Raw genomic sequence first — 115,294 nt, 5'->3', positions numbered from 1 at the left:
GGCTGTTTGGTTTCCCACCAACGGGTTTGTGGCTTCCTGCCAACTAGAAACAAAGAAAGCCTTTCTCCGGAAAAGGCAGCTCGGGGCTAAGGCCGCATTTGGGCTGATAAGAAGTTCAAGGGAAAACAGAGAGTGGAAATGCTGGCATCATGCAAAGCAAAGGCCATGTCCTGCAAACCCCCTCAAGTGCAAATTCACCTGCGGAAAGGAAGCTGGGGGTCCGAGAAAGAGGTCCAAGGCCCATAAACCACACTCCTTTCCGCTCCGGATTCCCTCTGGGCTGCCAATTTAGACCCAAACGTGTACAATACGTGGCACTGCTTTATTGGAACTGGTTTTGGCTTACGTTGGAAGTCACCTCACAACCCTGAGAAAAAGGAAAAGTGGGACAACAATCAATTAATCAAATCAATTAAAAATCAATATGTTTTGAATCCCTGTCTCTCCATTTTTATCCTCCTGGTGAGGTAGGTTAGGCTGCCTTTGGAAGGCACTTGAATCCACATGAGACTGATCGGTCAATTGATCGATCGATCAGTCAAAGCGATTAAAATCAATGCTTTATGAATCCCTGTTACTCCATTTTTATTCTCAGAACGCTCACACGCAACTTTAAAGAAAATGCCAAGAATTCTGGTGGATAACATGGCAGGTCCACAAACTCCCAATTGCCCCAGTTCTCCCAGTTGTCCCTCACTGGTGGGCTTTGGAGCATTTCCTCCGAGAGAGAAATCTGCAAGAATTCCTAAAAACAACCCTTTGGTTTTGAGGGTTTGTCTGTTGAAGGAGAAGAGTGCATTCCTATTATTATTATTATTATTATTTTCCCTTCTAGCCGTTTCCAAGAATCGATTGACTCCGGTACAAAAAGTCTTTCAGCAAAAGGTCTTGCTTCCTTGGACCATTTTTGGGATAAACGGAGGCATCCACTGAGAGTCTCAGGGTGAGTCACCGCTGTTGCAATTGCAACCAGTTTCCAAAATGCTGGGCAACAAATCATAGCATTTACAAATCTTAAATGATTTATTCCTAGGAGAATTGTGACTGCTTTCCTCTTAGACTAAGACCATGGAATTTGCCCAGACATCATCCAAGGAGTTCCCATGGCCGAGTGGGGATTCGAACCCAGAGCCACACGCCACGCTGGCACTGGATTGGTTCTTCAAGGGAGGTGTCCGATTTGCTGAACCTGCTTCTCTGCCTGAGATGAAGCAGTCGCTTCCGTTTATCGCAGGAGTGGCTTTAACTCAGCGCCTTCAACTTTGTCCTGAGTAATTTTTAATAATAATAATAATAATAATAACAACAACAACAAATCGGCATCCGTTATCACTTGATGAGCCAATATTGATTACCAGGGAACTCACATCCCTGGTTAAAGGCGCAACCAGGCCTTGGAGGAAGTTCAGAGAAAGATTGTGGCTTCTGAAGTGTTTGATAAGAGGCTAGTTTTCCCTTTTGATCTTATCATCCCATTTTGGGAACGCACCGCACACCTTCCTGGAAACGGTTCCTCTTTATTAATGTATCCCATTTCCCCAACTACTTCTCAAACGTCCCAGTTTCTCTCTCCTCCTCCCACTCCATTCTGTCCTCAATTTATATCTGTTCCATTATTACCCAATTTGGCAATGATATTCCCAATTAATCCTCTGCCTTCCCACTTTCTCAGCTGCTTTGAAAATGTCCTGGTTCCTTTCTCTCCTCCTTCTGCTTTCGTCCTCAGATTATTTCCAGTGCAAACCTACCAACGTTTTCAATTTGGTAACAAATTCCCAATTAATCCTCTGCCTTCCCACTTTTCCAAATGTCCTGGTTTCCCTCTCCTCCTCTTTCTATCTTCTACCTTGGTCCTCAACTTACTTCCATTTGTATTTGCAAAGTGCAAAAGTCATTTGCACACAATTCAAAATTAAGGACGGAGGGGAAGTTTCATTCCCTTCCCATTTAACAAATACAAACAAAAATCCATCAGTGATACCTTTATCGGTTAACCGAAATGCACAATATATTTGTCATGACAAGTAGATTGTGCACTTCAGTTGGCCAATAAAAGTTATCGCTGATGGATTTTTGTTTTGTGTTTTGTTAAATGGCCAGCCCTTGAATGTTTTCAGTTTAAAAATAGTTAGCGGTTTGCTTGTAGCATAGATGCTTTGCGCATTATGAATTAAAGGGAGAGAAAGTGTTCATTGGTTCTTTTGTATTACGTTAGGATCGCTGTCGCCTTTTTTGTTTGTAGTTTTTGAAGGGTAATTTTAAGTCATTCTCACACATACATACATACATACATACATATAGACACACATATTGTATTTGCTGTTGTGTTGTTTGTGTTTAATAAACATGAATGAAAAGCTACTAGGTCTTATTTAGCAAAACCGTTGCCAGTGGGCTGCAATCCATGAAAAAGAGAATTTTGCTAGCGTTTAAAGTTGCGCAGAGATCCCACAACCTGGAATTTGCAGCCTGCTCTTGCTCTTGCGAAGTAAGTTTTTAAACTGCTTTCCTCCTCTTTCTTTCTCTCTCGGTGGCAAGGCACTCAATTACTGGCTAATTATTGTATTTCCAGAGCGTTGCAAAGGGCAACTGTCGCAAGTGGCGCAGAAGCCATTACTCACGTCCCGCGGTTTAATTATCGCATCATAACTTTATGAGCTGCTTCCATATTGATTTCCCTTTATCCCCCCAAGGCTAACGAAACTATTTTCAGCCTTAACATCTGCTCTTGTCAGTATAAGATACTATCTTGGGGTCTGGGTTTATAAGGCATCTTGTAGTCAACAGTGCGCTTGATACTTGCATTGCTAAACAGATGTCATGCGCCGCGAGCTTCAATGGAAGGAGCATACCTGCGTTTTTCTGCCGAAAAAGGAGGACTCCAAAGATCGCGGAGGCGAAAGAGTCTTCCCAAAAGTTGGGTTGCATCCATCATTGTGGAATCTGCAAAATTGAGAGGGATGAATGGGATCGACAAAGCATTTAGGACTGAGTTTGTGATGTCTCTTTTTATGCTCAGTTACATCCAAAGTCCACAAAAACCCATATGCACAAAATCATTGTGCAAGCTGTGAAGCTCCAGTGGGGTTTTCTTAGTAAGATTTGTTCAGAGAGGGTTTGCCTTTGCCTAGACCTCTGAGGCTGAGAGAGTGTGACTCGAATTCGAACTCTGGTCTCGAGTCATAGCCCAGCATTCAAACCACAAACTCACGCTGGCTCTAAAGATGCAGAAGGCAAAAAGACGACAAACGACAAAATAAGTGAGAATGCCAGTATGCTAAAATATTTTACATTCCTCTGAAATTCTTTACACAAAACTCGGCCCGATATTCCCGCTCCGTGTTCATCCAAAGAAGCCCTTTAAGAAATCACAACCCACCCACCCACCCACCCAAAACCATTTCCAGATTGTGTGTGTGTTTGCAAATCCCCACCCGCAACAGATGTGCATACCTCTTTTAAGTTTAAAACATTAGCACAGAAAGAAATACACACACAAGTCAAATATTAAAGTCTACAGTCCTATCAACCGCAAGCGGCCCAATTTCGGCTGGTAATCCCTCCATCTCCCCGGGCTACTCATGCCTTGGAAAGTTGTTGTAGGGGGAAAATGGAGGAGGAGGAGAATAAAATGAAGTGAATGTGGCTAGAGAGACGAGAAGAGGGGTCTGTCCAAATCTGGAAGGGGCAGAGAGCGACCCGCGATGCTGCTGAGGTTCCTTGGACAACTGCCCTCTGCTCCAGAAACAGAAAATTGGTTGGGATTGGAACAGAGCTTCTTCAGACAAAGGAAACTGTTTAAAAGTGGCTTTTAAACAAGAAAAACCATGGGAGCAAAGAACAGGAGGAATTCCAGGACACTAGCCACCATCCATTCCCATAAACCATTTCCCCACCACAACACCAGTGTGGCAACACCCGCTCCAGTTTTAACCACGTTTCCTCTTTCAAAACAACAACTGCAGAGCGTTTATTGTTGTTAAGCAGCCAGGGCAACAGAGTTGTGTTGTGGAGGGAAGTGTGTATCAACAGAAACTTCCCCAACGGGGTTCACGTCTGGTTCCTTCTTCTCTGGCCATCACTCTCCATCAGCGTCCGACGGGTGACTCAGATGGCCGTCACTGCCGGTCTCTGCGCAAGCGGCCGCCTCAGAGGTCGAGGCCTGGAGGACAACGTTGACGGCGAGGATGCTGTCCGGGTCGACCGGTGGGATCAGCGTCAGGGAGTCGACGCTCAGGGTTTCGGCGCTGTCGCTGGAGAGGAGGGAGATGGTGGGCTGCGGGGCCGGAATCAGGCTGGGCGAGAGGTGGGGCGGCTCCCCTTCTGCCAGGATCTGGGACGCGGACAGGTTCTTGTTGGGTTTCAAGGTATATACAGAAGAATTGTCCGTTGCCGACGAATGGTGGCTAGAGGAGGAAGAGGAGGATCCCGCTGCCGGAGGCTGTTCGACGACTGCTAAGTCATCTGTGAAAGAGAAGGAAAAGACAGGCCCATGGCTCCATTAACATCTGCGGAGAACAAGTGGGACTCCATCACCCTTCTGTGCTAGAAATTAGGAGGCCTTACTTATCAGTTATGGGTGCTAAACACAGCTCCTCTCTGCATGACACATCCTAGACCAGGGGTTCCCAAACTTTGGCTGTTTTGCACTCCAGCTCCCAGGATTCCCTATTGTTGGCTTTCTGAGAGTTGAACCCCAAAACCTCGGGAGAACTAAAGTTTGGGAACCATTGGCCTAGTGGGAATCAGGCAGCTTTCCAATGGACTGTAACACCCAACACCCTCTTTGTGGAACAACCTGCCTGGAGGGAGCTTTGCAAGGACGGTTGTCGCCGTCGCCATCGCCGGAAGGAAGGCCTAAACCCAGTGTCCACCATGAACGTCAGCCTCCGAGAGACTGAACACCCGGCGCCGTCCTTTCCTCCCCGGTTTGACTATAGAGGGAAACACAGCAACAAGATCACGTGAAGCCTTGGAGGACGGAGGGGTCGAGGACGGGGAAGAAGAGGAAGAAGGAGACAGGAAGGAGAACATGGTTAAGAGTCACAACAGAACCACCACGGCCGGCCGAGACGGACAAGGGCCCTTCCGCACCGTCCCAAATTATAGCATTAGAATCCCACTTTAACTGCCATGGTTCCAGCATCCTAAGCAATATTGGGATTGGCAGTTTTTGGGGAGAGGGATTTGGGAATTTGCAGCCAGAGAGCCCTAATGAGAGCCTTTTGGGCTGAAGAGTGGAGTGTAAATACCATAAATAAATATAACTAATGCCTCCCCACGCTACATATCCCAGGATCGTATAGGATGCAGCCACATACCTTCCGACATTTCACAGATGAAAACCGGGAAGTGTGTGGTCAAGATGGGAAACGTTATAAATGCAGCAGTTTGCTTTTGCCAGAGCAAACTGGGGAAGGCAAAATTAGGCCGCTTTTCCTCTCCTTTCCTGCTGAGTTAATTGAATGCAAACTACTTTTGTATTTCAAACTCAGTAGCAGCAACTGAAGTTAGCTGCGGGCGAAGGAGGGAAGGAGAAAGGAGGAAAGAGAAACTTGAACATTTTAAAAAGGAGTTGCAAAAATGGGAAGATGGAGGATTAATCAGTACTGTTCGTATCCAGTTAGGACAGATAGAGTCATGCAACCATGGCTGTTAAAACTGGTATCGTAATGCTATAAATTACAGAGTGCGAAAGGAGCTAGCAGAACACACAATCCTTTCCAACAACTTAGACAAAGTTACTTCCGGGGCCCATTACTCCCAGAATCCCAGCTGCGTGAGGGATTCTGGGAGTTGTAAGCAGGGAAAGAAAAGGAAGGATGTAACTTTTCCAAGCTCTGAGACTTCCCCAACTTTGACCAGAGCAGACAGGCAACAGCAGCTAAGCCTCCAAAGAAAGACAAGGAGAAACGTCCAGGAGGCGAGGCTTTCTGCCATCAAGGCTTGGAGCGCTCCACTTAAAAACAAAGCAAGAGCAATCTTTTACAGATTTTCCGGTGGGTTAGCAATATTCCATCCGCTTAAAGGGCCGTAAATCGCCTTGGCACCCTCCGTCTCCCAAGAGCCAGGGATAAATTAAAAAGGGGGATAAATCTCCCCGGTGCAGACAGGGGCCTGAAATACTGGACTTGGATCCCAGTCAAAGCTGAGGGCAGCATCTTTTGATTTTCTTGGGGAAAAAATTATCACTAAAGACCCAAAGGGAAGCCATTATTTAAAAAGTGGGGAAGGAGGAGAGACAGAGGGGAGGAAAAACACCCACAGAATCCAACACTCCCATACAAAGATGTCTGCAAAAGGAGCTGAATCTTTGGAGGAAAGGAACACGCTGGTTGTTCGCTTCCAGAGCGGACCACTTTGCGCAATAAATAACAGCCCTTTGTGGAATTTTGCAATGAAGGAAAAGGAGGCAGGAAAGTGTCACTAGGGCTTGCCTTTGTCCTCCTCTGAGGCTGAGAGAGTGTGGCTTGCCTAAGGTCACTCAGTGGGTTCCTATGGCCGAGCGGGGATTCGAACCCTGGTCTCCAGAGTCCTAGTCCAACACTCAAATCACTACACGACGGTGGTTAGAACCTGTTTTAAATCATGAGGCCTCAAGCTATTTATTATATTTTGAGTCTTTTTAAACCACGGTTACCATTTATTGTTTTCATTGCAAGCTGCCCTGAGATCTCTGGATACAGGGCAGGACATAAATACCTTAATAAAAGAAATACTGTGTTTTAATCTCCTATAATTTATTCATTTTCATCCAGTATTGTTTATCTTGTTCTGTCTGCCTGCCAATCTGGGATCTCATGATAAAGGGCTGGTATAAAGATATCTTAATAAATTGGGGGGGGGGGAGGAGTATATCAGTACTTTCCTAGTACATAAAATACTCCACATCTCAATGTGTCATATTTGGATATGGAGTATGTTCTTGAATCTCCATTTAAGCACCGTTTCCTGTCCCTCGTAATGCTGAATCTTCTAATAAAGCCGCATGCGACATGCATTCCTCCTTCTTGGTTGGGGTCTGTAGTCCAATACATCTGGAGGCCTGCTTGCTTCTCACCCTTGAATTAAAATGACCCTGCAAGGAGCGATGAAACTCTTTCTGCTCAACTCTGTACTTTGGGGCCATGCCTCTATTAAAATGGAATAAAAATAAAGCACCGCTTTATGGCTGTGGGATGATGGGATCCAATGCCTCTGGAAGGCCCCAGGGCTGGGAAATGGTGCTTTGCTGGAAGAACCAACTTGGGTTCTACGTTCATTTCACGATTATACACTCTGCCTAAGTTACCTTGGACTTTGCTTCTTCTACCGACTGGAGTTTGCAAGACCTGAGCAGGGCTGCTGCTGCTAAGAGTATCTTGGTAGTTTCCCATTCGCAGGGTTGCCAGAAGTCAAAGCCAACTTGACGGCAAGGAACACCCTTTGATCCTTAAGAGAGGAGTCATAAAAGTCCCCTCCGATCATTGTCCCGAGGGATTCGAGGGACTTTCCTTACTTCCCGGACCAAAAATGAAAAGGACAAAAGAAAGAGTTCCTCTTTTCATGTTTCTAGCCCCTCTTATCTGCTCTCCAGAGCGAACTGCACAAAATGATGGCAGCATCAAGATAAAGACCGTGGAATGGAGATTACAGTAAATGCCCTTAAAACGTTTTTTATATATATATATGTATTCTTGTCCTTCTCTCAGTATAGAAACTGCTCAGTCCTCTGTGTGTATATGTGCCTTAAAGTCACCTGTCAACATACGGCAACCTCATGAATGTCAGTTTTCTTAGGCAAGGAATATGACTCAGTAGTGTCTAGAATTCATTGCCGGTCTCCCATCCAAGGACTAACTGGGGCTGATCCTCTTTAACTTCCAAGATCAGAAGGGATTCGGTGCCTTTTATGATTTTGGGGCCCTGGAAATGAGGTGGCTTACGTGAAATAAAGCAAAATAAACTAAAAAAATCCTTCTAATCATCATGACACTAAAAAGATTCCCCCCCCCAAAAAAAGTGATTAAAGAATCTATCCTATTGAAAGCACCACTCATTTAAACAGATTAAAGGCGTTTAAAGTGCAGCAATGAGAATAAAAGTTCAGCATCCACACCTCAATGAAAAGGTTGTTTCTGCAAAACCGATTGATAGCTGATATGGGGAGGGATGGTCTTTCCTATCTAAAGGCTATTATGACTAGGAACTAACTATTAATTAATTAATTAATTAATTAATAATTGAAAGAGACCAACTTGATCCAATGCTAAAAAGCCTGCAAGCTGATTTGCTAAAAGCCTCAGATAATCCGCCGCAGACATTGCAGACTCCCTGCCTCCAGAAACATCCTTTTCGATTTCTCAATCCTGCGCCTGCATCGAAACCAGTTCTGGTTTTTTAACATAAAAACAAAATGATTGGAATAAAGTCGCTGGCTGTCTCTTCAGGCTGGGAGCTCTGACAGACAGCTGCCTGCAATTTCTCTTGGCGACACATTGATGGAAACAGATTTCTTTTAAAAGCAACAGATGTCCTCTCTCTCCTTTCTTTTTTCTCTCTCTTTCGTCTTCTTGCAGGATTTAATCGATTGAAGAGCTGAGATGTGTTTGTGCTGCTCTTGCTGGACTGCACTAGTTCAGCATCCAAAGGTGGAATGGTCCAGCAAGAGTAACTTCTCCTTGAAGCCAAGAGTGGTGGGCAATCCATTCTCCAGTTCTTTGTGCACAACAAGGGACTCACCTGAACCATCCTGGCTTTGCTTTGCTTTGCTTTGCAAGGTAAACACCAATAAGATTCAATATTCCCTTTATAATGAAGTTCAGGTGTCAGGCTTCAGGGGTAAGAGAGGTAAAAACGAAAGGGTTTTAATACCTGACGGGCTTTGGACCACCGAAGGGGTCGACACAGAACTGGCCGCGGCCGAATCACAGCGTCCGGTGCTCCCGCTGGACGAAGGGGACGGCGACGAAAGCGGCGAGGGGTTGTGTTGGTTGATGCACTGGGCGACGGCAAAACCTGCAAGAAAGGAAGGCAGTTTTTATTAACAATGTAGGAAAGGGGTTGGAAAGAAACAAAAAAAGGTCTCTGTGCAGGAAGGAAAAAACTGCAGTGTTTGCATTTGTAGCATTTGGATGGAAATGTCCTCTTCTTTAGTTCCTGCATGCAAGGATAACCAGGTTCAAAAGCCTTCTCCTGGTTGCGTTTGGCTTACTTATGCACATAAACTACTAGGAAAGATTATGAAAGGTTTGCACTTTTTTGATGGGTTTCCCCCCCAACTTTGGATGCATTTTTCTGAAAGAAATCATGTATACAAAGGCCTTGTTTTCTGTGCCCAGGCCTGAGTTGGGCTTGGATCATGTGCAGTGAAAACAGAGGATGAAGTATACTACATCCTACACGAAATGCATATTTTAAATACCAAACCAAAGGGTGGGCTGTTTTTTGCAAACCATTTCCCCCCATATGTTAAAAAAAATCTCTTAGTTGACCTGCTTTTTTTGATAAAGTGACTTGATACAGCAAAGCTTCCTTCCTTGTTGAGGATAAGAATACCTGGAAGTCCGACAAAATGGTATGGGGAGGTCAAAATCATGGTGAGCCCACTGTAATGTGGTATGGGAAAAGGAAGGAAGGAAGGAAGGAAGGAAGGAAGGAAGGAAGGAAGGAAGGAAGGGGCATTGTTTTTACACATTGTCCTTCATTTCCCGACATGGTTCCTGCTCTGGCAACCTTCACAGTCACCCTACAAGGTGGAATAGCCTTCTTACTGAAGCTGAGGGTGCTTTGCTTGGAGGCTGAGATCGCTAGGTGGCTTTCTGGAAGGCCGGCTTAGAACTAGGGGCTTTCCCTTTCTCTCCTTTGTATACTTCTGAGGAAGGGCTTTGCTGAGAGAGGCATGCAGCTGGGATGGAAGGAAAGCGGCAGACTGGCAGCGAATGGCAGAGCGTGCCATTGGTAACAACTCAGCGTTTCCTTCCTTACTCACTCCGATGGCCTTTTTCTCCTGAGTTGTGCTGTAATGAATTCGGTGACTTCAGCAGATTTTGTGGAGCCGAGGGCTGGAAGTGATTGAACAGGGGCTGGGCTCCCCTATTCCTGCTGAGCGATGACCGAATGCTATAGTGAAGCACCAACAAGTTCACGGGAATTTGGGAACATGACTAAAGCATGTGCAGATGATCTGTGCATCTCTCCTTACACTCAAAGCACCCCACGAAAGGTTTGCATTTCTGAAGAAAGGCATGCTTGTGAGACCGTATGGACTCATGTTCACTCTCATAAACACAATGCCTCTCTCTTTTTGAGCCCTTAGACCCTTCCCTTGTTCTCATTTCTAAGAAAGCGCACAGCTGTGCCTCTCACAGACTCTCCCATTTGGCCCTTGGGACTGGGAGGGGAGAGGGAACTGGAATGAGGCTGGGAGATACAAGCGGTCAGGGGGATCCACCAGACTGGACTCTCCCTTCCACTCCATCTCCGCTCATCCATTTGGAAGAAACAGACCCTCCTGGCTCTGGGTTCCCAACCATTCATGCAAGGACCACCCTCGGAGTAAGGACACCTCAACAACATGGCTGCAAAGCAATCCACGGCTCTTTGCTAGATGCGTGGAAGGAAACCAAGACAGCAGAGATACTCAGCCATGGGGCAGAATAGCCATTGGGGCACCTCTGGGTGCTGGGGAATAGGGCTAGCATCCAGGTTTCTTGGTAGCCCACCTGCTTCCTTAATCTAGTAAGACCCAGCCTTAAATCAGGCAGAGATAGTCATGGGAAGGCAGTCAAAGCACAGAAGTAGAACCTCAGCTTGCAAGTTATTTTTTTGAACCACGAACCCATCAAACATCCCAACTGGCATGAATTCAGGGCTGGGTTGGTTAGGAGGTGCATTGTAGCCCCAGTAAAAAATCTGCACACTTTCCTGACACCCGATAAAAGGGATTTGTCGCTAATTGTTGTCACATTGACTTCAGCTTCAACTTGAACAAGAAGCCTCCAAGGAACCTTGCTATCGACTACCTTGCTCAGGTCCTCCAAATTCAGAGAATCAGCCATGGCTTCCCTGACTGAGTCTCTCCATTTGTAAATCAGTCTTTCTCTTTTCCTATTTCCTTCCATCTTACTAAGCATTATTGTCTTTTTTAATGACTTCCACGATACAGCCAAAAGTATGACCATTTCACAACTATCCAGAGATATTGGAAGTATGACAGCATGGGCAATCCTGCCTTTGGTATGTCTCATATTTGTGAGTCACATCCGTGCTTCCTGCACCTTGGAGAATGACTGATAGAGGTTCGTAGCATGAGCTTTCATAAACCTGAGCCTACTCCCTTAGATTCTGTTCTGCCGAGAGGAAAGTGAACTATCTGGTTGAACGAGGTTATGAGAGATTGGCGAGTATGCTGGGATTTCATGGAAGCGCAGGAAAAAACGGCACAGGTTGTGGTACCAGGTGCAAGGCCTTCTCTACTTTCACTACAAATGCAAACCCATGTTCCCAGCCTCTTATGGCTGCAATCCATGCCTGAAAGCATGTGGACAAGAGGAGATGAACTCTTTAAAGATGACCCCAAAAGAAACACTTCGTTTCCAGTTGTAGAAGCAGGTGAGAAGAAAAATTGCAGCGCCAAGATGACTCCCTCCTCTCCTGCGAAGAATTAAGCACTTTTGCAGATAGGAAGATGCAGGCCAAACATCTTCTCTGCAGAGAATACAGTTCCCTGAAATTAAGCAATTTTTTTACAGAAGCAGTGCAAACAAAATACATTTTTGGGTGGAGAATTAACAGTCCCTACGTTTAAGCAGTTTTGCAGATCAAATGGACATCTACATAGAGAATAAAACTGCAGAGTGGATGCGGAGAAAATCCACTTCTGTTTGGGGAATAACATTCCCAAGACCAAGCAGCTTTGCAGAGATTATACCAAGGCACAGGTGAAATGGTTGTGTAGTGTGTCCCCTTCAAGGTTGTTTGTGTGGCCCTTGATGCCTCCGGACTCCATGGATGGTGTCTTTTCTGCCTCCATGAATGGATAAACTGGAGGGGAAATTCACTTTTTAAATAGGTTGGCAATACTCCCAGCTCTGCAGAGTTTAATATTAAAAAAATGAAAATGAAAAACCAGAGATGGATTTCTGTATTTCTTTGGTATTTTTGGCAGTCCACACTTTACCTGGAGGATCCCAGGAGAAGATAACTGGCCTCTGGAGCTGGCAGAGTAGCCCTCATGAGTAGACCTCAGATAAAATTCACGGTTGTGCAGTGCAAAGTTTGACTGAGGAATAAAATACATTAACACACAGAGCTCTGGGCTACAACTATGGCTGTTCTGGAAGACCCGAGATAGCCCCAAAATGGTTTCTCTGGTCCTGACGGCCACGTGGAAGCAAAAGATGGTCCCTATGGAGAAGGTGTCTTTCCCCTTTATTGCATCTTTAATCTGCATGCCTGAATCACCGCTTCCTCCACCTCTTACAGTTACTCACAGGGAAACGCAAGGGATTCCCCCTTTTCCTTTGGGAATTGTGCTGCCAACAACTTCCCAGAAACAAGGGCAGGATCATTCCCTCCATTTCCACCGTTCTGCCAGGGTTTTAATTGAAAGCGTTCAAGAGATTGTGCAAGGGGCTCCGTCACAGATAAGAAGAGGGAAAGCAAGAGCATGGAGCCTGATGGTCTGCAATACCTTTGAAACACATGGAGTGGAGTGAAAAAACAGCACATTCCTAACGCTTAAGAAATCCAAAGTAAGAGCTATCCAGACCAAAGAAAACCCTGATCTTTAGGGTCAGCCTGGTGTAGTTGGACTAGGACTTCAGGAGACCTGGGTTCAAATCCCTGTCCAGCCATGAATATGCACTGGATGACCTTAGGCAAGTCCCACTCTCTCAGCCTCAGAAGGCAGCGGTGGAAAACCTCCTCCGATGAAAACTCTAGGAGAGGGTCACCATAAGTCAGAGTTGACTTGAAGACACCTATGAACAATAAGGACCACCAAGGCCTCCTAGTTAAGGCCACTACATATCATCCCCGGATATGAAAGAGTGAAGAGTTATCTCTGTATCTGCTGCCAAGGAGAGCAAGATGGAGGATGTGGTTGCCTTCATGTCCTGATGGTGAGCTTCCCAGGGGCACTGGTTGGTCACTGGAAGGACGATGGATTAAATGGGCCACCAGTCTGTTCCAACATGGCTCTTCTTAGGTTTTACAAAGGGGAGCACGGCAGACTGGGAACTCTGGGACTGGAAAACCTGAGTGCCAACAAGCCCATGGAAATGAAAAAGGGAAAGAGCCTGAATGCCTAGCTCCATTGGCAAGATGCCCTAAGGACTGCATGTGCCACAATGAGACCATTGGGAAAATACGCACACATACATGTTGGGTGTATCTGTTCCCACCTGCCTCACTCTTCTGCTCTTTCTCAGGACTTGCACTCTCCTGCAAGTATAATTTTCATTATTCATTATATTATCCTGCCTTTGCATAAATCAGTTCTGCCACAGAGAGGGGAGCGGTCTAATGCATAAAAATACGAATAAAAATTCAGATGGAGTATCATGATACCCCAAAAGTAATAGCAACAACACCCTTTGTAGTTGTTTGTAGTCGCTCTGCCCACGCAATGCAATCTTTAGCCAGCTGCTCTGAGTCAAACAACCAACGCAGGTGGAGGGGAAGAAGTGTGCAACAACAACATGCAAATCCCTCCCAACGTTCAACACCCACCTTTGCCTGAAACAAGATTTTGGACTCACCTCTGTCAAAATATTAATTTAAGCTATGCATCACCCAGCGATACACAACCAGACTTGCATATGCTATACTCAAGGCTTGGCAATATTACTCTTTGGGATTACTGCTCCCAGAATCCGCCATGGCCATGCTGGCTGATGGATTCTGGGACTTGCTGTCCAAAAGAGTAACATTTTAAAGCTTGGAGCCATACCAAGGGCATGAGAAATCAAGACCCTCACCCTAAATTTGCAAAGGGCTGGGTGAGCAATGCAGCTCTTACAGACCTTTACAGTGGTCAGTTTGTGTCAAAGCAATAAAAATGTGCTTAGCAAATGTCACTTTCCTGGGTTCAAAACTCATTCTGAGAAGATTCCTTTTATTACACAATGCCCCCAAACCCCTCTTATAGTTTTAAAACAGAGACAGGCAATTCTACTAAAAAAGGGGAAAGTGCAACTTTTCACAATCTCTTGGTGGGTCACGACAACCTGATTTTCAAATCAGTTGATTTCCGGCCAAATTTTTCTGCTATTTTCCCAAGGTTGGGGGGGGGGGGAGGCATGTGTTTTTTAGCACTCCTGACACATATCTGAGACATTTTGGGATCAAAAGAATGTACGTTGCCCACCCCTCTTTTGAAGATAATGCAAGAGCCTTTGGCTGGTTTTTGCTAGCATTGACTCAGCCAGCTCTGGAAGTGACTCAGAGGCTTCTGGAAAGGTTGACAATGGTGAATGGAGGAATTCACTGATGACTGGACTTCTGAGTAGTGGGTCAGGTATCTGCTAAGTGACACTTAAGGCACTGTTTGCTCACATCTTGTGTGTTAAACTGCTTGGAAGGAGGCTGGGTTCAGTGGCGCCTGGTGGTCTCCAAAAGCAAAGCCTCTAACCAAACCATCCCAGACTCAAGACACATTCTGTAGCAAACTCACATTTCATAGTGAAATATATGAATTTGATCTGGATCTGGTTTGGGAACCCAAAACCCATGAGAAATGGGATCGAAAAGGAACTTTATAAGAATGTACAATGGGGAAAAGATTGAATTAAAACCAGATTGCAACTGAATGTTTCCTTATTGCCCTACTTACTCATTTCAGAAATGATACCCTTTCCCAAGTGATTTGTAAGAAAAGCAGACCTTTAACAAGTATTACACAACTGTTTTATTGGGAGAGGGAAGAGAGGCAGAAGCTGGTATACATCACTTGGGCCGGGCTGACAAAGGGATATATCTTTTTTCTGCTTGGGCATGAAAATAAAAGCTTTTGATTTGCGTATCCGATCAGACGGGAAAGCAGCTAGCTCTTCTTCACTAGAGGAAGTAACACAGGCTATATATATATGTATTTTATGACAGCACTTTCACACGTGACACTGCAATCGGCAGAGCAGGGGATTTCCAAACCCAACTTACATGCAAGCGCCCAAAGGAGACAATAAGCTTTCGTGAAACGGTCACATTTAAAACAGCAGGTGAATTTAAAAGCAGCAATAAGAAAACTTGAGCGCAATTTGAGGTATTGTTGTCTCTGGGAAGTAATCTCCATCTTTCCCCTTGTCAGCCACACTTTGCAAAGATGGCCTAATCTAATGTTTGATCAGTCTTAACGTTAAACAGGTTTTCACCGTCAAAAGGGAGATCTTCAATCTTGCGACAAGTGTCGCTGGACAAGTCTGTGGAGCGCAACCAAGCAAAACGGCACAGGGCCACTGCACCAGCCATGACTATCGACGTGCAATCCACCGTGTGGCGAGCCGAGTGGATCTGTTGTGTGGCCAAAGCTTGGGCCTCTTGGCAGAGAGACAAGGCTGCATTCTTCTGGTCTTCTGGGAGACTCAGGATAAAGGCCTTCATCTTATCTCACAAAACCTTTTGGTAAGCAGACATATAAGCTTGCATGTTGCCTACTTTCACAGTAAGAGAGGCTGATGAATAAAAATGACGTCCAAATGCGTCAAGGTGCCAGCCTTCTTCGTCCATGGGAGCAGAGTGTGGTTTCCCTGAAGAACCGGACTGAGAAGCTTCCACCACTTTCGAGTTTGGAACAGGGTGAGCGAATAAACACGAAGCGCTCTCAGGCTGCATCCTGTATAGGCCTTCCAAACATTTAGAAGCCGGGCAAAGAGAAGCCGGCTTGAGCCATGACTGCTTCATAACTTTATTAAGCCTAGGCAGCAGGGGTACCAGCGCTGGGTGCGATGTCTCAGCGTCGACCATTTGGAAAACTGGATCCGCAACTGAGGCAGGAGAAGCTTTGACTTGTATGTCCAGTGCCTTACCCATCTGAAGTACCACATCTGAAAACAGTTTCACATCCTCAAGAGGAGAGGAAGGTCCGATGTCTTCTACTGCATCCTCAGGTGATGATGTCTGCAGGGAAGGAGAGCCTGTTGTAGCAGTGGCTGAGATAGAAACGGACACAGATATGGCAGGAACAACCGCAAACAAACCAGGGGCTGATGTAGTTGGTACCGATGTAGAGTTGATAAGATGGCATGGAAGCATGCTAGGAACTGGAGCTGAGACAGCCAGAGTAATAATAGTCGACGTCTGAGGAACCGCAGAGGAGACTGAAGAATCAGGCAGTTTTGACAGAGTAGCAGTTGTTCTTGGTGGAGGGGATGGAGGGCCACGCGAGGGTGAAGCTTGATTGCAGCAGTATGGAAGTGGCAACGGAGAACGAGACCGAGGAGAATGCGAGGCCAGAGAGCGACTTCGATGCCTGTAAGGCGAATGGCGATACTGATCTCTAGGAGACGGAGAGTAAGATCTATAGGATCCAGATGGTTCTCTCTGATGATCCTCATGCCTGAACTGAGGGACGGAGGGAACCGATGTGAAGGGGGAGTCTTCTCGGTAGCCATTGTCTCGATGGGGTGATCTTGAGGGACTGCGCGAATGCTCTTCTTGGTCACAGGGAGACAACTCTCTCCTATGCGATGGTGACAGTCGGCTGGTAGAAGAACGGTACTGACGTGGTTCTGTGGTGGTGGTGGTCTCTCGGACCAAGTGGGTAGATGAGGTGTTCGTGACCGACGGCACTGCTGCTGGTACCAAAGATGTAAGAAGGGGTGGTAGAGTTATCCCAGAAGCAGGAGCTGTGGATATCACCGTTGTTACAACAGTAGCAGCAGGTGACAGCACAGAGTCACGTCCAGATGGATTCTTCTTAATCGTAAGCTTAAGCGGAAGCACAGTATCCTTCTCCGACAGCACCGTCTGGCCAACTGGAGAAGCTGGTTCTTTCTGCCCAGATTCAGAATGGCGTTTGTCAGTGTGTTTCCGCTGGGATGGTTCTGATGTTAGAGTTGATACCGAAGGAGCCGGTGCCCTTGATACCGAAGACTCAACTGGCATCCAAGATATTACGGAGGAGGAGGTTGCTACTGAAGTTTCCATTGGGACTGGCTCCAGCGTCTTCGGTTTTACTACGGCCAAAGTGTCCTCTGAGACTGGTTCCGGTGCTTTCGGTTTCGCAGCAGCCATGGAAGAAGAAAACAAACTTTCATTCTGAGCGGACAAGTCCAAAACTTGAGGGAATTGTTCCCTCGGCCGCTTTGCTCGGCTGTTGTGGGTTTGCTGGCAGAAACTCTGGCAAATCTGGCACTGCTCTACGTCGTGTTCCTCCCCCAAACAAAAAAGGCAGAAGAGGTGCTTATCTGAAGAAGCAACTTTCCAGCCACATTTTTTGCAAAACTTAAAAAGGGGAGCCATAGAGTAGAAGGCAACTATTGAACAGGAGATGAAACAGAGAGGAATGGGGAGAGACACCGAAAACGTGAAGAAAAGCAAAAGATTTACTCAACACACAGAACCGGAGGAAGGGAACTTGCTCCGGCGGCAGATGTTTCGCAGGCTTTGTCACACAGAAGTAGACAAAAGTAGACGGAAGGGGAGGGAGCGCCGGCCAAGAATCAAAACTTTCCGACTGGGAGCTCTGCAGAGGCACAGACCCAACTCTGTGAGTCACTACAAAGGCTACAAAGGAGATGGGCTTTGTAGTCCGGACCACCGCGAAGGCACCAGGACCAGGAAAGCCTGCTCCAGAACATTTTTTACAAGTTCAGTTATAAAACCTGTACCGCCAAAAAGGAGCATTTTGAGAAACGACAGCTCAACTGAAAACTTTAAAGATTCATTGGAAGCCTGTAATCTTTAATGGCAGGGAAGAGAAATCTATGAAAAAGACTCTATGTATGAGTGTGTATGAACTGGCAACAAGAAGCAGCGCCTGAGCCTGCCAGAAAATACCACACTTTTAAATACAAACCACAGGGTTTCTTTTCTGCAGAAGTCAAATAAACACCCAGCTTAGGAAGACCTTGGGGGCACATAAAGCTTTCCCCATCCATTAGTTCACAGTGAAAAGAAGAAGATTTGGGTCGATTAAGAAAACTTTTCAAAAAAAGAAAAAGCACCATAGAGGCCAAGAGAAGAGACAGAACAAATCTGCTGATAAGCAAACTGGACAAAATGGGGGGAAAGGGTCTCTGAAATAAAGGAAGAGCTGAAGAGGAATACAGATGCCCATAAAATGCGTATGTGCGAGTACTATAATCCCACAAGAGCTGGCCTTGCCATCAGCAGGTCCTTGGGAATCTCTTTTGGATGCAAGAGTGGACGCCAAGTGAATGCTTACGCAAGTTACTAGTCCACAAAGAGTCTCCCTAGCACTGAATTTGAAAACAGAGTGGTGGCTTAATGTGTGGATGGAAAAGGAAAAGGAATAGAGCAGGGGTAGGCAACCTGCGGCCCACGGGCCGGATGCGGCCCAGCAAGGCCTTGGGACCGGCCCCAGCCCAGTCCTGCCGCCGATTGCCACCGAGGCCTTTGGGGGGCAATTGTCTATAGAAGCCTCAGAAACATGCATTTATATTAACATTTTTTAAAAAATCAGCAAATTTTTTCACATGTCCTCCATTTTTTTAAAAAAAGTGTCTTTCATTTGAAAATTTTGTCCTACATTTGTCCTGGTTTATTTATATATTTAAATTTTTTAAAAATTATTTATTTATTTATTGGCCTCGGCCCCCCAGTTGTCTGAGGGACAGCAACCCGGCCCCCGGCTCAAAAAGATTGCCTACCCCTGGAATAGAGTAAAGCCTTGCAGACACAGGGGGAAAGACTTGGTGGTCTCCGCATTTGTTTTTTCTGTTGACTGCCGAAATCTGTTTTCAGCAACACTTGGAGAAAGGGGATTTGCTTGGCAGGCGTTCCTGTACAACAACAGAGGAAGGGAAGAGAAACCAAAACCAAACCACTTCTTTGAGTCCACAGGGATGGACTGTTCCAGTAAGAAGGAGCCAGAGTTGCAGACCCAGCGGCTTGGGTCTCTGAACTTGCAAAACAAAATACAGTAAAAAGAGGCCAAGCCTCTTGGGTTTCAGACATCTCTCCAAAAGAATAAAACACAACCTTTTGCTCTGCAGTTGGAGGAATATGGGATTAACTGTGGAGAGGCGGGGAGGAAAGGAGACAATGATGTATGCAGTTGTGCTGACTGCTCCCAAAGCAGTGGCCAGCTCTTCAAACTTGGTAAAAGAAACGCTGAAATGGTCAAACCCATTTTGGCAAAACAAAGGCACCTCTCTGTCCATGCGCACAAGGAAGCAAGCATAATCTCTCCTTAAAGCGCAGCCATGCTCTTTTGGTAGCTGAGGAACGTTTGCATGGGATTGCAAGCCACAGCTGAGCACATTTGCCAGGCTGGGTGGTGGCTAAAACAAAGGCTTAGTCTACATTAGGGTGGGCAAGGCCTACGGGTCACACAGAATCGCAGGATCTTAAGAGTTGGAAGAGACCTTAAGGGGCACCGATTCCAACCCCCTGCCATGCTCCAAAATTTCTGAGAGATGCCCATCCATCCTCTGTTTAAAGCCCTCCAAAGAAGGCAAGTCCACCACCCTTCCAGGAAATCCATTTCTATTACAGTCAAGGTGTTCTTCCTGCTCAGAGAATGAGAAAGGACCCCAAGGGCAATCCAGTCCAATCCCCTTCTGCCATGCAAGAGTCCACAACTGAAGCATGCCTAAAAGATGCCCTTCCACCCTCTTTAAAGACTTCCAAAGGAGGAGAGCCCACCACCCTTCAAGGCAACCCGATCCTCTCTTCAACACCTCTTACAATACAGATGTTCTGAGTAATGTTCTTTCCTTTTCACTTCAAGCCACTGGTTTTCTTCCTAGTCTCTGGAACAGCAGAAAACAAGCTCACTTCATCTCCCACACAGATTCTGCGACTTGGAAGGGACCCTCAAGGGACATCAAACCCAAATCCCTGCCATGCAGGAACACACAATTAGAGCACCCAGGACAAAAAAATACTCATCCAATAAATAAATCAACAAACAAACAAATCCAATCTTTGTTTAAAGACTCCCCAAGAAACAGAGCTCCTGTGCCCACTGGCCTCTTTCTGGTGCCCACCCAATGCCCTCACCCCCCTCTCAACTATCTGTATATATTTTGGGGGCATATTTCACCTCAAATCCATGCCAAATGTTTGTGTGTTTTTTTAAAAAACACCCTCAAAATGGAATGGTTTACATTGCCTCAAGTCCTAGGAACCGCCTTCACAAGACTCTGGGGGTTAAAGACCAACATTGATCTTAAAAATCCTGCAAATGAAAGAAATGATGAAGGCCCAAACTGGTGCAACTGTCCATCCTTGTTCTGTGTCATATGTAATAATTTATTTTGCTTAATTGTGGCCCTACATATGTGTGTGTTTGTGTGTGAGGGAGAGAGAAAAACCAAATCCAGATCAAATGGGGAGACCTGTCTGTGCCCTTTGCGCCAGTCCCTGCCATTCCCCTTCAACATCCTCTTTTGCTGCAGACATTGCAACACAAGTTCTATTGCAAGCCTTAAGGACTAGTAGCTTTAACTATTTAACCAGATACCACAACAACAACAACAATGGCAACAACAAAAGAAATTAGGTGAGGCTGGTGAAGTTCTTTGGAAGCAGAATACTGCATTTAGGATTCCTGTCTGCCTATGGGCGGCAGGACAGAAAAATCACATGCCTGGGCTTGGCTCCTTATCCTCTAGTGAACCTCTAACACAGTGACTGTCCCAAGTGATTCATCTTTGACTGAATGCTCTTAGGCAAGCTGAAATTAGCATTTCCCAAGTTAGTAATATTTGCATATTGCTTACTGGGAGGTGTGACTGACTCAGGTTTTGCAAGAAGAGTGACTTATGATCTTATTCTTACTAAGTCACCGTTATATCTAGGCTTGAGCAATGTGATTTTGCATTGTTTTGTTTAATCATTTGTGTGAACTAAGGTGAGGCTGGCAGACTGCCACCGGTGGGAAAAGTAAAGGCAAGGGTCACGGTTTGTGAATGCCATTAAAGCAAAGATGGGTGAAGTTTGGCCCTGACCCACCACAACTGCCCCAACAGGCCCAAAGGACAAAGCAGAGCCAGCAAAGAAAAATCTCTGTCCTGCAGCGGTTCGGAGAATGAGCTACGAGCCAAAGCTAAGAGCTGATCTGAGCCACAGAGTTGCTGGGTGGCTTGAAATAAAGTTTATTTCAACCACATTGATACCTTTGAAATTATAGCCCTGGCCCACCTTTCAGGGCTGGCGTCAGCTTTGCTTAAGTGGTGCATGAGAAACGCGATGGATCAGGGTTCCCTGAGAGACCACTAAGCGTTCTCCAAGATATGATTTAAAAATAAATAAGCTTTATGACCACATTGATAAACTTTGAAATAATACCACTGGCCCACCTTTCAGGGTTGGAGCAAGCTTTACTTGAATTTTCCATGAGAAACGCTATGGATCAGGGTTTTCTGAGAAGTCGCTAAAGGTTCTGCATGACTTACAAATAAAGAAATGAACATTTTGGGAGCTACAGATGTCATAAGTTTTATGCAGAGGTTCCTTGACACCTATAATTTTGGTCTTATATATTTACATATATGTCTACTCCTCAAGATAACAGGAGTGGAGTGGAATATCACTCCAGATAATCAATGAATAATGCAACTAAATGTGTGTCCATTTGAAAGAGCTGTTTTTCTGTCTAAGAAGGCACCTGAAGCGTCTTGCGTTTTGAGCTTCAGGGAAGAGTGTTGTTCTTCAATGTCAGGAATGCTTGTTACAAGCGATGCTATCTTCTCTTGCCTCCCATGGATGTGAAGGTCTAAGGTCAGACCACAATCCAAGCAGAGATTCCCGGCAAGGAATAAACTACACATCTGCCCAATTTACAGGAATGGGAATTATTAAAAGAGCCAGGTACCCGTAACAGGAGACAGTGTTTCAGTCAAGATCTGGAAGGCAACTCAGTCTTGACAGCAGGAAGTTCAAACCTCAAACAAACCCTCTGTGCATTTTCAAAGTTTTCAAACAATACGAGGAGGAAACGGCTTTCTTTCGTTTGCAGTAAGTTCAGTTATCGCCAGCCGCAGATAAAAGGAAGGACAGTACCTGGATTAACGGAAGACGACAAGGAGGGTGAGCAAGCCAGCTTTCGGAAGAACACTTCCGAGACGAGATTACTCACACCTCGCTTCCGCAAAGCGCTTCCAGGCCAAAACCATGCGGCTGCCAAATCACCTTTTCTTCGAAAGGTAGCAAAATTGTGCAAAAGGGTCAAATGGTATACGGCACGAGAGACTTTGGATATATGGCTTTTGTATCACCGACTTGCCTGTCCGTGAGATCTATGTCTACTCTCCAAGCAAATTCTAACATGAACAACAAGGTACAAGCTCTCCTGGAAGCAATTCTAGGCTGCATCAAGAGGAACATAGTCTCCAGATGGAGAGAACTCACAGTCTCATTCCACAGTCCCCATATTGGTCAGATCTGCATCCAGTTCTGGGCACCACAGGTCAAGAAGGGTATGGACAAACTGGAATGTGTCCAAAGAAGAATGGCCAAGATGATAAAAAGATTTAGAACCCACCAAGATCTAAGTTATGGCTTATTTAGGGAGCTGCATATGTCTAGCTTTCATAATAGAAGACTGAGAAGTGATATGACACAGTCAGCTTTAAATATCTGAAGGGATGCCATGTAGAAGATGGAGCTTTTTTCCTGCTGCTCCAGAGACTAGGATATTGAGGAATGGATTCAAATTGCAAAGAGAATTCTACTTAAGCACAGAAAGAACTTCTTGATCTTAAGAGCCATCTGACAGTGGAATAGACTGCCACAGAGGGTCGGGGAAGCGCATAAACAGAGGTTGGATGGGCACCATTCAGGAGTGCTTTAGCTGTGGATTCCTGGATAGTAGTGTCCCTTCAATCTCCATGGTCCTAAGTGCCATGGCCAGGAGCCACACACGGCCACAGTATTACCAATGCAAATCTTTGCACGTCCATGGTGGTTTCTGGCCATTTCCTCAGGCTAGCCCTTTGTGCCACACTGTAAAACCTGCTCTTGAAAGCCTATGCTGCTGTTGCAAAAGAAATATCTGACCTGAAACATGGAGGCAAGTTTTTCTGTTCAAAAGAAGAGAGGAGAGGAGAAGTGAGAAGAAACGGATTGGATGTTCACAAGAGTATTTCTTAAAGATCTCCTTGGATGCTGGCCCATGTGCCCCAGTCAAATAAAACAAGTATTACCAATGCGAATCTTTGCATGCCTTGTCCTTGTGGCCAACAGTAAGAAGCTGCAGTTTTTTCCTCCTTGCCTCCAAAACAATGGGATTTTTGGGTGGTGTTTTCACATTTTTTGCATTGGTGAGAATGCTCTGCAAAGGGGCAATGGGACTTTCTTCTGGGGCAGAGGAACTATCAGAGGGGGAAGCCACATCCTGTGGCACGCATCCTCCAAGCCCAGTTGCACTAAAGAAGGAGGAGGTTACCCATCTTCCTCCATTAAACACAAGTTACTTATGAGCAATATCTTGCACAGGAACGATTCCAGAAGTCTCATCTTGGGGACAAAAGACACTCTTGGATTCAGCCCCAGAATCCCTCCTTAAGTGATGCCTAACCTGCCACCCGGGGAGCTTTCAAAACCAGAAATTTAACGGCAGGCAATTAGACCTTGTAACTTTCCTCTAATTGCTTATTAAATCTCGCTCACATAAAAATGCACCGCAGTGCTGACTCTCCAAAGAAGAGTTAATTCATTAACAGGGCTGGGAATGGAGCCCAAGAGCATCATCTCCCACTCTTTGGCTCCAATTGTTCAGGGGGGGGGGAACACACGAACGGGGGCCTCCTCTTTGAGTTATCTCAATAAAACCAACTTTTAAGACTCAAACATGCGGCAGTATGGGGGTGAGGACTGGGATGTTCTTTTAAGAGCTCAACGCCAATGGCACTGGTGCCACTAAAACCAGGGTCATCTTAGATAGCAAATTTTGGATACTGCATGTATGTGTTTGTGCACACCTTCAAGTCACCTGTTGATTTATGGCAATCCTAAGAATAGGGCTTTCACAGGTAAGCGATACTTAGAGGAAGCTTGCCATTGCCTTGCTCTGAAATCAACCCTACAGCTCCTGGTCTTCTTTGGTGGCTCCCATTTGAGTACTAACCAAGGCTGGCCCTGCTTTGCTTCCAAGACCAGACAGGATCCACTGCCTTCAGAGTAGCTCCACCACCCCTGTAACTCCTATTACATGCTCACCCCATTTATATGCTGCACTTCCTACAAAGTTTAGGGTGAAGTATGTGGAGATCATTCCACTAGATCCATACAACCAATCTGTGAAGGTTAGGCTGAGACATGTACACGAACATCATCTAGTGAGCTTCATGGATAAGCAGCTTTTCCTGCCAAACAAATAAATGTCTAATAAACCAAATAAGTAAGTAAGTGATTCCCACAGCTTCTGCTGTTCTCTACACACCAGCACTTGCAAGCATTGTGAAATAATGTGTAAGGTAAATCCCTGCTTTGGTTCCAGTGTGGCTTCCGGAGATTGAAAAAGCAAAGGTGGAAGTTTTATCCTGAATGTGAAAAACTGTCCTCCGCAGGGATGAAGCACTGGCTGCCTTTCAGTGGGATGATAGTTTTTCTTGCCCACTGGTGCTGTTGACAAATTGCAAAGAGCAAAATGTCTATGCAGCCAAACAAAAGGGTGGAGGAGTGTCATCTGGAGCCCATGACAGCAGCTGCTGGGATGATGGGGTCAGGACAAGGCACAAGGGACCTTCTGAAGGAAACACTACCCGCCTGAGGTTCAGAGAAAAGCGGAGGCAGAACCAGCCTCTTAACCTCTGCATTTTGCACAGAGGGATCTATTACGGCTTTGCTAAAGACTATGCAATGTGTCCACAGTTTATAACCACCCATCACCACACCTGGGTAGGTACCTATGGAAAATAACACTCTGTCAATATGCTCATCATCACTAGCTATTTTTCCTAACTCAAAAGGATCCATGTGTTTATTATATCTCTCTCTCCTGCTTTTCTTTTGAAATCACAAGAACAGGCAAGGCAAAGGTACTGCCCAAAGTGCCTCTCAGGGAGATTACTGTGGCATTTATGACTTCCATGTAAGATTACATAAGTCGGTTGCCAAGGCAAGGAGACGCTTCCTCTTTGCAATCGAAGAAGAAAAGAAAACCAACAGCTGGGCTCCACTCTTTCCCTTAAAAAGGCACCTGCTGCTAGAGAGCTCTTCTAAAGCATTTCAGTGACTGCAAAACGAGTATTCTGAGAATCCTCTGCAAAGCAGCAGCTTTTAAGGGGTGTGTGTTGTGTAACTGTAATACTAAGTTCTACATGTCTTTTTGACTTGTCTAGCTGCCTTGAATCCTGCACTGGGAGAAAGTCAAAGATACACATTTATTAAATAAATAAGTAGATAAATAAATAAAAGGGGGGAACTCTTTCTCCCTTGCCTATCAGCTCATGGAAAAGATCTCCAAAGCAGAAAGCTGCTTGAAGCCAGGGGAGACCATACTGGGGTTGCATGGACCAAATGTTTCGGGGCCATCCATGTTCTGGGGACCTTAACTCAGTGGCAAAGCTCTTGCACTGGATACAGAAGGTCCTAGGTCCAATCCTGTGTTGGTAGCAATGGGTACCTGCCCATAGCCTCCATACCAGTGGTTTTTAACCTGTGGGTCATGACCCCTTTAGGGATTGAATGACCCTTTTCACAGGGGTTGCCTAAGACCATCAGAAAGCCCATATTTCTGATGGTCTTAGGAACCAAGACCATTGGTTGGGGGTCACCACAACATGAGGAACTGTATGAAAGGGTCACGGCGGCATTAGGAAGGTTGAGAACCACTGCTCTATACCTTTCCCTTCCTTCTGGATTCCCCCTCCCCAAAACTTGGGATCTCTCCCCCCCTCCTTCCCAAAATCTTTCAATAAATGCTCAACATGTTTGTTTGTTTTCACTTTTAACTGTTCCAACTTTCTACGCATCATGTTTAGAGCTTTTTTTCCAAGTCGGTAATAAGCACGTTTATTTAGTCTTCCCCGCTCTGCCGAATCCTGCGCCGATATCGACAGCGGCCTGCCTCGGCTTATCTGGTCCTGGAGAAAGGGAGCTTGAGGTGTCGGTGGTGGCCGTGGTCCCCTTTGTGCAGTTTCTTCCTTTGTCCCCCTGCTTGCAAAAGAGATTTACTCTCATGTAATGAATCTGCTCGGGACCTTGGCACGATTCCTTAACCACAACTTTTCCGCTTGAGGAAAACACGCTTTGCTTTGCTTACCACCGAGTTTCATGTGGGAATGGACCACAGACTTGCCCTGGAGGACCTAGAGATGCCTAGAGGGGGGTCCTCTTGGGTAAAAACATGGTGTTTTTGTTATTTGAGGTTTTTCTATATTCACGGGGGTCTTGTGCCCCTAACCCTAGTGAATATGGAGGGACAAGTGTACTTCTTAAGTTACCCAATGCGAGGGACTGGCAGGGTTCCTTCCCAGTATGGCAGGGACTGGCATCACATTTGTGCCCACCAGCTGCAACTACTTCTGTTCCTCATGGAAACTTACCCCAGCCAGGCACCAGCCCCTGGGCCACCACTTTTTAAGTATCACTGGTTTAAAGAATTATTCTCCCTACCAAGGGACTCCCTTCTTCCCTCATCTTCCACCACCTCAGAGAAACAAGGTATTTTCCTGTGGCAGTTCCCATGCACAAATCCTCAGTGTTTTGGGGGGGCTTTTGGGCAGCCCTTGGGTTAAAGCAGCCTGTTTATTCAGCAGCAAAGAGTCTTGCATTTGTCCTAGTTCATTGTGCTGGTGGTGTGCGTGTGTCTGTGCAAGGAAGAGCCCCATTTAAACTGTGTTTTAAAAATTGCAACATCTGCTTTGGAATGACCTTTCTGTGAAAGCAATGCAGAACTGGGTCTACAAAGCAGAGCCAAGAATCTACTGCCAAGAAACTGTGCAGAGTTAACTCTCCAAGGTTTAAAAAACAACAGTGACCTGCTAACGGATATTGATTTAAATCTGCTTTTAAAAACAATTTATATAAACATGGTAATAATAAGCTTCTCTTAAATAACAACAAAGTTATTAGCTAATAGTAAACTAAGTATAACAGCCACACACTGAAAGCCTAAAACAAACCAATGGCTTCTACTGAGATATCCAGAGTTTAAAGGAAAGTTTTCTGTGTAAACCAAGAACCAGCTGATCATTTCAAATATGAGGATCTGCACTCCAACAAGCAAACACAGGCATTTCATTTTCGCTTTGTGAAAGCTAACTGTTCTAACCTGCCCAGCATCCACCATACTTTCAATAGCTATTGCTATTTTCCTTTGACTTATTAGCCATGGGCCCTTTGTCTTTGTCTGCTATTCTGCTTTTGTGAGAGAGGGGCTGGCTCAAGGAAGAAATGAAGGAGAAAGAAGGGAAAAGAAAGAAAACATCTCACAGTATGGTCAAAATTTTCTATATACCTAACAAGCTGACACAGGTGCTGGCATTAGAAAGATCTTATACATGGGAATAATTGTAAAGATATGCCTCCTATAGGTATACAATGTCTGGTTGCAACAACAGCCCAAACACTACTCTGCTTAGCTCTAATGGCCCTGTTTAAACTACAGCTGAAGCAAGTTCAAATGGGAAACTTGATTTAAGTGGTCTGTTTCATTGCTAATCCAGACAGCCTTGGTTTAAATTAGCCCATCCTGCTGCATTACACAGAGAGAACATTAGAAGGTCACTGTTCAGGGGCTGAGAGTATCACAAGTGTAATATATAGGGTTAAGAATAGTGCTAATAGCCAATATAAATAGTTACGGTGAAGGCGCACTCCAAAATGAAATTAATCTGAACCCAAAGGTGGCTAAGGCAGGAGGACAGAAGGACTTTCACGGCTTCAAGGAAACCCAGCAAGTGCTGCAAGAGTTTCTTCCACACCTGGGAGCATCTTTTGACTCTTTCTGATCTCTGTTTTACCATAAGCTGTAAATCAGTTTAGACTGGAGTGGGCAACCTGGCATCCCCAGATATCTTTCTGACCACAGCTTCTATAATCCCTGATAACTGCCCATGTAGTTTGGGGCTTCAAAGTCTTACCTGGGACTTTGTCCACAGAAGCAAAGACAGAGCGCTGGACGGCAGGGTCGCAGCTGCCACGCCGGGTTTGGTCATAAAAGCGGAACGGCAGGTGCTGGGCAGCAGAAGCAGAGCCATGCCCAAAGCCCATCACTTCATTGGCGGGTTGGACCGGAAGGTCTAGAAGAGCTGGGTTCGAGGGAAAAACATCTTTACTCTATATTGTCCAAGGAAACTGGAATGGCTGATGGTCAGAACTATGCATGACTGAAAATGCAACCATATAAGTTGGTGGAAATCATATCATCCAATGATAATGATTTTAAAAATCAAAACTCATAGTGGCAAAGAGAGAGAAATTGGCAGAAAAATAGGTTAACATGGTGGATGGAAAGAAAGATTACTTATAGTGTGGGATAGTCAAAGGTCAGAGTTTCAGAAAATCCCCAAACCAACCAAACGTTTATCCTGGAGCTTGTTTTGGAAGTGAGGAGCATCCTTTGAAAACAGTGAAATATCAGCAGCCAAAGCAAGAGGCTCAGCTGCAGCTTGACCACAAGGCAAGATAATTCGGTTGCAGAAAGTGTGAGGGATGGATGGCTATGGCCCTCAGGGTGAAATTTTCCTGGGATGTTCTCTTGTAGAAATGCCAGTGACACAAACACAGCTCTTTAAGAGCATGGTCAGAAATAAACTAAACTCAGTTGACACCAGTCCATCTATCAATGATGCAAACCAAGCAGTAAAGAAAGAGGTTCTATCCATCGGGCATTACCTGCAATCCTTTGCATTTTCATACGCCGAGCCTGGATGCGGCCCTTGGCCAGGCGCTGCTTTGCGATGATGCAACGGATGTGGTCAGAAAAAATGAAGGTGGCTTGGAGGATCGGGAAAGGTTTGGAATGGGGGCTGGAGGCCGGCTTGTGGATGATGATATTCAGGGCCCGGCTGTCATCTTCTACACCGGTTACCTGCATATCCTACAGGTGAAAGAAGGAAGAAAAATTATTTGGATTGAGACTCAAAAGAGAAGAGACAGGGTGCATCTTTAACTACCATGCCTCCATCCAACAGAATCTTGGGGTTGGTAGTTTGGTGAGGAACCAACATTCTTTGTCAGAGAAGGCTAAAGAGTTTGTAAAACTACAATTCTCAGGATTCTATACTATGGAGCTACAGCTTTCAAAGCAGTATCAGACTGCATTATTTCTACAGTGTAGATGTAGCCATCTTGCTGCAGGCAAGATACAAGATGCAACTACAGAGTCCCAATTTGAAATCAAATCCTGAATTCTCTTTAAATCGTATGTTCTGTAACATACATATCCCAAAAGGTAGGGGAGACAAGTGACTAAGGAACTACCTTGTTTCAAGGCTGCTGTTAAGACTTGTCCTCTCTTCACGCGAGGATGGGTTTGCACAAAGATGGGTCTTACCATCTTTACACTCACCTGGAGAAGACCGGCGAATTTAACCACTCCCCAGCCTAAGCGGGCGACGTCTGGCTCCACCAAACTCATCTGGTAAATATCCACCGCCAGGAACCTCTGGACCTGACCTCCATCTTTTGTGATCACAGTGCAAGCAATTAAGTCACTGTTATCTGAAGTGGAAGAGGAAGAGGAGAAGAAGAGTTGGAAGGAGGAATACCTTTGCGGCAATGCTGCTCTTTCCTAGAATCTGACATTTTCAAAGGCACCTGGGGTGCAACTGCTCTCCCTTCTCAACCATTTTTGTAAATGTTTACAATGTGAATTTTATCTGGCTGCAACTCCTATTGCTGTTCAGGTGACAAAGCCCTTCTGTGTTATTGAACAGAAAGATTACTGTCTGGAAAACCGAGCAGAAAGATGGTCTGGAAGAGGAGGCTATACATTTCCCAAAGTAGCTCCTGCTTGTGTTAGCGAATGCTTCTCTTTATCACAAGGAAGCTATGCTGTTCTAAAGTAGCTTGCATGGAAGACCTATAAAAGGCACCAACCATCAGATCCCATCTAATTTTGGAAGCTAAGCAGGGTCAGCCCTGGTTGGCACTTGGTTGAGAGAACAACAAGGAATCCCAGGTGCTAGAGACTATATTTCAGAGGAAGGAATTGGCAACACCACCTCTGAGTATTCCAAGAAAACCCTTTGAAATTCATGGGGTCTCTATAAATTGACAGAAGACCTGAAGGCACACACACATCCACTGAGAATCAACAGTTGAGACCTAACTTGAGAAGGACAAAAATAACTCCTCCTTGCCACTGGACTGCAGTGCTTGCCAGTATTTCAAAACCATCACCTTCTTATCCTGGAAAGCCAACATGGCAGCCCTTTTGACACTTTCCATGCTATAAAGAAATCAAGCATGAGCCCTTTTCCTTGGAGGAGGAAGCCAGGACAATTCAGCTGTTTAAAGGTTCTTGGTTTGGAAACATCTGGAGCTCAAAGGCAACAGTAGAAACTCTGACACATATATGTACTGGAGACATTATTGGCTGGGAATGATATGCCCACATCTACCGTAAGATGGAGGAGCCATCTCAGTCTTCATCTAAGGATAAATTGATCCACCAAAAATACAAACTGTTTTAAAGTCTTGGCTGGTGCAAATGATTATCAGAAAGCTTTTTCTCGTGTCTTTCATTCACTCACACACAAAGGGGGATGGAGCTATAGCTATGGGAAAATCTCAGCAAGAGAAAATGGCTAGTCTCCACAGACTATAAATAATTTGGATTTCCTGGAAATCCTGGGAAAATGACCTGTCTAGTGTATAAGCATTGCAATTGCAAACATCTAAGGGGGCAGGGGAACCGTGCATGTGCTTTGGCAAGACACAATGGACAACCGAACTGCAAAAAGTGCTTTAATGCACCAAAGCTCAATGGTGATTGTTCTATAAAACAGAAGGAGGTTACAGGAATAGACATTAAACCACATCAATGAGCATTACTGAAAATAAAAAAAGGGGGAGTGGGGGGAGCTAGGTACCAATCAAACAATCAATAGGCAGGAAACAACGCCATTCCATTTGAAAGCCAAAAAAGAATATTACAATTTGATTTGCTTTAAGAACATCCATATAAAATACCTGACAGATACATTATAATCAGATTTCCAGTTAGTTTACAAGCTGCGTGCTCAAAATTCAGCAACGAAAAGCAGCCTGCAGCCAGGACCAAGGCTAGAACAAACACACAAACAAATATGCACACACAGCTCCTAGAAGACAAGAGATTTCAGTCTCTTCATTTCCTCGGAGGATGCCCCAATGGTGATCCCAGCGCCTCTTCCTCGGCTTATTCCCTAAAGTGCAATTTGACAGTCCATCCCCACTACTTTGTGAGCCAACCCTTGTGTCCTGAACCACCGCCAACACATCACAAACTGAGCTGTGACAGCTAAGATATACAGTGATGGCAAACCGGTTTTGGTTTCAGGCTTGGGCATTCTTTGTATTTTGTGCCAGAGGCTGGCAGTCTTATAACCTGTTATGTTCTGAGGTCAGCAAGTGAAAATCTCAAAACCAAATCCTACCCACCCCACAACCTTGATTTACCATCTGCCCTTGCATCTATCAGTCTACTGGAGACAGAAGAGGGATGCTGTTATGGAAAGGGTGTGTGGTGAAGATTGCTGGGATCAATAATTATTATAGTTCCTGGTTCACAGGGCAGAGAGAGCTATAAGTAACAGCAGTTTTTTGGGCTACTGCTCCCACTTGCACAAACAGGGGCCACACATGGGCCATATGTCTCCAGCATTATCTGAAAGTGGAGCTGCTGCCTCTGAATGGGGAGCTGTTTCAAAAACCATTGGCAAACTGACAACAGTCTCCCCTCCCTTTCTAAACCCATGACTTTGCATAAATGCCACAAAGTAATTTTGAAGGCATTCTTCCACTTCTCTTGAATCAGCTGCCCATCCTCTTAATCCAGTGGGTGGTCTTCGAGAGATTTTGGACTTCAGCTCCCGGCAGCCTCAGCCATGTTGGCTAATAGTCTGGAATTCTGGGAGCTGAAGTCCAAAATCCCTTAAAGAGCACAGTTTGGGGACCACTGACCCTGGGTCCTTTAGCTTTGACACGTGTGTGTTTTCATGTTTTCTGCAAAATGCAGACTTCCAGATGTAGCAGGACTGCAACTCCCATAAACCCCAACAAGCACAGCCTATGGGAAGGAATACTGGGGGTTGATGTCTGGCCACATCTGGAGGTCTGTACTTCGCCGATCCCTTTATGATGGATGCATAAAAACTGTATACATGAGAGGAAAGGTGAGAAAAAAAACCAGAGCATCTGCTTTAACTCAGCTGCAGCAGCCTGAACATGTGCGGTGCCACAAGTCTCCTCCGGTCAGATGAACAGACTTTTCGGCTCGACTGCCTACAGCACCCATTATGCCGAGATAAATTTCTCTGAATTATTACAGTAAATATCACAAGACATTCTTCTATTAATACGTTCTGTGCTTGGCAGGATGGAAACAAGGGCACTACATTTCCTAGCATACACCAATTATTTATTACCAGAATATATCACATGGCTATTTTGGGACTCGCCAGTTCCAGTTAGTGTAACTGTGGGGCAACTGGGCTTTTTCATTGCTCACCCTCCTAAAAACAGAGAATAACAGAAACAGGAAACCAGGATCCCCTCCCCGCTCCAAACCAAGAAGGAAAAATCAGGCTTTTCTTCTCGCTCAAGTCCAGTTTAGCAGCTGTTCTTCTGGTTTGCACCATCAACAAAACCCAGCCAGCTAGGCAGCCATGATTACAATATAGCTCTGGGTGGCAAAGTAGTGCTTGAATGTTGGAGATTGGAGGGGAAGAGAGGGAGATGATGGTTCTCCAGTCAATACTGTGCTCCCATTCCTAAATCCACAAATCTCTCTTTTTAAAAGTCAACATTTCTGGTTAGTCACTCCCCATGAGCATTTGAGACAAAGCAAAATCCTAGGAACCTGGCGCATCATAGGCCTCTTTGCTGGAGTGTACCTACAGGGGAAGGGGGTGCTAAAATGAGGGCATGCCCCCCCATAAGGATTCTGTCCCCCCACAATACAACATTTTTCATTTCATCCCCAAATGTCCAGCACCGCAACAACTTATAACTTCAGTTAAGTGTTTGGAAATATGGTTTTGGAAACGCACATTTCCGATATAACACAAATCCACATTTCCAAAGCAATGTGATTGGGCAAAGCGACCAAGAAAATGTAAACGCAGCAAATGTAACGAAGAGTACGCGGCACGGATGGTTTTTGGTGTCTCACTCTCTGAAACACTTGAGACTTGAGGACTGAAAGAAAATTGCAATGAGGAGCACACTCATTTTGCACCACTCCTCCATTGTGCTTTGCTATGGATCACTCTTTGGGTGTGCCAATGTTTTTCCTTAGCCTTGTAGAGCATTCATCTCCTTTTGAAGGGAAAAGGAGAGGAGGCTGTGTTTTAATCTGTTCTCTCTTTGCAATGCTGTGTCTGGAGCCAACGGCCTTTCTGGAAAATGCAAGCCAGACCACCTTCCCCAGCAGCAGAGCGGATCAGCTACTCACTCAAGTCGAGGACGTCGTCTGTTTTAATTAAGTCCTCCTCTCTGGTCAAAGGCAGCTGCGTCTCCGGCTCCTCCTGGAGATGCAGCGACAGAGAGCGCATCATGAAGAAGACGCGGATGGCCTAAAAGACAAGAGAAGACAGAAAGAGGCTCAGCTGGGGAGGAAATACTGCACCTGGTTTTTAAAAAGACTTTTTAAAACTGTGAGTAAAGCATTGGTCAAACTACAGTGAATGCCCCTGTGCAACTTGAAGAAGATAAAAAAGGGACTCCTGGGTCTTATTTCCGTTTTTCTTATGCCTTTCTAAAAACTGAGTAAGGAACAAGTTTACCATTCATTCCCAAAGGCAAATGTGCAGCAATGGGAAAGAGGCACTCTCCATGCTGACCAGCAGCTGTAAGTATCAAGGGTTTCTCTCAGGAAGGATTACTTCGTAGCCCTTCCTGGAGAAACCAGTGGCTTTACCTCCTGGTGGTCTCCCATCTAGCAAAGCCAGATTCTCCTTATCTTCCCAGATCAGACCCAAGAAAGCATGTTCGGAAGCTTCTCAAGGCAACGGCTGGGTAAAAGCATTTGTCCCCATTAGTATGAAGCCCCTAATGGGGGAGTAATACAACCAGTACTCAGGCATCTTCCTTTAAAGAGCCCCTACAAGGAAACTGGCTCAGTTCCTTTTGTTCAGTGATACGTTAGGATGCATCCATGCGCCTGATTTAATGTACTGATAGCGCATTCTCACTTATCCTGAGGTCTTTATCCTTTCAGTGTACATGGAATGGCTCTATTTGCAGGAAAGAAGAAACAAAATGGTGGCAAGATCTATTTGCGGTCTTCAGGACGTTCTTGGAAGGGCCACTGAGCAAGCCTGCCTCTGAACTGTTTTTGCTTCCGCAGGCCCATTACAAGATTATTACTTTTTAATCTCTTATCTCACAGGGTTCAGTCACACTCAAGCAAACTTCTAGGAAAGGAAACGGGATCTTTTTTTTTCCTAGAAGGGAACTGATTGCTTTTAGAGGCAAGTCTGATTAGCGTAAAAAATGAATTCCAGAAATGTTTGGCTCTGAGATTAGTGAATGCGTTAATCCTCAAAGGCAGTTGCATGAAGAAGATTTCAAATGTACCTGTCCATTCCTTCTTTTGCAGCTTCCACACAAACAAACCCCTTTTCCCCCAACAGATGTGGCTTCAGAGTATCAAGGGGGAGAGAAAAGAGAAAGAAAACCCTGGCAGTGATCCCAGTGTGACTATCTCCTTGCTCCAAGAAAGCAAAGATTAAGAGGCAGTACAATGAGATGGTTAGAGTGTCCAACTAGAACCCTGAGGCGGCAGATTCGAATCCTTCAGTTAGTACTGAAGATGTTGTGAGGAGAAAAGGGGGCAGGGGAGGAAGAGAAATGACCTAGCTCTGGCCAAGGATGAAAACACAGCAATACCCAGCATGGTAAATACCCACCCTCCGTGTCCTTTCCACATCTCCGCAGGGCAGCCGCTTCACGAAGTCAATCCCTGTGAGGGGCGTCCCTGCCGGTGGCAGCAGAATGGAGGCATCCATCATCAAGTATTCCACATTCATGGGCTTCAGCTGGGAAAGGAAGCTCACACTCAGTGGGTAATGCAGTCTCTCCAGAAAACAAACCACTTCTCCTGTCCTCCTCCCTGTCCTCCTCCCCAAGTATTTTGGGGGAGCCTCCTGCTTAGAGGCTCATCCAAAATACTTCCCTACCAAGGAAGCAGCCCCAGATTCCTTTGCACCAGATCAAGTTCCCAGGTGCTTTGGAATCCCCAAAGTTCCCTCAGACACGTGCCACCTGCGGCACCAATCTTTCAATTTCATCTAGCATGCTGGGCTATTCTATTTGGCATATTTAGGCATCCTATGAAGCCTGTTAAGGCCGGATCTCAGCAACAGATAATTTTTCATGTTTATTAGTACACCGGTTTAAAGATTTAACAAGAGTTGTAGAATTCAGCCTCAGAGGATGGACAAAATATCTGTGCATCTTTGAACGTATATATATAGGTGTGTTCTTTTACACACAAACTCTCTCTCTCACTCACATGCAGAGAGCCTAGTTGAGCTATCCCCCACCTAGAGTGTGTCGGATTTTGTCGAAGCTGTTCCTTCCAATTGTTTCTGATTTATAACAACCCCCAAAGGCAATCCTATCACAGGGGCTTCTCGGCAGGATTTGTTCAGAGACGGCTTGCCACTGTCTTCCTCTGAAGCTGAGAGAATGTCACTTGCCAAAGACCATCCCCATGAGTTGCCATAGCTGAGCTGGGATTTCAGTCCTGGTCTTCTAGAATCCAACACACAAACTACTACACCACTCTGGCTCTTGCGTTGGACTACAATTCCCCTAATTTCCCAAGCAGCTAGTCCCATAATTTACTATTATTTTTTAAAGACACAGCAGATGCCAAGATGAGTCACTTTTCTATCTATCCACCCCGCCATTGACTAATTACTTACAGTCATGCTTCTATATTCATCTTCAAACATATCCAGAAAAATTTCTTCTCCCTTTAAAGAAAACAAGAGGTTTGATGATTTCCCCCTCCTCCACCAACATCCTTAAACCAGTCAAGTATTCAGCCTCCCACTAAAAAGGGGGGCCTTAAACCCATCTCATATTGCCCTCTTCCACATTCTTTGAGTGAAGCTTTTGACCAAACTAGGGGTGAACCAACTGGGACAGGCGTCAATTTATTTGAGTTTATCTAGCAACAGGCAATTAGCCTCTCCAGGCGAACATTTAAGGGCATGATATCTGTATCTCTAACTTGAATTTAAAAAACACAAAAATAGGCCTTTGGCCTGTTGGCAGGAAAGCAAACTATCTGACTACTTGCCTGGTTCGACTACTAGGATATTTCCCTGGCCCTTCCTGTTTTCTAGGCCTCGAAACAGGGGACCAAAGGGTCAAATTCATGCACAAGGCAGTTCCAGGTCATGGCATCTCATCCCAGAGGGGCTCTAGCTGTGCTCAGCTAAGAAATGTCTTCAGGAGAGAGTTAAACTCTGGAAGGACTGGCCACAAGACACAAGCCTCTCCAAGGAAAGTCTTTTCTTTTGACAGGGATGGCATCCTCTTTGTGGACTAGGCAGATGTGAGTCAACCGTACGCTTGCATTTATGGTTGCTGCAGAATTGGAATTCCTTTCTTCCCTCCACAGTAACCAAGGCCAACTCAGCTCCAGAAACACTGCCACACCCTACTTTCAAGCAAGTTTCTCTATGTTGGGAGAGAGCTAACATTAAACAGTGATCTTATGCTATGCTAAACCATGCAGGATGGGGATCAAGGAGTTTCATAATTGTGAAGGCCTTCTCCCTTGTCAAGAGATACCCAAATGCCCAGAGTTGAACTCTAATGATCTTTCCAGGGATGTTGTATGGCTACCATGTATATTCTTCCAAAAGAGTATTAACGTCCCCACTAGTTCCCTCTGTATTCTCTTCCACTAGGAAGACTGAGAAGTGTGAAACAGGACAATACCTTATAAAAACGTCGCACCAAGTGAACGCTTTCTTCTCTTGCACCCTAGACAGAAAAAGAAAAGTCTCAGTTCTCATTCAAGGCACTAATCCACAGAAGGGAGTTTGTTGTTCGCTAGAGGTAATAAAGACCTCCAAGGGGGCAAGGGGTGGCATGTGAATCCGCTGTGGTCAAAACAACATGGAATTTTGTGGCACCCTGAAGATGAAAAAGTTTTTTTATTGGAACTAAATAGTCTGTAACCTATAAAAGGTTGTGCTTCCACAAAACCAGTTAGGCTTTAAGGTGAAACAAGGCTCCTTGTGATTTCTAAAGACGCAGCTTTCAGTAAGAGTCAAACCAGCAGAAAGGTAACAAGAGAAAGATAACAGGTTAGAGATTTTTAAAAGAAACCCAAAGACTCACTTCCAGGCAGGCAAGGTGGACATCTTTTATAATGCTCCCATGTTTAGTCATCACGAGCTGCTTGAGGAGGATGCAGCTCAGGTCCAAGGTGGCCAAACGAATTTTGCCATCTGGAAAAGGTGAAAAGGCGGAGGAGAGTTAGGATAAAGACTGGTGCATTGCTGCAGTTCTGTGGGGTTGGGCAATATTGCAACTTAAAGGGCCGCAGGCAGAACACATCAGTTCCAATCAAGTTGGAGGATCTTGGCATTCTGTCAAGTTTAAGGACTAACAGGAAAATACTATTTTCCTTTGAATGCTAGAACACCAGAGAGAAACTGGAAAAGCCATTGTTTATATCTGTTTTCTGCAGAAGTGCCAAAGGGTATCCGACTCAGAGCCACAATATAAACACTTCCAGCTTCAAAATGGGAAAAAATATGGAAGGCTTTCTGTTGCCAGGAAGAAGTTTGTGGGTTATGAAAACACTCTCCAAGGCTGGATGTAGTCCATGTGCCAAACCTTGCTCACCCCTGGATGAGGCTGATAAGTTTCCAAGCAGTTGGCAAAGGCAGCACCACATACAGAGTGTTACAGTTATCCAAAGTGGATGCAACAAATCCATGGGTCACTGTGGCTATATGCAGCTAGGAATACCACGCAGGCATGTGGAATGGCATGGCAAAGGAGGACCATGCTGCTCCCAAACATTTTTCTTTCTTTCTTAGTTTAAGAGACTAATATCCCGTCTTTCTGGCTGTGGAAGAAGGGCCAGACGCTTCCAGACCCAGAGTGGAAATGCAGTTTAGTAGCAAACCAGGAACCTTTGGGGTTTTATTTAGGGGACTTTGGGGCCATAATAAAGTTGCTTTGGGTCACTTTGGAGGTATGCTGTTTAAATGACACATGCATCTCAAGAGGCCAGAAGTTGCGCCAAAGCAGTGCTCCAGTCGTTAGGACTGGAGCATGGCTTTGGCATGGCCTCTGGCCTCTTAGGACACATGCATCATTTAAACAGCATACCTCCAAAGTGACCCAAAGCAGCTTTATTTTGGCCTGTCTGTACAGGCCCTTTCTTAGCATTTGCCATGAAATACCAGACCTCTTTCTTTCTCCAAAATACCATGTTGTTGTTTTTTTGTCTCAAGCAATTGCCAGCAGTGCTTTGGTTCTCTGCTTTTGCCCATACGTTTTACGATTATTGGTTTATTACAGCATCAGCCTTTGGCTTTCCTCTTTATGCTTTTATTGCCATCAACTGCTTTGAGGTCATGCCTCCTAAGAAAAGCTACGGTATTCTGCCCTCAAATAAAGACAAGCTCTTAAGAGTGAAGCTCCTTCCAGCTCATAAAAGGCATCTCTTTCAACCAGAAAGTGGGCTGAGTCTGGCCCACATGGCAGGCCATCCTACATGATTTTTAGCCAAGAATCACTGGGCATCACAGCTGGAACATAGAATAAATTTTTAGGTGTGCCCTTGTAGCTTTGACAGCATTTTGGGGCAGGATGGTGGTGGTTTAACGCAAATCCAATTGTTATTTGTTGTTGTTTTTTCCATATGATTTTCTTTATATGAAAGAAATGGCAATGGACAGGGGAAGTGAATTTTCTTTTTACTAACCTGTTTGCATGGTTCTCATAGCTATTGGGTGGGTAGGGGGAGAGGGGTCACACTTTTATTTAGCTAGATTTGGATTGTCAGTCAGGGATAGCCTGGGAGGAATTAGTTGTTAGGGGCTCAGTTCTCCCACTGGTTGAATGTTGGGCCCCATTAGCGAAAGGGCTGGAAGGCTTCTCTGCTGCAGACCACCTGCCTCACCATTTACCAGAAATAAAGCTTATGTTATACTAGTAATTTCTGTCCGTGTTCAGCAATGAAGGAAGTGTTATGAGTACTGAAATGATCGTCTGTTTCAGTTCCAGCCTTCTCCCCCACTTACACCTTCATTTTATAAAGTGCATCCATTTCAGTCCTTCCTAGACAACTGTCACTTCCTACCTGGCTGGGCAGCATAGTTCATGATCCGGATGAGCCTTTCCGTAAGGACGTGATTGTAAGAGTTCTTCTCTTCTTCTCCCTGGGCTGAGAGCTGGATCCTTTCCAGTGTGACTGGCTCGATTCCTGCAAAGAAAGGAGAAGCCTTTACTGAAACTTCATGCTGGCTTGGCAGGCTATGGTTCTGAGGAATCTTGAATTAAAAAAACAAGGGTTGGGTGGGAGGTAGCCTCATTTGAGAAAGTACATACTTTGTTCCACAATTGCCCACCCAGCTTTGCTTTTTACAAAGACACCAGTGCCATTCATCCTTCTCTACCTCTGCCAGATGTCTGGAGACATGGAAGCTTCCGCATGTGCCTTCATGTCGCCTGTTGACTTAGGGAGACCCCATTAATTTCATAGGGTTTACTTTGGCAAAGAATACTCTGAGTGTTCTTTGCCGGTTCCTTCCTCTGAAATATAGCTGACAGTTAGCCATTGGCAGTCTTCCATCTACTTACTAACCAGGGCTGATCCTGCTTAGCTTCCAAAGGTCTGATGGGATCTGGGACTTTAGGGTATTTAGGCCACTAATTTTCTTTTACACATTTTGTTAAAGAGAAAAGGGACAACATCTGACAATGCAGGCAAAAGAGATGGGGAAGGAGGAGCAGAAATATATAGCACAGTTAGAAGCTTCTATGTAAAAGGATTGCGGTTAGAAAGCAAATTCCGAGATTCGAGAAGGTTGAAGACCAGTGCAGTAACACTACATGCACCTATGTATCTTGTGTAAGAAAGAAGATAAGTGGAATTACTGGCTTGTTTGATCATACGAGTAATTTAAAGCCATATTCCTGTAACACAGTGAGGCAATTTCTCAGAAGCCACTTGTTCCAAATACCATCTTCATTCAACAAGGCATACCCTACTAGGGGCCTTTTGTAATATTTAAGGACTGTGCGCGAAAGTGCATTGCCCTAATTCTGTCCAGCCAAAGAAACCTTTCTATAATGGAAGTAAGACAGCCTGCTCGAGTGTCATCTCATACCAAGCATGAACTCCGGTGGTGAAAGCATTTCCAGGAAAACCATTTCTGGTCTCTGCTTCACAAATTAGGGCCTGCTTGTTCCAGGCTTAAGAATGCTTTTGAAAATTGCTTGAAGCACAGTCTGTCCTGAGCAAAACAAGCTAGTCACAGCCATGATGCAACATCGATGGTGGATACATGGTTTATGGGATAGGATAACACCCTCATTATATTTGTAAAATATCCTATGTTTTGCCTACAGCCAAATAGCTGTGGGATTTTGCAAATAATGTACAAAGGAAAAGCAACAACAGATTATGCCATAGGTTCCTAGGAACTTTCAATCCCATTCAGAGGTTGGGCTCCAAGGCCACCTGCCACTCATCCCAAAGCTCAAAGTTTAGCAATTGTGCAGCTGAGGACAGGTGAGATAAAGCTATGTATGTCTTTCCAGACTCTGAAGCTTCGCACAGGCAAGTTTTCCAAAGGACCAGAGGTCAAAGGAAAAATGAAGATGTGCTTTCAAAACAGAGCATCTATTATACCCAGAGGGTGATGGTCAAAGCAGCTTCAACCACTGAGTTTAGTTGTTAAGCTCCAGAGGAATCCCTCTGCTAGAACATGGTTGGGCCTCTGTAGTCCTTTGGATTCTTCTGGGAGGGAAAGAGTAAACCTTTCATTCGCATGTGGTTCTGTGGGAAGCAATGGCCAGTCGGCTGATTTTAACCACTTAAACATCTGTCTTAGGACTGGCAGTGTTTTAGCAGCACAAAATGATGGAAGAGCTTAACCACCAGCCTTCTTTCTTCTTCTGAAACATTATTCCTTTTGTCTGCTTATTTTCCTTGTCACCATTTCAACCGTCAAAGCTGCCATCCTTGTGCAAACAAGCGAGCCAGAGGAAGAGGATCCGGAGAGCATTAATTTCAGCAACTGACAGGAGAGAGGCAGGTCAGTAGATCAAGGATTTTATGGCGAAGTAGCAACTCCACAAAAGGTAGACTATTTTATTCTCCAGCCACATAGGTTCTCATTTGAAAGCTGACACTCACATGGAAGCATTTGCAAAAAAAGCTCTGTCCATTTCTTTTTAAACCCACGTTTTATTTGCCATTATTTCAAGTGACACCCTGAGTAGTTATTTTAGCAGAATTTTGCCCTCGAGAGCCTGGAGCAGGATTCATCAGAATGACAAAATGAATTGTCTCCTGCCACTGCTTAGTCCCTCCACTCATATCTTTCAGCGGGTCCATTTTGCCACCAACTAGAATTATTGCAGAGGAGTCACATCTGCTCTGATTTCCTGGAAACCATCCATTAACAAACGGCCGGGCTTATATCACACGCTGGGTGCCCTCTGCAAGGAGAAACCCACGTCATCCAAAAAACCTTCATTCACAGAGCGCTCAAAACAATGGATGGCAGGAAATGGCAACTAAAATTCATGGGTCCTGGTCAGGGAGGGGAGATGGGCCTGAGACATCTCTGCCCGACATCCGGAGAGGACGGCCTCCGTGGGTCTCAGCAGGTCCTCTTGGGGTTTTTACTGGTTCTGCCAGCAAAGAAGCTGAAATAGGACAGTAAGAGCTGTACTTCACAATATGTTTATATGTTTGATCCCTGTCCCTTTATAAAATACCCTAAAGGCACTACAGCTTATCTGATGCTGGAAGCTGAGTCAGCCCTGGTTCGTACTTGGATGGGAGACTACCAACAAATCCCAGGTGCTGGAGGTTCTATTTCAAAAGAAGGAACTGGCAAAACCGCCTTTGAAGAGGATTCCTTGCCTAAGAAAACCCTATGGAATTTGCAGGGTCATCATAAACCCATAGGCAGCTTGAAGGCATGCACACACACACACACACAGACGCACTCCATCAATCCTCTCTTCACTCCTCTCTCTTATTCACTCATGCACACATATGAGGACCACCTTTTGATCGTTCTCTCACTCCTCCCCACAGGCCCAAGTCCAAGTTTCCCACAGCAGCCCAGACTCCTTTTGAATCAAAGGAAATCCTGTGTGTAACCTGGAGCTGGACCCACAGCAGGCCACTCAACCAAAAGTAACCAATTTGCAGCTTGCGAACTGTTTATGTAAGATGGAGTTATACAGCGTTGTGTTCTAGGCCGTAAAGTTTTTCCATTCAGGAGAGAAGCCAGCTCACAAAAGCCAGGACCTTGGCGACGCCTTCCAAAGGGAGGGCCTTACCTTTATTGTGGGACATGGCATACAGGAGGCACAACACAAACAGTGCGTAATAGTCGAACTCTGCACACTCCAGGGCGTGATAGACCATATCAAGAAAAGGCCTGGAAGAAATAGAACTTGTAGTAAATTCATTCATTATTATCTTACCGTTTCTTGTGTACCTTCAAGTAGTTTTCGACTTATGGCGACCCTATCTTGGGGTTTTCTTGGCCAGATTTGTTCAGAGGAAGTTTGCACTGCCTTCCCCTGAGGCTGAGACAGTGTGACTTGCCCAAGATCACTTTGTGAGTTTGCATGGCTGAGATGGGAATTGAACCGTGGCCTCCAGAGGCATAGTCCAATGCTGAAACAACTACGCTGGCTCTCACATCGTACCATTAATGATTACCCATGATTAACACACAGCCTCCGCCATGCAAAGTGGTTTACAACAGGACAGGCCCCTTTTGCTATGTAAGGAAGAGACCTTCTCCAAGGGGCCAAACCTTCACTAAAAGGAAGCTGAAAAGAGGTCTGTCACTAAGATTACCCCTTTGAGGAGGCCTTGCTGAGAAACACTTGATGGCTTAAATTCAAAAGGCAGCACACTTTGGACTGGAATGCGTGCCAGGCATTGGCCCAGTGTGCATTTCGTAACAGGAGAGTGTTATACTGTTTTGAATTCCAGCTTGCTGAGAACAAAGAACCATGCTGGTGCTGACCGCTATGCTTTTTCCACTTGGCTCCTCTCACCAGCGCGAGTAGCTGAGCAAAACAAGGACTTTCTATTTGTAATGTGCTTCACATGGAATCTGAGCTAGGAACTCTGGCTTGCTCCACTACTAACAAGACAGAGCTTGCTCATGACTTGGTTTGCAGTTCTTGCCTGTATGCCATTCACGGTAAACCAGAATTCAAAATGATCTTGGCTTATCTGTGACATACAGATGTGGCCATAGTGCAATTGAGGCTACAGATTACAAGCCGCTCTGTTTGCTGCCACTACAAACAGGGCCAGTGTGGTGTTGTGGTTTGAGCGCTGAACTAGGAATCTGGGAGACTAGGGTTCGAATCCCTGCTTGGCCATGGAAATGTGTTGGATAACCCTGTCAGGTCATTCTCTCTCAGCCTCAGAAGACGGCAATGACAAATCTCCCAGGAATAAATCATTTCAAGAAGACCCATGATAGGTTCACCATAAGTCAGTAATGACTTTAAGGCACATAACAACAATGAATTCATCAAGGCATCATTGTGTTGTTTTTATGGCATTTTATGAAGCATTTTTAACTTGTTACTTTAGAAAGCTTACATTTTAAGTATTTGTAATTTATCAATTTAATGGTGGGTTTTTATGGAGCAGCCCTGAAACCCTATGAGGAAGAGTGGGGTACTAATAGAGTAAATAATGAAATAATACACTCAACAAAACAGCAATATCATTATAATTATCACTATTCTGTTGGAGCAAATGGGGGCCTCCTTGGATGTGCAGAGGAAGCCTTGCCCAAGGCAAGCCAATACAGGCAGGGTGACTAGTTTCTACACATCCCTTTAGCATCCTTGAATTTAAACACAGAGGTTCTACTGTTATGTTACAGTATGTCCTAAAAGAGATCATGATTACAACAGCAGAGCAACCGAAGGAAGCAGAAGAATCCATAAGATTTGGAAGAAAATGGCTTGGGACTGTTAAAGGGGGGAAACTGCTGCTATTTGGGAAGCTGAGAAAGCCCACAACTTGCTCTGTGAGAGCAGAGAAACATTCAGTCCTGCCCTTTGTCCAGTTACCTGGAGAAAAGAAAACCACTGAGATGGAAGCAAGTGTTTGCAAGTGTATACAGAGCAGAGGGAGAAAGCATTGGAAGAATGAAAGAAATTACAGGAGAAGCTTTGTTCGAGACGGCAAATCTTCCCCATACCTGTTCCAGTTGGACATTTCCGTAGAACCTGCGCTCTTTTCTTCATCCGTTATGTTTTGCTCTGTTACAGAAATCAACTTGCATCGCTCCATGATCACCATCTCAATTTCTGGGAAGGAGGGGAGAATGACAAGGCACATGTTTAGAGAAAGATGTATTTGCTAGACAAAGTACAAGTTGGCAGGTGCTATAGATGGAGGGGTCACCAGCAGCTGTGGGCTGTTATTTTGGAACTCTGGCCAAGACTGTGTGGCTAGGAAGGCCTTAATCTCTCCTAGCTTGTTCTCAAGCAAAAGTGTACATTTGGCATCACTTAAAACAGGTTTATCAGGATCTTGGAAGAATTGAGGTTTGTTTTTTAAACTCAAGTCTTGGAGCTTAACACATAGTCCACAGAAAGGGATCTCTTGTGCCCTCGTGACTCTTAAAAGACTGATATTCCAGTACAGGAATGATAATCTTTTCCCTATCTGTGATGCGAGACTTAACAACACTTGCAACATTCAAAAGAGTGATATATTGATGCACCCTACAAATGGATTTATATTCAGATATTTGGTCTGCTTTATAGATCTGTATCAATAATGATTTTTCTATTTTTAAATCTTCTTAGTCCTTTTGGCTATGATGCTAGAGCATCGCAATATGTAACTGAGATCTTTAAGTGCATTTTACTTTGTGTAAAATTCTGATTTTTTTAAAAAAAATTGTGGGGTAGGACTGCAGGATCTCCCATCCAGCATGGCTACTGAAGCAACTCTATTGATTCTTGGGTTTTATATTTAACACACATTCACGGAGCACATGGATTCTGGTAAAAATAGGAGGCATGGGAGGTTAGTAGGCCATGAAAGATTAAAGCTGGCTCACATGACAGAGGAATTCTCAAGAAGTCTGGCACACTGTGAGAAAGCCAGCATGCCTCTGCAGCGTGACTGATCACTTTTGCTGGGTTAAATCTGCTTTCCTCACTCTGACGCCCTCCAGATGTTTTGGACTGAGATTCCCATTGGACCCAGTCAGCCTAACACCTCTGGTCAAGAACTGGGAGAGCTGCAGTTGCAAACATCTTGTTTGGGAGACTCTGGGCTAAAGAAACCATGGCTCTTTTGTCAGTAGTTTGTTCACTGTTGCACGTGAATTGAAAACTCGTGGCTTGCCTCACTCAGATAAGCCAGAAACACGCAACTGTTCACAAATGAATGAGAGGAAGCGGCAGTGCCAGGACTAGACCAGACTGTTACAGGCCTCCACAGATTGGCAAAAGCTTACCTTCACTCTCTCCGCTCGGCTTGATGCCTTTTGAAGGACCGTCAATGCCCTCCGGAGCATCTTCCGCTCCCCTCTCTTCCTCCTCATCCTCTCCAACATTTTTGTAATTGGGTCTCTTCTGCAGCCTCTTCTTCCCCTTGTGCTTATTAATCTCCAGAGACCTCTCCAAAGTCTCTGTAGGCTTGATGAAGCATCGGATGCCTGTCTTGACCTAAAACATCAAGCACACTCCATTAGGGAAGAAGCATGATGGCTCCAGGTGTTTCAAAACACAGCATTTTGGACATGTCCCTTGTCACAGGGCTACAGGAGGACTGGCTAGAGTAGACTGCCACTCCTTCCCAAGTCAAGCATCACTGCATTGTTTATTATAGATGTGCTGTGCAACCTGGCATTAGATCTCTGTGCTTCTCCAACCCACCTTTGCCATTCTCCCAATGCTGATACTGTTTAAAAAACTTCCATCTAGACAGAGGACAAGGAAAAAAGGGAAGGTCTGGACAAATATAAAAAGAGGCTTCTTTGTCAAAGGCTTTGTTAAATGACATATGCCTGTACTTGGATGATGCCTTCTACACACACACACACACACACACATTTGGATTGGTATATCCAGCTGGAAAAATCAAGCAGAGCCAAGTTATTACCTCTGAAGAGAGAGAAAGTAGGCTAAGCCCTTGCAGAAAAGCTGCAGGGCCAGAACCACATCCGATTTGAGCAGGAAGAGAGTGGAAACCATTCTCACAGGAAGCAACCTAAGTGATGAATATGACTTCTGGCTCACGTCATGCAGTGGGTGCTGTGAAGACTGGTGACTCGCTGACCCCAGGCAACTGTTAGAAAACAAGACCACCTCACTGTGCTACCTCTCTCTCTCCCTCCCTGTTCTGGAAAAGGAAGCACACCTCTCAAGGTTTTAGAAATGTCTCATTGGAAGAGGAGGGCACACTCCTCCAGACAGCTCAAGAGCTGCAAGCAAAACCAGAGACCCATTTCCCTGCTCAGAAAAAGAAGGACATGCCATGGGGGCTAGAGCACCAAAGCCAGTCCTCATCTTACTGGAATGTACTGGGACACAGGTTCTTCTTTTGACATCAAGACAACTTCAACTTATGACGACCTGTGGATAAGAGACCTTCTTGAGCCCCAGTCATCCGCTGCCTTGCTCAGGTCTTGCAAACTCAAGACAACACTTGTGGCTTCCTTGATGGAATATATCAACAAGCAATGTGTTCTCCCTTCTTTTCCTACCTCCTTCCACTTTGTCGAGCATTACTGTCTTCCTCAATGAGTCACATTGTCTCATGATATATCTGAACTGCAACAGCCCCATTTTAGTCATCTTTGCTTCTGGTGAGAGTTCAAAATCCTCAAGCACCCACTCATTGTGTTCTTAGGTGCTCTACTGCTATTCAGATTGGTTCCCCCCCCCCCCCCCCAATCACCTGATAGCCTACTGTTTCTTATAATAGAAGAGGTGTGGGTTGGAAATCTGGATTCTTTTTTGCAGACTAATACTACTAGCCTGCACTAACAATGACCTATTGCCCCTTGGAAATGGCTTTGTTGTGGTCATGTGCCTTCAAGCTGACTCTGATTTACGCAACCCGGATCCTATGGTTTTCTTGGGAAGATTTGTTCAGTGGAGGTTTGCCACTGAAAGAGTGCAACTTGCTCAAGTTTACCCAAGTGGGTTCCCATGACCAAGCAGGGATTTGAACCCTGGTCTCCGGAGTCCTAGTCCAATGCTATGTTGTTGTTGTTGTTTTAAAAAAATATGTTGAGTCCCATTATTGGGAAAAGGCAAGATAGAAATGAATAAAACTAATTAAAAATGAATATGAATTGATAAAGAGAAGCAAGCACGAACATTTCTAAGCAGTGCTAAGTGCTGCTGAACTGTGCTGTACTCAGTGTCCTACTTTATGCCTTTTCTCTCACCCAGAGGGTTTCCACTCCTGGTCCTGCCGCGCAAAGCCTTTTCTCTCTCACTTCATAAAGGCTGTAAACTCTCACCGCTGCCCTACTTAGAAAATGCTGCTCAAGGCACATACTCATCGCCATTCCTGGCTGCAATGTGGACCAGCTGTTATCTTTTTTTAAATCTCTGCTAATAAGAAGTGGAGGCCCAGAACTAGCACTAGACTTAAAAAGAGGTTAAAACCATTAAAATGACAACATTTTCCCCAGCACACCCTCCCACCACACACACACACACACACTCTCTCTCTCTCTCAAGAAATTCTGCAGAACAGCTTCAGTGGAAGTAAAACTGCTGCAGCAGAAAGGAAAAAAAAGTAAAGGCCGCAAACTCCTGACCACAGTTTTCCTAGTAACAAAACCCACTTAAAGAAAAATGGGTGAGACGCGGCATGAGACGGAGCACTATGAAGACAAGATCGTTTTTGTGTGTAAGAGGCCTTTTTTTAATCTCTTGGCTTGCATGCAAGATCAGGTTGAGAGAGAACAGAGATCAAGATGAAGTATAACAAAGGCCCCGACAATGATACCATGCGCTAAAGGCAAAACAGCTCCATCACAGGCCCCGATCCTTGCTAAACACGCAGACACACTCGCATGGTTGCCTCAACAAAGGCCTGCAAAACGTGAGGAGTTGACATAATGGCACACAAACGTGCCTTGGGCTTACCGAGCTTTTCTGGATGTCCTGCTCCGCTTTTGAAAAAAAGACAGACAGGTCTCCGTTCAGAATCACTTCAGCCAACGAATTCACTAGAGGCCGGTAATGGATAATTAGGAACACCTGCAAAGAAGGGGCAGAGAAGCAGAGGAAAGAGAGTTACGGTGGAACCTGCAAAGCCAGCCGTGTCCTTTGAGGATCCAAGGCTGGTGGAGATGGGGCCTAACTTCCCTCTCCTCCCTGCTGCATCCCTCACTGGTTTCAGAAAGAGCCTCAGACATCAAGAGCAGGTTTTTTAGGGGGAACAATGGGGCTGCACCATATATTAACCCACTTATTTATATAACTGTTATAAACCGCCCCACAAAACTTTCCTTGAGGAAAGACTGATTTCTCCGAGAGCATGACTAACTTTCCTGAGAGCACAATATACAATTGGCCCTTCTTATCCACGGATTCTTTTATCCTCAGATTCAAGCATCCTCGGCTTGAAAATATTCCAAAAAAGTATAAATTCTAAATAGCAAACCTTGATTTTCCATTTTATATAAGGGAGACCATTTTGTTCTACCATTATATTTAATGGGACGAGTGTTCATGGATTTTGTTATCCATGGAGGATCCTGGAACCAAACCCCAGCAGATAAGAAGGTCCTACTGTATTGCCTTAAAACCTCAGAGACAAAGAAAAGTCTAGGTGGTTTGTGTATCTACTTGGTGCACTGCTTGAGTGTCTGAGCCCAAAGTTCAAATCCCCGCTCTGCCAGGGAAACCCATTCGGTGAACTTAGGAAGAACCTTAGAGGAAGGCCATAGTGAGTCTCCTTGGAGTAAATCTTGCCAATCTACAACAGGTTGACTTTAGGGTTGTGATAAATCAGAGATGCCCTGAAGGCACATCACAACTACAACAACCTTTAAAGATGCCAGAATGCTTATCAGACCCTGTGGACGATATCTCACAATTGCTAAACACAATAGACGAATATGGTAGATATGCGGGTTTAAAGATTAACCGAGAAAAATCGATTATATTACCCTTAAACATAGATCAGAAAGAGTGTGAAAAAATTAAATCTATTTCCAACTTTGAAATCAAAAATAAAGTTAAATATTTGGGGATTAACATTACCAGAAAAAAATCAGATTTATTCAAAAACAATTATATACCCTTATGGAATACTATTAAAAAGGATTTAAAAAATTGGGGGAAACTGCAAATTTCTTGGTTAGGGAAAATAGCTGCAATACAAATGTGTATCACTCCTAAATTATTATTTCTATTCCAAAATTTGCCCATCATAACAAATGATAGTCCATTCAAAGAATGGGATAAAGAGATAACCAAATTTATATGGGATAAAAAGAGATCAAGAATCAAACTCAAAATATTACAGGACAGTAGAGAGAGAGGAGGAGTAGGGTTGCCAAATTATAGATTATACTATCATGCGTGTTGTCTTGAGTGGATTAGAGATTGGGTCCAGCTTAAAAAAGAAAAAATTCTACAATTGGAAGGTTTCGACAATGTGGTCGGTTGGCACGGTTATTTACTATACGACCAAATCAAAATAAACAAAAACTTTAACAATCACTTTATCAGGAAATCATTACTAAGAATCTGGCAAAAATACAAACCTTATTTTGTAACTAAAATTCCCGTCTGGGCTTCGATAAACGAAGCCTTTTTTAGAAGAGAAAGGATGAAGGACACAGACTGGGTAAGATATAAAGATTTATTGAAGTTAGAAAATGGGCTTTTGAAAGTAAAAACAATGGAGGAAATGATAGAAGAAGGTTTCAACGTAAATTGGTTTTTGTATAGACAAATTGTAGAGCGATTCAACCTGGATAATAAAAAATACCAAATAGAAAAAGAGGATACAATATTTGGAAGATTAATGACGGACGATACAACGCAGATTATCTCCAAATTATATAAATTGTTATTAAAATTGGAAACGGAAGATGAAACGGTTAAACAATTCATGGTAAAATGGGCACAGGACCTCAAAACACCAATCATGATGGAAGAATGGGAGAGAAATTGGAAGGTTAGGCTGAAATATACATTGAGCACAGAAGTAAAAGAAAATTATTTAAAATTACAATATAGATGGTATATAACGCCTGAAAAGTTAAGCAAGATAGACAAAAATAATAGGAAAGAATGCTGGAATTGCAAAGATAAAAATGCAAATTATATTCATATGTGGTGGGAGTGTAAAAAAATAAACAGTTTCTGGCACCAGATTCATAAGGAATTGGAGGTGCTTCTGAATACAAAAATAAAATTCGAGCCTAAATTTTTCCTGTTGGGGATGGTAAATGACTCAAAATTAGAAAAGGACTATGGTAAAATTATTTTTTACATGATTACAGCCGCAAGAATGGTAATTGCAAAAAAATGGAAAAGCAAAGACGCTTTACTGTTAAAGGACTGGTATATGAAAATATTTGATATGTTTCAATCTGATAAACTCACAAATACATTGCAAGGTGGAGATGAATTGAGATGGGAGGGGATCTGGGCACCTATTATAAATCACTGTGAAGAACAAATAAAGAAAGCACCAAAATAGATCTGTATAAGGGGATTTGAGTAGAAAGTAAAATGTAACGTGAGTTCTGGATATATACAAGGTGTCAACGTTTAGTCACAAAGATGGGACAGATTCTACACAAAGGAAATAATAATACTGGTGATGAGAAGTGTGCGAAAGAAGATATATATATATAGATATGTTTCTCCTTTTCTTTTTTTCTGATCAAGTATAAAGTAAATGTTAAGTCAATAAGGAAAGTACATAATAGACAGCTGTCTTTGATTTGAGGGAGGGGAAGGGTTTTTAAATGTAGTATGTTGTAGTAACTGTATGTATAGTTGTAATATATATGTGATGGATAGTATGATACGGTTTATGTTTATTTATGTTTTGTTATGTTTGTTATGCTTGTTTTTAACCAATAAACTTTAAAAAATTAAAAAAAAAAATAAAGATGCCAGAAGCCTTCTCCCTTCCCTCACCTTTTCTTCCTCTCAGCCCCAATTGTCTCCCCCCCCCCCATACAGAATAACACAGCTTTCTCTTTCTGAGTTGTACCATAGATTTCTTCTGGCTTTTTAAAAGCCTTCCTAAACCACCTTCCTTTCCCCAAATCTTCTCTCTCTGTTTGCCGCTGGCCAAACCACCTTCACAAACCCTTTGTTCTGAAACTATACTGTGCCTCTCCCAGCCTCTGGGGCTCCTCATTGAAAGAGGATGAGCCGACCAGCAAGCAAAGGCCTTGTCCTCCAGGTGAGCCATGGGCAACTAGATCCCATTTGCAGCAGAAGTGACTTGTACAAGATGGCTGCTGCACTTTTGTTTACTGGCGCGTTTCTTTGATGTGGTTTATAGCTGGGCTAATTTTATGATTTAATTACCGGCTGCTTTGAGTTCCCTCCTGGGAGAAACACAAGATATAAATCAAACAAACTGATTAAGCACCTTGGTTATCTTTCCTGAGAATCAGTTGTTGAGGCTGATGCCTCGCTGTTACTATTTTTAACACTTATCTGGCACCAGTATAATTTACTGGTGCCATATAAATGCTAGAAACATTAACACTGACAATCAATCTCACCCACTGATTCCTGAGAAAGATTATTAAAATTCTCAAACACATGAATGGCTGGCTACAGATTTCTAAGACTTACTTGCGACAAGAGATACAGAGAAACTTGGAGGCTTATTTTCGGACGTTCCTCAGCCTAAGGAGCAAAGAGCAAGACAAAAGATGAAAGTGAGGTTGTTTTTTTTTTTAAATTACCAATTAATTTAATTTTCCACCGCAGGCAGGAATGCTTCTTAAAAAGTAGCCCCAAGCTGCAGTGATAAAACTGGTGGAAAAGGTTCTTCTGTATTTCCATTGGTCTAAGACAGCAGCATAACAGACTCTCCGAGACAAGTTTTGCCTAAAACCAGACTGGACAACTATGACCTTCCAGAGGCTTTCTGGCCTAAAGCCCCAGTAGGCCTAGCCAGCATAGCAAAGGATGATGGATGGTGCAATCCAGTAATATCCAGAGAGAGATGCAGCTGTCCGGATCTAAAGACATTAAGGGAATAGTAGTAGGCACCTGGGAAAGAGAGCCAAAGTGGTGTAGTGGCTTGTGTGTTGCACTAGGACTTTGGGAGACCAGGGTTTGAAATCCTGCTTGGCCATGGAAATCCAAAGGATGACCTCTCCCAGCCTAAGAGGAAGGTAACGGTCAACCTCCTCTCAATAAATCCTGCCAAGAAAACCCCAAGAGAGTTTTCCCAAACTGAAGAAACCTAACATGAAGCAGCTGGGAAACTTCTCCTCTCTAGATTTCCAGTGCACACATCCTCTTTTATATCGGCTTGCAATAACAACACTTTCAGATATATATTTCTTCTAAAGGGTGACGTGAGACAGCAGATATGACCTGCAGGTTTCATTTCTCAAGAACAATCAATCATACAAGAATAGACACATACAGAACTGCACCTTTGTGAGGAACTGCAGTTTACAAGAAGGTGCAGCTGTACAATAACTTTGTCTAAAGTTACTCTGTACAAGGTAGAGGCAGGTTCTTAGTGTGAAGAGACGGCCATTCCTTACCTTATCTTGATTCACTAAGGAGTAGACATAAAGCGGCAGGAAGAGGCTATTCAGTAAGTGGTCGGTCAATACGTCGTTTAAGAATTCACAGTTAATGGTAAGGATGTCATTGAGGTAATGAAGGTGATCAAGGTGCTCCGCTACCAGGTCACTTAGCTTCCCCCTATTTCTGTGTCTGCAAAAGAAGGACATTTTATTTTTTAAAAAGCCAAACAAACCACCAAACAGGACAGATGGAAAAATATGGTACAAAGCAACTTCTTATTCCTAGCATTCTTTACACATCAAGAAGAGTGGAGCTAAGTACACGCAGTTACATAATGCGGACCGTGATAGAGGACTTTGGAAAAATTCTTTACACACCAAAAAAGTTAAACTCTTTTTGTTGTCTTCAAAGAGGCCTGGCCTTGATCTCTCACAAAAGGTGGAAATGCCTCTTTCTGAAAAGTTGCTGGTTGCACAATGCAGGTTTATCACCAACCAAACCCCTTCCCCCCCAAAGAAAGGGATCTTGGTTTGCTCACATGGAATTTTCCCATACAGTTCAACATTTTCCTAGCTGCCCTTCAAAAGCTGCAGTTTCCACAAGTGGCTCACAATGCTGTTATGTTACAAATGCGTAATGTCACAAGTCAATGCAGCAGTGGCTGCTTCCTGCACAGACCTAAGTTTCTGTGTCATTTTCAGAGACCTGTCTTGCATAAAGCTCTCAGGAGCAGCGTCCAGTCTGCAGGGAACTAGGGCATGCCTCACTAAAGCTTCAGGCAGATTTAATCTATTAAAACATGTATAAAGTTAACTAAGATCGGTTTCAAGAGCCAGCATGGAATAGTGGTTTGAACATTAGACTAAAACTCTGGAGACCAAGGTTCAAATCCCTGTTCAACCATGGAAGCCCAGTAGGTGACCTTTGGCAAGTCACACACTCTCAGCCCCAGAAAACTACATGAGAGGGTTGTTTTAGAGTCACCCTAAGTTGAAGCAACTTGAAGGCACACAACAACAGCAAAAGATCTCTTTCTGTGATTATGTCAGAACAGGGAAAGACTTAGCAACAGGGGCGTAACAGGAATAAGCATCGAAAGGGCTTACTCTTCATCCGTTTTCACACAGTTATCCAGTTCTATCACATGGCTCCCAATAAACCAGACAAGGTTGGAGAAGTAAGGGACGGCGGTTTTATCCCGAATGTAGTGCAGCATAGGCTGGTTATCCACTGAAGAGAAAACAGTTTTTAAATCTCCATTTCTTCCAGAAGAGGATAAAAAACAAAACTACAACAACTTCGTCAAGCATATTAACAATAAATTCTTTTCTTTGGGCTGCATTTCTCTGGCTAACAATCTGTTCTATTCCATGTTTAATTATCTAGCAAAGTTTGTCAGATTATACACTAGAAGAGATAAAGTGAGGCTGTTATTAATATGCTGAAACAGCCGGTGGCATCGACCACAGCTAAGAAAACCTCTCATTTTCTTGGGAAAGGGAGAACAATACAAGAAATATAAGCCATCAGGCTAAAAAGCTGAAGTCATTAGCGGACTTACATGACACTGCAAGAGGGAACACAGCAATCATCAGTGAAGAAAGGGCAGAAGGAGACAAAAACAGACAACAGTTAGACGGGGTTAGGAACCGGGAAGGTAAGGCATTCTCCAAAGGGTTCAGTAGCTAAAGCAGGAAGCATCTAGACTAGAAAAGACAGGGTTAGAAGGAAACAGCAGCAGAAACATCCATGCTCCCCAAAACAGCATGCTAGCTATCCTCCCCGCTGAAGTGGAAATCACCCCACATCTACCCCCAGGACTGGAGAGAAGGAATGTGCAGCATCCAAACTCTATGGGAGGCTGGTAATCCCAAATCCCAGAAATGGTTTCCATAGGCATTCATTTGCTGGGGCAGATGGAGGGCCCCCTATTAACTTGAGAAGCTAAACCCCCACTTTGTGACTGGTCCAGAGCTTCCCTGCAGCAAAGGAAGTTGTCTTTCAAGGAACTTAGCTGCTGACTGTTATCCATCTTCTTTGAAAGGCAACTCTGAAACATGGGTGCCCCAGAATAACAATCTGAGATGCTGAGGGCATGCTTTTTAAGAAACCCAAGCCCAATACTCCCTCCACAGTGTACAGTTCATTGGATCCTGGCCATAGGGACTCAATGGCAAGACAGCTATAGTTCAGAAGGAGTTCCCATTTCTCAGCTCCCTCTTGCTCTAACATCCCTACTAAAAAGCGAAGACAAGCATGGGCCATATTTCCTGTGACAGGAAATATATATACTTTTATTCTACTGCATACTGACATTTTCTTCACTGATGAACAAAGTCGATTTTATATATATGGGCGTGTGTGTTATGGAGACACAGCGAGGGGGGTACAGATGGAGCAGCCAAGAACAGAAAAACTTGTCGCACCCCGAAGCTTAACAAGTTTCATTAGGCTTCATGGTTTCATGGTTATCTGATGAAGAAAGCTGCTGTCTGTGAAAGGTCACGCCAAATAAAACTTGTTAATCTCGACGGTATCACAAGACTTTGTTCTTTTTGCTGCGACAGACTCACACGCCTCCTCTCTTGGAAGGAGGATTTAAGGCAACAGGCATTTCTATGCCTGTGTATATATATCTAGAGTCTAGCCAAGCGTGACCTCTAGTGGCGATTACCACATACGCCTCTTTCATGCATGTCTCCCAGTTCAGTTCCAGTTTATGAAATCTTTCTTATTTGTCATTGGAAAGAAAGAGAAGCCACAGTCTTTGGAACTGGTTTACTCTCCCCTCCCAGATCTCTGTGATGACAAAATACTGTTCCAGAGGAATTTGTAGCCCAGAGGTGTCTTTTTGGAGGAGGACTTCAGAAAGAAGGGAATACCTAAAGAAGACTTGGTAGAGATACACTACTGGATGGAGGTCAATGATCCAGAACTATTCTCTCAGATCAAAGCTTCAACAGCACTGATATTGACTTCATATAACAAGGCTTTGCTGTATTGAACATTTCCAAAGTGGCCAAGGCCTGATCTGCATCTTCAACATAACAGCTGCAGTGTCTATTTCACACTCAAAGTTCACTCTTTATAAAAGGGCATGCAAACTCTCCAAGTGTGCAGATTTCAGAAAACGTACCTTTGTAGACATTCAGTGTTATTGTTCTCACTGCAATCCTGACCATGCTTTCTGGGTGGTTGAAGAATTTAATGGCCTCTGTGTACAAAGCAAAGTCATTCGTGTGCTGAAAGAGAAAAGGGGTCAACCCTGAGGATTATTTAGCTCATGGTCTTAGACCACATCCTTCAATACATTGCACTCTCTTTGCCCGGCTTCAGCAAAACACAACAGAAAATAACAAACTATGGCCTCATACAGACAGACCAAAATAAAGCTGCTTCAGGTCATTTTGGAAGTATACTGTTTAAATGATGCATGCATCCTAAAAGTCTGGAAGCCACGCCAAAGCCACCTAGTCCTAAGGACTGGAGCGCAGCTTTACTGCAGCTTCCGGACTCTTAGGATGCGTGCAATATTTAAAAAGCATACCTCCAAAGTGCCCTGAAGCAGCTTTATTTAAGCAGTCTGTATGGGGCCTAAGTCCCAAAAGGGAAGTTTGCCTAAGAGGACTCAGAATCCTCCACCTTTCACACAAAGATTGCAGTCTGAATGTTGGACACGGTTGCTGTTACTGACCTCATTGTAAAAGAAATGCACAGTGTGATTGTTGAGTTTCAGGGAAAGAGTTTTCAAGAACGAAATATAGTATGCCATGATCTCTTCATCAGAGAAGTCAAATTTGTGCACGATGATAGAATTTACGTAGTTATTGGAAAGCAGGTAGTCTGAAAGGGGAAAAACACGTACAACATTTACAAACTGAGACAATGCTTTAACACCCAGAATCAAAATGTTTAGACAAAGCAGTGTCCTGCAGCCACTTTGGTATCTTCAAAATGCTCAACAAGGCAGCAAACCATTGAAGACAGAAAGTTAACAGAAAGAGCCATATTCAGCCACAGAGGTTTGCACACAGCTTTACTCTGCCACCTTATTTATGCAGATTTGAATCTCTAGCTCTATTTAATTTCGGATAAGAGAAGCCTTAGCTGGGCAATAGGCACACGCACACACCCTTTAAACTGGAAAAACATGCCTCAGCTCTACACCTGCATGCTTCTCCCAAACCTAAGGAACCCAATACACACTTTCCTCATCTCACTCAATGGCCTGTTACAGACTGCCAAAATAAAGCTGCTTCGGGTCTCTTTGGAAGTATGCTGTTTAAATGATGCATGCATCTGAACAATCCGGAAGCTGCACCAAAACTGCACTCCAGTGCTTAGGAATGGAGTGTGGCTTTGGTGCGACCTCCGGACTCTTAGGACCCATGCATCATTTAAATAGCATGCCTCCAAAGAGACCTGAAGCAGCTTCATTTTGGCAGTCTGTAACAGGCCAATAGGACCCTAATTTATCACACAAGTGACCACTGGATGTGTTTCCTGGGACCACAGTCTCCAGGACAAGGATTTAGCACCTCGGCCACATGGCGCTGTTTTGCGGAAGACGACACAAGGCGAATGCACACTTACAGAGAGAAGTCTCATGACTAATGTTCTCGAAGAGGATGTTCAAAGTCTGGAGGAGCTGCACGCAGACGTAGCGGCCAGACTTCTGTCGCAGGATGTTCAAGAAGTAGACAAACATGTTCTTCTCCAAGAAAAAGCTGGAATTAGCAGGAAAGGTTGTCACTTATTTGCTTCTAACATTTACTGAACACATCACTCTTCATTTAGAAAACATCTAGCCTCTATTCCAGCAGGATTTGGGGGAAACCTGCTGTTTCATAAGGTTTAGCGTATTTGTTTCTTTTGCGCTTTTAAATGAATGTTTTCAATGGTTTTAATTGTATGGACAGTTTAATACAGTTTTTGTCTAGGTCTCCATCTCCAAAGCAAAAATAATCCAGTTTGATGCCACTTTTAACAGCCATGGCTCAGTGCTATGGAATCCTGGGAATAGTAGCTTGTTCTGGCACCAGAGTCTCTGACAGAGAAGGGCAAACGTCTCACAAAACCACAATTCTCTGAATGGCACAGCACTGAGCCACAGCAGTTAAAGTGGCGTCAAACTGGATTATTTCTGCAGTGCAGATGCAGTTTAAGACTTTAGTGCCATGTGATTTTTTTTACAGTGATTAACCACTTATCACCATAATGGATTACAAAATCTACCAAGATTTAAACACAATTTCAGTCAGATGATTTCCTTGGTGATTTGAACTTGCAGCCCTAACCGCTTTTACTGGGGAGGAACCTTGTCAATACAGCCTGATTTCTTAAACTAAACATGCACAGAACCAGGCAGTATGCGGCTGGGTTTAGCCGACGCACTATGGTTGCGATCCTAGACGCATTAAGAAAAACTGAAGCCAAACGGATCAACCTTTTAAGTATATATAGGAATGTAAATTCAATTTAGCTTTCACAGTGTTTCCCACTTAAAGCAAACACTTCAAGGCAAACTTACTCAAACACTGAGCTGTCATTTTGGTCTCCCCAAATGAGGACCTCGGTTATAGAGCGGATGGTCTCCACCAAAAGGTTGCGGTTGTGATCGGTCACAGTGGTATTTTTGGTCAGAACATGGTACAGATACCTGGAAGGAGAGGAAAGGAAAGGAAAGCAAAGGGAGTCAGAAGTACTCACACCAAAAATACTGGGCCACTGCTCCATCTTTGTTGTGTCTGTTTACTTCTGGCCTTTCCTCCAGAGCAGGGGCCAAGGGGGCTTACAACACAAAAGGCAGCCAAAACCCCATCAGGACAGCGAAGGACAACCCAAATACAAAGAATCCTACCTTAAAAAACAAAAAGCAGGCATCGAATTAAAACAGTTCAGAAACATAGACAAGAAAGGCCTGGATATCTGGAACCACGATGAAACTTCATTTGTCAGTCAACAGCCACAAAGGAAAGCAACTCTGAAAGCGCCTTCATTTGTTGACTCCGGCCCAAAACACGCTGCAGAAACAGTCCGGTTTGAGACCGCTTCAAGTGCCCTGGATCAATGCTAGGAGTCCTGGGAAGCGTAGCTCTGTGAGACATGGAGCCTCCTCTGTCAGAGAGAGCTCTGGGGCCACAATAAACGACAGCACTGATCCAGGGCAGTTAAAGTGGTCTCAAAGGGGATTATTTCTGCAGTGTGCTTGGGACCTTGGTGAAATTGTGTGAAGCCCCTCTGCTTTTTAAGGCACCAAAAACAGTCAAGAGCCAGTGCAGTGGTTTGAGCGCTGGACTACGACTCTGGAGAGCAGGGTTCGAATCTCAGTTCAGCCATGGAAACCCATTGGGTGGGTGGCCCTGGGCAAGTCACACTCTCTCAGCCTCAGAGGATGCCAAGGAAACGCCGGGAGAGAAATGACTGGCAGCTGCACAACAACAAACAGCTCAAGGCAAACAGACTGAGTGACTCAGGCGGAGCAAGCGCACCTGAGAAACAGGTGAGTCAGAAAGAAAGAGCCCTGGGAGGCGCCACTGGGAAGGAACCCTGTGGGATGAATGGAGACATGGGTCGTGCTTTACATGCCTCCAACTCATTAGCCCTGCAATGCCCAGGGATGCTCCACTGACGGCCAAGGAAAGAAGGCATCCCTGGGAGCTGTAGGACAGAGACTGGTAGCAACTGAAGGAGCTCTAGCACAGGGGCTGCCCTCAGAAGACTTTCAGGGCATGCCTTGTTTTTCCATTCAAACACACTCAAGTCCTCCTCCTTAGCTCTCCAAACCCAAAGTCCATCCTGGAGCTCCTTTAGAGCCACTGGACCCCATCTTTCCGCTCCCTTTTCCGTCCCGCGCCGGGACTCTTGCTAGGTCCTGTTTTCAGGGCACGGCCATAGCTGCTGGGGGGGGGGGGGTGTAGTAAGGTAAAGGGTGTTGTAGTACAGGGATGTGTGGTCATGCAAAGGAGCAGCAGCATGGGGACTTGTAGTACGCGAAGGGAGCCTTAGTATAAGGACTAGTAGTAAACTAAGAGAATTGCAGCACTTGGGGGCGTAGTATAGGGACCTGTAGTATGGATACTTGTAGTAAACTATGGGAGCCTTAGCACTTGGGGGCGTAGTATAGGGCCTTGTAGCATAAGGACTAGTAGTAAACTAAGAGAAGCGCCGCCCTTGGCTTTGTAGTGTATAAAGGCTGGTAGTACACTAGGCGCCCGGCCTTAGCGCTTGGGGGTCCTAGTAGAGGGCCTGGTAGCCCAGAAGGGGCTGGTGGCGCTGGGGCCCCGAGGAGGGCCTCCCTGCCTGCCTGCCTGCCTGCCTGCCTTCCTTCCTTGCAGCCACTCACTTGAGGTGCTCGAGGGAGTGGATGTTCTTGGCGCCCTTGCCGTGCCCTCCGCCGCCGCCGCCTCCTCCTCCGCCGCCCCAGCTCCGCGAGCGCCCGAACATCCCTGGCCAGGCCGCCTTGCCCCGGCTACGGACTCACAAACCCCGCTGCTGCTGCTGCCGCTGCCGTTGCCGCTGCGTCCTCCTTCTCGCTCGCAGCCGCCGCCATTCTCGACGCCTCACTGACATTCTCCCCCTCAGGCCAAACGGAGACACTGCGCATGCGCCTGCCGCGACGACGCACGACGCGTCGCCGCGGGGCACGACGGGAAACACAGAGGCTCTCCCGATAGACATGGCTGAGCCACAGGAACCGCACGGACTACGACTCCCAGCGTGCCTCGCGAGGGAGAGGAACTCGGAAGAGTACGGAGGCAGGGAGGGGCGGAGCGTCTCGAAGGAGGGCGGAGGGGCGTTTGTGACCTGAGCGAGTGGGCGGGGCCTCAGAGGCTGGGGGCGGGGCGTGCGCCGGGAGGTATCTGCGCATGCGTCGGAGATGCACTCTGAACCATAGCAAGGCAGATGACAACAATCATGAATTATTATCATCGGATGTATATATATAATAGAATATACATAATAGTAATAAACCGGTTTTGAAATCCCTTCACTGGCTGCCAATGAGTTTCCGGGCAAGGTCCAAGGTGTTGGTGATTACCTTCAAAGCCCTACATGGCTTGGGCCCAGAGTACTTAAGGGATCGCCTCCTTCCATACTGTCCGTCCCGCACTCTAAGGTCCTCGAAGGGGAAGAATCTACTTCAGCCAATAAAATCTAGGCTCACTTCAGTCACCCAGAGGGCCTTTTCCATCGCAGCCCCAAAGACATGGAATGACCTGCCGAAGGAGATCCGTGACATTTCTACTCTTACAGCCTTTAAGAAGGCTCTTAAGAGGGATCTCTTCCGGCAGGCCTTCCCTACCTAGTTCTACTCCCCATTTACTGTGACTTATGTCACTCTGTCCCCCAATTCTTCTCTTAAATTTAATGAGAAGAATTACATTAAAATTAATTAAAATAAAATCCTTGCCTCAAGAAGAAGAGCCCTCCCTCCATGACATCATCATCAGACCTGGGAGGGAGTGACAAAGAGAGGCCCAACTTCCATCAGGCCTAACTGTGAATGTTCTCACTTCGCTCTCTGTAATTTTATTGTATTTTATTTATTTATTGCATTTTATTTCATTCTCTTTATTTTTACTGTTGTAACCCGCCTGGATTCCTTGTGATTGGGCGGGCTATAAATAAATCATTATTATTATTATTATTATTATTATTTGGCTCATTATCGGTTGTCATTAACTGCCCTTGGCTCAGTGCTATGGAATCCTGGGATTTGTAGTTCTGTGAGACACTCACAGCCCGGGGGTGCCACGACAAAACTACAATTCCCAGAATTCCACAGCATGGAGCCAGGGCAATCAAAGTGGGTTTTCTACTCCTGCAGTGCATAGAGGCTGGGTCGTTTTGCAGCCCTCTCTTTGCTTTTGCTCCTCGAGCTGTCAATCACCGAGGCCAGGAGCCAATCAGGGGGCTGGAAGGGCGTGTCCCGGCGGGAGCGCGCACGCCCAGAGCCCAGCTGTCCCTCTCCTCGGGAGCGCGCCTGGCTCAGCTGCAGCAGAAGCAGCGGAGGCCCATCTCTCTCTTTGCTGCCTCGGCCTGGCTGGCCCTGGCCCTCCTGAGCCAGAGATGCCTTTGCACAGGCCCCAGGAGCCCCCCTAGGACGCCCCCGAAGGTCAGTGGGGGCTTTGGGGGACCCAGCCCCCTTCTCTCTCTTTGGGGGGTTGCATCTCCCCCTGGGAATTTGGGGAAGGAGGGGCAACCCTGATCTTGCTTTATGCAAAGGGGGGGGGGGTGCAGTGATCCTCATTTGGGGGCCCTTGCCCCTCTTTTTCCTGCTTCTCCAACCCCCCATCCTTCCTCTCTCTCTCTCTTTCTCTCTTTTGGGGGGTTATTTCTCCACCTGGGAATTTGGGGAGGGGGTACCCCTCATCTTTCCAGAAGGCTGCTTTGGGAAGGGGGGGCTGCAGTGACCCACATTTGGGGACCCTGATCCCCCTTTTCCGCTCCTCCATTTTGTTCTCTGTCTTTACTTTTTGGAGGTTATTTCTCCACCAGAGAATTTGGGGAGGGGGCAACCCTGATCTTGCTTTATGAAGTGTTGGGGCGCAGTGACCCACATTTAGGGACCCTTGCTCCCCCTTTTCTGCTTTTGCATTTATTCCAACCCCCCAAATCCTTTCTTTTGTTATCTATTTTTGGGGCTATTTCTCCCTTTGGAGAATTGGGGAGGGGACCCCCCCTGATTTTGCCAGAAAGCTGCTTTGGGGAAGGGTTTCTTGGTCTTCAGGGATCTGCATTTAGGGTTTCTTGCCCCCCACTTTTTCTGCTCCCACATTTTTCCATCCCTGAATGAATTGCAAAGGGAAGCTAGGCTTAATTCTCAATTCTTTTGCCTCTGAAGATGAATTTTTCTAAATCATTTGGGGAGGGGGACAAACTGGACTTTAAACCCCACTCCCTAAAAGTCCCAATGATTTGGGGAAGGGGACCAATGGACTTCCATTCCCAGCCCCAGAAAAAGTCGACTAAACCAGTAGTTCCCAAACTTTAGGCTTCCAGGTGTTTTGGACTTCAACTCCCAGAAGCCCCAGACAACTTTGGTTAATGGTAAAGAATTCTGGGACCTGAAGTCCAACACAGCTGGAGAAACCAAGTCTGGGAATCGTTGGGGCTCTAAATTATTTGGGGAGGGGGCAAACTGGACTTTCATTACAGTTGCCCTCCATCCTCCATTGACCATCCTTTGATTTCTTGTTGTGCCCAGCCAGGCATCCCTTTCTCCAGCCCTCCACGGATCGGGTCCATCGGATGTCCACTGAGACCCCCTTCCTGGGCAGCGGCCCCCCGCTCCTCGCCTTATGTTCTACGTGGGCCTCTTCTGCATCAACCTGCTCATCCTCTACTACGCCTTCCTCCTGGAGTACATCGCCCTCAACGTGGGCATCGTCTTCCTCCCCGAGGACATGGACCAGGCCTTGGTGGACCTCGGGGTCCTCTCTGACCCGGCCCTCGGCCTCTATGACCTGGACAGCGAGGTGGATGTACTGGACGGCTACTGGGAGTAAAAGCCGACCGGTCAAGCCAGAGCTGGACCGCCGAGGAGGGCCAGACCCAAATGAGAAGCCAAGGAGAGGACCCAAGTAGTCTCCAAGGAGGAAAACCGGGCATTGGACATCCAGACGTGGCCACAAGGCTGGGCTCCACCTTTGCCGGACCTTGCTGGACTCGAGTTGGGATGGCGGAACCTGGATTTGGAAGGGGCCACAAATGTCCCACCTGGGCCAGAAATGGACGTCCAACTTGTTGGGTTGGCGGGTGCTTCTCAGGGAACGGGGTGGGTGCCTTTGCGATTCAGGGAAGGGCTTCCTGCAAACTTTGGGAGCAAGATGGATGGACGGAGCATGGAGGGAAGGAGGAGGCCGGCTACCTTGCGCCTCCGCGGAAGAGGAGTGGACCATGCGCGAGGCGGCCCCTTTCCAGCATTGGTGTAAGTGCTGCTCTCTGGCCAGAGATGGAGAAGGTTCATTTTGACATGTTATTCTTTTAAAAATGGGGATTTTGGGATTGGGGGACACACATTTTTATAATAATAATAATAATAATAATGATAAAATTTATTTGTATCTCGCCCCTCTGTGAAAAATTGGGGCGGCTAACAAGTTAAAAATATACAACATATCAAATCCCTGGTACCCTCCCCCCCTTAAAAAGGAAAATTAAAACCATACAGGTTAAAACTGACTGAAGGGTCAAACAACAAAACAATACAACAAACATGCCTGGTTCTGATGGGATGACCCTTCTGCAATGGTTTGGTCAATGGGGCGGTAGACTTGAAAACGGGTCCCAAGAGGGCATCTTCTCAACCCCTTTGCAATCCACTGCTAGGTCCATCCCACCCTACTATCCACTTTTGCAAGAGGGTTTAAAAGAAGAATCACAGGTAGAAAGAGGATGGGTCCCCCTCCCCAAAGACCCCAGAGGTGTGTTTATGTTTCTTATATGTGTGAATGCATCGCTAGTTTATGCACAGTATTGTACACATGCCTGCGTGTGTATATTTGTTATAGGTATATATGGGTGTGTTGCAGATATGTGTTTAGTATTCTATACATGCCTGTGCATTTATATTTGTTCTAATTATGTCTGTGTTGCAGATGTCTGTCTGGAATCGTAGGGCTGAGCAATTTTGGATAGATAACTATACTTTCAGCTAGAAAGGGAACTTGGAAGTGCTAATGGCATCAATATCCCACAAAGCATAACATTCTTGCATCCTTGTATAAAATTAGCAAACGCAGGAGATGCAGGCTTTCAAAACAGAATAAAACCCCAAATCGATTGTTGGGCTTCGGGGAAAGTTTGTTGGGGCTGTCTGCCCAACTGAGAATATTGCAAGCCTAAGGGATAACTGTTTCCTTTGTAAATGTTCTCTCTCCTTTTCATTTCAGATTTGCAGGAGGTTGTGACCCATAGGAAAACGCGGCTGAGATTTCCAAGCCAGGAGCGCAATGGCACAAGGCTGGCGCAAAAGGACAAGGCTTTCGAAGCTTGCAAGATCTCCCCGGAAAGAGGGCTGCACCAAAGGGCTGAATTTAGCCTCTTCCTTGGCCCTTTTGCCGCTATGATCGGAGGTTTTGCCATGGTTCTGCAGGGATTTTTTTAATGCAACGATTCAGGATTTGCTTAGAAGGGCTTCCAAGACGCCTCTCAAAGAGAGTCGGGTCGCTTTTGTTGGATTTAGAAACAGAAAATCACTTGCTTTTTGCAAACTTCCAATTTTGGGTGAGGCATTGAGAACATTATTATTATTATTATTATATTTATTAGTATCCCACTCCTTTCCCCCCAAAAAAGTATAAGAGCTTTTGCACATTGCATTTGGGGGTTGCTTTTAAGAGGAGGGGGCTTAATCATGGGAAATCATGCATCCATCATTGGACTGCTACTCCCATCATCCCTAGCCAGCACATCAGTATGGCCAGGGGATTGTGGGAGTTATTGTCCATAGGGTTATTTGGCACATTGGGTTTGAGTCCAATGAAGATGGAAGGTGGCTGGGTGATCCTGGGAACTGTATTTTGCTGCCAGGACCAATGGAAATGCCAGGATGGAGGACCATGGGAGTTGTAGTCTATGGCCAGGGTCCAGATATGAGAATGCCAGGATGGAAGACGCCTGGTTCAAGGTTCATACCTTCATGCCCAAAACACTGATTTGCACATGGAAAGCTTGCATATCATTAAAGATGCATTACAGCATGCCATGCTAAAGTGCTAGGTTTCCAGCTGCGGGGAATGCCTTGGTTTTGGCAACTGCCGAGACAAGCAAGCGATCCTCTTGCATGCCTCCGGAGCAGCTCTGGCTAACTAGCCCACGGCTACTAAACCCACGCTCTTTCCGAAAAAGCGGAATCCCTCTCCAACGGCGGCAATCCGTAGTCGCCATTTTTTTAAAAGCTAGAGATCAAGTTGCACTTTCCGAATTCTTTTTCGGAGCCCGTCAAGCGCCGGGAGCTTGTTTCGAACCCTCAAAGGAATTGCCTTTTTAATGCAAAAGGTTATTTTTAAAAACGTGAAATACAATGAAGATGTTGCAGGGAATGTAGTCCTTTGCTGCTCAGCGAAATGGAGAAGAAGAGCGGGTTTTCTAAGTATTTTTGTAGCTTTGAGAAAGGAACCAAGGCCTTGTTCATCGATGCTCAGAGATTATTTTTTGGGGGTAAAGTGTTTAAATGCAGTTGTTTTGTCAGGGAGAAAAAATGTAAAGAAAAGCAAAGCAATATGTAAATATCCTGTTCCAAATACAACCGTGCGAAGGTCCCTTGCGAGGATTGTGTGTTCATTTACAAGCAAATGGCGGCCTGGCGTTTTCGTGCAGCTCAGATCTTTGCGCAACTCTGGAAATTGATTCGGGTTTTGAAAAACCTTCATTTCTGGCTCTGAAAAGCTTTATTTAAAAGGTGCGCTGATGCTCCTCAAGACTGCCGCAAAAAGGGAATTCAAGGCAGCGCTTGCAAAAATCAGGACCATTTAGTAGAAACCTTGAGAAGAAAGGCACTCTTGCATTAATGTCCTACCTATTGATGGTTAGACATCTTACTTTTCCTTTCATGCACTTTAGAAATATGGATCTCTGGTGTAGCGCTTTCTGGCCTATCTACATTTTCCCAAAATGGTGCATTTCAGAAATGATGCATCTCCAATGCTTACATTTTCCAAATACGTTTCAGTTCAGAAACATTTGCCTCTCATGCGGATATTTCTAGAAGGTTCACATTTCCCCCACAAATTTTGTAATCCAGAAATAGCTGCATTTTCCCAAAACAGTCCAGAAATACTTATTACCTCTGATGCAGATATTCCTTGGAAGGACGCTTTTAAAGATATTTTCTTCCTGGGATTCGCACCAGAAACGCCATTCTCTCCAGCCGCAAAGTAGGACGCTTCCAAGAGGATTATCCCAAATGTATCATCTACATTTATTAAAGATTGTATAAAGTGTGCGCTTGGTGTGACCCACGACGGAAGTGTGTCGGGTCATTGTTTGTAGTTGTGACCCTCTCTTAGGTTTATTCGGCAAAAGCATGCCATTGCTTTCATCTGAGGCTGAGAGAGTGTGACTTGCCCAGAGTCGCCCAGTTGGCTCCCAGGGATTTGAGCACAGATTTGAACCCAGGTCCCTTGGCATCATTACCACCCAATTCTCAACCCATGACACCATGCTTACTATTTTTGTAGGATGTACTACACTCAGATTTAACAAGGAACCCAACCAAATCCTGCTATATACAAAAATACATATTGATCCTCTCCTGGGGGCCATGTGGAGTCAACTGCATCCCATTTATAGATCCGTCGCTTTGCAGAGTTAATCCCCCCCCCGAACCAAACTAAAAAGCATCAGTCCTTTGTCCAGCCTGCGATGCGAAACAAGCACCTTCTCAGTCTTTACAGCCTGTTTTCCAGGATGCCAATGCAGACATGGCCCTGGATACCTCCTTTAAAGTTTGGACTATACCCCCGGAGCGGATTCCCCGTTGCAGTGGATGCTGAAACTGGCATCACTGGAACCACCAGCTGGGGCCTTGGTTTCAAAGGTCAATTGGACTCCATCCAAATCCCAATTTTTCCCCTTCCACCGGTCAGTGCGGCTTGCCTTGCCTTGCTCTAGAGAAGCCTGATGCGAGGGTCCAGCTGCTGCAAGTGGTCCAGGACTCCGTGGGGAATGGCCGGACTCCATAGTCTGGAAGGGATTTGGGGAGGAGAACGGAGCAAAAGGCAATAGAAGAGATTAGCTCTTACAATCGTAGATTCATAGAATAATTGAGGTGGAAGATACCTCCAAGGGTCATCTGGTCTGACCCCATTTGGCCACGAAGGAAGCTACCCAAGCCCTCCCTGGGACCAACTGGCCATCCAGCCTCTGTTTCAAGACCTCCAAGGAAAGAGAGCCCCTCCAAGACCTTTGACCCTCAGTACCCCAATGTCCCCGCTTCTGCCATGTAGGAAATACAGGGCATCCTAGAGTTGGAGGAGACCCCCAAGGGCCATCCAGTCTGAACCCATTTGGCCATGAAGGAAGGAGCTATGGGGTGACTTACGCCATGCTTTGAACCCAGGGGCAGCACTTCAAGCTGTCGGTCAGACAATGCGCTCCTGCCGCGGTTATCTGGTTGCAGTGGATGCTGAAATGAAACCACAGTCCCAGGAGTTAGCAAGCAGAGGCCATTGGGTCACACTCTCTCAGCCTCACAGGGGAAGGTGAGGGCAAACCTCCTCTGAACCCATCTTGCCCAGAGATATCCAATATCACACTTTGGGCACTGCATCACAGGAGTTAAAACAATGCACCACCAGCTTTACTGCAGTGGTTGCAGTAGCCTGAAAAGGTTACTTTGGTTTTTCAACTCCCAGAATCCCCCAGCCAGCAGTGGATCCTGGGTGCTGTAGTTCAAAAAGGAATACCACTTGGACCACTCTGAACTGGGTCTGATTTTGGAAGCAAAGCAGGGTTGCCCTGGGTTGTTGGCAGGAGGGGAACCGTCTTGAAACCCTGGCTGATGGGATTGACAATCCAGAGCTAGATGTACCCCTTACAAGGGTCTGACCCAGCATAAGGGCAGTTCCTGTGTTCCTCCGGAGAAGGTCCTGGGTTCAATAATCTGCAACGGACTAGGAAGGGAAACCCCAAATTCTGGCTCGCAAATAGTTTCTGCGGCCGAGAGACATGCAGCGTTTCTACTTACTCCAACACTCTCAAGGAGGGCATTTTGGGGAGCATTTCTGCAAGGTGTTCTGCTCCGGCGTCTCGGATGCAGTTATTGTACAAGCTGCAGAAAGAAGAGAAAATTGAAGACAAAGGCTTGAGTTTAGGGACTGAAGTCCCAAGGGAAGGAGAAGGGGCTGGAAGGCGTTTGGTATCAGCACAGTTTTGGGGGGAAAGCATCCTGGACCCTTCCGGGCAAAGCCTTTGCCCTTCTTCCTCTCCATTGCAATGTAAGAAAGTGGAACATGGGATTGCCAGTACTCACCTGAGCGTCTTCAAGGAAGGCAACGATGGAAGAGCGGCGGAGAGCCTTTCTGCCCCAAGGTCTGTGATCTTGTTCCGGGATAAGCTGGAACCAAAGGTTGGGATTGTGAGATGGGACTCAGGGGGTCTCCGGGTGTCCTTCAACTGCAGGTCCCATCATTCCCCCAACCAGCAAAGACAATACTGTTGCAGTCCAGCCACATCAGAAGTGTTGCATGGCTTTGACCCAAACTAAGGACATCAATGTCATGGGTGACGCTTTGTAAGATAATGGGATCCACTATCAGGCAGTAAAGTGGAAGTGGATGGGAGCCCATGGCCTTCCTAATGTCCTTGGACTGCAATTCCTATTATCCCTAGCCAACATGTCTTGATTTTCTCTAGAAAACTACATCCTGAAACTGGTGGCGTTTAGAGGCCTGACTTACTTTAACGTTTCCAAGGAGTGCAACTGAGGAAGGACTTTGCACAAACTCAACGCTCCTTCGTCCCCGATTTCGTTTTCCTTTGGAGAATCCAAGCTGGAAAACAGCAAAAAATATCAGAGAGTATCAACCCAAGATAGGAATTTTCCACCTCCATCACTGCACAAAAGTAAACTTTTTGGACTACAACTCCCACGGTTTGCAGGACTTTGGGACTTATAGTCCAATGGAGCCATTCCTCCCAATTCTGACATCACTCCCTGCACTTTTCAGTTTCTCACCAAAGTTTGGCAAATTGACCTTTCATGGACTATACAAACCCCAGGGGTCATTCTAGGCATGCTGGGGATTCTGGGAATCGTAGTCCCAAAAGGTCACTTCCCTGAGCTCTGCTTCTCACCCCCTTCGCCACTCACTCCAAATGCTGCAGACATGGAAAGGCATCCAGAATCTGGACCAACTTTTGGAAACCCTTCAAACCAGAGACAGGCCCCATCCTGCAAAGGAAAAGAAGAATGATCATAGACAATTGTAACAGAAGAATTAATAGAAAAGCAATCTATTAGCATCTCCTTCTGGGACACACGTTTCCAAGCCCAGCAAGGCTGGGGTCCCAAATAAATCCTCAAAATCTGCATTGTTTCTGCAGTGCAGACGCAGCGCAGCTTCTCTTCTCTTCTCTTCTTGAGGCTAAACGTCCCAATTGCCACCTTTGTCTTAAAGGTTCTTTCCACTTGAAACCATCCCAAGAATAACTTTTTAAAAACCATCTCTTACTTACATGAATTCTATTTGTTTGAGGTCTGCAACAGCGGGAATGCATTGTATTTTGCAACCGTTGGAGTCCGCCTGGCTAAAGAGAAAATAATTGGGGAGGTGGGAAAATGAAATTTTGGGGTGCAGGATGCTTTCTGAAATGGAGACAATTTGACAGTTGGTTTTTGTGGTCAAAAATGCCCCTATTCCCCTGCCAAAACCACAGAAAAAAGCCATTAAATCCGACCATTTTCTGGCTGGAACCATAAAGGACATTCCATTGGGAGCGACAAGGTGTCCCAACCTGCAAGAAGGGTGTGCAATGCCTCTGCTTCCTGATGCCCAACTAAAGTTTCTCCTTGGGGGCAGATACAGAAGACCACAATCATGCACAAACAAAGAAATATGTGACTAATTCCTTGACTTGACCTGACCATAAGAAGTTCCTGGACCCTTTTTCAGGTCTTCTGAAATGGAGAATGTCCTTGATTTCAGCCTCCAGGGACAGCAAATGGTGCAGACCAGCCTTCCCTTTTGCCCTCCTGCCCCAAACTGAAAGCCTCTGAGATGAATTGGACGGACGGACGTACCTTTGGGCCATTTCTTCCTCCAAATGCACCAGAGCGGAGAGGTCCTCAACGTCCTTCATCGCCTGGGCTTTGAACGGAAGGGTGATAAATTTCTCCATGGCCGATCGTAGCTGTTCTTCTTGCTTGGTTTCCCAAAGGTGCTTCCAGAGCTCAATGGCGTGGCTGAGGGAGGCCCTGGAAAAGACGGACGTGGCTTCAGTGGGTGGACGGGTCCATGGACAGATGGACGGACAGATGGACGGACGGAGAGCCCACCCACACCGTCCTGCATGGGACCTCTCAGGATATCTGCCTGCCTGAGGACGGAAATGCCATTCAACCATGCTCCAATCTCTTACAGAATGGACCTCCCTATGTGGCTGGTTCCTGATAAGTAGGTTGGGAAATGGAGGTACAGTTGTGTCCAAAGTGTCCCAGTTGTGATTAATCAATTGCAAACACCAAACAGTTACCCTACATTTATCCATCTGTAACTGTTTTGGATTCACGGTTGCTTTTTTAGGATGTCATACAGAAGATGGCAATAGATTGCTTTCTTGCAGCTCCAGAGACCAAGATGCACCAGTTGGTGCAAATTACAAGAAATGAGATTCCACCTAAATGTTAGGAAGAACATCTTGACTGTAAGAGCTGTTTGGGAGAAGAACATGGACAGCTTCAGATGGTGGTGGGCTCTCCTCCTTTAAAGAGAGGTTGGATGGGCGTCTTTCAGGAGTGCTTTAGTTGTGTATTCCTGCATGGCAGAAAGGGGTTAGACTAGGTGACCCTTGGGGTCCCTTTGGCTCTAAGGTCCTATGAGTCTCAGTCTGATCCTGGTCCAGACCCTACTGCCTAGAAAACATGAACACCAACCAACCTGAAGGCTGACACATTCTTCATGACCACCAGCTGCCTGAGCCCTTCCGAATCAATGGAGCTCCCTCTGAAGTCTAACGTTGTCTCCTTTGCAGATCTTTTTAGGACAGAGCTTAGGACATGGACGTCAGACGGGGCGAGAGAGATGCCCATGAAAGAGAGGTTGGACCTGAGCTCAAGTGCCAAATGCTGCAAGAGATACGTGTCTTCTGTTTCATGGACACAATGGAAGAGTTGCAGAAGCCTTCCCAGGCTGAAATCCCTGATTGGTAGTCTCCGGATGTATTTGGAGAGGCTTTTCTTCTTCTTGGCAACCATCTTCTCCACGTCCAGCTCCCCTTCTTCTCCAAAAAGTAGAGGAGAGAGGAGATTGTCCTCTAAGAAGAGTAAGCCGGATAAGAAACGAGGCACCAAGTCTGAAGAGGAGGAGGAAGAGAGGGACTTCTTCGCCTTGGAGAGCAAACGAAGGTGTTGGGTCAGTTTCTTGTCCTTGATCTCTTTGGCCAGGACCAAATGCAAGGCCAGCAAGAAATTTTGGACAATGGAATTGGGAAATGCAAACCTGCCACATTCCTCCGTTTTGTTGCTGGAGTTTTCTGGGAACAGTAAAGGAACCACTAACCCATAGTCCAAAGCAAACTCTTTCACTTCCCCAGAAGAGAAATGGGAGCTTGTGAAGACTTTTTGGTGGTTTTGCAAGAGATCCCAAGCCATCTGGCCTAAGGTGGCAAGGTGATGCTTTGCGTGGACTTTGTTCTCAGTTGCGTGGGCCATTTTTTGAAGCAAGGACTTCACAAAAAGGCCAGTAAGTGTGGAAGGCAATTCTCTGCCTTCCGTTTGGAAGACCGACTCGCAAATGAACCGACACAAATCAGGACGGTGACAATGGCTGAACAGGTAAGGGGATTTCTGGATCAGAGTCGCTGCCCCATCGCAAGTTAGGAGGCCTTCAAAATATTGGGCAATGTACATTTTGGCTTGCTGCGTGGAGAATCCTGTCAGCTCCAGGATCTTGTCCGCTTTAGGCAGACATTGGTGCAGCTTGCCTTTGGGTTGGGCCGTGAGTAGCAGTGTGCAACCGTTGAGTAACTTCTTCTGGAAGAGACCGGCCAAAGTGGCTCCGGTGCCACAAGGATCCCTCCGGGGCGAGCGCTCCGGACAGGGCTTGATGAAGCTGTCATGGTCCTTCAGCTCTTCAAAACCATCGAAAATGAGGAGGACTTTTTCTGGGTTGTGGAGGACATACCTATAGACTTTGTTGAGTTCCTCTTGAGACAATGCAGAATGCTCAAAGAAGAGGCTCTTGAGGTTTTGGTGGCTCCCAGTATTCAGATGCCCACAATCGAATCGGAAGACAAAGTCATATTTGGGCCACTGGCCCTCGGACCACTCCAGGCAAATCTTTTGGGCCAGGAGGGATTTCCCCATCCCAGCCTCCCCCAGGAGGACAATGGTTTTGGTGCTGGGGTCATTCCTCCCGGGGGTCTGGAAGAGGTGCTGCTTCTCCACCGGGGTCCTTGGCTTCTCCTCTGGGTCAGCGCTCCTCCCGCCTTTGGCCTCCGGGGGAAACTCTGTCAGGTTGCACTCCAGGTAAAGGTGGTCCAAGGGGGCTTCTCCCTCCATCTTCCCAAAATGGCAACTGTCCCGGAAATGGCTCTTCAGCTCTGTGCAGAAAGCATCCACTGACTCTGGAGGAGAGAAAAGAGAAAGGGGATAATAATAATATTTAAGAAGAGGAGGAAGGAGGGAGGGAGGGAGGGAGGGAGGGAGGGAACCATGGGTCAAAAAGTGGAAAGAGGATACTCCAAAAGGCTTTCTCTCATTGGAAGAGCATATGTATATATTAATGCTTTTAAAAAATGCCTCCTTTCCTCTGCAGCTGGCATGTGTGGTCCCTTTTCCTCATCCCCATTCCATTTTTATGGTGTGGTGTGGATAGATTGACCCCTATTAGCTTGGAGCCAGGATCCCCGAGAGGCAGCCTCCTGCTTCTCCCCTCTGTCCCTGCCCTGAGTTCGAGTCCTCTGCAGGCAAGGTGTCCCAAGACCCCAAAAGACCCTCTGGCTTAGAGCCGGGATGAGGATGAGGATGCAACTCACCTGGCCTTTTCTGAATTTGCTCAGAAGGGACTGGGGGGCTTTTATCAGGTCCTGTCTCAGTCTTGCCTTCTTTGCCTGGGAATAAAAACAAGTGGGAAAGGCAGGAAAGCTGACATCCCAAAATCATCCCAAAAACTGGGGAGTGGGGTGCATGTGATGGGGAGGCTGCAGTCTGGCACAACCTGCTTCAGGATGGAGACCTGGTCCATTCATTTTGGGGGCTCCAGTTTCACCTCCTGTGTCATTGCAGCACTGAGCCACCGGAGGGCAGCACCAGCACAAAAACCAGAAACCAACCCCAGGACTTTTTGCTTCTGGATTAAAACTGAGCAAAAGTCTTGCAAAGCCAAAATGCAAGTCTAATATGCTTTTGGGTTGCCATGATTCTCCTCCACAAAACAGGGACACAAGTATTGACACCCTACCTCCCCCCCCCCCCCCAAAAAAAAACCCACACACACACCACATTTTGATACTGGCAATGGCAAACCCCCTCTGAAGAAACGTGAGAAGAAAAGCCCATGATAGGGTCGCTGTAAGTTGGAAATGACTTGAAAGCACACAACAACAAGATGTCTAAGAATCACAATACTCACCTGGACAGCCCTCTTTGGTGGTATCCTCAGGTCTGGCCAGCCAATGCGTTTGCTGGACGAGAGGTTCAAAGGTCAAAATCACCTGGATATCCTTTGGGTTGAGAAGGCAATACTCCAGGTGAGGACTTGCTGAAGGCTCTGGAAATGAAATGGCAATTTGGAGAGAGTGAGACGCAGACAGACGGAAAGTCTTCAGCAGATCTCTGTCTGTTTGCAGCAATCGTCTAAGACCCAAACAGAAGGAAAGAGGCTCTGGGTACGGCAGTTTTGCAGAGAAACACAGGTTAATTTTGCAGAGAAACATATGTCCAAATTAATTGCAATCAATGTGGTTTTTAGTTAGAACACAAACTTCTTCGTTGCTACTTCATGGGTGTCAACCCTGTGTCTTAGGAATCTCAACCATCCCTTATTTCAAATTTGGAAAGCCAGGGGACCCCATTTCACTCCAGAGCCGAACTTAAACCTGCAAAACTGGAAATGATCCAGTGGCGTTTTGTTGAACCTGCTTCTCGGCCAAAGCAATGCTCCCCAGACCCATGGCATGCTTTGCCTTGCCTACCCAAAATCTTTGGGGTCCTCCCTGCCAGGCCAACGGTGGTCACCGAAAACTGGAGGTGGAAATTGGGCTGGTTGGCAACGGGGCAGCATCCGCTCAGAGGGACGTTGGCGGAGGGGTCATTGAGGACACAAACAGCCGAGGAGTGCGCTGCGGGAGACAGAGAAGAACCACAAAAATAGAATAGTCATTAAAGAAGGGTTGTGGGTTTACTGTGCAACATTTTGTGGTGTGATTTTACTTATGTCTTGTGTATGCTTTTATTGGTATGTTTTTTAATTTCTGCAAGGTACTTGGAATCCCACTTTGGGAGTTGAGAGGAAGGGAGATACATAGATGGACAGATGGATAGACAGACAGATAGACAGGCAGATGGCTAGGATGGATGGATGGATGGATGGATGGATGGATGGATGGATGGATAGGTGACAGGATGATAGAATGGATGGACGGGTGGATATGATGGCTAGGGTTGATAGATAGATAGATGACAGGACAAATAGATGCATGGATGGATGGATAGATAGGATGGGTAGGATGGAGAGAGAGAGAGAGTGATGATAGGATGGGTAGATGGGTAGATAGATGGATGGATGGATGGATGGATAGATAGATACTGTTCTTGCAACGACTAATGCAACTGGCAACTCACCCACTTTCCGGCGCTTGGGCTCCAGGGCCTCAGAGCAGCTGCCTGCAGGTAGAAAAGAAGCCAGATGAAGGCCACCCCTTTTCCAGCTGCTTCTAAAATGTCCCGGTTCCTCTCTTTTCCCCCCTTTGGTCCTCTGCTCACTTCAGCTGCTGCAAACTGAGTTCAAAATGCAAAAGTGGTTTGCACTGAATTGACTCAGAGGGAGCAGAGGAAGGGGCACAATTTTGCCCTTCCCAGTTGGCTTGGGCAAAAGCAAACTGCTGCATCCTCTCCTAGTTTGTACGTTCTTCTTCACTGATAACTTTCCCAATCCTGACCATGCTCTGATGTTGTTTGGCCAGATGTGTCCTGGTTTTTAATCTGGGAAATGTTGGAGAGGTTCTGCTGAGCATCGGTCAAGGCCCTTTTCCTCAGTCTTCCTCTTGGCTTTTTTGGACTTACGTCTCTTCTTTCCTTCAAGGCAGATCCCTCCGGGGCTTTCGGCAAAGTCTTCTTCTGAAACCAGGCTTCCTGTCGGGTTGCATTTAAGGAAGGAAAATAACAGATTGCTATCAAGGCTTGGTTAAAGCAAGGATTTGCAAAGAGACAGATAAGTGTGATTTGAGGTTTGGAAAGGTTGCAACAAGGGATGGGTAGGAGGCTTACCGAAAACCTCTTCCACTGGTTTCTCTTGATGGTCTTTGAGTAAGTATTCGGCCAATGCAGCTAAAGAAAAAGAAGAGCGGACAGATGACATGAGGGGAGCTGTATTATTATTATTACTATTATTATTATTATATCTTAAAGTCATTTCTGACTTATGGCAACCCTAAGGCAAGCCTATCGTGGGGTTTTCTTGGCAAGATGTGTTCATAAGGGGCTTGCTGTGGCCATCCTCTGAGGCTGAGAGAGTGTGACTTCTTACTCAAGGGTTGCCCATTGGCCAAGTAGGGATTTGAACCCTGATCTCCAAAAGTCATGATAGGGTCGTCTTAGGGTTGCCATAAAATGATTTCAAGGCGCACAATAATGACAGCAACTGCTTTGGCCGTCGCCTTCAAAGAACTTGCTTGGAAGCTAGCTTTAAAACAAACAACCCAATAAAATCCTCAGCAGGACAAATAACCATGCAAAAAAGTGTATTCCTGCCATTTATTCTCTCGTTCCCAGGATCCAAATGACCTACCGATCTTATCGTAAGCCTCTTCTTCGCCTTCTGCCATGTAAAGGACATCTGCATCATTCAGTGTATCAATAGAAGGACCTATAGGACAACAACAATGAGAACAACAATGAATTAATGGGGTTGTCATAAATCGACAGGTAATTTGTGAAAGTATGTACATAAACACACGCAGAGGAGAAAGCAAGAAAAATAGGGGTTTTTCGGTTACGGACCTGTAGGAAACTCGGCCACTTCTTCCACCTCCTGAGAAAGGACCCAGTCGTCCAGTTCGCTTTGCAGCAGCTCCAGGTAGCTCTTCCCCAGCAAAGGACCCAGGTCCATTTCGGCTCCTGAAATAAAACATTAGGATTAAAACCAGGCACGTGGGTTTGTGCAAGTCTGTCCATCCTAAATACACTCTGCTAAAATGTACCTCCATATATCCAGATTAGATAGATAGATAGACAGATAGATAGATGATGGAGGGATAGAGAAATAGATGGATGGATGGGTGGACAGATAAATAGATGATAGGATGGACAGATGATAGGATAGATAGAGAGATAGACAAACAAATAGATTCCCCACTGTGGCAAAAAGTTTCTTTTGGGATGCCATCTGAGTTACTCATGACTTTTGCCAGGAAGGCAAAGGGTGTGAAGGAGATGAACTTGATTCAAAGCCTCTGTTGAGCTGAAGGCAGTGGTTTTTCTTGCTTGGCGGCTGGATTATTATTGTTATTATTATTACTGTCTCATTTAGAGAGACATGCGGAGAATGGGCTCCCTCTCAGCCGCAACTGAACAAATGGGTATCGGGTGGATTGAGAACAACGAAGGGTTTTGCATTCCTCTACTACTCTTCCTTCTCTGGTTGTCAACACAAAAGGCACTTGGGGTATTTGCAAGCCATGGACGGTTGAATCAGCGGATAAGGAATCCGTGGACACAGAGGACCGGCTGCAAATACGTTGCAGCAACAGATTGATTAATTCACACAACTCATTGAAAGATGCAGCAATCCTAGCTGAGATGGAGATTTGCACCCAGCTCTTTCTTTTTTGCCTGGAGCTATGATGCCCAATAAAACTGGAGAATTGCACCCTTGTCTCCCATTTGGAGAAGACTCACAAGAATTTGAAATTTGGGCCCAGGTCCCGAGAAGAGACCAATGCAAAGCAGCACCAGAAGGTCCAGCCTTACTTTCATAACAAATGTTGCAGACGTTAAACCACAGATTCTGTGATTCCCACGTAAAAGAGGAACTGAAATTCTTTGCTATCTATCTTTGCTATGTATGTATGTATGTACATATATATGTATTGGTTTTGTGTGCTATAGATCTTGTTCTGAATTAGTGGAGAGATCAAAACAGGATGCTTTTGGGTTTAGTTAAGGAAAAGGAGTCAGAATGGCAGCGTCCCAAGAAAGACAAAAAGGTGGAAATGGTTTTGTGTTGTGTTGCAACCAGAACCCACAACGCTAGATTTGGGCTTGAAAGGGATATGACTCCGGTTCTATAACCTCCCTGCAGCTCAGAAGAAAGATGTGGGTTCAGAAAAACACATTGCTTTCATGTGGCAGGGAGTTCCAGAGGCATCGTCCTTCAGCAAGATCAACTAAACATTAGGAAGAAGTTGTTAGGGTAAGAACTGTCTGAGAGTGGGATATGATGCCTTGGAGGTTGGTGGGCTCTCCATCTTTCAGCAAAGGTTGCATGGGCATCTTTCAGGGGTGCTTTGGTTGGGTATTCCTGCATGGCAGAATAGGGTTGCATTGCATGGCCCTTGGGGTCCCTTCCAACTCTGTGATTTGATCCCATCTCCAACGAAACATTTCAGCAGACACCATGAAAGCAGGTCCATACCAGCGGAAGACCCAGATCCACCCCAGAATCTCTTTTGGGCTCAGCACTTTGGGCAGCTCCTAATTCCCAAACTGCAAGTCCTGCCCAGGGCCTTTGTATGTACAGTTCGTCCTCCACCTTTGCAGCTTTGACTTTGGAGGATATGAACAAAGAAAAGCTTTTAAAAAACCCCAACAACCCACCTAAAGATAAATGCATGCTTTTTAACGATGCTCAAAACGGAGGAGGTTTTGGACCTGCTCCTGGAGAGAAGGCTGAAATGGAGGGCAGGTCCTGGAAAAGGAGGACACTTGATCGCTCCGCTTTGTGGCTTCAAAGATAGGGATGGTGACTCACTCGGTACGAAAGCCACAAAAACCACTGAGGTCTTTTGCAACAAGATGGTGCTTGGATTACGGTGCTTTTGTGTGTTTTGGGTGAGCGGAGAATCAGGGAGAGATGGCTTTATGAAAACCCTCCACTTTGCACCAGTTTGGAGCCTCCTAAAAGGATGAACCACCAACATCAATAAGAGAAACAAGCCCTTTTGTGTCTCCAGATCGTCTTGAATTTTCTTGTATTTTCTCTGAAGAAGAAAATACAATTTTCTGCACTAAAAGCTCAATTTTGTGTTTGGTTTTGCAAGACAAAGCCCCCAACAGTGAAGTTAAGACAAAGGGGGATTGCAGTGAATATATGTGATGACAAGAGCCAGCCTGGTGCAGTGGTTTGACTCTGAGAGGCCAGGGTTCGAATCCATGCAAACCCATTGGGCAAGGCACACTCTCTCAGGAAGCAATAGCAGACCCACTCTGGGAAAAATGTCCAAGGAAACAGGGCAACGACGGTGGAGTGGTGATAAATAGAGAGGAAGCGCATGGCCAGCCGGCCAACGATAAACTCCAAAGCAAAGGTAGGCATCATGGCTTTCAGGAAACAGTGGCTGAATAAAAGCAAAGGAGGGGACTGTCCCTTGGAAGAAGTGCAAGGAGCAGGTGGCAGGGATGGAAAACAGAAGGAAAAAGGAGTGTAAAGGCAGAAAGAGAACTGACCTTGGAGAGGATGTTCAGGTCCTCCCTTTGGCAAAATCTGCTGGATGCAAAGCTCAAGGTGAGAAGCCATGATGGATGCCCAAGAAGAAGAAGAAGAAGATGTCTCACCTCAAAAGAGTTACTAAAAGAGTGTGTTTTCTTTGCTAAGGCTGAATGGGTGAAGAGACGGAGTGCTGCTGGCGCTGACCGTAAGCCTCCTGGGGAATCCCGGAAAGAGGGTGAACTGGAAATTCCCTTTTTTAATTCTACTGCAACTGGCATTATCTCCAGTCCTGATGGGAAATTTGACCACAGACCTGGGCTCTCTGCCACCTTCCCTCCCTCAGCTCTCAGTTTTTACAAAAGTTTCCCACCTGATGAAGAAGCTGCTGGAGTTTGCAACTCCCAAAACGTGGCACAGCGCCAGTCCTTTGCACATTGCAAATCAGTGGGAGGGAAAAATGCACCTGTCAGGTCCTTTTTTTTGGGGGGGGGGTTATGGGGAGAAATGACCAATGAGCCACTCATGAGTGAGTGGCAAGGGACCCACAACCCAGGAGAAAAAGGACAGTATTGGCACAATGTCTGGCTTACCTTACGAAGGGTGCTCCAAGCAGCTCATGAGGGCAGAAGTGAAAACAGGCAATGGTGCCCAGTATGCCTTTCACTTTCTGTTTTATTTTTATCTGGGTCTGGATTTAACCCCACCCAGGCCCTTATGGAAACAGAAATGAGAGCACTCTGTAGACCTTTGGAGCATTCGCACATTGCTATGCGCCCTTTTGGGATGCTCAAAATTGATCTCCAATGGATTGGGAAACAGCCTCGTAACTGCGATATGGGAAAAGATGGATGCTGCGGAGAGGACCACAAGCGATGGAGGCGCCAAAATGTGGCCTTAGCGTTCATGCACAGAACAGTTGTGCATGCATGTGCAATAAAGATAAAGATGTGCATGCATGTGCAATAAAGATGTGCATGCATGTGCCATAAAGATAAAGATGTGCATACGTGTGCAATAAAGATGTACATGATGTGCCATAAAGATAAAGATGTGGATGCATGTGCAATTACCAATGCATACACTTTGGAGGGTTCCAGTACAGGAATTGGATCCAGTTTTAGGACTTCCAGCCATTCCAGCTCAAAAAAAAGCTGTGTGTGCAGCATATGTAGAGGACTTTACATTTTGACTGCAAATCCCAACATCCTTGCAGCTATGCTGGGCAGAGTATCCTGGGTGTTGTAGTCCCCAAATACACCACTTTCCCCAAGGTCTGATGGACACAATATAGCCCCCTTTGCATCCTCTTTTGATTAAGAACCAGTCAGTGGTTCCTAAACCTTAGTCCTCCAGATGTTTTGGACTTCATCTCCCCAAATTCCTGACCGTTTGCTTCCTCGCAGGGTGGTCTTTGGAGGGCTTTAAACATGGCCACCTGTTAGGAATGCTTTAGGGGTGCATTCCTGCATGGCCCTTGGGGTCCCATCCAGTATAAGCTTCTGTTTAAGGATACTGCAATTCACCCTATTATTTTTGACCCCAAAGAGTTTGGGGGCATAAATGGAGGCTCATTGCCATACATTGAGAAGCGACAGTCAGAGAGTTTGGATGCAACAATAAGAAGGCAATAATGCAAATGCTGAGCGTGCAAAGCGATCGCATTACGCACCGCAAGCTTACCACTCCGGCGTCTGCTCCGAGGTGACGCTTCTCTCGTTGCGTCTTCTGGGCAGTGGCCCAAGATCTCCAAAAGGCAGGTTGGGGAGGAGGCAGGATTCAAACCCAGGGCCCATTTTTCCACCAGGATCAAGGCCACCTTCCTTGCCAGATCTTCCCTGTCTCTTTCGCGCAGCAAAGTCTGGAAGTATTCCTTGGAGACGGTGCCTTCTCCCAAAATGAGGTTCAGCAATGCTTCCAGCTGAGTATCTGGCGCTTTGGAGAGGATTTTGTGGAGTCTGGGGAAAATCTCCTGGAAAAGGTTCATCTTGGCCAGGATTTATGATTTATGATTTATTAGATTTCATTTTTATGCCCCCTTTCCTCCCAGAAAGGGACCCAAAGCAGCTAACAAGATCAAAAACTTGCCAACAAGAAAATGTAAAAGCAATTAAAACAGTGTAAAAGCAACTTTAAAAGTTAAAGCATGAGTGAACGCTGTGATTTCTCTGGGATTCTTGAATGCATTTGGACACATCTCTCTCTATATATAAGACCTCAAGCAGCCCAAAAAGATGAAATGAAAGATGTTTTTTTTGCAAAGGAGTTTCGGGAGTCATGTGCGTGATTTCCTCATTCAACTGAACTTATGAATACTGCTTCCAAATAAGTCCAGCCACATTTTTCTCCATTATTTCTGGTAATGTTAACTGCAGAAAAAATAAAGATTCGGTGTCCCTAGCAAGGTTAGATTTTGGTTGGTCTAATAAAGATAACACTGTTTGGGGGATTTTGGATGCTATCATACCTTGCTATATTGCCAACATAGGTCCAAAACGCACTGCAGAAATAATCCAGATTGAGACCATTTTAAATCTTGGAGGATTATGGATGCTGTAGTCCAAAAAAGAGAGGCATTTTCCTCTGATTTCTTGCTTTCTCTCTCTTGAAAGTGACAAGAGATTCTCTTATGCTTTTGGTATCTGAAATGGTTTGTTATCTGGATGCAACCCTGTGAAGGAGGAATGAATAAACTTACGTTAAAATGAGAGGTTGCTTTAATCTTCTATTATAAACTATAAACTATTACCAACTTTAAAAAGCAATCCAAGCTCTTGACCAGAATAATCAGGACCTTGGATTTCATTTATCATTTGCACTAAAATGCATTTTCAGCTTCCAGGGAAACTATGGTCCAATCCACACTGCAGAAGTAATCCAGTTTGAGACCACTTTATAACTCAGTGTTAGGGAATCCTGGGAATTGCAGTTCATTGTGGCACTAGAGCTGTCTGACAGAGAAGGCTAAATGTCTTGCAGAACTACAACTCCCAAGATTCCCCAGCACTGAAGAAGGGCACTTAAAGCAGTCTCAATCTGGATTATTTCTGCAGTGTGTTTCGGACCTATGTTGGCAATATAGCAAGGTACAATAGCATCCAAAACCCCCAAACAGTGCTATTTTTATTAGACCAACCAAAATGCACAAAACATATTTTTGCAGGCTTTCAAAGCTCCAGCAAAGCTTTGAAATGTGGTGCTTCCCCAAACTACAAATCCCAGGACTCTGTAGAATGGAGTCCTGGCTGTTTAAAGCAGTGTGAAACTGCATTAATTCTGCATTGTGTGGATACACCCCTGGAATCTTATTCCAACATTCAAACTCTGACTTTAAAAATAGGGTTTTCTTGGCCAGATTTCTTCAGAGGAGGTTTGGCATCATTGCAATGCTTTACATTTGGAAACTGAAGGAAAAAATTAATATAATATATTTCTTATTTTGGGGATGGCAATGCCCCAAATCCCCCTCCTTTGAGCTACATCCCTGTCTCTGCAACCCTTTCCTCTGGACATAGTGAAACCAGGTTATTTTTGAGCTTTGAGAAACATTCCTTTCTCTGGACTGCAACTCCCAGCATCCCCCTAGCTTTGACTGGGGCCTTGAGGGTCCAAGAAATTCAATTTATTTTGGTGTCTTTGCGCTTCTCTGTTGCTAAAGTGGTCCAGCCTGGTCTCTCAGTCTCAGCTAGGCCTCGTCTCCATGGCAACCAGGAGGAGGAAGGGGGATGCAGGAGGCGGATGCAGCATCATTGCAGCATCTGCATCAAAGGCTAGAGACGGGATGATGAAGCAGGTGAGGAGGGATGAAGGGGGGAAATTAAGGCCCAAATTAAAGTCTGGATGGAGAAATGAAAAGCTCTGTCACATGGCAGGGGCCCCATGGTTTGATCCCTGCTGCACCCCAAATCTCCATCCTAGCATTATAACAGTGTGTGTGTGTGTGTGTGTATCCTTTAAAGATGCATGCCACAAGGGCTTTTAGGGAAGCAATGGGACCGTTAAAGTGCAGGGCTGTGCTGTTTTATCCCAAACTGAAAGCAGGGACCCCATTGCACCCCAAATCTGCATCCCAGCAATTAATTAAGATAGATAGATAGATAGATAGATAGATAGATAGATAGATAGATAGATAGATAGGGTGCTTTTTAAAAAGAAGATGCTTGCCATAGATGCATTTAAGGAAGCAATGGGACAGTTAAAGTGCAGGTTTGTGCTTTTTTATTTCCATCTCTCAGTGGGTTTCCATCATGGCCAAACAGGGATTCAAAACCTTGGTCTCCAGAGTCATAGCCGCCATAATTTCACAGATTAATCAAGAATCTTCCTAGAAAACTGGGAGAGTTGGAGGTCCTGGGATGTCCATCTCTGACCAAGAGTATGCAGTTCCCTTAGAGTGACCAAATGGTAAAGGAACAACCTCCACGTTTCCCTCTCTTTTAATTCATGTATTTGTATCTTCCAGACTTTGACGGACGACACCGAAGATGTCTCCCTCGACTTTGGGAACGAAGAGGAGCTGGCACTGAGCAAAGCAAAAATCAGGTAGAAACGAAACAGAAGGTAGTTGGGGATGGAAAGCATAATAAGGACAGGCGTTTTGGAGTGGAGCAATGGCCTCCCTAGCCCAGTGGGAAACCAGTATCCCTAGTGGAGAAGCCCACCAGCAGGACCTGAGGACATCTGCTCCCTCCACATCTGGATCATGGGTACTGCAGTCCTCTCTGGTTGTCTTTTCTCTGGCTCCCCAAAAAGGAGCATGGATTGTCACATTAGGATGTGCCCAGTATGTATCCAAAGGGCCCAGTGCACACCACAAGTGCCCAATGCATAAGCGAATGAATGAATGAATGAATGAATGAATGAATGAATGAATGAAGAACAGAACGGTTCAATGCACATCAGAAGTGCCCAGTATGCATCCAAAATGTCCAGTACACACCACAAGTGCCCTATGAGCACGATAAGTGTTCAGTGCACACCAGAAGTGTCTTTTCATAGGGCACTTGTGGTGTGTCATGGCCAGGTGTGCAAAACCACAAATCCCAGGACTCTATAGGATGGAGCTATAGCACTTAAAGTGGTGTTAAAACTGCACCATTTCTCCAATGTAGATGGACCCTCAGTATAAGGACAGTGCCACATGTTCTTATGCAGCATTTCCCAGGTTTACATCCCAGCGGCATCTTATGTTCCTACACAGAATGTCCCATTTAAACATCTGGGTTGGGGAAAATCCTGGCCTAAAACAGTTTATTGCTGCCAGCCATAGTTGAAAGCCCTGGGTTAAATGGACAGAGCTGATGATCTACGGATGCTAACCATGGTTTGGGCTGTTCTCTCCTAGGCACCCTCTGGCCACGTTTTTCCACCTTTTCTTCCGCGTCAGTGCCATCGTGACGTACTTGTTCTGCGACTGGTTCAGCAAGAGCTTCATCGCCTGCTTTGTCTTCATCCTCCTCCTTCTGTCCTTCGACTTCTGGTCTGTCAAGGTATTGATTCCTCAGCTCTTGCAACCCTTTGTGTAACAGGCAAGTTGTTGGAATTTGTATTTATGGGTTTCCCTCCTTCTGTGCCATTAGAACGTCACTGGGAGGCTTCTGGTGGGTTTGCGTTGGTGGAACCAGATTGACGAAGATGGGAAAAGCCATTGGGTTTACGAAGCCAAGAAGGTAACCCTTTACAAGGACTTTCCTTGCTCTTTATGAAACGTTAATGGTCCTAAAAATCTACAAAGAATGTATTCAGAAAACAGAGAGACATTTTCCTTCCTAATTTTAAAGCTTGCTGCCGTGTGATGAAACCTGTCGCGGGTTGACTATCAAAAAGTAAATCTCAAAGCAATGCAGAATTAATTTACCGGACAAATAATTAGCCAGACCGGGCTGCTGCAATCTCTGTCTTGAAATGTTAATTTCAGCTTCGTTGCTAAAAGCAAAGAAGGGGGAATGTGTGGAGCTCCAAATATTGGAGTGCAAATCCCATCGGGTGCAGCCACCATAGCCAATGGGGATGATGGGCATTATAGTCCAACGGGGCCACATATTTCGCTGGTTTAAAGATTCACCTGTTCATTGTTTTGCAAAATTCATCATGCACCCATCATGTTTTGTTTAGAGGGTTTTTTGGATGGACATAACCCAGTTTTGAGGAAGTTTATCCCTTAAGCTTGAGGAACCGATTCTACTTTCTTAGAATTAAAGTTCTATACTTTTGGTAGTTCCCATTTCTGGTTAATTTGCTTCGCCTCTTTATTTTTGCAAAGATTTTAGCTGAGAACAACCTAAACCTAATCGCCGGTCTCAGTCAAAGTAGAGTCTCTGAATCGACGGCTGGAGAGAAAAATCGAGATTTAAGAAAACTGGAGTAACCCAATGGTTTTATTCTGGTTCGGGTTAACAATGGAAAGCCACCCATTTTTCAATGCAAGTTTTATTCTGAGGTTTGTCATTGCCTTTCGCAGAGGTTTCCAAAGCAAAGCAGAGATCCGAACCCTGATCTTGTCACAACCCTGTGCCTCCTTCCCTTGATTTAAAGTCAATTTCCCTCTCATTTCTCCTTTATTATGTATTAGGTCCCTTCCGCAGGCGCTGCTCCGACGGAAGCAGAAGCTCGGATATTTTGGCTGGGGCTGATTATCTGCCCCATAATATGGACTCTCTTCTTCTTCAGTACTTTGTTTTCCTTGAAACTCAAATGGCTGGTAAGGATGAGATGCAAAGAGGGAGGGAGAAAGAGAGACCCAATGGGGCAAAAAGCACTTTTTGCATTGCATTGTATTTATTTCTATCCCACCTTTTCCCCAGATTGGGACTCAGAGCAGCTTACAACCATTAAAAAAAGACACATGCAAATAAAATAAAATATGACACTACACAATTATAACTCTATAACATATAACCACTTTTAAATGCCACTGCAACATTATATGGAGCCCTGGGGTTTATAGTTTTGGGGAGGCACTAGAGCGCTCCAAGTTTGTTTGCAGTTGCATGCCTTCAAGTCATTCCCAACTTATAGCGACTCTAAAGGGATCCTATCATGGGGTTTTCTTGGAAATATTAATTCTGAAGTTTGCCACCATTGCCTTCCTGAGGCTGAGAAAGTGTGACTTATTGCCCAAGGGTCACCCAGTGGGTTTCATGGCCAAGCGGAGGATTGCCAGCATTGAAAGCTTCAAGCTTAGAGACGTATCCATCTTCTTTCCTCGCAGGCGCTTGTGATTGCCGGCATTTGCCTTCAGGCGGCTAATCTTTATGGCTACATCCATTGCAAACTCGGAGGGTCTCAAGCCATGCATAAAATCCCCTCCAGGTTTCCAGGGCAAAAGATGTTCCAGAGGGTAAGTGCTATTCTGGGTGCATCCAGACTGCAGAAATAATGCAGGTTGACCCCACTTTAACTGCCACGGCTCCATCCTACAGAAACCTGGGATCTGGAGTTTGCAAAGAAGGTCTTAGGTGCATCAACATTGTAGAAATAATGCAGTTTGGCACTACATTAGCAATTATGGGTCTCCATCTGACAGAATCCTGGGATTTGGAGTTTGGGGAGGAGGTCTTAGGGTGGGCTCCACTTCCAAAAAGGCAGAGGAAGGGAGCAAGGTCCTCTTTCCACAAACAGGTTCCTGTTTAGCCGGGGAGAGTTTTGATGCAACTGCCACCCACACAGGCCTTTCACTGAAAGCAGAACAAGTCTGGTTCCGAGTTCGATTCTTCTTTTTGTGAAGAGGCGCTTGCTGAGTTTGCATTGGGAGGGAAGAGAGATATATAGTCTGATATATTTATCTTGCAGGAAATGCCGGAGGAATTTCAGAAGACGGTTCTGAAAGGGATGGGGACCCGAAATCATTAAAGGAACAGATGACTGGTAAGAAGCATTTAGAAATACCCTCCTTGTGCCAGTTTGAGACCAACGGCATTCGGTTTCAGAAGGAAGAGCGAGATGTGGAGCGAAGTTAGTCTTTTATTCGCAACTTCCGTTCACACTCGCTGGCCTCTTTCGCACTCGCACACGCAGCCTCTGTTTTGGTAGGAAGCTCTTCTGATGTTTTCCCCTATACTGAGGCATGTGATATGCCGGCATTCCCCTCCAACCCTGTTCATCCCTAATGTGAGATCTCAGCCTTTGAATGAGAGGAACTGAAATCTCTTAAACCACAAACCAAACCAAGCCTTGGCTTCACCAGAATTAAAGCTCTACATTTCCCTTTGATCTCCATTGAAGACGGGAGACGGATTCGGCCCAATTCAGGTCTCATTACACATCCCAAACCTCCACTATGTTTTATGCATGCACATTGTTTTTAGAAGCACAAAAATGGGATGCTTTCACTTAATAAAACAAGAAGGTAGCTCTGAATAAGGAGCATACCAGTTGGGGAAATCTGGAATTTGCAGCCCAGAGCAAGTAACTTTCCCAAGACCCGGCCTTGGAAACCCCTGATTTTAACCTAAGTGATTTGGTCAAGCTGGCTGGGATTTATGGGAGCTGAAGTCCAAAACGCCTGGAAGACCATCGTTTGGAAACCACTGATTTAGGTGGCTGCCCCTCTAGAAAGGGGCGCATAAATTTAATGATGATATTCTCACAGGAAAGCAGGTAATTTCACACTCTTATGCAATGCTAAGCCGGGATCAAGTGCGAGGCCTAACTGGGCTCAGTGTAAAACTATGGTTCTTGTGTCATTGGAGAGCTAGCTGCTACTCCAAACTATCTGCTGGAAGCATATCTCAGGCATAAGGCAAAGTTGTGACTGCAAAGATGCTGAGGAACAGTAGAGTTAGTGCACATGTAACTAAAAATATCAACACAGAGATAATGCCTTTTAAGTTACCCTTCTATACAGTTTCAGGCTCTCTGCTTTCCTGAGAAACTGGCGGTCAGAAAAGAGATGTGCTGCCTTTATGCAGAACAACGTTGGTGGTTTTGAGAACGACTGAAGAGCAAAGCGGAGGCTGAGAAGCAGCAGACGGAACCAACGTAAGAAACACTCCTAAAATAGAAAGAGATGTTCTTGTTTTTAAATTAAAAACACCCCCTAAATTACTCAAAATGGCTGATTTCATGCATGATGAAAATAACACCACGAAGGGCAATCAAGCGTTCACAAGCGTCGTGTCGCTTGTGGCCAAACAATGTTTAGGCGCAAACTGTACCACTGTCCTTAAAAAGAGAGAGAGAACTCAAATAAGCATTTATTACTTCAATTTATTTGAAAAAGGAATGATTTATATATTCCTGTGCAGAGAGGCTTAAGGTGATCAGTGCTTTCCTATGACTTGTAAATTCTCTTTGTTGTTCAAGTGTTCTCTTCTTCCTGAGGCTGGTTTCGGCTGCAGTAGTCTTGGATTTCTGCAGAAAGACATATGAAGGGGAGATGTAATGCACTCCTCCTGACTTGCAGTATATTTGTATTTAAGGCTGGAAACCTATATACACATGTGTGTAACACACGGGCCTCTATGCACACCTGGGAGTAAATTCCACTGAATTCAAAAGGGCTTACTCCTACGTGAGAATACTTAGGAAAGCAGTGTTAAGTCCTCCACACTCCAAGCTGCCCTCAGTTGCAGCATGGGGCTACTCCAGAGTAATAGTGGTATATTTTAAGGATACAGACGAGTTGGAGGGGGTTCAGAGAAGGGCAACACGGATGACAAGAAGTATGGAGAACAAACCTAGGAGAAAAGGCTGAAGGAGGTGGGCATGTTCAGCCTGGTGGGGAGAGGACTAAGAGGTGACATGATCACCCCCTTTAAATACCTCAAGGGCTGTCACAGAGGAAGGGACAGACCTGTTCTCCACTGTCTAAGCTACAGCCTCCATTTCCAGCTGCAGAGATTTGCTCTCAGGTATGACAGCAAGAAATGCAGGAAGCGGAAGGCATGGCAATTCCCTATTCCCATGTACGGATGTGAGAGCTGGACAGTTAAGAAAGAAGATAAGAGGAAAATCAATTCATTGGAGATTATGTGTTGCTGGAGAAGAGGGCTGAGGAGCCAAAACGACAAATGGGACCAAGAGCAGATCAAGCCAGAAACCTCCCTGGAAGAAGCCAAGATGGCCAAAGTGAGGCTGTCGTACTTCGGACACATCATGAGAAGGAAGGACTCATTGTAAAAGACCATAATGCTGGGAAAGGTGGAGGGAAGGAGGAAGACCGCATGCAAGATGGATGGACTCTATTAAAGAGGTCACAGTTATGGGGTTGCAGGAATTAAACAAAGCTGTAAAGGGCAGAGGGTCTTGGAGATGTCTCATCCATAGGCTTGCCATGAGTTGAGATCAACTCGAGGGCAGTTAACAACAACAATGAGTTGTGCCTAAATAACCTAAAGGCACCAGATCCCTTCCAGTCTTGGAAGCTAACCAGGATCAGCTCTGGTTAGTGCTTGGATGGGAGACTTCTAATGAATACGACGTGCTGTAAACTGTATTTCACAGGAAGGACTGGCAAAAACCTCTCTGAGGAAACCTTGCCTAATCCCAGGAAATTTATGGAGTCACATACACAAACATAAGCAACTCAAGTGTGAGAACACCAACACTTCTGCACTGCAGCTGCTCCTCTACCCCACTCCCTGAAGGATCCTGAACTTACTTTGGATGATCTTCCGGTAGGCTAACGTGGCTGGAGAGTCTGGTACCGCAGAGAAGAACGACTGTCCTTTATCACAGCTTTTTCCTGGGGCGAGGAGAGGAGGAGGACCATCAGGTAAAGTCTGGTCAAAGCACATGCAGAAAACCATCCCTCTTTTCATCCCTCCTTTTTGTGTTGCCTAACACCCCCAGGACACATCCAAAGCCCACAGAATGTCCAGTGAAATAATAAGAATAAGTATCCAGCAACATCTGGAGGGTCAGCCTTTCTTTACCCTCTCTTGCAGTAAAAAAATATTCCCCTTGTGCGTACTGTATGTTCTTTCGCATCATGTTTGTATGCAATGCAGGTATCAGATCCCAAGACACTACACTACCTATTTGAGGGTCCAGAGGCACTTTCCCAAGGAGAGGTAGGTTATAACTGTGGCACATGGCCTCCGCACCTCCAGTTGTCGGGGGGAAGATCTGCGACTCTGTCTGCAAAACAATGACAGGGTTAAAATATACTCCATGGCCATGAAAGACTTAGAATAAGGAATACTGTTCCTCTCCTCTTAATTCAATTGGCCCCAACAGTACAAGAATCATTCTCAGGCTTCAAGTATTAGTAATGAGCGTACCTTACACTTTGGGCACACAAAGCCACTCATATTTTCAACCACTCCGACAATGGGCAGCTTCACCTTACGGCAAAAGGTGATCTCTTTTCGAACATCCTGAAGAGCCACTTCCTATTAAAAATGAAACAAACCAAACTGATTATGAGGTAGCGAAATGGCAGCATGGCATTGCATATTTACTGCCATAACTCCCCATTAAAATATTACAAATGTAGCAACGTAACTGAGGTTTCAGCCAATGGCCAGCTCAAGCTACTGAAAAGTTGGCCCTCAAACCTGTAGTGTTGCAAGTCAGTGGGCTTCCTTAGGGAGCTGGCTCCACAATATCAGGGCCACAAAAAGAAAGCCCAACTCTGAATCCACGGTGAATTCTCAGATTAGGCAGATAGAATTTAGAAAACTCTGACCAAACAAAAAGGCTCTGTGCCAGGGAGATACTACCTATACTTGGCTATGAGTTGTTCCCTGAACTGGAATAGCAGTGACCTACTTCGCGGAACTGCTTGCAGATCATTAAAAACTGAAAGGCCTTTTTGCATAAGTGCAAGTGAAGCAAATGGTAGTGCTGAGCCAACTCTCCTATCCAGGAAACATCCTAAATTTATCCTATAATCCTTTCCTCAAAGGAGATTGTCCCCCAAAGCTAGAATTATAATTCACAATTGTGTCAGGGCAAATTTAAGAATTACAAAGAGTTAGCAAATTCAGCCTGCGTTGCAAACAAAACTCTTCCCTGCATCTTAAATCAAAGTAATCTGTCCTAGTGAAGGTCCCCAAAGAAGAGAGAATGTATTAAGACTTTCATATGTGCCTACAAGTTGACTAACTTAAGATAACTCTAAGGTGAACCTATCACAGGTTTCCTTCGCAAGATATGTTCAGAGGAGGCTGGCCACCATTGCTGAGAGAGAATGACTTGTCCAAGGTAACTCAGTAGGTCTGTACAGCCCTCCTGGAGTCCGAGTCCAATCCTCAAACCACCATGCCACACTGGCTTTCTTGCTGACACTAATTTAGCATTACAGCTTCATATCCAAATAAACCTTTAGGGAGAAAATTAAACCCAGCTTTCTTAGCCAACTGTAAGAACTATGTATCTTACCTGCGGGGTGGTGATTATCACTGCTCCATCTATGCCAGCGGCACTGAGATACTGGACCACGGAAAGGTGCTCATCCGATGTTCCTGGTGGTGTGTCTACAATCAGGTAGTCAATCTCACCCCAGTCCACATCACGAAGAAACTGCTTAATCATTCCTGAAAACGTGAAATGTCGGATTAAAATTCACAACTGAACCTTCAAGACCTCAAAAGAAGTGTATTATCTAGTGGCCTTCACTTTCGCTGCTGAAGCTAAAACTGTGACTTAAGTCATCTCTTTTTTGCCCTCTGCTGGAAGCTTCTTTGGGAATGCATCACACCCAACAGTCATCTGAAAAGTGACAAACCTTCTTCTGAACTCAGAAGCTCAGTGCTTTAATTCTGACAAGGCTGCCTATTTGCAAGGTTCATCCTTGCATCTTGTTGGTAGGATCCAACATTGCGTTTCCAGTGGATTCCCTTACTTCTACCTTAATCAGTGACCCCTACTAGCTCTGCGGCACTTGGGGCACCTAATATCCCGCTCTGAATGTCTGGGAAACTCTCTAAGGGGACACTTTGCTACCAGGGAGAACTTCAGTGGGAAGGAAAAGAGAAGAAACTGTCCAATTGTGTTAATGTAGTACCACAAGCATGCTTAAGTATTCTGATGGATCTTAGTCTGTGTATGTCCACCTTTCCCTTTGGCCACTCCACAAAAGGAAAACAACCAAACATGTTACTGACCATTCTGAGATACAGACCGTTCTTTTTGGGTCCTCTCCAAATCACAGCGTCATCAGGACTGCTGAGCAAGAATCCCACCGACATAACCCCCAGGTTCTCTTCAACATACTTGAAAAACAAAGCAAAGACACTACTGAGGATGAAAAAAGACACAATGAGGATTACACACATTCTGTACCTGAGGCTCTACAAGTGTTTATTTTAACACTTTTAATTAAGTATCATTGTACTTGGACTGATTTATGAGGCAAATATATGCAAACTGTCTATGGGTGGCATGGGGTATTATTTTAGTATTTATTTCATCTTTAATGCCCCCTTCCTCCCTGAAAGGGACCCAAGGGTAGTTCCACATTCAGATATGATTTTAAACAAACTCCACGAAACCACATGTGCCATGCTCCATTCACATGCCCTCAAAGACTATACTCCACATTGCTTTTGTAAGTCTCCAAGAGGATCCCTATGAGGATTTAAAAACAAAACCAAACAGACAAACCACTCACCACCGGAGACCACCCAGAGCCACTCTGGTGAACCTGAAAAAGGCAATATTCCAATACGTTAACATTTGTAACGAAAACCAACAGGAAGATTTAAAAGAAAATTGTATGATCATACAGGAAACCAACATAGACATTTCTAAGATATCAGCAATCAAAGAAACCTGACAGAGCTTGTCTTTAAACTGGGAAGAAATGGGATACATGTAGCCACTTGTAATACAAGACAACTGCTTTTGCTACACAAAATGATGCAATTTCTTATTTGTTGTCTAAACAAAGGTTCAATTATATTTGTTGAACTCATGAGGAGTATTTACAGAATTGTAGATTTGGAGTGTACACCAAGGGCAGCCATTTAATCCAACCTCCTTGTTTCCCAGTAACTTCCATTTTTAGCTCTTTAGAAGAACCTTAACATCACTCTAAAAACCTTACAGATGTTAAAAAGGAATCCCTTGGATGAATCTTGCCAAGAATACCCAATGATAAGTTTGCCTTGAAGGCAGCTTGAAGGCCCATAAGGACACTTACGCTTGCAGGACCCTAAATAAGCATTCTGTCAAGACATACCATATGCACTAAGTCTCACCTGTTCTCCCTCCAGGCCCATGATTTTAGGGATAGACGGTCCACAAATGTCAATGTCCAGCAGAGCTACCTGGGAGGAGAGGAAAAAGTGCAAAGTTTGATTCCAACAATATTGTAAAATGAAATCGGTGATCAAAGACACTACAAACTCATTTATACGTTCTCCCAAAAACATTCTGCATAAATAGAAACAAAAAAACCCATATATACTTGACTATAAGTTGACCTCATGTATAAGTCAAGGGCAGGTTTTGGGGCCAAAATTATAGATTATTATGCCATGACCCATGAATAGGTCAAGGGTAAATCATGGAGGCTCCTTCAGTGTGTCTATGTGTGCGTGCGGCAAGAGAGACTCTAACTGAGGCTCTTTGCTCCATCGTTTCAGCTTTCCTTTCCTCCATCACTCCTCAGACGGCGGGTGGGAGAGGGACACGGTTTGTACATTACCATACTGACCCATAAATAAATCGATCTAGGGTTTTGGGGTCAGTTTTTGGGCGTAAATTTCTCGACTTATAGAAGAGTCTATACAGTATGTTCAGAATTTTTAATACTGGGTGTGAACACATCTGAAGAAGTGGACAGTGTCCACCAAAGACACTGGCCATAATAACAGTCGCTGCACTTTAAGGCCACACAGAGACTGACCTGCCTGGCTTCGTCCTCGGCTAAGCCATGCGCCAAGTGGGCGCTGAAGGTGCTCTTGCCCACGCCTCCTTTCCCAGACAAGACCAGGAGCTTGTGCTTCACCGTCTTCATTTTCTCCTTGATTTCTTCAATGGCTACAAAGGAAGAGAAGAAGAAGGAGTAAGTACACAGCCAGAGCTGACCTGTCAGCCTCGCTCTGGAGCAACTCAGGGGATTCTGGGAGCTGCAGTCCAAAGTGACGCTTCTGTTGCCTTTCCTCCCCAAAAACTGTGGCTTAAGATGAGCTGACAGCCCTTCCCTTGCCAACTGTGGGATTCTGGGAGATGTAGTTCAAAATGACGCTACTATTGCCCCTCCTTTCAAAAAGCTGCAGCCTGAGGCAACCTGTCTGACCCATCCTGGGGCAACTGGGTGGATTCTGGGAGCTGTAGTCCACAATTACACTTCTATTGCTCCTCCTCCCACCAAACTATGAGGATTCTGGGATCTGTAGTCCAAAGTTAGGCATCCGTCCTTCCTTCCCAAAAGCCTAAGGGGACTTGGCAGCCCTATCCTAGAGCAAGTGAGGAGGATTCTGGGAGTTGTACTCCAAAATGGCCCTTCTAGTCTCCCTCTTCCTCTAAAGCTGTGGCCTGAGGCGACCTGGCAGCCCTACCATAGAGCAAATGGGGGATTCTGGGAGCTGTAGTCCAAGACTACACTTCTTCTATTACTCCTCCTAACCAAAACCTGTGAGGGGACCTGGCCCCTCCTTTGCCAGTTAGGGGATTGTGGGAGCTGTAGTCCAAAGCTAGGCGTCTGCCCTTCCTCCCCTTTTTAGCAGCCCCATCCTGGAGTAGGTGAGGGGGATTCTGGGAGTTGTAGTCAAAAACGACGCCTCTCTCTCTCTCTCTCTCACCTGGGTCGGGCCCCGCCGGCCTCCCCGAGGCGCAGAGCCCTTGGTTGGGGCAACCCCGGCATGCCTCCGCCTTCCCCGCTTGGTCGCTGCCGGTTCCGGGGCATTCTGGGAAGGGGGACACAAAAAGAGGGGACACAACAGGATTAGAAGGGAGAATTGGAAGGGGCCCGCCGCCGAAAGGGCCCCCACCTTCCTCCCCTCACCCTGAGGAGGGGCGTCCACCAAGACCGAGCCGCCTCTCTCCGCTGCCATGCCGGAAAGGCAGAAAAAGAACGCACTTCCGGTTGTGCGCCGGCATCTATGTCCCCCTCGACCGAACCAGGAAGCGGTGACGTCAGCGAGTGGAATGACAAAAGCGAGCGCCTGAGCCGCCGCGCATGCGCGTTCCCAAAGCGGTGCGCGTTCGTGAGGGAGGCGGGAAAACCTAATGAAGGGGAAAGAAGGGAGCGGCGCGCGTCACGTGGCTTCACGCGGCGTTTCCTATTGGCTGGCCCAAATCTCCTCACTCACGGGGAGTGCTGCTGTGACACGCGTTTTTCGTTCACACGTTACTTTGGTGGGGGAAAGAGCCCTGCGTTATTATCACATATCCCTTTCTTTCGTCTTGCTCTCTCTCTCTCTCTAATATGATTATAAAATATAATAATATAATTATTATAATATAATATTATTATAATAACAGGATAATTGCTTCTCGCAAAGAAAAAGTGCAGTTTTAATTTCTTTTCTCCTCACAAAATTGTAATTCTTATTTTTGTCTTGAAAAATATATAAAAGGTGTGTAGATATATATATATATATATATATATATATAAAATATAAAGCCCTAAGTTATTATCATGTATCCCTTTCTTTCGTCTTGCTACATTTTATTATTCTATACATACATATATATATATATATAATATAGAATAATGTAATAATATATTATCATATAATATAGTATACAATAATATAATTGCTGCTTGCAATTTTAATTTTTTTCTTGTGATAATATATATGTGTATATATATATAAAATATGTATTTATATATGTATATATAATGTGTATATATATATATATATATATATATTAAATATAAAGCCTTAAATTATTATCACGCATGCCTTTCTTCGTCTTGCTATATTATATATTATATAGAATATTATACAATAATATAATAATATATTATATGATATTCCTGTGACAAAATTGTAATTCTTATTTTTTCTTTTTCTAGAATATTATAATAATATTATAATAATAATCTATTATTATATGATATAGTATACAATGATATAATAAATTGCTGCTTGCAAGGAAAAATGCAATTTTAATTTTTTTCCCTTGTGACAACAATAATAATAATAATAATAATAAAATTGTAATTCTTAATTTATTTCTTGAAATATATATCTACATATATATATATATCCCTAAATTATCACATATCTTTTTTGTCTTGCTATATATATATATATAATATTATACAATATTATAAAATATTATAATATGATATAGTATACAATGATATAATAAATTGCTGCTTGCAAGGAAAAATGCAATTTTAATTTTTTCCCCTTGTGATAAAAATAATAATAATTAGTATAATTAAAATTGTAATTCTTAATTTATTTCTTGAAATATATATATATATATATGTATATATATTATAAAGCCCTAAATTATTATCACGTATCCCTAATAATTAGCAAATATTGAGCTCAGGCTGGAGAGCCTAGAGGTTCCTAGGGAAAATACCTCTCTAGGCATCTGTAGGTCTTCCAGCATGGCTCTATGGTCAGCCTCTGGCAGACATAGACCATAGAGTTGTGATGGAGCCTAGAGGTTCCTAGGGAAAGCACTTCTCTAGGCATCTGTAGGTCCTCCAGCATGGCTCTACTTCTGCCAGATGTTGACCATAGAGTTGCACTGGAGGACCTGGAGATTCCTAGACTGGTGTTCTTTTTGGTAAAAAGAATAGTGTTTGTTTTTTAACTGCATTCATTCCACCTTCACAGGTTCCTTCTCCCTTAACCCCAGCAAATGTGGACCCATATACCTTCTTCCTCTTCCTTACTGGTTTCTAAAAAGAACTAGGCATCTCCTTCTCTGAGGCAGCCCTTTTTCCTATCTCTAAACCCGGAACGCCTGGGATGTCCATTTCCATTTGTGTTTATCCCAAGCCCTCTCCTTCACAGGGGCCATGATGCCCTCCTCCTCATCTTTTGTGACAACATCAGCCAGTCACAGACACTGCAGTCAGGCAGCAGCTGCAAAAGGAGGAAATCTGGTTTTGGTGAACCCCCCTCAAAATGGCAGCTGCCTCGCTTTCTTGAGCCTGGCTTGGCGAGAGAAGGCTGGGTGCCCACTTTAGATGGAGTACCTGGGCACTACCCAGACAGCGACCTACTGCGGACCCCGGAAGAGCTGCATCCTCCCGGAGGTGGCCCCTACAAGCTTGAGCCACGATAGCTACCAGGCTTACTACCTGCCCGGCTACCGCTACCTGAACTCATGGAGACCCAGCTTGTTCTACAAAGTCTCCTCCTTCCGGCCAAGCGATGAGGCTGGCGGACGCCTCTGTGCCCCCCTGCGGCCGCCCACCATCCTCCCCTCGGTGCGGCCATCCCTCTACGCCCGCTACAGCCCCCATGACTGGTACAAAGCCAATGCCAACGCCATCAAAGGGTCGGAGGCTTATCGGCACTGGGCCGGGCGGCTCAACGCCGACTCAACGCGACTGATCCAGGATAAGGACCAGTTGACCCGCCAGCAGCAGGAGGATTCGGGGAAGAATATCGGGCAGAGGCTAGCGGACATTGACTTCTGGAGGTCGGAGTTGTCCTATGAGCTGGAGCGGTTGCTGACTGAGACCCGAGCGCTGGACACGGCCAAACGGCGCCTGGAGTGTGCTGCGGATGAGGCCCAGGGACCCCTGCAGGTGGGTCTCCTTGGTACTAATTTGGGTTGCAGCCTCTCATGGGATAGAAAATCATAGAATCGTGGAGTTGGAAGAGACCACAATGGCCATCCAGTCCAGTGCCATGCAAGAACTCACAATCAAAGTCATCCCCGACAGATGGACAATAGAAGTGGCTTGGCTAAATCCGGTGGGGTGTCATGGTTTGAGTATTGGACTATGACTCTGTAGACAAGGGTTCAAATCCCAATTCAACCATAGAAACCCACTGGTGACCTTTGGGCAAGTCATACTCTCAGCCTCAAAGGAAGGCCATGGCAAGCCTCCTCTGAATAAATCTTGCCATGAAAACCCAATGATAGGTTCGGCTTAGGATTGCCATGAGTCGGAAACCATGCCACACAACAAGAACAGGAGCAAACCAAAGAGGGTAAAATTCAAAGATCTAGCTGTGTTAGTCTATAGCAGTGGCTCCCCACCTTTGCTCCTCCATTTGCATTGGACCTCAGCTTCCAGAAGCCCCAGCCAACTTAACCAATAGTCAGGAAAGATAGGAAATGAAGTCCAAGTCATCTGGAGGACCAAAGTTTGGAAACCACTGGTCTGTAGAATCAATATGTAGAAAGATCTTGTAGCACCTTTGAAGCTAACCGAAAGAAGCTGGCAGCATGAGCTTTCAGAAACTCAAGTCTACTTTTCCTTTTGCAGGTAGCCTTGGAATGCTTATACAACCGGGAGAAACGGATGGGGATCGACTTGGTCCACGATGATGTGGAAAAGAACCTAATACAGGTATCTCTGGGCTTTAGGAAATGGCTTTTCGGAGACAGACAAAATTAGTCATTGGGCTATGCCTTGGATAGACTGCGTCTTCTTCAAATTCATTTCTTCCCTAAGGAAGTGGACTGGAAGTTTTGGAACAAGTGGGAGACTTGGTTTGCATCTTTTCATGTCGAAAGACCAATCTGAACCTAAATTCAAATTAATTATAGTAATAAAAAGGGAGGACGTTTCAGTTGTGGGAAATGGCCGTGAACCTGTTTGGCTCCATTTAAAAAAGGGCCTGGAAATTGCAAATTGCTAAAGCAAATTGCTAATCACAAGTAGAGTAAATCCGCTGAAGTGTAGGATTTACAAACAGGCTGAGTCTCCTTTATCCAAAATGCTCGGGACCAGAGGCGTTTTGGATTTTGGATCCCCCCCCCCCAGATTTTGGCATATTTGCATGTACACATAGTGAGATCTCTTGGAGATGGGACCCATGTCGAAGCATGATTTACGTTTTGTATGCACCTGATACATATTTGCCTGAATGCGTAATTTTATACACATTATTTTTTACTAATTTGGGGCATGAAACAGAGTTTGTGATTTCTAAATACTCGAAGTTTTAAGTAGCTGCTACAGTTGAAATTTCAGGATCGAAGGGCAATTTCATGAGGCAGGACTTTTATGGAGGGAATGGTCTTACTTTGTGTGGTTTACAACAACAACAACAGATACATGGGTATAGGAAGGCATAAGTAAAAGCTTACAAAAAAGGTTATTATTAATATACTACAATAATTCCACAAAGTAAGTAAGTAAGTAAGTAAATCTTTGTTGAATCAGACTGCCAACTCTATCAAACAATTAAAAAGAAGAAACAGATACAACATCGTTGACGAGGAAACACATCAACAAATGAGGAAATATAAAATGTAATATATAAAACAATATATGCCAATTAAAAAAGCAATTTTCAATTTAAAAATTAAGACAACCAAAGAATGCCGTTCTTCCTTCGCTTGTAGGAAACGGACGTGATCCGCGCCTGCCAAGAGAAGATGAGAAAGCTTGCGGAAAAAATTGATCAACAAATAAAGTAAGCTTTCAAGGGAATGCAATGCTTTTTGAGATGAAACTGGTTGGGTAAATTGTGTCCGTCGTTTACGGAATTAAGTCCCAAACTGTGTGAATTGCATTCAAAAAACTGCAGTTTTGGACGGCGGTTCTCACAGTGAGGATCAAAATGGTGAAATTATTCATTCTTGCCCAGGAGAATGAAATTTGGGAAGACTTTCAGCCTTATTGCCAGCCAGCTGGAATGTGTTTAGGATTCATAACATTACCCAGGAAATCACACCCAGATTTCAGAGGAAGGAGCTGGAAAAGATCCGCAAAGGCCTTAAAAGGCAAGCATTGTTGTTTCTCCCCTTTGCTGGCAATTGTCTTCTGACATTAGCAGCAGGCACAAATTCAACAGGTGAAGAAGGGTTTACTGGCAAGACGAAACAGCATTATGCAAGCTCCCTTTTAGACTCCAATTATCATTCCACTAAAAGCAATTCAATGGAAGAGAGTTCTTAGCCTTTGGAACTCTCTGCCACAAGAAACTAGGCTTAGGTTGTTTTTCCAAAGACCTTCAAGGCTTTTAGCAACAGATTGCATGTTAAGTTTTTGTTAAAATAGATTATTTCTAATTTTTAATATTAGCAGATTGGTGCAATATTTTCAAAGTGCATGCGCCTTGCACAGTTATACCACTTTGATACCACTTCTGGATGGTATCCTGGGATTTATAATTTCATGATATAACTCAAATCCTCTGTAATGTTGCCATTTGGGTGAATGCACTAGAAGATTCAAAGTACCACGCCAAACTACAAACACCCACAATTCTGTAAGTGGGAGGTGCGACAGTTAAAGTGGCATCAAAGTACTCTAATTTATGCAGTCTGGATACACCTCTGATCAATATGTTTAAAATGTAGTGCTTGGATATTATAATTTGTTTAAGTTGTTTAATTATTTAATTCCTGTCCCCCCTTCTTTCCTGGCATGGAACCCCAAAGGGCTTGCAAAAGTGTGAGAGCAAGATGTGTTGACTTTATAATTTTTATCCATCTGTACCTGTTTTTGTGTTTCTTGCAAACTTCCTGGAGTCCTAGTTCTGGAGAATTGTGCGATATAGGTGGATGTGTATCCACACTGCATAATAATACAAGTTTGATTCCGCTTTAACTATAATGGCTCTGATCTATGGAAACCTAGGATTTGTAGTTTGGGTGGCAGATGTTTGTATTGTAGTCCCCTGAACTATGGCTCTAGGGCTTTCTGGCAGAGACGTCTAAGCACCTCACCAAAGTATAAATCTCAGGCTTCCATAGGATGGAGACATGGCAGTTAATGTGGTATAAAAATGCTATCAATTGTGTAGTGTAGATGCATATCCATGGACAATGAAGGGACTCTTTGTGAAGAAGTTTGGTCCATTGTAGTGACATTTTGCTAAACTTTCAGCCTCAGTTCACATATTTGCAAAATATTACTTGCTGCTTTCTCCTCTCTTCTGTTGCCTATGCTATATATTGAAAATATGCTTTGAATGACAGAGGTCTTTTGCCCTTTCTGACAGCATTAACAGAGATGCCCAACATGCCCTGGAGCGGGACCTTGGCGACAAAAGCTCAGCCCACTTTATTGATGAGAAATGCTACAACCTGAGGAACACTTCGGACAGCATTAACTACTACCACGGAGTGGAGAAAATTGATGGAACGTAAGTGCCAGCATCCTTGCTTGGAACAGCTAGAGTAATCAACTATATAGAGGAAATAAGAAACAAATGCTAAAGAAAATTTCCAAATATTATAGAGACCCCGTTTAACTGGAAAGTCAACTTCCCAAATTTCCAAGGTATTATTTTGAACATTCAACTGCTTTGCCCTAGTTTTGAGCGTAAAATCTGAATATTTGTGCAAGTGTGTGTACTGTGCTCCAAAGCAACCTCAGTGTGAGGCCAGGAGGAGGAGTTCAAAGATATAGGCATTGAAACACAAGAGGGATGGAGAAAACAAACCTGGAGCGGTCAAGGCTGTGTAGTGACCGATAAGGCGTTTGTTTTAGTATGTTAGCATACCATTTTAGCATTTTATAGTGTTACATTTTATCATCTGTTTTTGATTTTACAGTTGGCCCTCCACATCCGCAGCTTTGACTTTGCAGATCTGATTATTTACAGTTTTGATTAATATGTTCTCTCTAGGAATTTCTAGGTCTTCCAGCCCAACTCTGCCAGAAGTTGACCATAGAGTTGTGCTGGAGAACCTAAAGGTTCCTAGAGAAAACACTTCTCTAGGCATTTGTAAGTCCTCCAGCATGATTCTCCTCTGGCAGGTGTTGACCATAGAGTTGCAATGGAGGACCTGAAAATATAAATTATGCATGTTTTAAAAGGAAGAGTTATAAGTCAAGATGAAAGGGAAAAGAGAAAGTCAACAGGATTCATGACATAGGTTTCATCAGTAGCCCGATTCTTCTCACCTTCCAGAGTCTCCGTTCCTGAAACATGGGCCAAGTTTAGCGACGACAACATCCGCTATTCCCAAAATGCACGGGCCAACACTGCCACCCTTTGCAAGGAAGCAGATCATACTCTGGAGATCACATCGGATGACATGTGGAGGCAGTGGACCGACACTAACTTGGCTTTCGATTCCCGCATCTCGGAAATAGCAGATTCAAAGAACCAGCTGCAAGCCCAGCTGGCCAAGGTAGGACTGGGTTGTCAGAATGGGAGCTGATTCTTCAGCCAAACACAGTGGCCCTGTGGATTCTTCCGCCTGGGAATGTCACTATAAGTCTGCCATATATGTGTCATATATATGCCACTATAAGTCTGCCCCATATATATATATATATATATATATATATATATATATATATATGTCATTATAAGTCTGCCATATATGTATGAGGTCACAAATGGTGCATCAGCACTAAACAGACCTCTTCCAGACTGCTTTTAAGATGCATGAGCACCTTGCAGGGGGAACATATTGCTGGACATAGTGACTTCTTGGATCCTATCTAGCTGCCCTGCGTCCCAGTTTTGGAGAAAGGGTGGGATATAAGTAAATACGTATACTTTTATTACTACTATCTAGAAAGCTTTTAAAGCTGTGGTTTGATGAGGGTGTGTGTGTATTCCCATCTTATTTTTTAATGTAATCTGGTGTTGTTTTTAGGGCCATAATGCATCAGTGAAATAATGAAACAGGATTTCAGTGCAAAAGTGCTATTTCGCTATTTCACAGGTGCACTATGATGCTCTAACTCTTAAGAAATATATACATACAGAGAGGAGAAACTCACAATACTCCAAAGCAACCAGTCAATTTTGTCTTTTACCTCAAGTGAGAGAGTTAGAATAGATGTGATTTTACGGTTGCTATTATTTTTAGACACCTTAAATTATTTTTAACCTTTGTGAGTTTTAAATTTTGGTGTGTGTGTGTATGTGTATGTGTTTAGCATTATTGGTTTAATGTGTTTTTATATTGTGAGCCGCCTTGGGCCCCTTTTTGGGAGAAAGGCAGGATAAAAATTAAATACATAAATAAAAGCCGGTCCATGTTTTTGGCTGCAGCCTTGCTTCTTTTTCCCCATGTTAAAAGTCTCATAATGATTTCAAGGGGGAAAATACCTTGCAATCCTCCCAGGTAAGCATGGTCAGCCTTGGCAGAAAGCGTCTGCCTTTGGTTACAGATTGGACTGAAATAAAAGTCACATCATTGGAAAGAGGAGCCATGGATTGGCAGGGGATCGTGTTACTCCATCCTACATCATATATTGTGGCCATATTCCAAGAATCAGAAAGCAAATGAGAAAAACAGAGACGAAAGAGGGAGGGAAGGGTGGAGAGAGACAGAGAGAGAAAGAGAGGTTGGCTGTAGGTTGGTTACATGGCTGCCAAAGCATTCAAACATACACCCCTTCTCTTTCCAAAAAATGAGTACAAATTTGCCCTCTGGCATCCTTAGCAGTTTATGCCAGTTCACCTCCATCCGAGAGCGAAGATGGGATGCCTGCCACCCACTCCTTTATTTATTCATATTTTTATTTCCCCAATCGGAACGACTCTTGGTTTAAATTATTCTGCTGCCGGGAGCAGAGTGCGAGAGTGGACGGAAACCGAGAGATAAAATCAACTGAGAGATAAAATCCACTCTGTTAGAAAACCACACAGAGAAAGTGCAAAGGACCTGTTTCCCTGGATTCGAAATATTCGAAATGCAGGAAGCAAACGTCGGAACAAAACTCAGATGTGACTTTTCTGGGACAAAAGGGACGGCCGTGACAATGGGTTCCTGTTGGCAGATAATTTTCCATCCTGTTTCAGACTTGTTCCACATACATCTTTCCAAAACATTTCTATGAAAGGCAAAGTTTGTATGAGAGTGGGCCATAGAGGAGAGCAGCAGAAGTCATATCAAACAGGCAGCAAGTTTTGTTAAAAAGGACAAAGGAAAATAACCTTTCCCCCCTCTCTTTTCTTGTCTCTTCTTGCCCTTTTCAGACACTTCAAGAGATCTTTCAGACTGAAAACACAATAATGTTGCTGGAGAGAGCCATTTTGGCCAAGGAGTGTCCGCTCAAGGTGGCCCAAACCCGTTTGGAAGCCAGAACATGGAGACCCAATATGGAGTTATGCCGCGACATACCCCAGTTCAAGTGAGTGAGTCTCCTGTCTCTCTTTCCTCCCCTAAATGTGGAATTAATAGTTGCTTACCTGCTTATAAAATGTCACTCGACAGAGAAGGCATAGATGGTTTTGGTGCGTGTTTGTTGGTGGTGGTGTGTGCCTTCAAGTCATTTCTAACTTATGGCGTCCCTAAGGCGAAGCTATCATGGGGTTTTCCTGGCTCAGAGAAGGTTTTCCATTGCCATCCCCTGAGGCTGAGAGAGTGTGACTTGCCCAAGATCACCCAGCAGGTTGACATGGCTGAGACAGGATCCGAACCCAGGTCTCCAGAGTCATAATCCAACACTCAAAGCCTACACCCTGCTGGCTTTTGGTGTATGTTAACCAACACTTAATTTTAGTGTTAAAGGAGAAGCTGTTCCCCCTCAACCCAGTCATTTGGAAGGACCCCGAAGAGTTGACTCATCTTTTCCAAGTACACCTGTATTAATGTCTCAGTGGGTGGGAGGGAAGATACCATCTCTTTAGCCGGAGGCGTTTACGGGTTTTGGCAGAAGATCAAAGTGATTTTTATATCAGAGCCTGCAAGCTTTGATTCTCTGGATCTCTCCTCAGTTGGCAAAGAGCTCCAACAGAGATCCAAAAGCCAGCCTTAGATTGAATTCTCTTTACTCTGTGCATGAACACTGATATTTTTATTCCAATGAGTCGGTTTTTTGAAACAACAACAAAACAAACCCTTATCTTCTGCCCTCTTCCAGCTGCTATAAAACTGGTTGTTGTTGTTGTCCTGTGCCTTCAAGTTGTTTCTGACTTACAGGTCCAAAACACACTGCAGAAATAATCCGGTTTGAGACCACTTTAACTGCCTTGCTCAATGCTAAGGAATCCTGGGATTTGTAGGTTTTTGTGGCACCAGAGCTCTCTGACAGAGAAGGCTAAATGTCTCCCAAAACCCTGAATTCCCCAGCATTGAGCCAGGGCAGTTAAAGTGGTCTCAAACTGGATTATTTCTGCAGTGTGTTTTGAATGATAGTGACCCTAAGGGTTTTCTTGGCAAGAGTTGCCTTTGCCTTCCTCTGAGGCTGAGAGCGTGTGACTTTCCCAAAGTCACCCAGTGGAGTTGTAGCACAAGCTTTTGTAGACTTAAGTCTCAGGTGCATGGATTGGACTGGTGCCTAGGAAGGACCTGGTGTGAAAATCTTCACTGCGATCGTACAACTTTCTCGGGATAAAAACTCTTTAAACCTCTGATTTCCCCCCGTGTGATAAAGTCCTTGGTCAGTTAATAAAGGGACAGAATTGCTTTTGCAAAGTCACTTTCTCAGCTGCTGTGTTTTGCTCTCTTCGATTGCAGGCTGGTCAATGAGGTTTTCACCATTGACGACACGCTCCAGAGCCTGAAGCTGCGTTTGCGCGAAGCTCAGGACACCCTCCAGCTGCTGATCTTCAACAAAGCCAAGCTGGAGCACGATCTGCTGGTGAAGGCCAACTCCCTCTTCATCGACAAGGAGAAGTGCATGGGCATGCGCAAAACCTTCCCCAGCACCCCTCGCCTGGTCGGCTACACCTGAGACCCCCGGCCGGCCGGTCAGCTGACTTCTCTGCTCCTGTCCGCCTGACATAAAACATTGCAAACCACGGGAGACACTTGCTGCTCTTTTATCCTATTTTTTAGCCGAAGGAAGAAAGGAAGGAGAGGAAAACAGACAGAAATGAAGCGGGAAAGGCGATGGAAATAAAGAAAACCCAAAAGAAACCTGGAAAAAAAAGGTCACAGCTTTTCTTTCATAGAGAAATCCAGAGTCTTATGAGGGTAAGGAAGTCCCTCTCCCCCAGAGCATTCTGGGAAAGAAATGGAGCTGGGGCTTAGCATCTCCAAAGGTAGCTGACTTTAAAAGAGCTGTCCAAGGTGCTGAACCTGTTTTGGGGGAAGTGGTTTCATCCCTTTGGATAAAGCTCCTTTAAAGTTTGGACTGAAACCTGAAGCGGATTCACAGCCCCATTGGCAGGGGGTCGACCAGCCTCCATTTTGCAATGGGGGGAGTACATGGCATGGGCCAAGAGGCAATGCTCCCTTCACTTTGCTGATATATACCACACTTTAATGATATGGATTCTGATTTTGGGTGGTTTCGCTGTTGCGACTGAGTCCTTGACTGAGTCCATCCACATCTGGAATGTCACTGTCCTCTTTTCCTACTTCCTTCCACTTTGCCAAGCTTTATTGTCTTTTCCAGTGAGTCATGTCTTCTCATGATATGTCTAAAAGACGACAGTCACAGTTTATCTGATCCTTTTGTGTGCCTTCAAGTTGTTTCCTGCTTATGGCAACCCTATCTTATCATGAGGTTTTCATGGCAAGTTTTGCTCAGAAATAGTTTGTTATTACCATTCTCTGAAGGCGAGACAGTGTGACTTGCCCAAGGTCACCCAGTGGGTTTCCATGGCAGAGCAGGGATTCGAACCCTGGTCTCCTGAGACGTAGTCCAGCGCCAGAACCACAACAAACTACAACTCCAAAATTCTTTAGTATGGAGCCATTTATTTTATTTATCTATATTATCCCACAATGGGATTCAAGGCAGCTAACAATAATTTTAAAAAGACAGAAGTAAAAAACATGGCGGTTAAAGTGGTTTCAAACCATATTATTTCTGCGGTGTGGATGCAAAATAGCATCTGTGATATCTTCGATATCTCACGCAAAGCTGGAGTTGATTGCAAATCTGTTATCATTAGAAGGGCCCTATCATGATGAAACAAAGCCTTCCACATTGTTTGCGGCACGTGCGAAGATCCTCGTTCGTCTGATTATTTCTTCATCTGACTCAGTCCTGATCTGCCTTGCGCTCCCCATAAAAAAAGCACAGAAAGCAATTGATCGCTCAAGGGCCTTTTTCACCATTGTAACGAGAAATCTGAATAGGAGACACAACAGAAAAAGGGGGGTTCAGCCTGGCCTGTCTCAGCCTGGCTTTTTTATAAGTACAGTCAGAGAAGCCAAGCGCCGAAATGTCACGCAACAACACGCTCGCTGGGAATACGCAATTAAATAATGTCTTCCTTCGGTGCCAGTTCAAAGCTGTGCCTTTGCCCCAGGGCTGCCGCATCCAAGTCTCCCTAGCCTTGCTTGCATTTCTAAAATATTAATAAATACATAAATAGAGACAAATATACTGTACTGGGCAATGGCCAAGTTTGTATACTCTGACGTCCTTGTTTGCAACGTAAAAAGCAGATTCCACAAGTTTCAGGAAGGAGGAAAGAGATTCAACAGCCGAATACGCTCTCCGAATTTAAAAGAGCTTTAAAGACCGGTCTTTTCTGCCAGGCTTTCTGGATGATTTTTAAATTGTGAATTTTAAATGATGTGTTAAAACAGTGTCAAGATGGATCATTTCTGCAGTGTGGATGCAGCCAGAGTTGCAAGAGCAACAACAATGCATGGCAGTTTGCATGGCAACTCACTCCCTAGACCTGTCTTGGATTCTAATCCTACCCTGAGAGCCTCACCATGGTCTCACCTCCCGTTTATTCCTTTGCAGATTGCTGTTTCTTCCACAATCGGGCGACATTCTTTGTCTCCCTGAGCAAAGCCTGGGCTTGGATGCAAACAAAGCGGTATTTTGTTCGTCCTTGTTCTGGACGGCACTCAACAAGTGGCCACTTAGAGGCCATCGCGGGCCATTGGACGGCAAGGCACAAAACGAGCAATTAAGAAGTCTCTTCGTGTTGTCAGACTTTTCTGCATACAGAACATTCTTTAATGTTTGCAAAGCTGACTCCGTTGGGTTCGGAAGGAGGCTCTGGAACGCAGAGAGCTACTTGTTCTGTGCCCTTCTTCTCCACTCTTGCCTTGTTGTGCCATCTTTTGCCAGCCACAGAAAAATGGCCAATGCAGATCCCTTGACCCCGCAGGACCCTCCAGAAGTTTTTTTTTCTCATGGTGTAGTGGTTTGAGCATTGGACTACAACTCTAAGAAACCAGGGTTTGATTCCCAGCTTGGCCATTAAACTTCACTTCTCGCACTTCCCTAGCTGAGCCATGAAACCCACTGGCCGACCTTACGCAAGTCACACTCTCTCAGCCTCTGGGAAGTCAATCGCAAACCTCCTCTGGAAAATCCTGCCAAGAAAACCCTATGGTAGGGTTGCCATAGGATCTCCATAGGTCAGAAATGACTTGAAGGCACACAGCTATAAGAATTTGTTTGTCCCAAAATGGTGTCTTGAACGTATGGAGGTCATTTATGGGCACATTTTTGCAACATCTGGGGTGTTTTAAGCCCAAAGGAAGCCTTAAAAAACAAACACCAAGTAGTGACTATGGATGCATCTGCACTGTAGCACTAATGCAGTAATGGGATTTGTAGTTTTGTGAGAGATTTACCCTTCTCTGTGAGACAGCTCTGGTGCCACTACAAGTTACAAATCCCATAGACCCATAGCATTGACCCATGGCAATAAAAGTGGTGTCAAGCGGCATTATTTCTGCAGTCTGGATGCAGCCTAGGAAGTAAAAACACCATGAAAATGTTCTTCGCTTCCCCTAGGAGGGCATTTGGGGGCAAAAATTGAGTGATTCAGCCTTCCAAGTAATTTGTGGGGTGTGTGTTAGTGTTTATTGTTTGTGGGTGATTTTAATTGTTTTGACTTTTATTGAATTTTTAAAATGCTTTTCTATCTGTGAGCCCCCTTGGGTCCCCTCCTGGGAGAAAGGCAGCATACAAATGAAAACCATCATCGTTATCATTGTTCCCCTATTCTCCCATACTTGGCAAACCCTTAATTTAGCCTAATATTACCCATCCTGCATCTCTCAAAGGTCTTTAAAAGGAGGGCTTTTCTCATCCCTTTTTGGAGGGTTTTCCCTTTCAGTTGGCCTTTCATAATAATCTGCAACCGGATTGCTTCTTCTACCATCCGGGTGTCAAAGTGTGGATTAAAACATCACCGCGGCTGCAAAAGAGTTGCATTGCTCTGGCCAGCCCGCATTGCAAGGCAGCTTTCTCAATTCAGGCTATAAATTAAGGCAGAGGAATTGCTTGCAGGCTACAATGAAAGCTCTTCTTCAACATTAGGCCTTCAACCAGAGCCAAATATTTGAGCTGGTCTCTGCTTGGGGGGAAAAAGAAAACACCCTACAAAACCTGGCCAGGCTTTCCACTTGCCCAAGGGAAGGGCCTGGGACAGTTTGTACGGAATAAATCCAAGTCATTGGAGGCATTAATGAGTTCAGCCTGACAGAGGCCACGCACCAGGGAGGGTCAAGGATGCCTCTTTCTCCCCGGCAGAAAACCCGAAGGACACTACGGAACATGCGCTATGCACAATCCAGTGGAAAAAGAAACCTTGTAGGGTAGCATTTAGGATTCCACTGGAGGTGCACAAATGTGTCACCTTCTGGGTTCTGCAGGGCCAACTATAGCTGCTTATTGCAAAGCCCATCACAGTTTTAAGTCCCAGTTGAAGTTTATATGTTTAACAATGGTACACATATTAAAATTTGCACAGGGGGACTGTTCAAAAGTCCCATGCATCTGACGGGGGAGTTAGTGCAGGATTTGGTGGCACGACTCTTATGTCTGTGTCAGTAGAGAAGCTGTTGTGAGAAGGACTTTCTATTCTCCTTGCCACCAACTCCAGACAGCGGTCTGGATGCAGCCCCTTTGACCCTCTGCAGTTTCCCTGCTGGTGCTCAGCAATCGAAACACATGGCTTAGTGGTGTCTTTGGATTGACTGGGGAACAAAGGCATGAAGACAGGAGCATCGCTGGAGCAGGAGGCTGGAAGGAGTCACATTTCACCTTCAGTCACAAAGCATGCGCAGCCACCTGCAACCCATAACCGTTGTGTTATTTTTGTGCATTGCTGGCTTGCCTGCCAGCTGGGCAGAAGTCTTTGCCTTGGATGCCTTTTGTCATCCGGAGACAAGTTCCAAGGCCAGCAGGCCCTTCTTTTCAGCCAAACCTTCCACCTCCCTGTCTCTCAACCTCCCTCCTTTGCTGTGAATCTGGAGGTTTCTCCCCAAACATCCCCGGTGGAGAAAGGAGAGCGAAGGGGGAAGAACCAGGGAGTGGGTGAAGAAAGAGACTCTGCCCGGGTAGGGATTCTGTGAAAGGTCATCTGGCGTCAAGAGCCGTTTTTGCCATTTGGACAAAGGGGATCTCTTGCCTTCCCGCACTCCTCCTCGCAGCCAAATATTCAGAGAACTATGGCTGGTGGGTGTCTTGCAGCCCTGGCTCTGACAAAAGACTTTCAGTGGAGAAAGAGTGCCTCTCCAAGAGAGGGAAGGATCTGGTCCTTGATGTGCTTCGGTTTGAGCTTTGGACACAGAAAATACTTTTAACCGTTACAAAGGAGGGACAGAGTGAAGGATGGAAGTGTGTGAACTACACCCCCAAGAAGCCCTCTCCTACCTTCTCCAAAGCCTCCCAGGTGGAAATCATTGCCAGTTAGCATCTTGAATATTTATAGAATAATAGCTATGGGATGCCTTCCCTATGAAGGCCCTGTTGCACCCAGCACTGGTGCCATTGCAGCTCCAAATCAAATTGTGGCTTTTTATTAAAGCCTTTGGAGCCTGTTGTGTCTAATTTTTTAATTTCTATTGACAATAATATATGTCCAGTTTTGCCCTTCTCTCTAGTCCTGGTTCAGGGCCTTTGGCCAGAATCCTGTCGGTGACTTACACTGCTGCAATCTCTGGTTCAAGCAGCTTGGATCATTTGCAAGGAGGTTTGTAGTCCCTCCCTGGGGTTGCAGTAGACTCGAGCTGCAGAGAGATGTTGTGCTTCAGTGGTGGAGATTTGTGCTCTGCAAGCAGCGAGATCTTCCCCTTTGACAAGAACGCACGCTCAGCCTATGGCACTCTGCACATGGGAGAACACAAGCTGTCAATACAGTTACGAAGCAGGATTCTCACGCCTACTTTATTGCAACACTTTACTTGTCCTGCCTCAAGTAAAGAACTTCCTCTGCCATGTTTCACACCTTATCCTGTGGTTGTTAACTGATACCTTCAATGGCAACTTGATGAATGAGAGGCCTTCATTCTGTTTTTCTTTATATCATTGTCGTCGTCGTTGTGACTTATATATAAAACAAGCTTCCCACCTTCAACTACTCTTCGCAACCATTTTTGAGGCTGAGCTGGTCACTCCATCATCATATCCATCTGTTTGCATTTTTTACCACAACTCACACTTTCCAGTCCTATTGCTAGATCCATTGAGGATTCACTTTAGGCATCTAATGAAGTGGACTGGACTCCAGAAAAGCTAATGCAAGCTCTTGGTTTTTTCTTAGTTGGCCTCAAAGGTGCTGCAGGAGTTCTTTATGCAGAAACAGCCTTGCAGGGCTATGTCTTTGATGACTGAGAAACCCAGCAAGAGACGCGTCTCCTCTTTCAGCGAAGCATCAAGTGGTTTTGTAAAGGCGGACGCTCTCTGTTTACCCGCTGCAGAAGCTGCAGACAAAACCTCACCTCTTCAATTGCTCTCCTGGTTGGTACTCTGAGAGCATGAATATTTACCTCTTACATACGGTGTTTATAAATAGGGTTGCCTGCATTTCCCTGAGCCGGTCCCTGTCTTGGCATCCTTCCTGGGCCTCCGACAGCTGCGTGGGAAGCTAAAAAATGTGCCAGGCTGTGGTTTCCCTTGGCACAGAGAGGCACCGAAGATTTGCAGCTTTGCCTGTTGAATTTCTAACTTGTTAGGAAGCTCACAGAGGCCCTGGAGAAAAAGCTCCAGGAAACACAAACACACACACACACAGAGAAAGATTATATATAATCACCAGAGTGGTTTTTTGGTTGGGAATCCTGTTGGAGATTTGGCTGCTGTTGTTTTGTGCCATCGAGTCATTTCTGATTTGTGGAAACCCTATGGAGACGCCATCATGAAATGTTGGCGGTTATGATGATAGCCATCTTTAAGTATCTGAAGGGTTGTCATACAGAAGATGGAGCAAGTTTGTTTTCTGATGCTCCAGAGACTAGAATGAGATCCAGTGGTTTCAAATGAGAAGAAAAGAGATTCCACCTAAACATTGGGAAGAATGCCTTGACTATAAGTGGGATGGACTGCTTTGGAAGGTGGTGGATTCTCCATCTTTGGAGGTCCTCAAACAAAGTTTGGATGGACATCATTCAGGAGTGTTTTAGCTATGTATTCCTGCATGGCAGAAGGAGGTTGGATTAGATGACTCTTGGGGGATTCCTTCTGAGACTAAGGTTCTGTGAAATGAATCAAAGGCTGCTTTGTTCTGATGTGCTTCAGAAGTGCATGGAATGCTTTGGAGCACACTTGCAGATACCCAGATGCACAACTTCGCAATTCACTAACAGGAATTCTGTTGCAATGCAGCTCCAGATCCCTAAAATTAGACTCTGATGTAGGGTCTGGGCCATCATGAACAGCTGCAAATGACTGGGTTTGCACCTAAGACCTCATCCATGTACCAATCTCCTTGCAGTCCATCGTTGTTCCCTTCCAAAACACTCGCTGTCTCAAGGAAAGGCAAGAAACCTGCGGTTCACTCCATTCATAACAGATGCAAGTTTGCACAACCGGTCTTGTTGCACAATTGTGGCTTTTCTGGTTAGGGGTTCCCGTGGGCGGAAGGGAGGCCTGACTGCTGAAAGGAAAAGTGGCAAGTGTGAGAAAAGGAGGTGCGACGATGCAGCAGGAGGAGAAGACCAAGCAGAGAAGGAGGAGTAGGCGAAGAGGAGACCTGTTGTGCAACTCCTGGTAGGTGTGGGGGCTTGTCTCTTTCTCCATTTGGCTCGCATGCCTTCTGGAGTCACACCTCCAAGGCCCTGCCCGGTTGGCAGCCCAGGCATTTTGCAAAAAAGACAACCGTCCGGCCGCACCTTCCTTGCACCTGGAGGGGCTGTAGGTGTCCTCCGGAGAACCTGTTCCCACACCTGTCCAGCAGGTTCTGGGCTTGGGAAGCAGTTGAGGGTTGGGGCGGCTTTATGGCTCCTTGGCTCAGTGCTATGGGGATGAGTCAGGCCAGGTAAACCATCATCCCCCAGTGCCAGGCTTTCTCAGTCCACCCAGAGAGGCCTTCCTGAGCCACCAAAAGGTTGGCTTTGCTTAAATTAACAAGCGGATGGCATCCTGGAAGGTGTGGCTTGTATAAAGTGGCTGGGGTTGCCTTCCCAGGTTGCGCAGACCTCTCCAAGGAGTTGCACTGTCTGTTGCTTGGAGAGATTTGCAGCAGTTGCATCCACACCACAGGAATAATCTTGTTTGATCCTACTTTAGCTGTTCAGTGCTCTGGGGTTTGTGGTTTTGTGAGATATTTAGCCTTCTCTGTCAGAGAGATCTGGTGTCATGACAAACTGCCAGTCCCAGGATCTGTAGCATTGAGCCGTGGCAGTTCAAGTGGTTTTTCTTATCACTGGAAGGTAATAAAAAAGTTATTTCTGCCTGGATTATTTCTGCAGTGTGGATGCAGTGTAAGTCTTCCAGTGATAATAAAAAATGGTCCTTATTTGGCAAAGGTGGATTTGAAAAAAAGGCATTGCAGTTGCGACCTGTTCAGGCCCTTCTGCGCTACACAGTTATAGCATTTTGAGTCTGCTTTATTTATCACAGTGCAATCCTATGCAACACTGGGGTTTGCACTTGAGGAAGCAGGACTTAGGTTTCTCAGATGGACAATTCTAGTGCCTCCTCTAACTATGAATCCCAGGCAGTTAAAGTGGTGTCAAACTGCATTAATTCTGCAGTGTGGCAGCAGCCAAATTTGGATGCTAAAATTCTGTTTCAACATTTAAAGTTATTGCAACATTAGGAATGTGGGGACTGGAGGAAAACTACATGCAAGAGGGAGGCAGAATTTGTATGTGGCCTTCATTTGGTCCCTCCAGACCTTGCTCTGCAGCTACATCCGTGGATCAAGTGTTGTTTCCCCATTGCCACCTTGAGCATACCAACGAAAAGCCCTTTCCGGCCACCATTGTGCCCTTGTCTTCCACTCCCAGCCGCACCCGGATCTTCTCTTCCACTTCTTTTCTCCTCTCTTTTCAGATTAATCCTCCTGTCCCAGTCGAAACATGTTTATGTTGGTCTCTGGCTTAACTCCTCCATCGATCACGCTTCTCTAGTTTCCTTTTCCTCAAAGCAGACAGCATGGAAATCCATCAAACACTCCCAAATCTCTTCATCGAACTGGAAGATTTTGCTGCCTGAGCCCAGCCGGGTGGCATCAGGCCCAAACCATTGTGAATGGCAGAATTGTTGGATCTTGGGGTTAGAAGGGACCCCAGAGGTCATCTAATCCAACCTCCCAAAAAGATGTCCATCCAACCTCTGTTTAAAGGCCCGCAAAGAAGGAGAGTCCACCACTTTCTGAGGCAGACCTTTCCTATCTCAAACAACTCTTATAGTAAAAAACAAAACAAAATGTTCCTTTTAATGTTGAGTTGCAGTCTCTTTT

At 45.1% G+C, this 115,294-nt stretch overlaps 6 protein-coding genes across 17 annotated transcripts; 3 read left to right on the top strand and 3 right to left on the bottom strand.

Annotated features, from left to right (window-relative positions):
- Window positions 1–285: 285 nt before the first annotated feature.
- On the bottom strand, window positions 286–60,825 carry CLEC16A (C-type lectin domain containing 16A). 5 transcript variants are annotated; one of them, XR_016282429.1, is made up of 24 exons: window positions 60,596–60,825; window positions 58,781–58,909; window positions 57,844–57,977; window positions 56,945–57,093; window positions 56,387–56,492; window positions 54,357–54,480; window positions 53,265–53,439; window positions 52,336–52,389; window positions 48,646–48,759; window positions 45,996–46,206; window positions 44,724–44,832; window positions 42,823–42,923; window positions 39,602–39,724; window positions 37,624–37,733; window positions 37,219–37,263; window positions 36,192–36,242; window positions 35,172–35,300; window positions 33,716–33,836; window positions 29,627–29,778; window positions 28,951–29,155; window positions 28,197–28,364; window positions 8,854–8,997; window positions 2,853–4,464; window positions 286–367 (listed from the first exon to the last, which is right to left on the bottom strand). XR_016282429.1 is itself a non-coding variant. In XM_089539490.1 (23 exons), exons 1-23 carry the CDS (start codon window positions 60,694–60,696, stop codon window positions 4,079–4,081), a joined length of 3,141 nt encoding a protein of 1,046 aa, XP_089395616.1. In that variant the 5' UTR covers window positions 60,697–60,825; the 3' UTR covers window positions 2,348–4,078. The 5 variants fall into 5 exon arrangements, 3 of the variants coding, with proteins under 3 accessions (XP_089395616.1, XP_089395618.1, XP_089395617.1); XR_016282430.1 differs by lacking the exon at window positions 286–367 and adding an exon at window positions 4,803–4,934 and having other exon boundaries at window positions 4,382–4,464; XM_089539490.1 differs by lacking the exon at window positions 286–367 and having other exon boundaries at window positions 2,348–4,464.
- A 1,424-nt stretch (window positions 60,826–62,249) lies between these two features.
- On the top strand, window positions 62,250–66,518 carry DEXI (Dexi homolog). Of its 2 annotated transcripts, none has more exons than XM_089540436.1 (3): window positions 62,250–62,368; window positions 63,465–64,183; window positions 65,148–66,518. In XM_089540436.1, exon 2 carries the CDS (start codon window positions 63,555–63,557, stop codon window positions 63,759–63,761), a length of 207 nt encoding a protein of 68 aa, XP_089396562.1. In that variant the 5' UTR covers window positions 62,250–62,368; window positions 63,465–63,554; the 3' UTR covers window positions 63,762–64,183; window positions 65,148–66,518. The 2 variants fall into 2 exon arrangements, with proteins under 2 accessions (XP_089396562.1, XP_089396561.1); XM_089540435.1 differs by having other exon boundaries at window positions 63,461–64,183.
- A 635-nt stretch (window positions 66,519–67,153) lies between these two features.
- On the bottom strand, window positions 67,154–88,697 carry CIITA (class II major histocompatibility complex transactivator). Of its 5 annotated transcripts, XM_089540426.1 has the most exons (19): window positions 88,615–88,697; window positions 81,465–82,452; window positions 77,138–77,254; window positions 76,926–77,003; window positions 76,406–76,465; window positions 76,202–76,270; window positions 75,761–75,802; window positions 75,112–75,258; window positions 74,550–74,687; window positions 73,954–74,028; window positions 71,856–73,542; window positions 71,000–71,173; window positions 70,435–70,506; window positions 70,070–70,150; window positions 69,657–69,749; window positions 69,230–69,313; window positions 68,945–69,028; window positions 68,300–68,383; window positions 67,154–67,941 (listed from the first exon to the last, which is right to left on the bottom strand). In XM_089540426.1, exons 2-19 carry the CDS (start codon window positions 81,766–81,768, stop codon window positions 67,866–67,868), a joined length of 3,465 nt encoding a protein of 1,154 aa, XP_089396552.1. In that variant the 5' UTR covers window positions 81,769–82,452; window positions 88,615–88,697; the 3' UTR covers window positions 67,154–67,865. The 5 variants fall into 5 exon arrangements, with proteins under 5 accessions (XP_089396552.1, XP_089396553.1, XP_089396554.1 ...); XM_089540427.1 differs by lacking the exon at window positions 88,615–88,697 and having other exon boundaries at window positions 81,454–81,533; XM_089540428.1 differs by lacking the exons at window positions 81,465–82,452; window positions 88,615–88,697 and adding an exon at window positions 80,375–80,413.
- Window positions 81,992–88,714, top strand: TVP23A (trans-golgi network vesicle protein 23 homolog A). Of its 2 annotated transcripts, none has more exons than XM_089540433.1 (8): window positions 81,992–82,060; window positions 84,244–84,323; window positions 85,126–85,270; window positions 85,361–85,450; window positions 86,353–86,481; window positions 86,992–87,120; window positions 87,573–87,647; window positions 88,627–88,714. In XM_089540433.1, the coding sequence occupies exons 1-7, from the start codon at window positions 82,028–82,030 to the stop codon at window positions 87,630–87,632; spliced, it is 666 nt and encodes a 221-aa protein (XP_089396559.1). In that variant the 5' UTR covers window positions 81,992–82,027; the 3' UTR covers window positions 87,633–87,647; window positions 88,627–88,714. The 2 variants fall into 2 exon arrangements, with proteins under 2 accessions (XP_089396559.1, XP_089396558.1); XM_089540432.1 differs by lacking the exon at window positions 81,992–82,060 and adding an exon at window positions 83,468–83,574.
- A 254-nt stretch (window positions 88,715–88,968) lies between these two features.
- NUBP1 (NUBP iron-sulfur cluster assembly factor 1, cytosolic) lies at window positions 88,969–95,756 on the bottom strand. Its single transcript, XM_089540431.1, has 11 exons — window positions 95,677–95,756; window positions 95,474–95,578; window positions 94,576–94,709; window positions 93,926–93,994; window positions 93,337–93,369; window positions 92,848–92,938; window positions 92,106–92,260; window positions 91,004–91,114; window positions 90,758–90,860; window positions 90,382–90,465; window positions 88,969–89,132 (listed from the first exon to the last, which is right to left on the bottom strand). Exons 1-11 carry the CDS (start codon window positions 95,723–95,725, stop codon window positions 89,080–89,082), a joined length of 987 nt encoding a protein of 328 aa, XP_089396557.1. The 5' UTR covers window positions 95,726–95,756; the 3' UTR covers window positions 88,969–89,079.
- A 227-nt stretch (window positions 95,757–95,983) lies between these two features.
- TEKT5 (tektin 5) lies at window positions 95,984–106,416 on the top strand. Of its 2 annotated transcripts, XM_089540348.1 has the most exons (8): window positions 95,984–96,029; window positions 97,475–98,397; window positions 99,085–99,168; window positions 100,170–100,240; window positions 101,774–101,917; window positions 102,689–102,911; window positions 104,717–104,871; window positions 106,200–106,416. In XM_089540348.1, the coding sequence occupies exons 2-8, from the start codon at window positions 97,831–97,833 to the stop codon at window positions 106,414–106,416; spliced, it is 1,461 nt and encodes a 486-aa protein (XP_089396474.1). In that variant the 5' UTR covers window positions 95,984–96,029; window positions 97,475–97,830. The 2 variants fall into 2 exon arrangements, with proteins under 2 accessions (XP_089396474.1, XP_089396473.1); XM_089540347.1 differs by lacking the exon at window positions 95,984–96,029 and having other exon boundaries at window positions 97,415–98,397.
- The last annotated feature ends 8,878 nt before the right edge of the window (window positions 106,417–115,294 follow it).

Source organism: Sceloporus occidentalis, unplaced genomic scaffold (assembly GCF_023333645.1).
Source record: "Sceloporus occidentalis isolate IW3139 unplaced genomic scaffold, rSceOcc1.0.p SCAF_10, whole genome shotgun sequence".
NCBI lineage: Eukaryota > Metazoa > Chordata > Lepidosauria > Squamata > Phrynosomatidae > Sceloporus > Sceloporus occidentalis.
Note: the sequence above shows the minus strand (reverse complement) of the source record. Positions and strands in the feature narration are given on the sequence as shown.

What these genes read in the sequence shown, in the direction of transcription:
- TVP23A (XM_089540432.1), top strand. Translation starts at nt 83,482, where the DNA reads ATGGCAACCAGGAGGAGGAAGGGGGATGCAGGAGGCGGATGCAGCATC. An exon ending in GAGACGGGATGATGAAGCAG is followed by an intron (nt 83,575 to 84,243) that starts GTGAGGAGGGAT and finishes TGTATCTTCCAG; the next exon opens with ACTTTGACGGACGACACCGA. An exon ending in CCTTGAAACTCAAATGGCTG is followed by an intron (nt 86,482 to 86,991) that starts GTAAGGATGAGA and finishes CTTTCCTCGCAG; the next exon opens with GCGCTTGTGATTGCCGGCAT.
- TEKT5 (XM_089540348.1), top strand. Translation starts at nt 97,831, where the DNA reads ATGGAGTACCTGGGCACTACCCAGACAGCGACCTACTGCGGACCCCGG. An exon ending in TGGAAAAGAACCTAATACAG is followed by an intron (nt 99,169 to 100,169) that starts GTATCTCTGGGC and finishes CTTCGCTTGTAG; the next exon opens with GAAACGGACGTGATCCGCGC. An exon ending in AAAATTGATCAACAAATAAA is followed by an intron (nt 100,241 to 101,773) that starts GTAAGCTTTCAA and finishes CCTTTCTGACAG; the next exon opens with CATTAACAGAGATGCCCAAC.
- CIITA (XM_089540426.1), bottom strand. Translation starts at nt 81,768, where the DNA reads ATGAACCTTTTCCAGGAGATTTTCCCCAGACTCCACAAAATCCTCTCC. An exon ending in GAGGAAGAAATGGCCCAAAG is followed by an intron (nt 70,507 to 70,999) that starts GTACGTCCGTCC and finishes TTTTCTCTTTAG; the next exon opens with CCAGGCGGACTCCAACGGTT. An exon ending in CCCTGGGTTCAAAGCATGGC is followed by an intron (nt 67,942 to 68,299) that starts GTAAGTCACCCC and finishes AATCCCTTCCAG; the next exon opens with ACTATGGAGTCCGGCCATTC.
- CLEC16A (XM_089539490.1), bottom strand. Translation starts at nt 60,696, where the DNA reads ATGTTCGGGCGCTCGCGGAGCTGGGGCGGCGGAGGAGGAGGCGGCGGC. An exon ending in GAACTATGCTGCCCAGCCAG is followed by an intron (nt 37,734 to 39,601) that starts GTAGGAAGTGAC and finishes CACCTTTTCCAG; the next exon opens with ATGGCAAAATTCGTTTGGCC. An exon ending in ATGAATATAGAAGCATGACT is followed by an intron (nt 35,301 to 36,191) that starts GTAAGTAATTAG and finishes TTCCTTTCCCAG; the next exon opens with CTGAAGCCCATGAATGTGGA.
- DEXI (XM_089540436.1), top strand. Translation starts at nt 63,555, where the DNA reads ATGTTCTACGTGGGCCTCTTCTGCATCAACCTGCTCATCCTCTACTAC.
- NUBP1 (XM_089540431.1), bottom strand. Translation starts at nt 95,725, where the DNA reads ATGGCAGCGGAGAGAGGCGGCTCGGTCTTGGTGGACGCCCCTCCTCAG. An exon ending in GGTGGACGCCCCTCCTCAGG is followed by an intron (nt 95,579 to 95,676) that starts GTGAGGGGAGGA and finishes CCCCCTTCCCAG; the next exon opens with AATGCCCCGGAACCGGCAGC. An exon ending in CTACCGGAAGATCATCCAAA is followed by an intron (nt 89,133 to 90,381) that starts GTAAGTTCAGGA and finishes GTCTTTCTGCAG; the next exon opens with AAATCCAAGACTACTGCAGC.